Below are 134231 nucleotides of genomic sequence, written 5' to 3' on the forward strand. Positions count from 1 at the left end.
TAAATGTTTTAGATCTTATTTGCAACAAACTCCACAATATCTTTGTGATTCCTTTATAAATAGTGTTTCAAACCTAAACCTCTTTATTTTATGAATTCTTGTGTGTTAATTGGAGGAGTTACAACATTTGAAATGTAAAATCTTAAATTTAAATTTCACCTTATTTAATTTATTGCATCTCATATAGAATCAACGACGCTCGACGACGGGGACTACGAATTGGTCTTAGAACAAGACCAAGGCTTTTCAGAAGACCCAACGCAAGTCGTCGAGGGACTAACTGAAGCCCCGAACCCGAGTTCGGAAACCTCTGACACTCCTGCCCCCACCCCCACTCAAGAAGGCAAGCCCCGGACACATCCCACTACTTTATTTACACTGCAATCTATGTCTATATATCTATACTTATGCATTAAGTCTAGGAGTTGAGATGAAACCCTAGTTGCATGATCTCTTAGGAATCCAATGTATTGAACCCGAGTCCTTATCGCTTAGATGCTCTGCTAAATAGGACCAGTAAAAGTCGGGTGATTTCCTGTCACTCGCGCGATATAGGAGTTACATGTTTACATTTCTGCAACCACTATAAGGATGACGGACAGGGTCATGTGTTGTATCATGACCTAAAGGTTTACCCTGTCTGTTTTGTTAAAAGTGGATAAGGTCGCAGCGTGTGGTAGTGGTGGCTAAGCGTTTGAAAGTACTAGCCACATACCGCGAAATATGGTAAGCGGTAAGCCTAGTACCCGAATGGCCCGGCAAATGGACTTGTCTCCACCACTCGACTTTTATTTTATGTTTACACGCACCGACATGTGGGAGTACGTTCTGCATGGCAGACAGGAATACGGGTTTTGTAGTCGCGCTACAGACGTATGTCCTGCACGAGTGATGTGCGTACGGTCCTGCAGTCGCTTGTGGTGGCCCTGATCCATAACCCGGAATATGAGGGAAACGGTTGCTTGAAACGCCCTGTTGGTATTTCAAGCGTGTGTGTTAGGTTTACCTTGTAAGGTTAAATTCGATTCGAATCATCCGCTTCTCACGAGGATTGAGACTGCTTATCCCTTTTACCACATTGAGTAAAAAGTGTAACTGTTGATGAGATAATCTTGGTGGATGATAATATCTAACATGCTTGTTAGTATAGGTGCTAACCTAGAATGGCTAATCAAGCTAGAATCTGAAAGCTAAAACTTGAAAATAGTTCATACTCTCTGTTGCTTTTCAGCTAAAAATAAACCCAGAGCCTCTATAATGCCTGCATGAGTCTAGTTACGGGCTAAAGTATACCCAATCCCGGGTAAGCCTTGCTGAGTATTAGAATACTCAGCCTTGCCAATATCTGTTTCAGGTAATACTTTCGAAAATCCCACGGACAACCTTGTATGGCCAACGTCCGTTCCTTTTGGCTGGTCCGTGGAGTGGGACCCGTCCCCGGCCGGCACTGACCCTCCGGAGTGACACCAGACCTTGGGCTAAGCTTGGTGTTCGCCTTCGCGACGTGTGAAGTCGCGTAAAACTTCTTCTTCCGCTGTGAGTTTGGACAAGTTGTTATGCTTGTCAGTTTGAACATGGTTGTATAAATTTACTTTTCTTTGAACTCGGTTTGTAATAATGTATATATGGCTGTAAATTAAAGTTGATGAGCTATTCTGTGATGTGAACTCGCCTTCGTGCGAGGTAAATCTGCTTCGGTCCTGTTGAACCGTGGTTGTATCGGGCGGAGACCCGACAGACCCAAGGATTGTTCCGTTTGAAGGGCGTTAAGCTGATTGCAGTTGTACGGCGATCAATAACGCTCTTGAGCCGGAATAATTCAGGCGGTTCTGCCACACTATTTGGCCCCAAAAACTCGAACCGGTCTGGTTGTTGCCGGTGATAGAGTCATTCAAGTGAAAAATCCAAGCATGTACCTAGCCCGAACATGTTGTTAGTTATTTAAAAACATGATATTTAAATACATTAACACTAATTAAATTACCAGTTTTTTCTCGTCCGCAATCATCCAGTCAAGTCTCTTTGGACGCTTTGGTTCGGTCGTTCCTGCTCCTTCGTTTTAAGACTCAACGGAGACGGAGCTTTGGAACCATGGGTGACGCGTGCGGAGGTGGTGGGTATAGACCATATGGAGGTGGAGCGTATGGAGGTGAGCGTACAAAGGTGGTGGGTACGGACCTTCAGTCCCGCTCCTTGTGCCTGGAGGTGGAGCATACGGAGGGGGAGCATATGGAGGTTTTGGGTATGAGTACTGACCGTACGGATACTGATATGGCGGTGGAGGTGCCCCCGGAGCCGGAGGTGCAGCAGGGGGAATAATGCCCGGGGTTGTGGCGAAGAATTGACATCGGAACGGCGATGCATCGGAGAAGGGTCATCTTGGGGAGATGATTGTGACCCGTCGGACTGCAAGAGATCGGTGAAGATATGAAAATCTGGAGACCAACCGGTCGTGGTGGAAGAGATTTCGGATTGTAGCGGAAAGGAATGAGCTCAAATGGGGTGTGGAAGGAGTGAAAACCGGGTGGGATATTTATTGGGGGTTGGAGATGAAATTTGAAATTTTTTGCAATTTTTTTCGAATTTTTTAGAGTTCAAACGGTCAAATAACGGCTAGTTCAACGGATAGTCCGCGTGGACCAATCAAAACTCGCCACATCACGTCCTCTCGCCCGGGGCCCGCCGCGCCAACGCACCGCCTGCCTCTCGCCCGCCTACCGCCCCGCCGTGCCTACCAACGCGGGTGAGAGCGGGGCGATAGCGCCCGCTCTCGCCCGGCGGTAGCACTACCGTCTTCTCTCTCCTCTCGCCTGTCTCTCGCCCGTCTCTTGTCTGGGCTGGGGCGATAGGGGGGCGGTATCGCCCCTGTTGGCACCAGCCTAATGCATTAGCAAGCTACCGATACCTCGCGAGGAAAAATGGTGAGAGAGGAGATGAAGAGAGAAAGCCACAAGCCACTGCTCGACTCGGCTTCATCTTCGCACGCATGTGCGTGTTTACTCAACGGAACCCAGATCCTTCTCATCTTAAATGAAACCGTTAGACGGTGATGAGTTCGTCTTCCTGCTTTGACCGTTTCCACGATCAGCGACTAGAGTCCTGCCCCAGTATAGGAGTGTCTGTAACGTCGCCAACGATGGATGACACTACACGTGACGCCAAAGCTGTGTCCATTTCCATTTCCCCGAACTGAAAGCGGTAGAAACAACCGGTACTAGTAGCAAGCGTCAGCATCCACCTAGCGCTATCACGGCAACGATCAGAGCCCTCTCTGTCTGCAATACAAATAGCGTGGCTGCCCCCTGCTAGCTGAGCTGCTTCCAACTGCGAGAGAGAGAGAGAGAGAGAGAGAGAGAGAGAGAGAGAGAGGAGAGAGGAGAGCGGAAACGGCCAGACGCTTTCCAAGTGGCCGGCACGTCCGGGTTCTACGTCGACGATGCCGAGTTGGCCACTTGGCCATCACGCCTGAAAAAAATGTTTTGTCCCCGGGGAGGGGGTTTCCCACCGGGGCGCGCAGCGTCAGCCGGATGTTCACCGGCGACCAACCAAACCTCGAATTCAATACCCGAATCCCCCACCCCCGGAAAAGGACCGCGGTGTGATGCCCGCCGTGCGAGCTAGGCTAGGCCTACCGGCCTCTAGGCGCCGGATGGATCGGTTGATATTTTGGGGCCGGGAAATTCTACGTGAAAGCAGCCTCATGCAAAGGAACAACGTCGCTGCCTGGCTCCGCTTTCTGATGCGATCGTTTTGTTTGGCTGATTAGTCTGCATCGCCTCCAAGTGAACCGCATTAATACGAGCTAGCGCGTCATCTCTGAACTGATGATTGATTGAATAGGAAATCGTGGCGCACGTTATTATCGGTTAATTTTTGTCCAGTACTAGGTGCTATTTTGTCACGGAGATATTTTAGTACTAGATTTAAATTTGAAAGTCCATGGAGGACCATTTAGTACCGGATCAAGATACTACCCGGTACTAAATGCCAGTCTTTAACACCGGGGGTGTTGTTTTGGCCCGATATTAAATTGCGCAGCCATTTAGTACCTGTCAATAATCCCACCCGGTACTAAAGGGTGATATTTAGTACCGAAATGGTCCTCCACGGGTTATTTCAAAAGAAAAGTATTTCCCACCCAGTCACATGTGATGCTGGGATAGTAAGGAAGCTACACGCGAGGTCAGAAATCGTGGGTTCGAATTCTCCGCATTTACGCGTAAAAAATTCACGTGCGGACCTCGGGGGTTCGGTTTTTTCCTATGTGGCGCGTTTGGCATCTATCGCTGCGACCGGTACCAGCCAGGCGGTACCCGGCAACCGGTGCTAAACGTGCCATACTGGTGCTAGATTTTCTAGCCGTGTTTGTACCGCGGCTAGCGTAATGTGCCTGAACCTGCACTGCACAGCGGTACAGGTGCCTGCTTGCATTGGTCTGGTGTAGTACAATTGTGCTTCTTGAAGCCTTTGCTAACGGCAAGATTCGTTGCTGATCTGTGTACCAATCAAGCCATGAAGTTAGAATACTCGACCGGCTTCTGCACGCCAGGTTAGGTGAAACATTCGGAGCTGACCATCGCACAAAGCTCGGTCGTGAACAGATAGGATAACTATGGGTATTAGGTCTGCAAGCCTTTGTTTGTAGCAAATGAAGTCGCCTGCTAGTATATATATCTTTCAGTAGAAAACGATGAGCCATTCTGATTGCCGGCCGGCCGGCCATTGGCACGGCTCTGAATTAATCCTGATCTATCTCATCACGGTCTGCTGCCTTTTGTTTAGTGCGCGTGTCGCGTGTACAAATATACGCATACAGCAACCAGTAGGTGAGACGACAAGGGTTCCAATCTGCAGGTCGCCATAAAAGTACGTTATCTAAGGGAGGGCAGATTCCTTTTAACCAGAACGCAGGCAGCTAAATAACTACTACTCCCTCCATGCAGAAAAACAATCCGGCCGGACAGGTGTTCCGGCGGCGCGTAGAATATCTGCCGCCACCTGGCTCCAGGCACATCCGGCCGCGCCTCAACGTCTCCACCTAGCTTCGCTTACCTCAACTCACGCGCGCGCGTGCGTGCCTGCCTGCATGCATGCAATACGAGGCCGCCAACTGCCGCGGGTAGTTTCGGAGTTCAGGTAGCGCTGGAGTCGTAGACTAGACGCAATCACAAAAACTGTGCCGCAAGAGGTGCGTGCCAACCGCCATGCCAGCGCCGAGCGACGCGCGCACTGACACGGACGGCGGCGAACATGCACGCCGTCGCCGAGGCGAGGCGGACGACGTGCCAGGGGCGGCCGTCCGTTCACGTGTTACGCTCTGTACCCGGCGCCGGGGGCGATCGGCGACGGCGGCAGGACGGACAGGAACGCGGCACCTACCCACCGCCGCGCGCGCGGAGCAAGGATTTGATCATTTGAGGGCCGCGACTTCAAAGTCACAGAGACATCAGACACGGACGCTGGCGAATAATTAAAGGGGGGCGGGAGATGGATGGATGATGGGCCGCAGGGATCGGCGCGCGACCGCCGGACGTGGCGCGACGCGATGCAAAGCCGTGCGGTGACTAGACTTCCGCCGGCCAATAGGCCGAGGGGAATCGCCGCCTCGCCGGATGCGGGAGCCACCATCGAAAGGCCGGGCACCGGCCGGCGGCCGCGGGCTGATAAAAAGGGCAAAAGGGGACAGCGGTAAAGAGGCGATGAAACTTCATGAAAAGATGGCGTATTGCGTATGCAGGCAGGGGCGGAAAAGGAAAAGAAGGTGGGGGGGACACCAGGGACGGGCACCGGACAGTACTAGGATGATGGGAGGAATACGAGGCCGCCCGCACTGCTTGCTGCCCTCCCAGGTTTCGGCCTTGCAGCGGGTCCGGCCAGGTAGGCATGATCACAGGCAGGTAAGGTTGCAGGAAGTTTGTTAGCTAGGCACACGACAACGATGGCTTTATCACCAGTGGCTTTCGCTCTCAATCGTTTTCGTCACCCCCGGCTCTTTCCTAGGAAATACTAGTAGGTTGGATGGACAGTAGGACCCCAATCATGAAGCCAGCATGGTAGTCGCTCCCGTTCCTACTTGCAGGTAAATTGGCTGGTGTTACCCATGGATGATCGACCAGTGAATGCATAGTGTCAAGGACGGTGCTGTCGCTGCTGTTTGGGGCCCCGGCCGGGCAAGAAGCAACGACGGCCGGAGGTCGCCCTGGTCCGGCCGGATCCCCGGATCCAGGGCCAGGACCATCCAGACATTACTCGGCGTGTTCCTGCTGCTGTGGTCCTGTGGTCTGGTCCCTGAACGATGAGCCACTGAACTCCCCACATTCCCATCAGCGAAGAAGCGACTCAGCAGTGAACTCCGGGCCCCCCCGTACGAACGTACTAGTAGTAGTACCGCTGCACATTCCCTTCTAGTAGTAGCAGCAGCACACATTTTTTGCATGCGCACGAAGATTCGGTGCGTGAACCGTGGCTGCCTGGCTGGGGAGGCGGCACCGTGGCAGGTTATCGGAGGATCACCTGTCTGATCGGAGAAGACGCGGCGCAATATGGTGGCTTGTGGGTTGTGAGGAAATCGTGTAGAGATCGCTGAGGGCAGCATCTCTCTATCAACAAAAGAGATTAGTCCTCCTGTTCACTTGGACCAAAAGCTCTGGGCCGCACTGGGCCCCCGGTCCGGCCACCTGTCGTGTCAGGACTGACACGTACGACGACTCCGGCACAGCCCGAGGCCTGCTCCCGCAAGATCTTGCCCGCAGTTTTCAAAAAAAAAAAAAAGATCTTGTCCGCAAGGCGGCCGGGCAACCCGTCGCGTGCAGGCACCGACGGCACGCGGCGCCAACGAACCAAACCAACCAACGAACCCTGCGACGTGCGCATGTTCGCTGCCGGGCCGGGAGCGCGCGCCGCGCCCGTGCGGAGCCGTCAAAGCCCTCCCGGGCTGCCGGGCGCCGGCCGGCAACGGGTGAAGTGAGTGAAAAAGGACTTGGCTTTAGCACCTAGGTCGTCGCGAGTCGCGACGCGCGTCGGTGGCCGCCGTCGGATCGCGTGCGCCGGCCATTGCACGAGGGGTGGGGACAAGCTAAACAACTGTGACGGCTTCCACTGCAACAGCACATGATGGTAATGGCACCACCTCCTTGTTACGGGCATGTTCGAGGTTGGGCGTGCCGGGCTGGAAAAGGGCGAGTGCGCGACGCGGCCCACGCTAGCTAGTACAGTCATTCAGTCAACAGCGCACTGGGCCGAGGCATCGCCACACGTGTCTGACGGGAACTTGAACGCGCTGCCGCAACGTTCTGGATCGGAGGGGGACAAAAGGCAATCTTGGTGGTTGAACTTTGCAGGTGCAAGAAGTGCATGCCCAGCGAAGGCCGGTTCTACAAGTTCTACCCAACTCGAACAGCAGGTTCATATTCGAACCCCTCCGATCAAGGTTTCCGTCGATCATTGTGAGTTGTTGGGGTACTCGATTGCAGTCTGGACTCCGGGACTCGTGCGAGCTGAAGACTTGCAGGCCCTCGACACCTGGGCGCTGATCCTAGCCAGTAGCCAATGCTTGCCTGGGGACCGGAACCACTACGCCACTACGGCGAGCCCAACTCGCATGCAAGGTCTCGCGTCATGAACCGGCGGACATCGTCTCTCCGAATACGCAACGCGCTTACTTAAGATGATAGGATCGATCAGCTCTAGAAGAACAAGCACGTCCATCAACTTTTCCGCGAGCATTGGGCTAAAAAGCAGGGGACACTTGTAAGCTCTATCCTCCTCCACTTCGCTTCGCCATTTCCAGAAACGGAGACGGGCTTTTCTTTTGGATCTTGAAAAACGGGGGTCACGGCCTCGAAGCGTCAAAACGCGAATGATGCGGCCCAAAGTGCGGCGACTTTCGAGACAGTGACTCGTCACAGGACGCCCGCAACGACCGCTGCTCGTTTCCGAGAGCGTCAGGCGTCAGCGCGTATGAGAGAATGGCCATGGCGATCGCGAAGGATGAGCCGGCTCAGATCGAACCACATGGATCCGGTACGGGAGAAGCATCACGAATCGACTCAGGCCAGCAATGAGGAAGAGAACAGGCGATGGGAATGCGAAAATGGAACGAGGAAAAGGACTATCCATAATCCATATGCTCGTGCGCTCGCCACCAACCTGCCACCACTCACCACACATATAAAGGCTGTAGGACACTGTGCATCTAGCTGAACGGCCGCGACGGCCTTTAGTTGTTTTTCGAAAGGAACGTGGCGTTGGTTGTCAACGTCTGCCTTTGCTGATGGGAATAGGGACACCCCAAAAGTCAGAAGATGTTGCGAAAGGAAATGGGTGCGTCGCAGGTCGGAGAGGATCGAGTTCGTACGACAGCGAGGAGGGAGCGGAACAGCGGGCATGCATTGCTTTTGGTTTGTGTGGCGAGAACGGCCAAGAGATCGATCTGCTTTTGCTGATAATGAGATCGATCTGCTTTGGCACAGCGAGGAGAAGATCCTAAAACCCAAGATCGGGAATCGGGATGCCATGAACAGAACAGCGAGGAGGGTTGACGTAGTAGACACACAATCCTGCGAAACTAACTGTTAGCCGGCAGCCAATGGAACTACGGAAACCAAAATTTGAGCATCCGCACGGGAGAAAATGGTTGACGTACTGGATCATGTTTTACTTTGGAGTTTGGATTATTCATGCAAATCTTTCTTTTCTCTGAATATTATTAATGCAAATCTGGTGTTACGGCTGGGCCTCATCATCATGGTGCGCAGCCCTCTCAGTTGGCCCAGCACCGGGAGGGAGTGGCGGCCTGGGTCTGTAATGTTGCCCATCACGGGAGGGAAGTGTTGCCTAGGCTGTCTGGGCCTTTGTGCCGCGACACTCACTGGACCATGTCGAAGAGGGAGAAAGATGGATGTAAATGGGTATCCAACGGTGTTTTATGTGCCAACTAAATAATTACGATCTTAACTTATTTTCTTCTAAATTAATTACTATTCTAGTTTATTTTATTAAAATTTTAGATTTATCTAATGACTAAAATAAATATAACTTGCATCCTAGGGAGAAGGGAAGGTAAAAAAAAGAGAGAGGTCAGAAGGAGAAAAGCGTGGAAATGGGCCGTGGGTAGGAGCCTATCAAAACGGGCCGGACAAAGGAGTTTCGGCAACACACCAACACAGCACAGGACGCAGCAAAACCGCTATACAAGAAACTCTAGTCAGAGGCATTTCGTCGAACACCACCAACGCGGAGTCGAGCCCCAACCACCACAGCCATGCTCCTCACCAGACCCCACCTCTTCAACCCGCTCCTCCCGTCCGCGCCGCTCTCCAACCCCGCTCCCAGCTCCAGCCATGCCAGGCCCCTCGCCGCCCCCACCGCCCGTCGTGGTCGCCTCCGCGTCTCCGCCGCATCAGCGGCTGCGCCGGCTCCTTCGGCGGCGGCGCCCGCCACCGCCGCCGCCGCCGCCGCCGCGCTGAGCCGAGTCGACGTGCTCTCGGAGGCGCTCCCCTTCATCCAGCGCTTCAAGGGCAAGACAGTGGTGGTCAAGTACGGCGGCGCCGCGATGAAGTCGCCGGAGCTCCAGGCGTCCGTGATCCGCGATCTCGTCCTCCTCTCCTTCGTCGGCCTCCGCCCCGTGCTCGTCCACGGCGGGGGGCCCGAGATCAACTCCTGGCTGCTCCGCGTCGGCGTCGAGCCGCAGTTCCGCGACGGCCTCCGCGTCACCGACGCGCTCACCATGGAGGTCGTCGAGATGGTGCTGGTCGGCAAGGTCAACAAGAACCTCGTCTCCCTCATCAACCTCGCGAGGGGCACCGCGGTCGGCCTCTGCGGCAAGGACGCGCGCCTCATCACCGCGCGCCCGTCCCCCAACGCCGCGGCCCTCGGATTCGTCGGCGAGGTCGCGCGCGTCGACGCCACCGTCCTCCACCCCATCATTGCCTCGGGACATATCCCGGTCATCGCCACCGTGGCCGCCGACGAGAATGGGCAGGCCTACAATATCAATGCCGATACGGCGGCTGGCGAGATCGCCGCTGCCGTGGGCGCCGAGAAGCTGCTGCTGCTCACGGATGTGTCTGGGATACTGGCGGACCGTAATGATCCTGGGAGCCTGGTGAAGGAGATTGACATTGCCGGGGTGCGACAGATGGTGGCTGACGGGAAGGTGGCAGGTGGAATGATACCCAAGGTGGAGTGCTGCGTGCGCGCCCTCGCACAAGGTGTGCACACTGCGAGTATCATTGATGGGCGCGTCCCACACTCGCTGCTGCTTGAGATTCTCACAGATGAGGGTACTGGCACCATGATCACTGGCTGAGGTGGTTATGACTTATGGTATTTTCTTGCGTTTCCCTGCTCTTAGACATGTATTTTATGGTACAATGTAGACTTGACTCAGGATTGCAATAAGAATGCATTACTCAAATTGTGAGAGAATTAGTTTGGTTGAGGTTGTTCTGCGCCCATTTATTTGTGACTTTGTTGGCTTCTAGTTGAGAAAATCTAGAGATCGTGTGGTTTGTTTAGTAGTGATCGATTCAGGTTAAAATCTATTCAAATGAAGTAGTATTTGTTGTACTGGATTCAGATGAAACTTCTTATGAAATTGGCCTACAAAGGTTGTAACTATGCAATACATATTAGCTGCACACATCATGAGAAGTGATATGATGCTTGGACTGGTTAGTGTTTTCCTTGAATGAGAGTGAGAGAACAGAGAAGATGCATGTAAACAGAGAGAGGTGCTTTCAGTGAGTTCAGTTTGACAGATCAAGTTTGCAAAATAAGGCGTTTGCTTTGCATCTGAGATAGCAATTGGATTTTGTAAATGCTCGGTTGTGAATCTGTTATATGTAAACTTGAGACAACTATAGTATATGCCTAAACAGAATTGGTCTAAAGTCACCTAATGAAATGTTTCAGTTCTGCTCTTCTGCCCACCATCTGTTGTCCTTGAGGCACCACCATACTGCCATCCTCAGTTGACTATACTTGATGATTTGATGCTTGTAACATTAACATGAACTTGAGCCATCATTATTTCAGTAACTCACGAGATAAAACATCAGAGATAAATAGATGGTGAAAATGGTACGAGCCACCACCTCAAACATAAGGACCAAAAGAGTGCCCTTATGGAGTTATGAGCAGTCTCGCCAATACGCTTTCTGTAATCCGTAATTTTGTCAATCAATTTAACATGAGTTAATTTCACAGAACTACAACTGTCTGTGTCTAACTATCAAAGAACTAGTACAACTTTTAGGATCAGTTTCACGTTAGTACAACTTTTAAGTTTCACAAACTTACAACATTCTACATGGACTCGCCTATAAGCACACAAATTGACACGTGGGTCCATACATAACTTGTGTGGCTTACATATGTGACATGGATGCTTCAAGTTGTTTAGTTTTATGTAACTGATCCTAAAGGTTGTAAGTTTTTCGTAGTTATGCACAAATAGTTGTACTTCTGTGAAATTAACTCATTTAAATTTAGCATATACCTTATAGTCCACTTAATGCCTGAAAGTTTGTACTTCTATTGATGTTGATTAAAGGATGCGATCAATTGATCATTGCCTCCATGCTACCCTTTTAGTCTGTATGACAGTCATTCATCTTTTCTTTGACATTTGTTATTGTCTATGGCCACTTTCAGCAAGAGACACCAGTGAAGAAACGAAATTTAAATTGGGAAAATGAGAAATTTTTCAACTTTTTATCTAAAATAAACCTGCTAAATTTAATGAAACTAGTCCAATCTTTGCACAAGGAGATACTATGCTCTCAATCACATCACGATAATTCTTATGAGTAAACTGCAAGTCACCCTTTTCTTTAGAGAGATCTTATCCGAGAAATCTCCTAATGTGGCTAAACTGCTAAAGGGATTATTTTTTTTTCCTTTTCCCAATAGTGGCTAAAGAGATTCTCCTCTTTAAGAAATTTGTTTTTTTAAATAAACATAAAGATAAAATTGTCCTATGGCCTGCAGTACCTTAGCCTAGAACACATAAAGAAACATATCTCTGATACCTTGGAGTCGGGATGATATAATTTCCTTGACTGGCATTTTTGACTTGTGCCAAATGCAGCAGCCCATGCATAGGCGTCTCAGCCTGGCAATTGTTTAGAATATCCTGTCTTTTTACGAAAGTTTAACATATCTTTTACTTACCTAAATCTAGTCCTGCCTTTTTTTTTGCCGTGCATATTTTATTTTGTAATATTGTTCCATGGTTCCATGGCTTGATCTGAATATAGATCTATCTTTTACTTCCAAATGGTTTTCGAGCGTTGATGTTAAGCATAAGATTACTCCACTTAAATGGAAAGTAACTCTGGAGTGCAGAGCATAGTTGGGTCGTGGAAACCGGAAAGTGATGGTTCAGAAATAAAGTATTTTGGCCGGTGGATAAAATAGTACATACTCCGGTCTCTTGTTCAGCTGGTTCATGTGCCTTGTTGATGTTCTTGAGGTCTTGCTCTGGTTCAGCTCCTGTGTTCAGTGGTCCACTTGCTACTGTTGTGTTTGGTTTGTAAACATTAAACAAATGTTGTAACGACAAATGACAAATCCATGTCCAAAAGCATCAAGATTCCATTTTTCTGCAACACTCAGACTACGGTTGTAGGGCCAATCAAAGTTACAGGACCCGTATCCACTCCTTGACAATCATGCTATAACGTGAAAGTCTTTTTCGAGACCGTGTCTGATCATGTTTTTTATTAAGATGAGCGCAGAAACTAACCACCATGCTATAACTTAAAAGTTACAAGATAAACACTTAATTTGGTCCAGTTTCTCTTTTTTCAGTGAATAGTTAGCCCAGTTGCATTAGTAGGTATAGGCGGCTTGGCAGAGGTGCGGTGCTAATTTGCTATGGATTGGAGAAAAGACTTGACACGACACCACTACACCAAGGCCCATTTGTGCTACTCGCAGGGATTGCTGCCAAAGCTGAGGTGGTGGAGCATGAGGTCCCGTTGCAGGCACCATTTCTTCTCTTTGCTTTCCACAAAGATCACAAAGCTTTCCACAAAGATCACAACAGTCGTACAGAAAACTCCACTTGGATCCAATGGACGAAATGCCTGGCTTTTGGTTCTTGACCACTGCACTCGTGGAAACTTTCTGCCGGCTCACAAGTACATCCCTGAGTCCTGGCCTGGCTGACACGTTGCCGTGAGGACACTGGACACCTCCTAGGTATTTGGATGAACACCTCATCATCAATAGTTGACAATATAAGATGGTTTCTCCAACACTCTGACTGTTGCATATTACCCAAAGTATCATAGGCTTGCACGTGAGCCATTTTTTATTTACTCTCAACCCTCCTATCTCTGGCAATTGTTCACACAATTTGATCCCGTGCAGTGGGCAGTGGCAATAGGCACCGCAACTGCAAGCATGTGATGTGAGGGGGAACACTGCTCACAGTCGCAGCTCCCCCCTGTGCGGTATTGTGTATCACTGTGTACCCGGGTACTGTGTGCAGTGTGCTGCTGGTGATAACTGTACTGTAGCATAGAGCCTGCACCGTCGGCCGGGGAACGTTGGGGACTCTGGGCCGAGACGACTGGCGAGGCCCAGCTGGTGTAGCATGTCCTGTGTTGGCGATGGTAACAGATGTCGTGCAATCCTTGACGTGGCAGTGGGAGTGGCCCCAGCACCGGATCTCCGTCTCACTGTAGATGCCCTCCTGAGTGATCGATGATGCTTCGAGAACAGCGGGGAGCTCCACCCATTCCTCCTCCATTCAGCAGTGGTGGTCGCTGAATCTATTCCCTCATCATGCTATTGCTGTCCATGTCTCTACTGCCTTTTTCTCGTGCGATACTGGTGCCTCATGCATAGCATATTCTGGTGCTGTCTGCTGCGCTTGAGCACCTGACCCAAACCCCTTGCTGTTACAGTGACAAACCCTTTTTAAAATCTCTCCCCATGCCGAGTCCATTATTCTAGTTCTTGGCTCAGCAGACGAATGGGCGAGGCTCGCTTGCAGAGCTACAGCCCCCCCGGTAGTTTGTTCTACGGAACGGGGGGCAGCAGCAGGTGTTCTAACCCTTTCTCGTCCCCCCTTCTCTCTGTCACTCACCCGAACAGGGCACGCGGCGACGAAGGTGAACAGTGTGCCGGCGGCTCTGCTCAGCTCCGGCCGGCCCACCGCCGCTCCGGTGATCGGCTGCTTGCGTCCATGTTCTCCGCTCCCAGAACATGGCCGTGCCTGTTACTGTTGGCATCGCCCCCACTTGTCTGGTAACGACGACTCGGGTTATTTCCAGCGCCCGAGGGCGTGGACTTACCGGCGAGAGGCTGCGGACAAACCGGCGAGCGAGAAGGTTACTCACAGAAGGCATTCGCGCACAGGCGCCACGATTATGCCAGCAGCAGACGAACCACGCCCTTGGATTCCACTCCCGAACGACAACGATTCCCTCGGCAAAAACCTCCAAAAACTTTTTGTGCCCCCGTGATGCAACTGGGTATAATGCCATTAATTTTTGTTAAGCGCCCACGTCACCCGTTCTTGTGCTACGCGCACATCATTGGTACTTCAAAGGATGCCGCAGATGACGCGACCGATTGCTTAGCAAGTGCAGGCTCCCAAACCGAAGCGAGGAAGATTGTGTCCTCCTGCCAAATTTGGGCAGGCGCGCAGCTAGCTAGCGACCGATCGAGACCGTTTGGTTCGCGGCACGAGGTGAGTGGGGTCTAGCAGCAAGCCGCGAGCCATGCAGCCATTCCCTCCGCGGGAGACCAACCCTCGCCGGCCGGGGGCCACCCGTGAGAACCAGGCACGATATATCAAGGACCCGGCGACCCTTCCACGGCTCGCAGAGGCCCAAGGCGACCCGGCGCAGCACGGACCCAACCAAACATGTCTCCACACACCATTGCCGCCATGCACGCCGTCGTGCACCACCACCGCGCCCCGCCGCCTCACCGCTGCTCGCGCGGCGGCGTCCGCGCGGTCCGAGCCTCGGCCGCCACCGTCCCCACCACCTCCGCCGGGGCCGCGGCGGCGACGGACTCGCCGTCCGCGGCGTTCTGGGACTACAACCTCCTCTTCCGGTCGCAGCGCGCCGAGTGCCGCGACCCCGTGCCGCTCCGCGTCGCCGAGGGCGCGATCCCGCCGGACTTCCCCGCGGGCACCTACTACCTAGCGGGGCCCGGGATGTTCGCCGACGACCACGGCTCCACCGTCCACCCGCTCGACGGCCACGGCTACCTCCGCGCCTTCCGCTTCGGCGGCGGCGGCGCGCGCTACTCGGCGCGGTACGTGGAGACGGCGGCGAAGCGGGAGGAGCACGACGCGGGCGGCGCGTCGTGGAGGTTCACGCACCGGGGCCCCTTCTCGGTGCTGCAGGGCGGCGCACGGGTGGGCAACGTCAAGGTGATGAAGAACGTGGCCAACACCAGCGTGCTGCGCTGGGGCGGCCGGGTGCTCTGCCTCTGGGAGGGCGGCGAGCCGTACGAGCTCCACCCGCGGACGCTCGAGACCCTCGGCCCCTTCGACATCCTCGGTGACGGGGCGGCTCCAGCTGACGGCAGCGGCGGCGATGCGGCGGTGCATCATCGGCGCCGGCGGCCGTGGCTGCAGGAGGCAGGCATCGACGTGGCCGCGCGCCTGCTGCGCCCGGTGCTCAGTGGTCTGTACCATCACCACCTCCGCGTGCGGTTGGCGCACCAGACCGGACCTGACGTTTGTGCGCGCGTGGCTCCCGCAGGTGTCTTCCGCATGCCGGCCAGGAGGCTGCTGGCGCACTACAAGATCGACCCCGAGCGGAACCGGCTGCTGATGGTGGCCTGCAACGCCGAGGACATGCTCCTCCCCCGCTCCAACTTCACTTTCTACGGTCTGCACCTCGTTGCACAAATCTTCACACCACCTGCTCGATCACTGACGTTGACGTCGACGACGCGTGCTCCGCCGCAGAGTTCGACGCCGACTTCGCGCTGGTGCAGAAGCGGGAGTTCGTGGTGCCGGACCACCTGATGATCCACGACTGGACCTTCACGGACAGCCACTACGTCCTCCTCGGCAACCGGATCAAGCTCGACATTCCCGGTACGGCTTCGGATCAGAACATTTTTTTTACTCTCTCGGAGGCGAGTGTCATTTGGCGGCGTGCGTCACGTGCATCGCGTGGGTGTTTGGGGGCTAACGCCCAACAGGGTCGCTGCTGGCGCTGACGGGCACGCACCCGATGATCGCGGCGCTCGCCGTGGACCCGAGCCGGCAGTCGACGCCGGTGTACCTGCTGCCGCGCTCGCCGGAGGCCGAGGCCGGCGGCCGCGACTGGAGCGTGCCCGTCGAGGCGCCGCCGCAGATGTGGTCCATGCACGTCGGCAACGCCTTCGAGGAGCCGGACGCCCGGGGCGGCACCACCGTGCGGCTCCACATGTCCGGCTGCTCCTATCAGTGGTTCCACTTCCACCGGATGTTCGGCTACAACTGGATGAACAAGAAGCTGGACCCGGCCTTCATGAACGTCGCCAAGGGCAGGGAGTGGCTGCCCCGCCTTGTTCAGGTGAGCAAACACGCTCCGATTTGGCCAGTACCTTTCGATCGATCCATCCATCCGTGATGTCGATGTGCGAGGAGTTTTGTTGCAGCGACAGCTGACAGACTGACAAGGATCGTTTGTACTGTACCTGGCGTCCAATGATCCAACGCAGGTGTCAATGGACCTCGACAAGGGAGGGGCGTGCCGGGGATGCTCCGTCAGGAGATTGTCCGACCAGTGGACCAGGCCGGCGGACTTCCCAGCGATCAACCCGAGCTTCGCCAACCGGAGGAACCGGTTCGTCTACGCCGGCGCCGCCTCCGGTTCGCGGAGATTCCTCCCGTTTTTCCCCTTCGACAGCGTGGTGAAGGTGGACGTCTCTGATGGATCAGCGCGGCTGTGGTCGGCGGCGGGGCGCAAGTTCGTCGGCGAGCCGGTTTTCGTGCCGACCGGCGGTAGGGAGGAGGACGACGGCTATGTTCTGCTGGTAGAGGTAAGTTCAACATTTCCATCCAAGGACCAAGGGATAGATGCTGATCCCATTTGGCACTGCTTCATCTTGTTTGGCTTGCTTCTTTGCAGTATGCAGTATCTGATCACAGGTGTCATCTGGTGGTGCTGGACGCAAGGAAGATCGGGGAAAGGAATGCTGTGGTGGCAAAACTTGAGGTGCCCAAACACCTCACCTTCCCAATGGGATTCCATGGGTTCTGGGCAGATGAATGACACTACAAGCATCCAATCTAACTCTAGCGAGGCCAGAAGCAGTTGACAATTGCTCAAGCAAACCGGAATACAGGATACTGTAAAAGTCTGAGCAAGTGTTGACATGAATAGAAATAGAAACATGTAAATGTTTATACTTCTTTAGCAACAAGCATTCGTATCACTTTTCAGATCTTGCCTCACCACACCTTTAAACTGAACACATGTTCAGGAAGCACACTTGATGTTTAAGACATAAATAACCCCCACACGATAACCATTAGAGTTTCCACTACGAACACTGATAACGCAACCTCTGGACCTCACTGACACCAACCACGGCCATTGCCAACCATGCGACTAGGACTAATTCTAGAACTAATCCTGTACAAAACTAAGAAACCACCAGAAGTGGAGTCGGCGAATTGCTGTGCTCATCAGTGTATACGAGCTATAGTTACCACGATGAAGACAAACACGGAGAGCATGAAGGACATCCTCACCACATCATCAGACACATCGTAATCCTTGTCCCCAGCTTGAAACAGCATGTTCACGAGCCCAAGTATTTTCTCAAGGAATTCCTTGATTTTTTCTTGGGTGTTTTCCAGGACCCACATCATGAATCCAGGAGGAGCAGTAGAGCTTTCCTTGAGAACAGTCTCCTTGGCTGAAAAAGGGAGGATAAGTTGCATCAGATAAAGATCCACCCAAGAGTCCCACATAGCTAAATGGGCTATTTCGTTTGTGCGTTGACAAAGGTTTATTGGGCTGCTGGTGGCCTAAAAAACAGATTAACATGGGCTGAAAGATGATGCAGATTCATTCAACATATCAAGCAAGACTCCAACTTCTAAATGGGTTATTTTATTTGTCGTTTTCACAATGATACAAAAGGCAGAATCACATACCATCCTGGAAGGATCTCTTGAATTCTTGAACCACCTCGTTGTTTGTCACAGCTTGCCATACAGCCTTGTCAGTTGACAAGGCCATAACTATTTTCTGCATGAAGGCAACATGTCACAGTTCAGCAGGAAAACTAGTGATTTTTGCAGACAGTATATTTCAACGGGTGCTAATAATGTGTCAATATTTTGTGGCACCAAATTAAGTTTGCTAGACGTGAATAATAAAGTCTAGCCATATTAACCTGAAGGGAAGGATCTTCATTCAATAGGCGGAATGCATCCAGTACACTCTGATGTTCCTTTGTCAAAAGAGCACTTGAGTTATGAACAGGCATAGCAGATTCACTCCATTCATCTGATCCGACCTCTGATGCATCAGAATCTATAGCAAAGTGATTCTCAAATATCCCAGATGAAGTGTGCCCTGAGATGGGCAATGCAAGCGCTAGCTCAGGCCCAGCAGAGTCCACAGCAGAAGGTTTCTCAAACACCCTGCAGCAGGAATCAAATAGTCAATTTGCTTAGACAGAAAAATCATGTCACCAAGATTGAATTGAATCGGTTAAAGAAATATGGAGCTCACATGCTCTAGATAATATTGATGACAACTTCATCACTAAACAAGATAAGAAGCTCTAACTAGGCAATGACAGAGTAGGCGTGTCAAAACCCTACGGAAAAAAGAAACAAAGTTTCGCCCCTCTTAGCAGGGAGAAAATAATAAATTGGACATCCAGACGCTTGACGTGATATTGCACATCTTGATAGCAACGCAACGCGTACACTCTTGAACAATCGAAGGATACACGAAACAAACTCAGAGTGATTTGGGGTAGCTAACTTCTGCATGACTAATTTGCAATTTCGTGCAAAATAAATTGCAACTCACGGGAAATTTCGCCATCTAGTTCTGTAAAAAACACCACTCCACCAGGCTAAAGTATGCAGCAAGACTGACAATTTCCGATCTTAAACTATCGAGATAGATAAAAAAAACAAGTCTTACTGTTTGATGCTGGCCACGGCGGCGCGGACCTCGTCGTCGGTGGGCGGGGCACCGAACACAGCGTCCTGCTCCTCCGTCGCCTCGCCGCGAGAGCCGGGGGCGGCAGCCCTGCCTCCGGCGGCGACGACCTCCTCCCAGTCATCGCCGTCGCGGCGCAGCGAGCGGGATGACACCCATGAAGCGGCAGAGCCGCGGATCGAGCACGGCGGAGGCGGCGACGTGGCGCGCAGCGGGAGGCCCCCGGCGCGCGACAGGGAGCGGCCGGCGATGGCGGAGGAGGGGAAGGCCGGCGCGGCGGCGCTGGTGGTGGCGAGGCGGACGAGGTTCTCGCCGGCTCTCCCTCTCCCTCTTCCCCTCCTCGTGTGCACCACGTACACCACCATCGAGCCGCCCTCTCGCTGATGCGTCTCGCCTCCGCGTCGGCCTCTTTTCCTCGGAAGCTATTTGATTGTTACTACTTTAAATAAGCCTAGGGTTTACAGGTTTCCTCTTTATACGGGACTGAACGTCATCTGTTTCTCCTAAATAAAATTTACATTGCAATTGCACGTTGTATTCGCTATCCCGCCGGGAATAAAACAGTGTCACCTGCATTTCTTAATTCGTAGAGATTGGTAGTAATGCAATCGTAAAGTTTGCAGCTCTTAGTGAGAACGTATCACATATTTTAATCTCGGCAGCTATCTCAATCTTCACCTTTGTTTGTTATTATTAAACATTTTAGAACTATAATCCTAGAATAGCTTGAGCTATCTATGCAACTCTTTAACTGAGTGAGATAATTTGTTTTGCAAATACTATTTATTCATCGTACACAAGCATTCCTAACCACCCATCAACTCGGTGCAGTAATTTTCTTTGACGGTACCGTTCGTTTGGACTTTTAACTACCGTCTAGTTTCTTGCCAATGAAGCAATATAAATGAGGTGAGCGATATGATCTGAAGTCAGCGTAATCTTTTCTTTTTGTGGAAGAAAACCGTGTGTGTTGCGTGATCTCAGCAGCAGCTTCTATAAAGTACCAATGAGCCACTGTCAGCTGTAGTTTTCGTTTTGAAGGAGCAATGTCTGTAATTTGAATAGCACCGCCGTGCCGTATGAGGTGTTCGTGTTTTCTTTAATAATCTTATTATTATGTGCCCTGCCCACTTTATGATCACGCCGTTCGCCCGTCCCGTTTTCAAAACCAGGCATCCATGATCGGTGAAGATTTTACCTACACGGCCATACGAATGATCAAGCACGAGAAGGAGCAACGATCAAAGGCGATGATGCTGATAGATGCGGAGGATTCTCGCCACGACAAGTAGGCTGGAGACCGTGATGGACTCGAGCGAGCGTCCGAGCCCCAAACGCGATCGACCGATGCGCTATATTTCCGTGGATCCAGGAAGAGAGCGCGGCATCCAAGCAACGGCCGGGCCACCGCCCAGCCGCACCTGCCCGCGCGTGCGGCACTGCGCCCGGATCAGCGTGCGCGTATCAGATGAGGACGACTCGGGCTAGGCTAACCAGCGCGCGCTCGCCAGGATGGTTAGCAGCGCTCGATCGGACAGCATGCGATTTTCCAATGTTTTTTTCTCCACGATTCTCTACTTCTAGAAAGTTACTTATAACATAATAATGTATATGTATGTATGTATGTATAACTTCTTCCGGACAACTATCCCATAATATTTTTTCAGAATAACTATTTTCAGCATAACTATTACTCCTTCCGTTCCAAAATGTATGTCATTTTCGTAAATCTAGATGTATAGATTTTGCTATGCATCTTGATATACAATTGTATCTAGATGCATAGCAAAAATAGAAAAGTCAAAACGACCTACAATGCGAAACGGAGGAAGTAGATGATAATTTTCAGCACATCTTTTACGATACTTATAACTTTTATGTATAATTTTTTCAATCAACATTTTATAGGTTAATTTTTAACATGACATGTACAAATCTTCCTTAATAATTTTGAACATAACTTCCAGAAAAACTTCTCACACAATTTCAACATACAGCTTGTAAAAATACAATTTGTTGAGATAACTTTTTAGCATATTTTGTACGAAGTATTTGTCAAAAGAATATCTCAAAAAAAGAACATAAAGAAGGTAAAAAAAGAGAATGAAAAAAAGAAAGAGAATACTAGGTAGTTCGAAGGCATACCGACTCTAATCTCCTATATACATGCACGACAAGCATACGTACTACCTTCCATCGTGTCGCTCGCACACCGCGAATAGCGCAAGCCGGTTAACGAGCGAGGATGGAATTGCATGACAAATAAAAAAAACGTTAGCAGGCCCACCCACGTGAAGCTGAGTTGGACCGTCGGGAATCGAGCGCCAGGATGCTCGCTAACGCTCGCCTGCGAAATTGGATGCTCGCAGTTATTATCATCAACATCATCAATCCAACTGAACATTGTTCCTTAAATCATTTAGGGAACCCACAACAACGATCAAGCAAAACCTAAACTGCACAGTGCACACAAGTTCAGCACATACGAGTCGAACACTAGTACACACACAGAGAGATCCCTCTACGTTCACCACGGCGACGACGAGAGGACGCACGCTACCATGTATCAGGCGTCAGACCACCACCGTCTCGACGTTCCCGTGGCGCGACGACCCGGCGGCGGCGGCGGCGGAGGCCGGGGGGCACGCCAGGACCTGGTGCGCCAGCGCCGCGACGGCCGCGCCGATCATGGGCCCCGCCCAGTACACGGCCTGGTTCTTGTAGTCCCCGCTCACGACCGCCGGCCCGAACGAGCGCGCCGGGTTCATGGACGCGCCCGTCAGCGACCCCGCCGACAGCACGCACGCGCCCGTCACCAGCCCGACAGCCAGCGCGCCCAGCGCCGTCGCCGCGAACCCGCGCCGCTTGCCGCTCCCGCCCGCGCGGAGGTCGCCGGCCACGTGCACAGTGTACACCAGCATGAACGTGAGCACGCCCTCGATGATCGCGGCGCCGAACCCGGTCATCTGCACGTCGATCCTCGTCGTCGGCACGGCCTGCCGCAGCGACCGTCAGTAACGTGTTAGAAAATAAAAGCAAGTGAGCGGAGAATGCAGCGAACTGAACGGCGAGCGGCGGGGACTAGTTGTGCGTGCCTGGCCGGCGGAGATGTAGTGGAGGACGAGGCAGGCGAAGGTGCCGCCGAGCATCTGCGACGCCCAGTAGAAGACGGCGCTCGCGGCGGCGACGTGGCCTCCGAGGGCGAGGGCGAACGTGACGGCGGGGTTGGCGTGCCCGCCGGAGACGTCGGCGGCGATCAGCACCGCGGCGAAGAGCCCGAACGCCTGCGCCACGGCGGTCGCCACCAGCGACGCGGCGTCGGGGGCGGTCCCCTTGGGCGTCGCCATCCCTGCCAACACCGCATTCCGAAACTCGTCATCAACCGCCCACAATGCAAACAATAACGCGCGAACACCATCAATGAGCGCGCGGCGAAAGCGAGACTCGGCGTACGGGCGGAGATGGCGGAGCCGACGGCGGTGAAGACGAAGAGGAAGGTGGAGATGAACTCGGCGCAGTACGCGCGGAGCGACGCCGGCGAGACGCTGCGCCTCAGGTGGGCCACGAGGTTGTTGGAGGAGGACGCCATGGCAGAGAAGTTGTCTCCACGAACTTACTGTTCCGATCAGTGTAGCGCGCGCTCAGATGCACCCGCACGGGGGATCAGGAGAGCGTCCCGGACTTTATAGCGAGGGGGAGGGGCGCGTCCGTAGAGTGAAACGCCGCCTGATGGGGTAGTTCGCGGCGGTTGCTGCCGCGCGCGCGCCCGTTCCGAGTTCACACGCCCGTTGAGCGCTGTCCAGTGTCCGTGCTGCGGCGGCGTATACACATCCATGTTGTTGTCGTACAGAAAATGTACTTGGAAACGCTGAACCGTACGTGTATATAGATCGAACGGTTCTCATACAACTTGTTGACATGCACCGTCGTTGGTGAAATCCAAAAGGGAAATGCAAAGGAGACAGAACATAATCACAAGACGAGGCGAGGTGACGACGACGACGACGATGGATGGCGGGCCCGGGATCCGTGCTGCTCATGGGTACTCCTGCTGGCCGACGGGCTGGTAGGAGGCGATGAACACGTCGCCGTAGACGAGCCCGGCGAGGCCGCCGCCGATGAGCGGGCCGACCCAGTAGACCCAGTTGCCGGCGAAGTTGCCGGCCGCCACGGCGGGGCCGAAGGAGCGGGCCGGGTTCATGGAGCCGCCGCTGAAGGGGCCCGCGGCCAGGATGTTGGCGCCCACGATGAAGCCGATGGCCATGGGAGCGATGGTGCCAAGGGAGCCCTTCTTCGGGTCGGCCGCGGTGGCGTACACGGTGTACACCAGCGCGAAGGTGATCACGATCTCCATCACCACGCCCTCGATCTCGCTGATGCCGGAGACGCCGTGCGTCGGGATGGCCTGCACAACACGTACGAGAGCCAGCACTTAAGTTTTTTTTTCTCTCTTCTTTTTTTTTTCCCGGAACTTGTTCACCAGTGAGAAGAACCGAACCTTTCCGTGGGTGACGAACTGCAGGAGAAGGCACGCCACGGAGGCGCCGAGCAGCTGGGCGACCCAGTAGAAGATGCCGGTGAGGATGGTGATGTGGCCGCCGACGGCGAGGCCGAAGGTGACGGCGGGGTTCAGGTGCCCGCCGGAGATGTTCGCGGCCATGGAGACACCGACGAAGAGCGCGAACGCATGGGCGATGGCGATGGCCACCAGGCCGGCAGGGTCGAGCGCGCCGCCCTTTGTCAGTTGCGCTGCACGGGACGATTTTTTTTTGGGGGGTTAACAATGAGCAAAAATCCTGGATGGTCGATCGACACTGGCAAGCGTGGTTTGAAATGAGATTTGAGAGCAGGTGTTTAAGATAGAAGAAGCAGCTCACAGTAGGCAATGGCGGAGCCGACGCCAGCGAACACGAAGAGGAGCGTGGCAATGAACTCGGCGACATAGGCCCTGAGGGACGCCGCGCTGAAAGAGTCGCCCAAGCTTCCAAATGCAAGCTTCACCATCTTTTCCCCTGCTTCTCTGCAAGTCTCTGACAGTAGTAGAGGAGCCCCTGGGCTGTTATTCAGAGGAGACGGCTACCTTATCTGATGCGAGGAGTTCCTTGTGCTTAGCGTGCTTAAATACTCGTGCTAAGGCGCTAATGACCTGGTGCCCAGCCTCAAATGTGCATTACAATATTATGGGCGGTGTGCAATGATCACCACAAGATTGATAATTCAAATTTTTGATCGCGTTTTGTGGCTGATATTGGCCGACCAACCGCCCTAATTCGCCAAGTTTTTGTGCTTATTATGATTGTTTAGATGGAGCCACGTTAGGATACACCATAGGACGGTGAGGAGAAAGATGACTTTGGAGCATATGTTATCTCATCTCCTGCTTAATAAAATCATTGGCGGTGCATTGGCGATGGCTGAACTGCTATATCTGCAGTCCTCTAATTATGAATATTACTTGAGAAAAAAAATGTTCCTCAATAGTGTGATTCTTGTTCTGTTGAAACAAGATAGTGTGGTTAACATCAGAAGAAGAAAACTAATTCTATCCTAGAAGTAGTAGTATGGTACTATAGTTGGGGATGATTACTGAGTTGTTGCATGTATATGTAGGAGCTGTTTCTCCAGCTCTCCTACAACAAATGAACAAAAGGGAACTTTCCTCAGATCTCAACCTATCCTAGTACCTGACCGAGTAAGAGATTAACATTGTAACAGCTCTCGCATTCAGGAATCTAACCTTCACTGCATACTGAATTCTGTAGTGGTCTATCATTCATGTTAAAGATGTGATATAAAGCGCAGTTTAGAGAAAGGTCGGATCAGGGACTTTGACAGGAATCCAATGAACAGACCCCATTTGGAGTAGGTGAGGCAAACAATATTAAATCATTGGAGCTTGCGGCTGGTACAGCAATTGAAAACTGCAAGTTGCAAGCTGATGACAGGGCTCCTATGAGTGGCAATGACTTCATTACACAACGGAGACGATGAGACAAAATAAAACAGCCTAACTTCTTTATGCTTATCCTTCGTGGTGGTTCAGTCCCTGTGCGTATAGAGTTTTCTACAGCTCACTTTTTCATATAAAACTTATGCGCTCCGTGCATATCAGACAAATTATTTTGGGCCAGTGAGTGGGAATATCCCTGAACTTTCTCTGAAAGGAGCCTGGGGTGTCTCAAGAGCACTACTGTCTGATGACTTGTGCACAGCTCAGCCATTAGCAATATTTGAACAGAGTAGCGTACTGTATAGCAGAACATGGTTTCGCTGGATCCCAGTACGTGGATAAGCTAATTCGCCGTGAAACTAGTTTCTGATTATTCACCGTGAATCGGAGTAATGGCGACAGCCCAGTCTGCAGGCGCGCTGACATTCTGTAAGGACCGCTTCGTTCTAGAACCATCATAGCTCCCGATCAGATGAAGGATTGTGATCAAGCACCAATTGTCAGTGTTCCGAAAATCAGTTTAATTTCCTTGTTTCAAAAGAAAAGAATCATTTGAGTTTCAGTCATTAGAAGGTGTGATATATTTTTCTGTTTCACACTAATCAACCATATTAGCAAAAGCTGCTTTCTCAAAAATATTAAAAAAGGCTAATCAAAGGCCTAAATTTCATAGTGAAGTGGTTAGCACTTTTGGCAATAATCCTAACTCCAAAGTGAAGCCAATAATGGCTAAGGGTAGGTGCCATGTCCTGCTCTCGTTATAATTCAAATTTCTAATGCATCACTATGTTTTGGCCAAGGTATAACCATGCTCTAATGGTTCTCTATGATATTTCATTAGGCATATTATTGAGCCAAATACAGCACATTAGAGACCGGGTGATGCATACCACCACCACCCCCCCTCTTTTTTTTTTCACTTCAAACGCACGGTTCTGCATTGGCTGCCAAATCGCTGCATTTTCTAATGCAGCGGCCTACAGCTAAACGCAACATTCGCTTGTCAAACAACTGAAACTCGTGTGGACACCATCTCCCAGCGTGTTCCGTAAGTTTGTTTGCATTGGATAAATTCTTATGCTTTGTGTGTAGAAATTGCATGCTCATTCTGAACCTGCCCACACATCTGTTTCTTTACAACAAAAATTTATGAACTAAGCATCTTATTGGCTAATGTTACCTGTTATGGGAATTCAGTTGGCAAGTCATATGAGGTATGGCTTCACAAGAAAAATTGTTTTAGCTTCAATAATTGATGAACCATTTTAAATAAAACGCTGTTGAAATTTATGTTCTCAAAGCACTTACAAAATTTCAACATAAATCTGAACCTGCATATAGAGAAACAAAAATGACAAGTCTTAGTAAAGAGTAGATTAGACTAACTAAAATAGTTTAGGGAGTAAAACAAACTTAAATTTTGTTTGGTGTTAAGCAGAGAAACAAAAATGACAAGTCTTAGTAAAGTGGACTTTAAAAAACATAAATAGTTATTTCAGTGCCTTGACACCTCCAACCTTTGATTTGGTATGAATCAACAGACTTTGTTCCTACGAGGTTGCTTCCCCTTTCCAACCATTATGCCAAACTTGGAATCAAGAAACTCCATTTCTTGCAGAATTCAGCATGGAATTTGAATCTGGGCCTTAGGCCTCAAAATGAACCAAAGTAAGGCATCAATGTATGGCCTACTTGGTGCTATTTTACGAGCTATCCCAACTCAAGCAGATCAAATTCATCGACCCACACAAGGAACGAGCGACGTTCCGAAAGTTCATCATCATGCTATCTAATTCTGTCCTCCAGAGGCTAGCAAGCTGGTGCCCGTGGCTTCTCAGAGATGAGCCGAAGCTGAAGCAGCCTGTCAAGGTTCTCGTCACCGGCGCCGCGGGTATGCGATTCAGAACTCGCAGGCTGAAACAATCAAACAACCGTTCCAATCTGCAAGCGTAGCAGTGAGTTACACTTCTGGATCGGAACTCTGAAGAACACAGCCTCATCGAACAGTCTGGACTGTACTCTGCAGGGCAGATCGGGTACGCCATTGTCTCCATGATCGCGAGGGGCCTGATGCTCGGGCCGGACCAGCCGGTGGTGCTCCACATGCTGGACATCCCGCGCATGGCGGACGCCCTGAACGGCGTCAGGATGGAGCTGGTCGATGCCGCCCTGCCTCTTCTCAGAGGTCCGTAGCCTGGCAGCCTGGCAGCTCCCGGTTCCCTTGCTGCGTTCAGTGTTCATCGTTTGTCCTCGTGCGTTGCAGGTGTCGTGGCGACGACCGACGAGGCCGAAGCGTTCCAGGGCGTTAACTTCGCCGTCCTGATCGGTGGATGGCCGAGGAAAGAAGGGATGGAGAGGAAGGACCTGATCGCCAAGAACGTCGCCATCTACAAGTCCCAGGCCTCGGCGCTGCAGCAGCATGCCGCGCCAAACTGCAAGGCATTGTAGAATTATAAGCGTTTACGAAAGGGTAAAAATTAAAATTGCCATCTTGATGAACTTTAACCCTGTCACGGCGCGGCGGGCTCTGCAGGTCCTGGTGGTGGCCAACCCTGCGAACACGAACGCGCTCATGCTGAAGGAGTTCGCGCCGGCGGTGCCCGCCAGGAACATCACCTGCCTGACGCGGCTCGACCACAACCGCGCCCTGGGCCAGATCGCCGAGAAGCTGGGCGTGCACGTCGGCGACGTCAGGAACGCCGTCGTGTGGGGGAACCACTCCTCCACGCAGTTCCCCGACGGCAGCCACGCCACGGCCAGGACCGAGCACGGGGAGAAGCCCGTCAGGGAGCTCGTCGCCGACGAGAAATGGTAATCGATTCCCGTGTCCTGATCAGGGGCCCAGCTTGGTCGTCAGGAAACACTGTTACATTGACTGCGGCTGTGACGATGCTTCCGGCTTCCCTGTGACTTGGCATCGCAGGTTGAGGGAGGAGTTCGTCGGCACCGTGCAGCAGCGCGGCGCGGCGGTAATCAAGGCGCGGAAGCAGTCGAGCTCGCTGTCCGCCGCCAGCGCGGCCTGCGACCACATGAGAGACTGGATCCTCGGCACGCCAAAGGTCCAAGACTTCTGCATTCTTCTCATCCTCCCTGGCTCGAATACTCTGAATTTTGCAGTAAGATGGAAGCGTTTTTGCTCTGCAGGGTATGTGGGTGTCCATGGGCGTGTACTCTGACGGGAGCTATGGCGTCCCAGAGGGCATCTTCTACTCGTTCCCGGTGACGTGCGAGAAGGGAGAGTGGTCTATCGTGCAGGGTGAGTTCCTATCTTTCTGCCAGGTTGATAGCACCGTCAGCGCCACTTTCCTGACATGATCTGTTCGTTGTTCCAGGCCTTCAGGTTGATGACTTTGCACGATCCAAGATGGAGCTTTCGGCGAACGAACTCGACGAAGAGAGGTCCATGGCTTACGAGTTTGTCAGCACTTAAAGAGATCGGTAGATCCCTTGTGTATACAGAATCAGAATGTAGACGAAAATGATCAGGAGCTTCGGACCATTGTTGCATAACCACCAATAAAACAGACAACAACGAAATGTAGCGTATCAATCACAAATACTGCTTTCGATAAACAATACTGGCCTGTCCTAGCTGATATATGACAATCGAGTAACAAGAACACACTGCAGTTATCTTCTAAGAGGAACAGAGTACAGTAATGACAAAATATGGGGGTAGCCAGTGTTATTGTTGTACTTGTCCATTTGCCCTGGGCAGATAATTGTAACTGCCCTGAGGCTTTACTTGGACAGAAGATCATGATACAGAGGCACACCATATTCAAAGAATCGATCATGTATTTATAAACAACAATTTACAGGCACGGCAGATCTCCAGTTGGAAAATCTCCTTCACGTGGCAGTTGCCATGCATCTCGTCTTTCATCTCTATCGCACCATGCCACCATGGCATCTATTTCTTGGTATATGCATCATGCATCCCTGTCATGTTGATCCCACCATGTTTCTTTCAGAGCAAATATATCTTTTCTCCCGTGCAGCAAGCGCAGGCACAACTAGTAGCATCCTCCTGTTGTCCACCGCATGTGCTGCCAAGCTTTCAGTTCATGTTGCCGATATGTTCCTAGGTTTTCTTAAGCAGATGCATGCCGATGGAAATTCATGGAAATCATCCTGTTTTGGTCTGATATCATCAGGTGCTCCCATAAGACCCCTCTGGACTTTCTGCACCTTCAGCGAAAACATATCCCAGCCCATCTGATTCCGTCTCTGAAACAGTACATTGAGTTTCTTTGCATTTGGGCGAATAGTTCTCTTGTGGCCCATGTATCGCCTACACATTTAATGGAGGGTTGAAGAAAGAAAATAGCATCTTAAAGAAAAGAATGAGCACGCATAGGAAACTACACATGATAAAAATCTACGGAGCATAACAAATTCTGTAAAGCATTACAAGATTAAGATAAAGAACTAACAAGACAAAGGTACATTGGCAGCGTGCATCTTCAGCCTCAAGACACCTTTTCCATTGCAAACCAATATATCTAAACAAAGGAGACGGGCACATACCTTCGGCCAGCTAAAACCTTGGCCATGTTTCCATTATTATTTGTAACGAAGACATCACTTTCATCACAAACAATGAAGTCAATTGCAGCCAGCCGTGAAGAAAAAGGAAGGAATGGTTTCAAATCATCCCCAGCAAGATCCTCCTTGGTGTAGTAATTTGGAAAGAGTTCCCTGAGAGGTTGGAGGGTTTCCTCTCCGCCATATATTTCTCCAGAAGCAACATACAGGATTGTATCGTTGCCAAAACCAAGAGCTCGGAGCATTAAACCAACTTCATGAGGAGTCAATGGGCATTTCCCCCTGCTGCGCTCATCCTCAGCACTCAACTCCTGTTATGAATCAATCTAAAATCAATTCATCATTCAAAACTTATATCAGGTGACACAAATCAGGCGACCATGATAGTATCAACTCTGGCACTTAGCATGGTGAATAAGTGATTGTCTCAGTCAATAACAATCAGAAGTAAAACTAAAAAAATAAATCTATGCAGATGGCAGGCTGGTATTTGGCAAACATATAATAGGGAAATCTCACCAAGTTTCAAGAGTCTTACAGGTAATGTATCCCACCGTTTCCTAATTTCACCCAGTTCTTTTCTTTCTTTTTCACCACCACCATAATAACAGCCAGAAAATGCAAGCATGTCTGGTTCAAACCTGAAGAATAAAGCAATTGTGACGTTTGGAAGTTTATATTTCCATGGTTGATCCTCATAACTTCCATTCCCAAAAAGCACATCGAATTAACATAAACAACTGGAGTTTACCTCAAGTGAACTGCAACATATCGTGGGCTCATGAGTCTCAGCTTATGAACAAGTTTCTGACCCAGAGTATGTATGGAATTTGCAAATCTTAATGCATGAAAATTTACTCGGCAACGTAGCTTTTGCAGATCTTCATCGAGCTCACTAGTGAGTCTATAATCAAATTTAGTTAATTGCAATGCCTGCAGAGATTAAAACTGTTGAGTCAATAGGAAAGTATGGCTTCTCTACAGTCACTTAGCAGTTGAGACATCCATTTGTGATGAATACACCTTTAACAAATATCTTCATAAAGAAACTATTAACATATTCTCATATCCAAACCCATGATGCAACCATGCACTAGATAAGCTACTCTATACTATGTATTTAACAGCCATCCAAAAGATTATATCACTACAAGGACAGTAAACTAAGAAGGAAAAAGAAGTAGCACACACTAGATCAATATCAAGACAATATGCAAGATAAGTTCCAGATCATTACGTTGGTTTATTATGTTACTTACTCGCCTTCGCATGAGTATTGGCAGAACTTCATCAATGTAAAACTCGGGCATTGATTTCCTAGGCGCTCGCATGGTCCACGGGAGTTTATCCATTGACAGCATCACTTCATAAGGGATCCTTTTAACAACGGTTACATCCTTTGATAGGTAGGAAATGAACCAGTCCACGTCAAAAATGTCTGAGAAGTCACTGCATACAACATATTCAATTTCAAGTTAAGCTGTTTTGTTAGGAGTAGCGAACTTTAGAAAACATCCTGTGATCCAGTTCTCAGCTCACCTTTCATCCTTCCAGAATGAGTGGTGGTCTAACTCAGGTACAACAAGTGTGGCATTCAAAATCCAGGCAACCACAACAGCATCTGTAATCTGCAAACTGAAGATCATATAGGTAACACAAGGGATGATAAAAGCAAATCAACCAGAAGTTGGAAGACAACTTACCCCTATGCGCTGCTGATTCAGCCCCCCGCTAGTAGCAATCAACAGGTAACCAGTGGAATTGTTCTCCGGCACAGCAGCTGAAAGACCATCATGGAAAATCACTCAGCGTTATTTTTTTTCTTTTCCACACTTTTAGTTCAAAAGGAGGAAGTGGCAGATTATACAAACTAACATCTGAAATTCGTGCTTCTCCCACTGCAACCATAGTAGATGCTGGAATACCTCGATTTCCAAATATCAATTGGTTCGTAGATTCTAACCTGCAAATTTTCAGGATTGTAAATAATCAATCGGCCATCACCAATATGGACATAGACGTAGCTAACACGCAGGATAGTAATGGTTGGATTTGCGAAATGTGGTAACTAGCAACACTTCAGGCACAGGCACCCAATATTTAGAATTTCAGATACGCTCGTAGCGAAACTTTATTTGCCAGAAAATATTAAATTGCTATCACTCACTTTCCTCAAATTGTTCCCAGCGATGTGACAAGTGTAGGTGTAGCCGTCCAGAGGCCAAAAACAAAGTCTCCTCTCTCTCACCTCTATCAGGTTACCACACACGAGAGACCACGCCGATACGAAATTCCGTGCAATTAGACTGTAGAACGGTGGAAATCCTAAATAAATTACCTGCTTGGATCGCCACCGGCTCCGGATCCGCGACCAGTCAGCGTCGGTGACCACGTGCCCCGTGAACAAGGACACGAACCCTAGAACGAACAGCGCGGTACCCAGGAATACTGGGGAAGGCGGCGCCTTCCGCGCGGCCCTCGGTGAGGAGGCGCCGCCGCCGCCGGAGTGGTGCGGCTTGGCTACCGGGTCAGGCTTCCTCCCCATGACGCGCCGCACCAGATCGTGCCCCCCAGACGGGCAGCTCTCGGCGTCCGACGCCCAGGCTCCGTTCAGGTTCGCCGCATGACGCGCAGCGCTAGATCGTGGAGGAGCCCGCGGAGGGCGCTTCCATGGCGACGGGAGGAGGAGGCAGGCAGGCGTGTGAACGGGACCGGGGTCTCGGGTGGTCCCGGGGAGTGGACACGAGCCGCAGGTGGGCTGAGTTTTACTCGTGGGCCGTCGACAGTTGGTCCACCACGTTGCGGCCGGCCTGTAAGAAGACACGGTTCTACATGGGCCTCCTCCCCTGTTCAACACGCCAGCGCCAGCCCCTGAATTCGGCCCACGCAGACACTGGGAGCGATGGGCCGCACAACGTGGCGCACGAGAGGCAAGACAATTGGCCCGGTGGGAGATGGTCATCGATTGGACGCTGGTTCAAGCAAGTCTCCGCCGACCGTCCTTGCGGGAGCACCAGTTTCCACGTGTCTACAGTGCCGTTACTGCCTCCTGCAAGTTGCGACGCGGTACGGCACGCCGCCCGTACCCTCGCCTCGCCGGGCGCGGAGGACAGCGCCGCTGTTTCCGATCATCGATGGCATCCATGTGGCTAGGCTCGTGACCCCTGCCACGGCTGGCGACCATAACAACCAGCAGGACAGGCCAGAGGCCTCGCGGTCGAGGCACAGGCACTGCAGCTAGCTGCGCCACCACCACGGCGGCCGGCCGGCCGGCCAACCCCCAGCCCGCCAGGCGCCAGAGCCACAGGCACAGCCGCACAGGCAGGCAGGGCTCACGCTAAACCTACCAGACCAGGCTCGACCGCTCGACCACCCCAAACGCCAGCGGCAATCATCCAGAGCGCCCCGTCTCGCGCGCCTGCCAGCGGGAATTGAAACGAGCGCTGCATGCATGCATGCATGCCTTGCCTGGCGCCCTGGTGGTGGCAGTAGAGGATACGAGCACGGCTTGCCAAGCACGTATGCGTACGTACAGCCGCAGGGGATTGCTGGGCTGGAAGCGGCCGAAACAGGGGTACCCCGTACGTATCTCCCCCCCGACGCCCAACACGGGGGTGCCATTCCCCCCAAACCGCAGACATACCCCCCGTTCCCCAGCCAATTGGGGCCTGGCCCGCGCTGTAGCGGACACTGACCACTGGACCGGGCCGTACGGGCCCGCGACGGCCGGCCCTGCTGCGTCTGCGTGCGCGTACGCCCCCGGCCTGCCCCGCGCGCCAGGCTTTTTTGCCCACCGCTCCCTCGCTGCGGCGCGGTCGCTGTGCGAAGCGCCCGTTGACAGGTGGGCCTTGTGAAGATTGGTCCCACTCCGCAGCGAGTACATCTGTTGCCGATTCGGTACGTGGCGTGCAAAATCTTTTGTGGCGTCCGGTTCCGGATATGGGATCTTGGCAGAGCCGTTCCTTTTCTAACCGCCACCGCGTTAGCCGTACTCTCAATGACAAATGGATCCCACCCTTGCGAGCCCACATGTCAGTGAAACAAATATGTTGCCTCGTGCGCCTTCCGGGTGAAGGAAGGAGCGGGGCGTATAGTCACACAGCGCGCAGCCTTAATGGGCGTGGCAGTGATGCCACGCACAGCAGCCGGCGGGGCCCGCCTCCGATTGAACTCATCAATGACACCCCTCCATGTGGCCGTGGCCCCGCGGTCACGAGCCCGCCTGTGGCCCCACGGCTCCTGCCGGCCTAGCTAGCTGTCTCGGTCCCTGACGGGAGATCCCACATGTCAGTACGGCGCGCTCGCTTCCCATCCCCGCTTCCCAGTGGCCTGCCTGCTCCTCCCCGGGATGCTCGCCTCGCTGCCCGGTTGCTTTATATGGGGGTGCCCACGCCAGTGCGGGTCGTAAACCTACCGGCTGTACTTGCAGCAGCAGCAGCAGCCGCCGCCGCCGCCGCCGCCGAAGCGATTCCACTTTGCCTCGCCGCACCGTCACAGCCGGCGGCAGAAGGAAACTTGTTGCGCGCGTGCGTGTCGTGACGACGACGCGGCGGGACGTAGCCATGGAAGGAATCGGCGGCGGGAGCGGGAGCAGGAGCGCGAGCGCGGCGCCGCCCTGGGATCTCGGCATGCACTGGGCGCCCACCGGCTCGTCGCCACCCTACCCGCAGCAGCCGCTCGTGGCGCGCCCGGGCGTCGGGGCCGCCAGCCACTACCACCAGCAGCAGCAGGAGCTGACCTGCCTCAAGCTGGGGAAGCGGCCCTGCTGCTGGGCCGGGGCCGCAGCCACCCCAGCGGCGCAGGCCGGTACTGCTGGCCTGCCGCCGCAGGTCCACGGCAATGGCGCCGCCGCCGCTGGTGGCGCGAGCGGGGCGGCGGCTGAGGGCAGGAGGAAGGAGAAGGCGGCCGCGGCCACGGCGGCAGCGCCGCGGTGCCAGGTGGAGGGGTGCCACGCGGAGCTGGCGGGCGCGAAGGACTACCACCGGCGGCACAAGGTGTGCGAGGCGCACTCCAAGGCGCCCCGGGTCGTCGTCCTCGGCGCCGAGCAGCGCTTCTGCCAGCAGTGCAGCCGGTCCGTACTACGTAGTACATTATTATCCCGCATGCCTGTACATACATACGTGTGCGAGCTTGTAGTATAGCAACTTTTAACTTTTTCTGATACGCACACGAGCTGAACTTCGCTCGTGTTTTTTTTCTCTCTCTCTCTCGGCGTATATACACGCTACGCTCCTACTTGCAGGTTCCACGCGGTGTCGGAGTTCGACGACGCGAAGCGGAGCTGCCGGCGGCGGCTGGCCGGGCACAACGAGCGGCGGCGGAAGAGCAACGCCAGCGAGGCCATGGCCAGGGGCGCCGCGCACCCGCACGGTACGTACGTCCTGTCCTAGCGTACGCACTCCCAATGCAGTAATTCTTGCGCCCAGGACGTGGAAGTTAAGTGACGCAGGGCGCCGGCAGTGGTAAAACCACGCGGTGCACGCCCAGTAGGTACAGGAGTGTACGCAGTCATAAAAAAAAACTTGGCAGTGTGGTAGGTGGTTTGATCCCGGGAGACATGGAGAGAGAGAGATGCTGCCAGCTGCCTGCTGGGCTCCTCGATCGGGATGTGCGACGTGCAAAGCCCGTTAGCGCACGGATTTTAACGTGCACCTGGCCGCTGCTGCGATGCCGGTGAGTGGGCTGGCTAGGCCGACCGTGCTATCATGGCTTAACAGGAGGACGCCACAGAGCGGTCGACGTTGCTGGCATCGGCCATAGCCGGCCGCGTCGCATTTGCCGGAGCTGCAGGCGGGCCGTGCGTCGTTTATACGTACGGGGTACTGCTACGTGGTGGTACGATACGGCTCTACTGCTGCAGCCTGTGCTTACTCTCCCCTCCTCCTTTGACAGTACCTGTCTGCGTCTTCAGTATAATCTTTTGAGAACTTTGGACATAGCTAACCCCAGGTTCAACGAATCCGCTCCTGGCTTAACTTTTGTGACAGCACATTAGACTTTTTTGTAACTCCTTGATTCGCGTATTCGTTGTGAACATGTAGCGTGCTCCCTACAGGGAAACACGATGCTGCATTTACTGGGATGTCACCACGGCCGGCCTCGCGTTCACTGACAAACGTGTGGTAACGTAGTACGTTACATGCCGCAGGATTCGGCCACGGCTTCCTGCCGCCGCGCGGCCTCCCGGCTGGTGCTCTCTCTCTTCTGTCATCGGCCAGAGGCGCGGGCGCCCCCTGGCTGGTCCCGGCGCCCGACATCTCCGCCCGCTCCAGCGCCGCGCTCGACGAGCTCATCGCCGAGAACCGCGCCGCGCTCCTCGCGTGGCAGTTCTTCGACCGCTCGGCGCCCAGCCGGCATCATCTCGCCCCTCCGTCGTCCGCGGGCCGCGCCCCGCCGCCCCCCGATCATCAGGCGCCCGGCTGGCCCAGCCCGCACCACCCCCACAACGGCGCTGGCGCTGGCGGCGGCGGCCGCTACTTCCACGCGGCGCCGGCCAGCGCGGGGCACACGACGCTGGACCTCATGCAGCTAGCGGCAGGGGCAGCTGCCACCACCGCGGCTCCCGCTGGCGCGCCGCCGTTCCGCCCCGTGCCGGAGCGGGTCGGGGCGGCCGCGAGGCCTCCCAGGACCAAGGACAATGGCGACGCCTCCGGGTGCAGCTCGGACGCTTGGGCGCCCGCGGGCGGAGGTGGAGCCCGCGCGCTGTGACATGCACGCTCACGCGGGCGCGGGCGGCTTCGGCCATTGCCCTTTGGCGGTCGCGTGCGTGCAATGAGCTTGAGGTGATTGCGTCTCGTCGTGTAGCGGCAGGTGGTGCGGTCGGTGACTCGGTGTGCTCCGCTCCATGTTCCCCGAGGGACGTGCAATCCAGTGTACTTCAGTCTTCAGCTCTGTGCATTGTGCTAGTGTAGGTCACTAGGTGTAGTGGTGGAAAATTGGCAATGGCGTCCAACTGGCTCTCTGAAGAACTGAATTTTACAGCAGCCTTTTTCTTCTTTTTCACCTAATCACCACGAGAGACGAAATGGTGCGGCACCTTGGGTCTCCTTGAGCTTTTATGCCAGGGACTCAGGGAGGGGAAACCAGATGAATGATTTTGGCTGGGGGAACCAAGATCTTACACCGTACGCTGATCTGGGACGCCTAGCCACCGATCAGGATTAAGGAGTCGCTCACGTGACTCTATCGCGCCGTGGCATGGCAGAGAAGAACGGAGGGCACAGAGCGCGAACAGAGGGACTCCATGGTGAGCCGTGGCTCGGCTCCATGTTCCCCAAGCAATCCAATGTACTTCAGCTAGTGGTAATGGCGTTTGCGTTTCATTCCGAGGCGCTATGAACCACTGAATGTTACTGGTATTGGTACCAGGAAAGTCACTTGGTCATGACAGTTATAGCGAAACTGAAAGCTGACTGATGTTATGTCTGTAACTGGATGGAGCAACAATAATATGCTCTCCCCTGTGTGAAACTTGTAAATTTAGGCCTGTTTGGATATGCTAAAATTAAGCGCTAAACTTTAAGTATCTATTAGCATTAATACTTTTGCTAAAATTGTTTAGTGTTAGCAAAAAGTTTAGCCCATCCCATTAGCACTCCTGTTTGGAAAAACTAGTACTAATGTTTAGCACTTGTGGGTATTAGTACGTGGATCCAAATATACCCTTAACGCCGCTATTTTCTCTCTGTCCGGTGAACACTATTGACGAAATGGTGCCGCTCCTGGGTCTCCTTGAGTCTGAGACCAGGGGCACAAGGATATGGGGAGCGTAGCCATTGGCCAGGGGATTCAGGAAGTCGCTCATATGACCGTATCCATCCCTGTATCGCACCGTGGCAAGGCAGAGAACAGAGAGCATAAATCATCGTATCATCATCTTACTGTTATTAATTTGAGGTGTTTTTTAAAGCCTCCACGTGAAGCCACCTAGAATCCTAAGTGGATATTTTAAAAAATTAAGAAATTCTAAAAATTCTCACAAAAATTAAAAACATCTTCCCATCAATTCGACAACTCCAATCATAATAGTATTGGATCTGTTATATTTCTTAATAAATTACCCACCTCTGCCTTTATGAAAATAGACTAAAATAATTCCCTAAATATATATCTAAATTACACACCTCTACTATTATAAAAAAAATCAAAATTAACCTCTAGTCTTCGTGTAAATTACCCACCTATGCCATTATAAAAATAAAACAAACAACCCCCTTAATTTCCATATAAATTATGCAATTATATCATTATTAAAAGTTAAAGTAACCCCTAAATCTGAATTTAAATTATATAATTAGAATAAAATATTAAAGTGCACCAATATAAAATTCTAAATTACTATTTCTATCACTATTAATATATTATTTATTTATATAAAAATACTACCCATGATAAGTGTCACCATATATTCATGTATGATGGAAGATATAAAAATAACAATTCATAAATAAATAATTCAATTAAATATATATCAAACACACATGGAGGTGTGATGCAAAATAAAATCTATTGCAACTAGATAATTATAAATATGTATTTTAGAGTATGTGTTAGAATATTTAGTAGATAAAAGAGTGCGTGAGATAGATAATTATAATTATTAGCTGTAAGTCTTATTTTTATATTAATTCTAATTAGTCTTGTGCTCCCGCACGGGTTGATAGGCTAGCATATGCAGTCAGTATGAGAGACTTAAGCAAGTCTTCGAGTGGGGCGGCCGAATCCATTGTTGTTATACAAGCTGATACTCCTACTATCTATTTGCCTCTTTATGCCTTGAGTTCGTTTCACAAAGTGTCCAACCAAACAAGTGATTTGAGGAGCATTATCTATAAACCATTAAATATCTAAATCTGTTGCGGGTGTGGACGACTCTAATGTGGCATGGCATGTGCATGTCCTCGTGTCTACAACGAACTAATGTTGGAATAATGTAAATGGTTATATTAGCAGTGTAAAATCCATATGGCCATTCTATGCGTGGACCGCAGCCCACCCACGTGGACTGGGCTAGGATTTGATGCAAACCAGGCCTATGTTGTCCAGGACATGGACATCCCAACAAGGGAGTTAGTGAAGGGAGGTGATGATATGGGAAAGAAAGAGGGAAGTGCCATGGTACATTATCTCCACTCACTAATATAAGTTATTTATAACACTGATTTATTCTATTAAGGTAAAAGTTTAACTAATAACTTTTATGGAAAATATAATATCTGAAATTAGAGGTATTGTATGTTATGAACGTACTTCCCCCCCTGAAGATATGAAGAATCTAGTAACATCAATCTTACATGACCAATCCATCTAATTCTTTATGTGTTGATGGTCAGAGTTTCTTTCTTTTACTAATTGGAATCCTGAAACGATCTATTTATACTTAGGATCAGTACGTGGAAGTCTCGGTTTGGAGTACATGTACACAAATTGTTTATGTGCTTACAATATTATCTCACTCTATAAACCCGATATGAAAATCACTATTCGAGTTCATATCCATTTGGAAAAAAAATGGTTAGAATCGGATTATCCAGAAGAACGGGAGCACTACACAATTTCTGGTAGCTAGGAAACTAACTTATTAACAGATCTAAAAGAGCATGCGTTATGCTAATTAATACGTGAGTGGATGACACAATCGATAGGTAAAAAGGGATCAGGACAAGAGATATTCCTTCTTTTCGTAGGGCTCACAGGAACGGAAAACCACGCTAGTGTAGGCGTGTAGCCCGTAGTACACTAAGCTTAGTATGCTAATTCTGGGCTCATCAGCAGTTAGCACGCGACCTAAGCTTAAAGAACTTGCCGTTACAAGAGGTGTACATACTGATAGCAGCGCACTATGATTGTGTCAGATCGAAGTACCACTACAATGTGAGTGACTAACAAGCGACGTGACAGCAACCAACCTCGCTAGACAATCTAATCACTCCCAGACACTCGGCAAAGCCTAGATTACACTCAGCAAAGGCTTTGCCGAGTGTAATACTCGGCAAAGGGCACTCGGCAGCAATTTCGTCGGCAAAGACGTCTTTGCCGAGTGTTTTAATATGACACAATGATTTCAAATCAAAAAGTTATCAACTACAAACTTTCATAACTTTTCGAGATCTACAACTTTAATTTTGATGGTTTTTCCATTCGAGGTCATTTGCAAAATTCGAATTTTAAATTTTCTATATTCAGATGTAGTTTTTATTGACAAGATGACTTCAAATTAAAATGTTGCCAACTGTAAAATCTTATAACTTCTCAAGATCTACAAAGTTTATTTTGGTTGTTTTGTCATTTCTTCATCTGACATGATAATTCTAATATTGTTCACAAATCTTATATATCTCTCTTCTAGTTTCATAAACTACGAGAGAGATATATATGTTTTGTGAATAAATATATATTTATTTTGTCAAATGAAGAAATGTCCAAAATAAGAATTGTGCATCTTGATGAGTTATACAACTTTGTAGTTGAAAATATTTTTATTTGAATTAATTTACTACTTCAAAATATGATTTGAAAATTATCTTTGCCGAGTGTCTAAAAAAGGCACTCGGCAAAGAACTTCTTTGCCGAGTGTCCAAATAAGGTACTTGGCAAAGACCGGCACTCGGCAAAGAACCTCTTTGCCGAGTGTCCGAGAAAAAATACTCGGCAAAATATTTAACACTCGGTAAAGATCTTTTTTTCGGTAGTGAAATAATTCGATCTGGCTTAGCACGATCCTAAGCTTTTCCAGAAAAAAAGCACTTTTGAGTACTGGCAGAACACAAGGCCCCAAACGGAGACCATGACTCGATGTCTCTCTTCAATTCTTACCCGTAGGAAGTTTAAGCATCACGCCTCAACGAAGGAATGGCCGTCACTATTCATTAAATGTTATAAAATGCTTAACGCTGAACTCAAATCCTGCACCACACAATACTCCCTCCATTCTCATGATCAACACTGTATTAGACCAAACGATCTCAAGATTTACTGCATAAATCAATCGAATAATTTGAAACAATTGGATCATTTAACCGGTTTCTGTGAACTGATTCCAGTCAAACAATTCCTGCAAACTTACCCACGCGCGCGCGCATGCAGCTCCTACGGCAGCTGTGCGAGACTATTACCCACAATGAATACTCACTGGTGACCACTGACGAGGCTATGTACACGAGCAAGTATGCGCCTATCTAGCCATAGCTACATATGGTGCTCTGCTAGCTACCCGCATGGCAGCGGGCAGTGGCAGAGGCCGGCCGGCCAGGGGAGGAAGAAAGAACAAGGCAGGAACGGCCGGCCGGGGGAGGAGCTGAGCACTGCAAGGGAAACTTAACCCCCAGTGGCCAGACCACATTGAATGAGCATGTGAGCGTGCCACTTGAGTTAGCAAGGACACATCACCTCCGTGCATGCATTCACACACCACAGTACAGTGTGGAGTTACTAGCTCCAAGGCTCAGCTCGTACTGGTAGGGATATATAGGAATAAAAAAGGTCGATTCAATTCTCTTCAATGCAATACCGGCCCTGCGATGCATTGCGTCGGGCCCGGCTGGCCAGGTTCCATCCGATTCTCCTGGAGGTACGGTAGATGTGATCCTTATCCATTTATCATTTGAGGTAGCAACAGCTTTATCAAGTAGTGTATATAGTCTATGCAGTTCAAGCGTTTTAATCAGAAGCAAGCATATATATGTATGTAACTATATCTAGCCCGCTGCTAGCTCTCAAATTAAAGAGTGATCAGCAAGATAGTATTAGGAGTACTTGGTTTGTACCTACAGGCAAAGCAGCAAGCAAGCAAGCAGCTGGGAAGAAATGCTCTCCCCGGAGGAAGACGAGCTGGAGAAAGAAACCTAGCTAGCTACAAAGGCCACACTGTCTGGTCTTTTTTGCTACATGACACCTAAAAAGGGCCAGGCGTAGTACAGGTGCACGGTAGGGCCGCTGCCGCTGCGACTACTGTGGGCGAGCACAGCTACCTCGCTCTGGTCCTGGTGGCCATCGATCAGCTGCTGCGTGCCTCGATCGCCATTAACCGTACCCCCGGCGTCCCCTAATCCTCGCTCCTTTCCAAAATAAAGCTCGTCCTACTGTTCACCCCAGCAGCAGATCTGAACCCTCTAGTACCCTGGAATCAACAGGCAACGAGGCAGCAGGCAGGCAGCAACACTGATCAACGAGCATATTCTACACCGACCGTTCGTTACCAAGGTAATCGTCGCGTTTTCGTACTAATTCTTTTCCGCTTAACGAGGAGAGAAGCTTATTAGTTTTAGGACTCTGAAGGATCAGAGCACACGCACACACACACGCATACGCACACACACACAGCTTTTCTTTCACGGTGGGCATGCGGCAGCGCATCGTTTGGTTCGTTGCGCCCAGAAAGATTTGCCATCGGATCGAGGCATGGCAGAGGATGCTAGAACTCGATCGGCCACAAGTGGAGGAGCCGGCTCGGGCTTGAGGTCTGTGGAGCATGTCCTTGTCGGCCACTACGTTCTCCGCGCGTACGGATCGTTGACCCCTACATCAACATGGCTCGGCTTGGCAGCATGCAACGTGATGGCCACAGCCCGGCCTCCTCCTTGAGTTCCCCAAATCACATGGTACGATCGATCCGGAGAGCAACTAGTATCTCGCTAGCTAGTAGTACATGCATGCCTGATGTGTACTGCTCCCTAGAAATTCCTATCTTTTTTCTTAGCAGTTCATGCTGCTTTCTAGATAGTGAGAACGGAGAAGACCCGGGCGAAGAACTACATGCGGTCAAACGCATGGATGCTCAAAGCCTTAAACTCCCAAACAAAGCAAAAGCAATGCCAATTCAACCAAGAGTTTGTGTGGTGCATGTAAGACGGTTAAGATCGATCGATGGTTATGCTAGCGTACTTCTAAATGTGAAACCATGCAATAATATGATTAACTAATAATAACAACGGTAGCTTGAAGCTGAAAGGAACAAGAGAACAACTATATATATATAGAGAGAGAGAATATAGATAAGAAACTGGCTAACAACCATTCCTAATCCAAGCAAACATACATATACAAAAGCACATAGTATGTACACACACATCAGGCCAGCTAACTCGCTCGGTTACTAGGTCATATATATAACTACTCGCTAGTCGTACTTAATACTGCCGGGTCCGTCGCGATCTAGTATTAGCTAGAATCTTCACGATGGTAGACTTCATCACCAAGGCCCATGACCTAGCTAGCTACAGCTAGTCAACTAACACAAGACGTCCTTGAGCAGCTTGTACCTGCGGCCGGCCGCCCTGGTCGTCGTCGCCCGCCGCCCGGGCGCCTCGTCCTGCTGGTGCTGGTGGTCGCCGCCGCCCGGCTGCTTGCCGCCGCGGCCGCCGCCGCCGCCGGAGCTCGTGGTGGACGACGACTCCTGGCTGCTGCCCGCGGCGTGCTGCTTCCCGGCCGCGGACGACGACCACCTCGCCTTCCCGGCAGCCACGTCGCTGAGGCACCAGTCGCACGTGTCGGAGCCGGCCGAGGCCGGCGCGCCGTCGCCGTAGTAGTTGGTGCAGTACCTGCATGTCGCCATGGCATGCACCGTCAGTAGCTAGTATCGAGTATTATGAAGAGATGGAGCTGGGGAAGAGGAAGAGCTGAGGTTGGGAGCATGCATGCAGAGAGAATATATATGTATATACGTACGAGTGCTGGAAGCGGTGGCGGCAGCGCGCGCAGCGGAAGAGCTTCTCGGGGAAGCCGACGTCGCCGCACATGGAGCAGACGGTGGCGGCGGCGGCACCAGCCATGGAGACAGACCCGCGGAGGAGGAAGCGAGACTGCGAGAGGGAGAGACAGACGAGGAGAGGCTAGGAGAGGAGAGGAGGATGGGAAGGGGGGAGTAGAGTAGTGATATGGAAAGGCAGGCAGGAGGAGAGGGGTCGGCGTTAAATATGAGAGAGAGAGAGAGATGGGGAGGCGTACGTGCATGTAAATAAAGAAAGGAAAAGAGGGGAGAGAGGCCGGGGCGGGGCCGCACAGGAGGCACGCGACACGACAACCTTAATCCAGCGGCCGGCGAAGGGTGGAGGAGGACGACGACGCGCCGAGCCGATCGATCTCGAAGCGGCCCGGTCGGGATAGAATATCTTGGTCCGTCGCCGCCGCCGGTTCCGCTGATCTGTGTCTCCAAGTCGGCGCTTCGCTTGCAGGCAAACCCTCGAGAAGAAACGATAGATCGTGTGCACCCATCGATGAACCTGATGCGCGAAACGTACGGTGGTGGAGCTGAAAGGCTTTTTTTTTTTTGTGAAAGGAAACATTCGATTTGGGGAAGATGGGAGAACTACTGAACGGCGAGGAACAGGCGATCGGTCAGTGCATGATGCACGAAACGTTCAGTCGATGACTGCTAATCGCCCAAGTCTGCGCTAGCTGAACCGTGCACGGCGGCGCCGCCGCACGTACGTACGTACGTGCGCACGATGGCCTGCGAATATTATAGCGCGATCGATCGAGCGGCAAATTGAAGTGACGCTTTCGCTCAAGCTATCGCTAGACCGACATGGAGATGAATAATGAAAGATAACGCACCGATCGCCTGATCCTGATTATATTAGCAAAAGATCCTTCGATCTATTGGAGACGAAAGCGTACGTACTAACATAACCTATTCTACTCGACTTTTTTCCTGTGGATCGATCGATCGGATCTCATCATCTGACGGGTCATAGAATATCCATGTATATTAATCCATTGCTGCGGCGGCTACTACTAGCTGTGTGCGCCGCCGCGCCGTCGGGTTTTCCATGCCCACCCAGTGCCCAGGAAAGATGGCCGTGCCGTGCCGTGCCGTGGCATGTTTCCGGACGGAGCCAGGCAGCCAGCCGACGCCCCAGCTATGTGCGCCTGTAGTACGTGCTGCTGCTACTACCGGCAGCTCAGAAGGTCTCGCTCGTTGTATTGTAGCTCCGTCACCGCTCGCGGTCACACTCGCGTGACAGCAGCGACGTGGGCACATGAACGATGGTGCCGCGCGCATCGATCCTGATGTTACACACAGGCGGAGCAGCATGCAGCGCTACTAGCAGCAGGGCGTATGAGTACGCGTCGGCCACACGATGCCACGTGCATAAGGCCATAGAGCCAGGTAGGACAGACGATCGATATAATGCACTGGGAGATGAGGCAGGCGCTGCTAGCTACTACTCGACAAGCAAGCACGTACGCGCCGCGATGAGAGACACGGTACCGGTACTGTTGTGCATGCTGTACTACGCACTTGCGTATGGCATTATTGGCATCCTCTGCTACCCTGCTAGGGCCCCCCATATATAGGCCTCGATCGTCCATCTTGATGTGTATCGATCGCTGCTTGGCTCAAGGCCGACCTTCATCAAAGTTTCAAGTACTGCCCAACACAGGATGTCGTCATACCTCCTTCCTGCCTCATCAAAGAGCGCCGAAACCTATTCTGGTCTAGAAGAGGGTTAAAACCTAGTGCTCTAATGGTTAAAACCTAGCGCTCGCTCACCCGGTAGAAGATGCCAGGGAGGATTTGATCGGTAGCCCGTAGCTAGCCGGCAGGCAACATACAGGTGCATGTTACTGGTTTCTTCACAGAAGAAGCTTGCGCTGCACGCTCAGCATCCGGTCCCCCTGACATGGCATGCTCCGGTAGATGAGGCGGCGATCCTCTGGCGAAGGTGAGCCGAGACCCTGCGCGCAGGCATGCACGCGCAACTACTGGGGGAAGGGGAACGCGAGAGCACAGCCAGACAACCATCAGGGAGCAAACGGTCGCCATGGGCAGGCGATCAAGGACTGTGACCAAGCAGCGTGCGGCCATGATGGTGTCGACGGAAAAAAGGCGGTGAGGCGGGGTCAGCCCAAAGGCGGACGGACATGGGGCGGGCGGGAACGCCGGGGAAAGTTGCTGTACGTGCGCAAGTACCAGGACCGCCGCTGTCGCCTGGCCCGGCCCGTTCCCAACCACAATAAACAACAGCAGGCGACGAGGGAGGAGGAACGAAAAGGAGGCGGGCGGCGATCATATCGCCGCGGACCGGGCTGGCTCGATCATCGGCGACGGATGGCGAGCATGGGGCCATGCCATGGCATCTCCGCGCCCGCGCCCGCGCCCTGCCCTTGCCAAGCCAACCCCCGCAGCGCGCCGGCTGGGATTTCCCTTTCTTGGGTGCTACGACAGCCGCGCCGCGACGGAACCATCGCGCGCCCGCTGGCGGCCGGCCGGCCAGAGCCAGCCGCTGCGCCCAGCCTAGCCTAAGCCTAGTACAGGTCGATCTCGGTGCCGGGATCCGCGGCTGCGGCTGCCACTGTCGCCGCTAAGGATGCCATCCCGGCCCCCTGCTCCGGAGCAGGCGGCACCGCGCTCCTCTGCCGGCCGGACCGGCCGCTGGGCTCATCGGCTCGGGCCGTGCGCGGGCGACCAGCAGCCGTACGCTTGGTCCAGGAGCCTAGCTAGCGGCCGCGCCTGCCGCGACGCCACCTGCTAGCGGATAACTTTGCCGACTAAGGGTGCACTGCACTGCCTTTAAAGTAGCGTGTCCAAGGAACCACGAGCAGAACTGAACATCAAGATTCAAGACCCCTGGGCTAGCATGAATAATTCAATGACACTGGAATGCTGAGATCTTGTTTTATGAGCTGGACTACATGGCCTTGTGGATCGGAGCCATTATATTTATGCTAGTCAGGGCACCTAAGGGTAGGGAGCTTGAATTTCGGCTTCGCAGACCTTTGTGCAAGTTTATGATCGTTCAGACTCGAGTATACTGGTTTGAGAGATCTCAGCAGTCCTGAGTGATGTAATTTTGTCAGCATCAAATTCAAAGCCATCCTGAAGGTTTACATCAGCCTATTTGTGTGATATGCACTAAAATGGACGAGTCACCAACTAACAGCCTCGACTTATCAGCATAAATTAAGAGACTACTAAACCCAGTTGCAAAGGTATGTTGATATGGACACCGTCGTGGTCTAAGAGGTACACTTTTGACCACTAATGTAGTAATGTGTAAGTTGTTAACAAAATGCTATGTTTATATGGAAGTACCTTTCGTCACAATCTAGTGATTCCGATTTCATATGTTGATGCTATATTATTTTCTGCATATTAATGGTCAAAGCAAAAAAGAATGTATGATAGATACAGGTTCCAAGACGAATTAGATTTGCAGTCCAGCATAACAATCTATCTATTATTAGGTGTCACTTGAAGGTTAATTATCTAGCCATGAGCAGATCATGAATGATTGATCAACATCAATGAGTAATCATGTCAGTATTTGCAATTATTTTTCGTGGAAAGGTATGCTAACCTGGGTGATTACAATGTAGAGTTGAAGTATAAAATGTGTATCAGTATCCATAGAACACCAGAGTTGTTGATCATCCGGACATTAGCACTTGGTCAGGGCCATGGAGGGGTCCGATTCCGGAACGAAAGCCACCGTCTTCTAATCTTTGATTGAAATGGCTCCAGGCTGCAGTGCTTGGTAGGCCCAGCTCTGGCAAAATAAATAGTTCTTAATTATATGATTAATCCCAGACCTAACCGAACATACCAAAACAATTGCCGTGATGGACCTCGAGCAACTGATGAGCCAGCGAATAAGCATGTTACCTTTCTGCACAATACCGAACACTACACAGTACAGAATATGCTGCAACACTAAATAGCCTGGCCCGGGGGTCATGGTCCAACCTGTCCTCCGAAACCCTCCCAATGCTGTGCGACTGCGACTCAGAACCTGCAAATAGCGGAAACAGCATCAACAAAACCCACTTTATTAGTACAAGAGGGGTGACCGCCAGAATAGATAATTGAAATAAGCTGTTGAAAACAAAGGTGGTTGTTCAGTCCAACAGTAGGAGAAAACTTGAAGCATTTTGCACCAGTAGTTCTGATGATCTGACCTCAAATATCATATAGCGGTGATGTTCAGTCGATCCATTGCATAACAGACCTATTCCCTGACTTATCTATAAACTAGAAACAGGACATCCAGGCTGAAAAAAGTTTACTTCTGATGAATAGCAGAGAACCTCACAAAAAAATTACTTCTGTAGAGCAGAGTATTCACAAATACAGAAATGACCAAATAAAGTTAGTCACGGAAATAAAAACAGAAATGGTAAATCGATTTCTCTCACCACTGCACTGCACATGCCATTTGGACTCCACAGGTACAACACTTGAACATGAAGTCCAAGACCGGCAGTATGATCCCCTGACTGGCAGAGATATAGTAAAAAAATAATTGCATCTGAGACACACTTCTACAATTAGTTGTCGAATGGTAAGTGGTTACAGATCCTGAATCTTATATTTCAACATTAGATTTGCTACTTTTCCCAAAGCAAAGTTGGGTTTCAAGAAAGCAATGCTGCTGTTACTACCCTTACATAGATGATTGTATTCATTGACCTGATTGCATGAGAGCATACGTCACATGCACAAAGCCACCAATTAGAGCTACTGTGTACCCAGTAGTTTTAAGCTAAAGCCAACAAGCAAAGTAACACTAGCAAAATAAACTGCAATCGTCCATAAGTCCATCATGGCTGGGCCATAGCAATGCAATACCAAGTTCAACAAGTAGAAGCGTGGTGGATCCTTCTTTACCATTTCATTATGCATTCAAAGTACTTTAGAGCCTGATCCACAGCATCATCAAGTCAAAGCAGCTAATATACTTGAGCAAGTTGGTGTTCTTTCACATAGGAAAACATATACGGACAATATCAACTTCCTTTATCAATTTCTTTGGAGAATATCTTACAGCGAGTACAGCATGTATCGGACTTACCACATAGTATCCGTAGAACAAAACAATGTACAGGAAAAGAAACGGCATAGTAAAATGTGAAGTCTATGCTAGATTGCTAGGAAAGCATAAGGTTCTCCAAATGTTCTTTTGGTCAGCTTTGAACTTCAGACACTATCCATCCCAAGAATATGGAGCGCGATCAACTACTAAATAGTCCCCTCTTATGTCCTTGGCGACCCGTATGTCATCATCCAAATAGACAGTGTCAAACCTGAAAGTTGGGATAATGATTCAAGAAAAAAATTGAAAAGAACTGAAAAACTAAAAAATGTTTAGTACAGATGTTCCGCTTTTCTAGCTTTGCAGGAACCCTGCTTGATGAAACTACCAGCACCAAGTAGAAAGCTAACATTATAAAACATTTAGCCTTTCACTAGTCAGGACATATTTTTGCATTTTTACCCAAGCACTGTCTGAAGAAATCAGATTGGGTATTAAAGGCGCTTAAGCGTTTACTCCAGCCCAACTTAATATATAAGCAGGGAATTTTTCTTATGGTGGATCAAGGACAAACTGAGTTTGTCTGAGAAGCCAAAGTAAACAAAACAAGAGCAAAAATGAGGACCTAACAAGACAGGAATTCTTTTGCCACATCTAGTACCAAGAAGGGATAGCAGCATTGCTAAGTTTAGCTGTTACAATGATTCAGGGAGGAGCCTATGCACCTTTTTTTTTTCAATCTCCCGCTCAGTTCAATCGATATGCCTGCAAAATTCCTTTTGATGTACACGATTTCTTTGAATGGCGGTGTACACGGTCTTAAGTTTCTCAAGTTGCTGTACTTGCATTATTGCTCTAGTTCCTATGCAATAAAATGATTCCATCGCAACCAAAATGATTCAAGTCGACGAACATGCTGCACTCACCATCCTTTCCCAAATGGTGGAAAAGGTACCTCCCAGTTGCTTCCTCTCAGCACAGCGCGTGTGAACCTAGAACAAGCACATCAACATTACACAGTAAAATGCTCATCAGTCGATCCAATTACGACCAGGCGATCAGACAAATGCTATGTGGTAACGAACCAGCATAAAAAAACCTGCCTAAAATTGACTCGCTGGGGCGGCTGGACCTCGATGTCGCCATTGACGACAAATGCGCCTGAGGGCGGAAAGGTGATGACGTTGTTGAGCGCGCCGCCGGGGACATCGATGACCTGGAGCACGTCGCCGGCGGCGGTGCGGAAGAAGGGGGCGTTGCGCACGATGAAGAGCTGCTCCTGCTCGGTGGTCCATAGCAGGCGCCAGGTCCCGGAGAGCTTGGCGGCGTCGGAGACGGTGTCCACGCCGGGGGATACCGCGGCGAGCGCGTCGATGCAGGAGACGATGTCGGCGAGGCGAGCGGGATCGGACTGTGTCTGGAGGCCACGGCCCTGGTCGGCGATGAGGCGGAGGAGTTCGGCCTTCGCCGGTGGCGGGCGGGCGGGGAAGAGTCCGCGGAGGAAGGCGGCGGCGGAGGGCGGTTTGGGCGCGAGGCGGTGGCGAGCGCGGGGAATCGGTGGTGCGAAGGTTTTGGGGACCGCTTGGGAGAGGAGTGGCGCCATCAGCGAAGGAAGATTTGGTTCGGGACTTCGGGTGGTGGAGACGGCGAGGAGCAGGCGCAGCCTTGATCCTCGAAGGGGAGTTGGGCCGAGTGCCAAGATATGGGTCCGTTTTCTGCCCTTTTTGAGGGCCCGTTTTCTGCCCTTTTTTGAAGGCCCGTTTTCTGCTTTGATGGGCTGCAGCACTAAGCCTCCTCCTACAAGCCCGTCAAAAGGTGGATAAAAGGACTACAAAAAACCTCCATCGCTGCATCGAACCCTAACCCCGCAACCCGCAAGTCGAATCTACAAAACCCCATTCGAGCGTGACCGAAGGGCTCCTCCGCCTCGAACTCTCTCGCGCTTTGCCTCCACCCACCTCGCCGCCGCAGCCATGGCGATCACGCCCGACATCTTCGGCGAGCGCCAGTCCGGCCAGGACGTCCGCACGCAGAACGGTAACCGCCGCCACCCCTTCCTTTCCTTGCCATCAGATTCCGCCGGCGGGCGTGCGGGGGTCTCTGAGATCTAGTGGCCCGAGTCGCCGTTGGGCGCGTTCTGCTTTAATTACTGAATCTGCTCGTTTGATCGCAGTGATGGCGTGCGGGGCAGTGGCCAACATCGTCAAATCCTCGCTCGGTCCCGTCGGGCTCGACAAGGTATGTGTGTCTTTCACTTTGATCTATTTGGTGTTTGCAAATCACTCCTGCAGCCTTTGATGGATCCAAACTTTAGATTTGTAAATCACGGCATCATCTCATGATCTGTATTACTCGGAAGTCTAGAATGGTATTCTGCTCATCTGAATGCAGCTTCGTGCTGAAGGTGCTGTTGACTCAAAAACGTAGTTAGCAGGCAACTCATTGGCTGCTAATATACATAGATTGGGCTCAGTGTCGTCACAGTTTGAATAATTCTGTAACAGATCAGAAAACTCGCCCATAGATAAAAGAATTGAGTCTATGGTACTCTAAGCAGGAATAGTGAAAACTAATTCAGCATATTCTGCTTACAGATGCTAGTGGATGACATTGGTGATGTTACAATAACTAATGATGGAGCAACCATACTGAGGATGTTGGAAGTCGAGCACCCAGCTGCCAAGGTGACTCCTAGCCGCAAAATCTGAAAATTGAAGTCTTATGTTTTGATTGCTTCTGTGTGTTTATATTTTTTGGTGTCTATCAATTGCTAGGTTCTTGTTGAGTTGGCTGAGCTCCAAGACCGTGAGGTAGGAGATGGAACAACTTCAGTTGTCATCATAGCAGCAGAGTTGCTCAAGGTAAGATATGCTTTGCTTCTCTCACTGTTGTTAATTTCCCAACCAGTTTTCAGGTGCACTCACACAGTTCTGTTTCAGAGAGGCAACGATCTTGTGAAAAATAAGATCCATCCGACCTCTATAATCAGTGGCTACAGGGTGAGTTTTCGGTTCTTATTGCAGCTATAGTAGCATTTGAATGTTAAATGGTCATTTTTATTGGCAAGATGACCGTGGTTCACATGTGGAATGTTTTTCCTTCATATTCCACCAGCTTGCTATGCGTGAAGCCTGCAAATATGTGGAGGAAAAGTTGTCAGTCAAGGTAAGATACTTGTCTCCAAAGCAAATGTCAGAGGAATGCTGCCCATTCCATGCCTATTGTCATACTGATTTGAATTTGAATTTTTATCTACACTTTCAGGTTGATAGACTTGGAAAAGACTCCCTTATCAACTGTGCAAAAACTAGCATGTCATCGAAATTGATTAATAGTGACAGTGATTTCTTTGCTACTATGGTAAGTTCCTGCGGTCATTTAGCTTTTAGGTTAGCGGACTCTTTGGTTGCTTCATTTAGCCTTCTTGTTCATATACACAGGGTATTCCATTACTTTTGCGCGTGTGATCACTAACTGTAAAATCCTTATTCCTTACTGGCGCTCTGCATTTGTGCTCACATAGTTCTCTTGAGATCTGTAATAATGTGCTGTTATGGTTTCCGCCTGACAGTTTATTTATTCCCAGAGTCAACTACTAGGATTTCAACTGTCTTTCAGTTGGTATTGCGTTCAGTTTTGAGTTATCCTGACATTTGTTTTTTAGGTCGTTGATGCGGTTCAAGCTGTGAAGACTACAAATGCCAAGGGGGAAGTGAAGTATCCAATCAAGGTCAGTCAAACACATTTTTGGTTACAGCACTGCCCAACTAAATTTATTCTATCATAAGGATTTGCTTTATTATGAATAAGACATCTCTGTGGTTAATCCATTCACATTCACTGCTTAAGTACTTTATATTGGTACTTGTTGCCAATTTTGGACAATGTACTGTACCATAATATTCATTTTAGATGATGTTAGATGTTACATACAACCACAGGCACAATGAACTCCTTTTGATTTTTGGCTGCTCAGTACATGGGCGGAAATTTTCAAACATGAAATATTGTTCTCTTTAAGCTCCTGGGTTTTGTGTTAACTATTGTTATCATTGAGCTTTTCATAAAACTAGCTTCTAACTAGGTTTTATCTGATCTGCAGAGCATCAATATTTTGAAAGCTCATGGTAAAAGTCAGAAGGATAGTTATCTGCTGAATGGGTACGCATTAAACACAGGCCGTGCAGCTCAAGGAATGCCTACAAAAGTAACTCCTGCTAGAATTGCTTGTCTTGATTTTAACCTTCAGAAGACAAAAATGCAACTTGGTGTCCAAGTTCTTGTAACTGATCCAAGGGAACTTGAGAAGATTCGTCAAAGGTATTTGCATCCTGTATTGTGATACTTTATTATTCCTTTGTATATTTCTGATTTAATCATGCTCTCTTTAATACCTTTTCCATAGTTCTTGTATCTTATTTGTTTGCACTGATATCCCTGCCTTTTTTATTTGAAAAGCTAGCATTTCATTGATCATTCTATTTTAAGGTCTCAAATGTTAATCCTTGTAATATATTTGTTGGCAGAGAATCTGACATAACAAAGGAGCGAATTGAGAAAATTCTCAAGGCTGGAGCTAATGTTGTGTTGACCACCAAGGGAATTGATGATATGTCCTTGAAGGTATGTTTCCATTACTCAGGCAGAAGTGATTCTGATATTTTCCCTGATACTTTGTGTCTAGTTGTCCAGCACCAAATCATTTGTTTTGTTTGGTCACTCTGGTCAAAGTTGCTTTCGTACCGGTATTTTTTTGGTCTTCTGTTGTCCTTTTGCATTGCACTTGAGGACTTAAGGTAGTATACTCCCTCCGGTCATGAATAGTTGACATCCGGACCAGTGATTTAAAGGCGGTAAGGCGAGGCGAGGCAAGCTGGGTACGCCTGGACACCTAGGCGGCGCCTAGTTGACGCCTAGGCGACAAGGCGGAGCTGTAACCCAAGGCGAGCTGGGTCTGCCTGGACGCCTAGGCGTTGCCTAGGCGACGCCTTTAAAACACTGATCCGGACCGGAGGAATTAGTTTAATTAACGAAGGAGTTAGCTGTCTGGACATCAAGTTTACATGGGCTGAGGGAATATCTTTTACTTGACTATTTCATGTAAAGTTCACCAGAGCTTTCACTTCCATATTTTTTTTGTGCCTGCGTTGCTGTGGTTCATATGACTTTTGAGATCTCAAGATGAACCTTCCCTTCAGTGATTTTTCATTCTATCAGGATCTTTTAGTGTTCGCTTGCTAATGTTTGTACGCAGACTTATCATGATGACGACTGTTATTGGATAACTTTGGAACTGTGTCATGAAATCTATTTCAGTACTTTGTCGAGGCTGGAGCAATTGCAGTAAGGCGTGTGCGCAAGGAAGATTTGCGTCATGTTGCCAAAGCCACCGGTGCAACTATGGTATGCTTACACAAGAGTTTTCAAAAATGCTGCCAGAACTTGTATTCATGATGTTCTCTAGGATGAAAGCAGAAGATTATATTTAACCAAGTGATAATTTTACACGCTTTATTAGTATAGGCAGTGGATAGGTGGCTCAATAATTGAACCTTGCAGATTACTACTTTTGCGGACATGGAAGGCGAAGAAACATTTGATTCATCATTCCTTGGACATGCGGATGAAGTTGTGGAGGAAAGAATTGCAGATGATGATGTTATCCTGGTGAAAGGCACGAAGAACACCAGCGCGGTTTGTACTTCTGTACCAAATTTAATTATCTTGCTATGGGATGGACAGCATTAATTTGAAGATAATGGCATAATGCTTGGTTTTCTGTTTTCTATTGTGTAGGTGTCCATAATACTTAGAGGTGCAAATGATTTCATGCTTGATGAGATTGACCGGTCCTTGCATGATGCCTTATGCATTGTGAAGAGAACCCTGGAGTCAAATATGGTAATGCTTTTGTTCAATTTTTTTTATGTGTTATTCACCTCCATTAAATAGGTGAACATATAGTGACAATTTTTACTGTTTCTTTATTTGAGGCAATGTATGAAAGCCTGAATAGTTGTGGACTACTTGCATGCCTGGAAGAATCAAACAGTTCAATATGCACTTTACTTTTATTTCTGAATAGGCAAATACTACTTGTTTGTAATGTTTGTATGGTGCTAGTGTCTTGAACATGTTTGTAATGGTTGTGCAGGTTGTTGCTGGCGGTGGTGCAGTTGAAGCTGCATTGTCAGTTTACTTGGAGAACCTTGCAACAACCCTGGGATCTAGGGAACAGTTGGCAATTGCTGAATTTGCTGAATCTTTGTTGATCATACCCAAGGTTTTGACCTGTTCTATTTTGCTTATATTTACATTTTTCACCAACCAACATAGCATATTAATGGTTGGCATGACCTCGCGCTGACAGGTACTCTCTGTTAATGCTGCAAAAGATGCAACTGAGCTTGTAGCAAAACTTAGAGCATATCATCATACTTCACAAACAAAGGCTGATAAGCAACATTTCTCAAGGTAATGGTAATTATAGAACTTGTCTTTTTTAGTTATTTGATTAAAGTGGCTCTGGTTCATCTGTTTTATTTCTGAAGTCCTGGATGCATATTCCTATCAATTCCTTTGAAGTTCTCTAGGTTTTCCATTATATACTGCAAGGAAAAGAGATATACTGGCTCACTATTCAATATATATGTGCTTAGTCATATCATCTCAGTATTTTTTTTACCGTGTTACAAGCTCCATAAAATGAGCATTGATGTATAGTTAGGTAGCCTCATAATTTGGTACCCATCGATGGTTCTAGATATGGTACTACTGCAATCTGTGTGTGCGTGCTATTAATGTTTGTTTCTTTGTTTGTGCAGCATGGGACTTGACCTCTCGAAAGGTATCATTCGCAACAACCTCGAGTATGGTGTGATTGAACCCGCGATGAGCAAAGTAAAGATTATTCAGGTTGGCCCACTCGTTACCCTGTCATCATAATATTTGTAATGCCTGAGATCGGTTCAGTTATCTTTTGCGTTCTTGTTGCAGTTTGCCACTGAGGCAGCCATCACTATCCTGAGGATTGACGACATGATCAAGCTTACCAAGGAAGAGGGTAACGAAGAGGAGTAACCAGCTCACCAGTAGGGGTAGAGGACTGTTGTGTGATGGTTGTGATAGCATGTAATATTTGTCTTTAATTTTTTTGCTAGCTGTGGACATTTTAGTAGGGTGTTGTACGAGAACTGCAAGTGGATCTGTATCCTAGTGAGTTGACGTTATTTGGAAGGATGGCTCACGAATGAATCAAATTTTTGTGTACTGTTGGGGCCAAAAACAGTTGCATTTTCAGGGCCTTTTAAGCCAAAATGGAAGTTCTTTCATGGTGAGTTCTTTCATGTCTCCTCCCACATGTAGTTCTGCAGATAAATGTATTTCTGCTGAGAAAGTATCCTTTCTGAACGCCCAAATCACGCCCGCCGGCAAGATGGCCGACGGCCGACTTCCAAAGCCCAGCGCCCTCAATAATTTCGTAGCCTCGACACGCGAACACGCCGGCACGAGTAGCCCAGCCCACCGCGCGTACGCCAGCCGGCTAGCGGCAAGCCAGTCCGAAGACACTGAACTTGTGGTGTTCTGCGCGATCAGCTCATCAATTCATCTGATCTGAGCCGTAGAACTCGAATCGGACGGATCTCGGGTACCAAGGGGTGGACGGTACTGTCCCGTCGCCGCCCTTGCTCGTGTGCTTATCGGCTAATGGTCCCCGTATATGTGCCTATCGAGATGACAGATGCAAGAGCGGTGAGGACGGGACGAGCTGCAGGCATAGAAGGCGCACGGCAAGAACGAGACGATGGCTCGTCACAGGAAGGCTTGCCGTGGACCGTGGTACTGTAGCCTGTAGGTCACGGCGAAGACGGCCTGACACAGATGTAGCAGTGAGCATCCCCCGGTGTCCGTTGGTTCGCCGCCGTCGTTGCCCATGCTCCGTGCGCATTCATGCTGCACGCCTGCACGGTGAGAACTGGACGCCGTCTGGGCTGGCCGTGGTGGACTGGTGGTCCGCCGGTTCAGGAGAAGCGGAGGTGGGCCGCTCACTTGGCCGGCGAAGCGCGCTCGGCATTCGGGGGCCTGGTCTACGGTTCCGACCGCACCGCGTCTGCAGCAGGACTCTTCCATGCGTCTGCCGGCGGCGACCCATGGCCTCTGCTCGTCTATTGCTGACCAGGCGAAGCCAAGAACAAAAAGAGACGGCGGCGGCCACCAGCCCAGCATCCGCGATTCCGCCCGGCAAGCCCGTTGGAGAACGCAGCAACAACCACGTGATCGGCTCCATCAACATCAACGCTGCCATCCGTGGGGTGGGAGCGAGGTAGCACTCCCAGCCGGCGACGCCGTCGTCGGCTTGGCAAGTCAGGCCACAACCGCGCCGTCCCTGAACGCCCATCCAGAGCACCGAACGGCGTCTGGACCTGCCCACGTGCACCCCAAACGAACACACCGCCATGGAACACGGGCAAGACTAGAGCAACCGGCTCCTGGGACTCTTGCCCGGCGGACTCATCAAATGTTGCGAACTAGCGGCTAGCGGAGCGTGCTCTCAGGTAGCCAGCCCGGAATCGAGTCTCGCATCTTCTTAAATCAAAAGCGTGTGTTGGCTGATCCTCGGCCCGCCCTTCTTTCTTCGTCTTTTCTGTAGAGCAGAGCAGAGGAGAGATGGGGTAGGCAGGCTCCAGTGGCGAAGGTAGAGCAAAATGGAGGAGGGTGCAACAATGAAGAAGAGATAATTTTTTTTGCAAAATGAAGAAGTCCAGTAATAATATTTAATAAGTTGGTGTAGCATGAACAAAATAATATTAATATAGGCAAAACACATCAATTTGACTTCAAATCTTCAACATCATCGATGATTCAAAGGTCTAAAAGAGAAAACAGATGATTCATAAATTAATTTAATAGCATTTTTCAAGGAGAAAGAATGTTGCAAATTAAAAAACAATCCATTACCTTTAATCTTCATCATCAAATCTACGACCTTGCATTTTCCCGACGAACAACAGCCTCATTAGTAACTTTCAGCATCTCTTCTTTCTCCACATAGCAAACAAGGCTATTGCTCATGTATTTATCACCAATGCGATTGCGCAAACGTGTTTTTACAATCTTCATGGCTGAGAAACACCTCTCAACCGTAGCAGCAGCAACAGGTAACATTAGTACAAGTTTCAAAAGTCGATAAACCATTGGATAAGGATCATGTTTTCTAGTCTCCACCATTTTTTGGGAAAGCTCAGCAATAATTTGTAGATTGGAGAACCTATCATCATCCCTCACATCAGTTACAGTTATGTAGAGTCCAAGCTCATGGCTAAGGTCCCTCAAATCCCCAGAATCAAAATCATATGGATAAAGAATTGCTAAGCTCATTATTTTTTCCATATCAAAATCATGAAATGAGTTTCTTGGACTAAAAGCGGCTGAGCAAAGAAGCAGTTCAGAGAGCTTGTCTCACTGAAACGGCTGTCAAGCTCTTGAAGTAGCCGTTCAATAACATCATTAAAACAATCTACTTGATAGTAATGGTTGTTTGTAATTCCAGATTTATGCCTCCGCTTCTTGGGATCAATATATTCATCTTCCATTTCCAATTTGCAAATATCATTCTTGTCACAAAACTTATGGACATCATCCAATATTTTCCCCCACTTTTCTCTTCTAAGCTCATCCAATTGGCATCTAGTTGCTTTCACATATTTAATAGCATTTACTATATCCTAACTTCCGTTGCAATGCTAAAGACAAGCTATTTGTGATTCCTAATATAGTCAACATGAGATGCAAATAGAAGACAAAGTTAAAAGACTGGAAGTACTTTAAAAGATTTGATGCTTGATCTCTAATTTTCCAATCTTTTTTTTATCATTTTCCACAATTTCTAGCACCTTGACTATTGTAGGAAACATATCAACCAAACTTTTGAGGGATTTATAATGGGAACTCCAACGAATATCACCGGGTCTTTGAAGACTTTGCTCTTGATTCAACCCTGTTCCGGTTTGAAGTTGTCTGCATCCTAATGCCTTACTTATTTCTTTTAAGATTAATATCTCTAATCATATCTCTTCTCTTAGATGATCCACCCACCACATTTAATAAGATTGAAATTATAGTAAAAAAATCACTGACCCCTTTATGCTTTCTCACAATAGCCACCAATACTAATTGAAGTTGGTGAGCAAAGCAATGAAGGTAATAAGCTAAACTATTTTCTCTCATAATCAATGATTGCAAGCCATTAAACTCACCTCGCATGTTGCTAGCACCATCATATCCTTTTCCTCTAACTTGCTTTAAGCTTAACTTAAGATCAGCAAATAGTTCATCAATAGAAGACTTGAGATAGGCAGAAGTTATTTCTGTCACATGAACAAGGCCAACAAATATCTCTTTCACAATTCCACATTTATCCACATATCTCAAGACCACTGCCATTTGTTCTTTCCAAGAAACATCTCTTGACTCACTAACTAACTAACAAGTAAAAAATATCATCCCTAATTTCTTCTAGAATGCTGTGTAGCACTTCTTTCGCAAAATATTGCACACTATCTCTCTATATCTCAGAAGCAACTAATTTCTTCCCCCCCTCTCTCTCTCTCTCTCGTAACTACTTGGTGGCTACGAGGGGAACATGGATGATGAACAGCTTGCGCTTCCGATCCCATCCTGCTGTTGGAGCGCACGTCCACCCGGGGGTTCTCTCTTGTGCCACTGCGCACCATAGCTCTCAATCCTGCTCCCAGTTACCCCTCGCTTGTCTTGGATTCTTGCTTATCTCAGCTGCTGGGTTTCCTCCAGCAGCATATGCATGCAGCGGCACGTTTCGGTGGTCCTCCATCATCGCTATTTAATGTTTGTATTCAGCTGCACGCATCAGCTTTCTTTGCAACAAATTGACGGTTTAGTTTCTTGTGCGACTGAAGGAAGCAGATCAATTCCCCGTTTAGACGTTTAGTCTCTTTGCGGGAGATGGCTGGCCTGAGTATGACCATTGGCGCACATGCCTTGTAAATCGCATCCTGCAGGTACTCGAACGCTTGCTTGTGTTGCCGTCGTTTAGGCAAAAGATTTTTCATGTAGCGTTTTGGCTGTTTGATTTTCCTTTTCGATTTTTTGGCGTTTTTTCTTGGGATCGTTTTCAATTTGGCCTTTTGCTCGGCGAATACAGTGAGCCAGGTCGTACTACATAGTAGTTTCAAAACGATTGATTGTTGTGTGCAGAGGCTTCAGCCGTGCTGTCTTGAATTTTCGTGCTGCTGTTTTTTTTGTTTTCCGTACGTAATTTGCATTTGCTTTGAAAGACAGATGCAGAAGTATATGGACGCAGGTCTGCTTTCCCGTTGCTTCGCTCGCGACGTAGCGGCCCGTCTTTTTTTACTAACGATTTTGTTCTTCACTAGAGAGATTCCGTGTTGTTCCTTCTTTTGGAACAATTTTTGGAGCCGTTCTCATCTTTTTCCAAGAAAATTAGATGCTGAGATGAGTAATTAGTGGGCCATTGATCGCCTTGGTTTAGGGTTTAGCTGTGGTCACTTGGCAGTCCATTTGTCTTCTCAGTTTCTCTCAACACCGGAACAGATCAGATCGGTCGAACCTATGGAGAGTTCGAGGAGTCGCCGACCAAGGCCAAATCTGGCCCCCCCAGCGGCGGTGCACATGTGTCGAGCGGTTACCGGCGGTTTCCGGGCCACCAGGGGATTTGCCCGAGGTTACTCATGGAGGCGAACGGAAGGCACCTCTCTACCGGCTTGAATCCTCGGGGTTACCCTCGGTTGCCTGCGAGCACCGGACCGCCCGGTGGAGTTCCTAGGGGTTACTCGCAGCTCCTGCAGCGGCGGGGCATTTCTTTCTTCTTTCTTGTTTGTTCTCCTTTCTGTTCTTTGCTATGAATGAGTAATTCCCTTTGTACTCTGGCATGCATCAATGTTCTTCATATGAACCTTCTTTCTTTTGTTTTCCCTGTCCATATAACTGCTAGGGGAGTGAATTGTTTTGCTTGATCTTGCTAGATATGTGCATCTTCTCTTTGTCAGTCCTGCAAAACTAAAATATCTTTATTGTACAACTAAGTTCCAGAATTCGAATGAACCATAAATAAGAACGTATGCTTGAATTTGTAATGGCACGTTTGGATTGGTACAGAGCCTGTACTGTTTCTTTCTCTTCAGTTAATCTTCAGTTCAAATGATTTTACTGTGCTAATCTGTAGAAAATTGTATCTCAATGGCACGTTCCTCAATGTTTCAAGTTTTGTGCCATTGGTCTTATACATTCGTAATTGTCATTTAGCATCCTGCAGCTTCTTCTGCTGGTTATATCATCCCTATAGGGGATGTGTTGTTTTGTTGGCTGCCATTTCCGCATCCCTGGCTGTACTGTCGAATAAGGGAGTCCTTGTTCTTAGTTCCTTTTTTACAACCTTGTTGAAGCTGCTGTTATTCTTTACTTAGATTTTAATTGACTGAGAGATGAATTTACCATGTCCTTGTCGACAATGTTTCCTTGTTGCTATGTAATAACGATATGTTGTTTGACATACTTGTTATTGGTGAACCATTTTTTCTTGTTGATTGAGAAATACATGGAATGCATGTTTTGTGGTTCACTTGGAAAATGTGGTTTAACCATTTTTATTGTCGGTAACTAATACTTGGAATACTTGGAATGTGAGAATGAGCCTCTTCAAATTACAAACTTTTTTATGTAAGTAACCTGTTTGTTACCAATATTATGTTGTTCACGAAATTTGTTGTACCCAGTTATTTTTATCTACCGTGTTTCGTTTACAAATGTTGGGGAACAAAGAACATAGCTTTTTAATTCATAAAAAAGAGACGGGAATATACCAAGTATCATTTTGAATTAAAAAGGGACAGGAATATACCGAGTATCATTTTGTCTAGCAAAGTTAAGCAATCCATATGATTAGACAAAACAGACAGGATTCTTGACAACATGGAACTGATTCGATCCGCTCGCTGCGGCTGCCCGATTCGGGCCTCTACTCGCCAACAGTCCGTTGCTGGATCTCCATGACAGTGTCGCCAACCAAGTGCGCTTCACGCGATCCAGTGCACCAGGCAACTCACACCACGGCCACTACCCTTCTGTAGTTTAATTGCCTTGTTGTTCCACCTACAAGTTGACGGTTTTGTTCACACATTTGCAGTAAGTTATTTAAATTTGCTTATCCATTGGTGGGGGTATCATCACCCAACTATCTCTGTATTGTGTAGGAACTACTATGCTGTCTTGTTAGCTGAATGACGCGTTTTGTGAAATCGAGGTTTGGTTTATCTCAATAAATAACTTTGTCTGGCTTACTTTTCTTTAGGTTTCTACTAATCCTGAGCCAAAATCAAGAAGAGGGTTCTTAGAGCATCTCCAACCATGAATCTCCAACCATGAGTCCTATATTTGGGTCCTATAATTTGTATTAGGGACATATTTGATGTGTTTAGGGTCAAAAAAAGCTTATACTCCAACAGCGGGGTCTCAAATCATGTCATTTACAACAGCGATGTCTCAAAAGCTTATACTCAGTCAGTTAGATTTCGTGACAAAAGGAAAATAGGATCCAACCAATTGAGTCCTATATTTAGAACCCGGGAGACTGAGTTCTAAATTGATTTGCCAGTTTTTTTATAAAATAGGACTTCTGCTGGAGGCTATTTTTTTCTCTTAAACCCTATATTTCAAGATAGAAACCAATTTAGGTCTCCTATTGGAGATGCTCTTAATGAGCTTATCAGACCGCATGCGAAGACAGCTCTCGGCAGCAAATTGTCTGCCTATGATGGAAGTAAATGTCTTTATACTGCTGGTTCACCCCCTTTTTCATCACAGGAGTTTGTGGTTACACTCGTTGATCCAGAGAAGGACAACAAAAGGTCTGCCCAGATCTTAGTTTTGCATTTTTACAATACTACGTAAAAGTTTTTTGTCAATTGCAGCTATTTAATCCTTTTCAATTCTTAGGTCAGCGAGAGACTACAGGATCACAATTGGAAATATCTGGGAGAATAGACTTGCACTACCTTAAGTAGTTTCTGTGCAGAAAACAGATGGATATGCCTCAAGAGACCATACAAGAACTTGGTGTTGTCCTCAGAGAGTGCCATCTTGGAAGTATGATAACCACACGTCCACGCTCAAGTTCTCATCTTGTATTTTCCTAGAATAATCTTCTAACCAGGTGTAGCACCCTTTTTTTTAAAAAAAGAAAAAAAATGTTACGGCCCACCTCCATCTCTCTATTTCTCTCTCCCCTCTTTCCAACTCGGCCCATCCCTCTCTCTTTTCTCCCTCCTGTGCTCAGCCCAATCCCACCGTTCGGCCCAGTCAGCCTACCCTAGCCCGTTCCACCTTCCCCCTTCTCTTCTCTCTCCACCACCGATGGGTGGGGCCCGCTTGTCATCCCCCACCTCCAACCGTTTCGCCATCCCCGTGCCGTGCGCTTCACCCGGCCGTTGGCCGCCCGTCGCCTCCCTTCCTTCACTGCCCCCGCTCCCTTCAATGCTTGTGATGAGCCCCGCCTTCACTCCCCACTCGCGCCTCCTCTCCTGCCAGAAACCGCCGCCGCCATCACGGCCATGATGGCCAGACGCCACCAACGCCGCCCCTTCTCCTGCCGGCCGCTTCGCTCCCTCCCTCGGCCTATAAAAGCCGCGGAGCCCCGCCGTGCCCTTCCACTCTCCCCTCTCGCTCCCTTGCCCCCGCTCTCTCTCTCCACGCTCTTGCTCGCGCCGCCGCCATCTTCACCGAGCTCAGTCTCGTCGTCGAGGTAGGAGATGCAAGACTTCAGCATGCCGTGGAGGATCGAGAACTTGAAGACTCTTTTCAGAACTTGTATCTTGATGAAGAATCTGTGTAATGTGGTGTGCTGGTGGTAAGTGACATGTGGTTCGGAACTTCAACTTGAACTGATGTAATTGAACAATTTGGAGCTGATTGTACTCTTTTTTTTCCTTTGTAGGGTTTTATCCTCATGAGGTGTGAGGTTTTACCTACAAAGGTTTTCAATGAGGAAGCAAATAAAACAACTCAAGTTAAAATATGTTGTTCTTTTCAAATTTGTGAATGTGTGTGTGTGAATGTAGGTTTCAATGTGTATGTGTGAATAGAAGTGTTTGAATTTTAGAATGTGTTAAGATTTCAATAAACTTCTTATCAAATTTGAATTTTTGAGATAATTCTAGATTGTAGAAGGGTTTTATGGCTACATGGGCTCACGGGCTGGCACAGCACGCAGAGCCCGTATGAGTAATCGGACCGACCCGGCACGGATAACAGGCCTCCGTACCGTGCCTGGGCTGAAACCTCGGCATGCGAGCGGGCCCAGCATGACACGAATAAGTAATCGGCCGAATCGTGTCGGGCATAATCATGCCGGGCCTAGTCGGGCCCGGGCTGTGCCACGCCGGGTGGCTCCAATGGCCAACTATAGCGGTCAGTGGTGGAGTCAGGGACCTGGCCCCTCCCAAGATTAGTGCTGATCTATAGTTATAACTATGCGTGGATTATAAATACTGTTTGCAATATACGCTTAAGTAGTCAAGAGACAGACCCTACAAGTAAATCTTGAAACCTCCATTCCTCCAAGAAAGAATAAAACTGCTCCAACCCGGACTCGCCATTGTCATTCGCATTGTAGTGATACTGTAGTATAAATCTGTTCCTCTCTTTTACCCTAAAATTAACCAGCTTCTATGCCATCTATAGTAGAAAATTGCACTAGCTAGGATTAGTCATCCAAAATATGCTGTAGTTGTGACTAGGTAGTAGACATACAATTTTGGTTCGTTGAACATTTACGGCAGTACTTAGTAAAAATAGCTTTCTTCTATTTTTCCCATGTTTTGCATTCCACCATATTTTGATGCAAATTGACACAATGTAGTTTTCTTTTTTCTTTGAATCAACAAACGCATTTATATGCTCAATTAGTGATCGCATCTAATAGCATCACTAGTACACCATTTCGTAATATTTTTTGTCCATACTATATTAGAGTCTACTCTACTGCTTGAATTTTTTTTCTCTTAAGTCCATACTCTGCTGCTTGAGTTCACTTCTACTCAGTCTCTTGACCCCTCCTATGGTTAAATCGTGACTCCACCCCTAGCCGTGGTGGTCCACCGGCTTAAGAGAAGGAGGGGAGGGCTGCTCACTTGGCCGGCAAGGAGCGCCAGCTAACGCCACGCCACGAGGTGATACGGTTGTGGAGATGTCGCTCGGCGGTCCTGATCTCAGGTGCCGACTGCCGACCGCGCGCCGGGTGCCCAAAGGACGCATCCATGGCGTCTGCTTCCACCGCGGTTTACCACGTCGCCAGCGGCGATCGATGGCTTGCACCTGCTCGTTTGTTGCTTCCGCCGCTGCAGACGGTTAGTTTGCTCATAAAAACTACGTAGGCGGAACCAAGAAGAGACGGTGCAACCACTAGCCCGGTGTCCGCCTGCCCCGATCTAGGGTTGAGTGAGAAAGAGAGAGGGAAGGGGAACGCACGAGAGCAGCAAAGAGAAACGGGAGGGGAACGAGTGAGTCTATTTGCCTCTGTTGAGTACAAGGGTAATTTCATCCCAATATTTCCAAATTCACCTGAAGAATTATATTACATCACTGAACACGTCCACCATTGCTGCCACCGTAGAAGTTCTGGTTCCCCAGCTGCTCGCCTCCGGGCAGTGTAAACGAGGGTGATGGATCAGCACCTGCACCCGGCCACCGTTGCCCTGGAGGTTCAGCCTGCTGCTCTTGCCCCCATCCGACGATGCCGTCCTGAGACAGTGGCCAGGGATCCATCAGAATGTCGCTGGGAAGACCGGCTGCCAATGTCGGAGCCGGCGCCCCTTGGAACCCGCCATTATTGGCCATCAGCTGCTCCTGGCAATAGTACGCTTGCTGCTCTGCCGGCAAATGCACCGCCTGCTGCTGGTAATGTAGCTGCTGACGGGCCGGCAAATCCTGCTCCTGGTAATGCAGCTGCTGGTCGGCCGGAAAAGAAACACCCTGCTCCTGGTAAGTTAGCTGCTGCCCGGCCGGCAAATGCACCCCATGTTCCGGGTAACGTGGCTGCTGATCGGCCGGAAAATAAACCGTCTGCTCATGGTAAGGTGGCTGCTGCCCGGCCGGAAGATGCGCCGCCTGCTCCTGCTGATACTGTAGCTGCTGCCCGGTCAGCAAACGCGCCGCCTGCTCCTGCTGATACTGTAGCTTCTGCCCGGCCGGCAAACGCGCCGCCTGCTCCTGCTGATACGGTAGCTGCTGCCCCGGCGGTGAACGCGCCGCCTGAAGGGGCCACGCCACCCCTTGGAACAAGCCGTTGGCCACCGGCTGCTCGTTCTGCAGCTGCTGTTGGGCCAGCGTAGGTGCCGCCACCGCCTCCGCCTCCTCGGCCCAGCCCATCTCTCGGAGCCTGTCGTTGTACACCGCCTGCTGATCGTCATGTGGCTGCTGCTGGCCGCCCGGACAATGCACAGCCTGCTGGTGGGGCAAGGCGGCGCCGGCAAACTCAACGCCGCCTCCGGTCGAAGATCTGGCCAGCAGGCGGGCGAGTTCCCCGTCCAACCACGTATCCTCCTCCGTCTGCTGGCGCGACCACTCCATGCTGGCCGCGGCATCCGTTCCCATCACGGCGGCGGCCGTCGGCGCCGCCTCCGGCGCGCGCGCCCCGGTAGGTGCGGCGCTGCCGCCAGCCCGGTACGCCTGGATCAGGCGGCCAAGCTTCTCGCGCTGCTCCTTGAGGTCGTGCATGCTGTAGTACTCCCTGAAGAAATCGTGGTTCTGTTCGCGGAGCTCCTTGAACACTGGACGCCGATCGAATCAAGCGGACAGCTGGTCAGAGAGAGATCGATGCGTGCCGATCGGCGAATGTGGAAATTCAAGATAAGACTTTAAGCGAATTCGAACAAGACGCATGGTGATCGATGTGTGATCTCACCGGCAAACGCGATCCAAGTGGGCAGTCCCTCCTCGCGGATCACCCGGAACATCTCGGCCTTGTTCATGCGTTGCTCCAGGCATCTTTCGATTGTCTTCTTGACCTTCAATTATTAGACCAGCATTGGAGAGGTGGATTAAGTTCAGGCACTCATGGCACCATCAGGATTTGAAGTCCATACACTTACTTTCAAGATGAACTGGCGTGCCTCTTGATGATCTCCCTTCTCTGCAGGGCCTCCCTCAGGGATAAACTCGACGTCGGGCATGGTGGTTGAGCGACGACGCTTGGCGAGATCGGTCTTTCCCTCCCGGAGAAGAGGAACCTATAATCTAGCAATGGATGAAGTGAGTAGGGTATACGACGGATCACAGTAACTCACAGCTGCATGCTAAAGAAGAACGAATTGGATTTGGTTGCTTGCTTTATTCACGTCAAAGAAAGAAGAATTCTATTCCTGAGCCAGGGGTGGAACGATGCATGTGTACACTCGTAATCGGTCAGATGCGAATTTCGTATACAAAAAAAAAGCTTGTACTAGGGCTTCGTGTGCTCAATTTCGCACAGCAGGAAGGGAAGGGAAGGGTCGGGGGATACCTGATCCTGATGCCTGGCGGATGCTCGTCGCCGGCGAAAGGCAGGGACGGACGAAGGGGCGGTGCTGCTCGCCCAGTCGTCAGCCGCTAGGACAGATAGGCGGAGTCGCGGAAAAATAAGAGGGAGCACACGCAGTCGGGCCAGACTCTATTCCCCGTCAACATTCTGCTCCATCAGATGGGCCCAAACTACACGGCCCGGCTCGGCCCGTCTTCACTCTGCCAGCCTACTGCTGCTCCCACCGTGCGGCCCACCGAACCAAACCACCTCGACATGAAGAAACGGCTGGACGCGACGCCGCGAGCGTCGTCGTCGGTGCGTGCTTGCACCGGCCACCGGTGCATGGCGCCTGACGGCCGTCGCACGTCAGCGCCCGCCGAACTCTCGCGGAGCGGATGAGCTCGCGCCTCGCGGTTGGGTACGAAGCCGGCAGAACTATCCGGGATCACGGCAAGGTCTGCTCTGCAGCTTGCTGCAGGGGACCCCGCCGCCGTGTGTGACGGTCGTGACTTGGCGAGGACTTGATTGGGGGACGACGATATCTCCGGCAGTCCCTGATGGTGATGGATTAGATACGCGCAAGCGCGGATCTGGGAAGGCGGCGCGGAGTGTAGTTGACCGGGAAGGGGAGAGCCGTCTCGGGATTAGCAGCCGTGCCCAACTGAAATAACGGCCGTTCTGAACTGTCAACAGTAATGTTAGCGCAAATACTTGCTAGCGTACTCCAATAAAAAGTCGTCGTGCCTGCTGGAATCGAGAACCTCTCTCACCTCTCAGGGTCCCTGAAAGTTACAGGTAAAAGCATAGTATGCACCAATGCAGGCAGAGTATTTGCCCTTAGTTAGCAATCCTGTTTGGATCCAAGGGCGAATGAGTGAAAGCGTTAAATTTTAGTACTACCTCGTCCAAACAGGAGTGCTAATAGGGTAGACTAAATTTTAATCAAGAGTAAAAGAATTTTAACATAGGTATGATTGCTAATATGTGCTAAAATTTAGCATTCAATTTTAACTCTTCCAAAACCCTTAGTCAAACTGATAACAGTTCTCTACTAGCTTCTCGGTTTCACCAAGTAGTTCTAGGCTTCTAGCTGTGGATTGTCTATCTAGAAGGGCGAAACGCAGAGCAGGCATTGCCATATTCCAATTTCCACCAATCACAGCGAGGATCAGACACGTGAACTGCACACAAAAGGACCGGCCTAGTCCTGCTTGCTCGCTAGGTCAGTTAACTGGTTTGTTTGTCAAATTGTTTCATCTGTGCTCAACAATGTTGACCCTAGCCATGTCCATGTGCACCCGATGCACAATCCAATAGAGGAGAGATCTGTCTCCATTCATGCACGCACGCACGGCCACACAGTTTTGCTGCCTATAAATACAGCAGGAGCACAAGCTTCCACCCACACACAGCTCACATCACTTCTCTCCTCAGCTCCCAATCGTTTGCAAAACCCAGCGATCAGAAGCTAGCTAGACACGGGCAAAAGAGCCAGCAGCTATGGCTTCCAAATCCCAGCTCATGTCCTTCGCTGCCATCGCAGCTCTCGCCTCGCTCCTTCATCCCTGCACATCCATCGAGTTCCACCGCAAGCTCTCCAGCTGGTCCGATGGCGGCGCCACGTGGTACGGCGCCGCTAATGGGGCTGGGAGCGATGGTATATACTGCATGCCCGAAAATACGCGGTGTCAGTTAACTGAAAAGAATTCATGTCTCAGCGAAACATGCGTGCTTGCTTTGTGCATGTAGGTGGCGCATGTGGGTACCAGGGTGCCGTCGACCAGGCGCCGTTCTCGTCCATGATCGCCGCCGGCAGCCCTTCCATCTACAAGTCCGGCATGGGATGCGGCTCTTGCTTCCAGGTGCGTACCTGTGCACTGTATATATATCTAGCTGAGGGACATGTTTTTTTCTTCAGATGTACATGCTTACACAAGATGTATCACAAACCATGCATTCATTTGCCTTATCACCAACAGGTGAAATGCACCGGTAATGACGCTTGCTCCGGCACCCCGGTGACCGTCGTGATCACCGACGAGTGCCCCGGCGGCCCGTGCCTGAGCGAGCCGGTCCACTTCGACCTGAGCGGGACGGCGTTCGGCGCCATGGCGAAGCCCGGCCAGGCCGACCAGCTGCGCGGCTCCGGCGTCCTCCAAATCCAGTACACCCGGTAAGCACTGGCCCGTGGATGCAAATTGCAAACACATCGTCGATCTACCAGCTCGCTATTTTTGCTAGCATGTCGATCGCTCCGTGGACCACCACACACGGGCACATGCACGGTTCCGGTAAGCGCCATGCCACGAGCTGTCCTTTGTGTACCCTTCTAATGGCGTCTGTGTCTCGACGACGAACGCACGTGACGTGCAGCGTGCAGTGCAGCTGGCCCGGGGTGCAGCTAACCTTCGTCGTGGACGCCGGCTCGAACCCGAACTACTTCGCCGTGCTCGTCAAGTACCAGAACGGCGACGGCGACCTCTCGGGCGTCGAGCTCATGCAGACCGGCCCAGGGGCCGCGTGGGCGCCCATGCAGCAGTCGTGGGGCGCCGTCTGGAAGTTCAACGCCGGGTCGGCGTTGCAGGCGCCCTTGTCCATCCGCCTGACCTCCAGCTCCGGCAAGCAGCTCGTCGCCAGCAACGTCATCCCCGTCGGGTGGAAGCCCGGCACCGCCTACCAGTCAGCGGCCAACTACTAACTATCCATATAGGCATAGAGCCATTTCACCATAACCTGATAACCTTACATATGTTTGATGCATGCGTGTAGCTATGTGCTGTTTGTATCATTTGTATGGGACTGAACAAGCTCGATCTATTACGCGCGACGGCCTTGTTGAAAAGAAAATAAATAGAACTGCAAGCAGTGTCAAAAATGAAAATGGGCGACGTCAGCTAAGCGCTCCCTTGTTGCGCTAAACTACTGAAAGTTGGCCTGATTAAGCACGAAAGCACATGCATTTGACGAGCAACGATGAGATCAGCAGCGAGTCAGCATTTGACGAACGCGCAAGTTTATAATAATCAAAACCTCACAAATTGCGCAAATATTTACACATGCTCAACCGATGCGAACTACCTTGTCTTATTTGTTTACTTGAGGCTCAGGAATTGACCACAATATATGAACTCCCACAGTCCCACACCCTTAAGGAGACCAACAAATTGCCACGTTCGTGCTGCCGCTGCATGTGCACCTGTATTTCTCTCACGTTTGTAAGTCGATCGTGACGTGATCCCCCCCTAAAACCATCTCCTAGCTGCTACTTATATATAACACCCCCAATCGAGCTTCAGGTTCAGACGAGACCATAACAAGCCTAGCAATCCTAGCAGCTGCTCCGTCCATATATTCACGCCCTCTCTCCACAGGGCCAGGAGGAGACAAGCAATGGCTTCTCCGGTTGCATTACCCATTGCGGCATTCGCCGCGCTGCCATTCCTGTCACTCCTTGCAAGCCCCATTATTCCCTGCTACGGGAGTCCGGGGCCAATGTCTCCTCGGAACTACACCGCCACCAGCCGGTACACCACCTCAGTGCCGGCGGCTGGGTGGTCCTCGGGCGGCGCGACGTGGTACGGGAGCCCTTACGGCGCCGGCAGCGACGGTAAGTACATGCACACCCGGACACTGATCAGTGCAGGTGAAGCGTAGGTACCAGTGACTGCTCCTGTAATGGCATGTCAGTTCCGTTGCAGGCGGCGCGTGCGGCTATCAAGGCACCGTCAGCCGGCGCCCGTTCTCGTCGATGATAGCCGCCGGCGGCCCTCCCCTCTTCAAGAACGGCAGAGGCTGCGGCGCGTGCTATCAGGTTAGTACTTACTACTACTGAGTTTCTTTAGTGTGCATGTACATTCTTGCTCTAACACTGTCTGTACTGTCGTGCTAATACCACGAAGATTAAGTGCACCGGCAACAAAGCCTGCTCCGGCCGGCCAGTGACCGTCACTATCACCGACTCCTGCCCCGGCGGGGTGTGCCTCGCCGAGGCCGCGCACTTCGACATGAGCGGCACGGCCTTCGGCGCCATGGCCAGCCGGGGCATGGCCGACCGCCTCCGCGCCGCCGGAGTCCTCAAGATCCAATACAAGAGGTGCGACAATACATTGAGTTCGAACTGATAATTCCAGTGAAAATGTTAATCTACGCGCACGAGAGTAACGCAACGGAGCTGCCTTTTCGCAGGGTGCCGTGCAACTACAACGGCATGGGGATCGCCTTCCGGGTGGACGCGGGCTCCAACCCGTACTACCTCGCCGTGCTGATCCAGTACCAGAGCGGCGACGGCGACCTCGCCGCGGTGGACATCATGCAGCCGGGCGGCGCGTGGGCGCCGATGCAGCACTCGTGGGGCGCCACGTGGCGCGCCAACTCCAACACCGGCAGGCCGCTGCGCGCGCCCTTCTCGCTCCGGCTCACCTCGGGCGCCGGCAAGGTGCTCGTCGTCAGGAACGCCATCCCCGCCGGCTGGCGCGCCGGCAAGACCTACCGGTCCACGGTGAACTACGCCACTTAAGGCATTATTGTTAGTCCAGAGGTGATTAGGTTAATGCTCCTGTCTGTGAGCGCTTGCCCTGTCAATTGCCGAAAGTAGTTGGTCACGTGGGTCGGAAATGTGAGAGATGGTGTAAAAATTTCTCTGCGCGGCGATTTGCAATTCTTTTTTCGAACAACATCGGGGAAAAAAATCCCCACCTACTTTTTATATATTGCTCGAGGGCAAAAGGTGCTTTACAAACAAGGAATCAGAATGGCGATTGGTGATGTGCCAATATATTAATTTTTAAACATACAACTCTCTCTATTCTAGATATATGACATCATTAATTTTCTTAAAAAAATGGCAAACATTATATACTTAGTCATTTAGTTAAGTAAAATGAAATAATTATCAATACATCTATCATAAAATATACTCTAGGTTTGACTTGTAGATTTATCTATTTTCACAAATATTTATAAAAATATTTTTTTCTTGAATATGTAGGAGAGGTACGCATCTTTTTATAGTAAGATGCACACTACGTGCAGCTCCTTATACGGATTACTCAAAAAAAAAAAAGACGACCTAGCCTACAAGCTCCTGCAGCGGTCCAAAGATCGACATCGTCTTTGATGCGTTGCACAATCGCTGAGGTGCCGGCAGCTTGACGCTCGAAGAGACGTGTGTTATATATTTATAGAAAGATGAAAAGTCAAAAGAAAGAAAAATGATCAATGGTATGATATATTTATGAACGAAATTAGTAACTGTCGGGAGCCTGTTGCATTGTTGCAAGCTTAGCAAATTACATGTCATGTGATCCAAGTAGTTACTGCATCTCCCCCAACCAAGATCATCCCTTTCTATGCGGAACTATCATGACCTTCAACTTTCTCCGCCATCTGCTTCTGCTCCTCTCTCGTGATCCACGGTTGGTTCCTCACCGGTAACCACCGAACCAGACTCTAGAGCCCTCTGCCTCGTTGCCTTTCCCAACCAATTAGACGTTGCGAGGGCAAAGATTGTCGGCGACCGCTATGGTTGTGCTTCTGGGTTGACGAAAGACGCGAAATAATTTCCCTTGGATCTTAGTCTTCTGATTTTAAGATTTGAGCTGTAAGTTTCAGGGACTTCATAGTTGGAAAGCTGGCCTTTTCAGTTGGACATCAGGAGTTTGAAAGTCATTTGGGCTCAAAACTATCCTCACCCTTCGGCGAAAGTCTATGTTTCTTAATTCCACTCTTGCCCTAGTTTAGATTTCATCCCCTAACTCCAGCACTGTTTGGTCTTGAAATAAAATCCTCAAAAGATGTCCTTAACTTAGAGAAACCAAATGACACAATCCCAATTAAAAGCCAAATGCTTATAAACAGATGAAGCGGTCAAAATGAAATACAGCCCATGCCCTCCGTTGCAGAAAAGATACTGCTGGGATTAGGGGCCCATGTAGTCAGTTCTGGATGGGCCTTATCTGGGCCAACAACTACAACGACGTCCGGCCCATTCCCCCGGATGTGCGGGGCTGCCGACTGCCGTGATCCATGCGTTCTTGACTTTGGCCACACACAGAAATCCACATGCTGAATTGCTGATGGACGCGACGCCGCCGCCCGTGCCGCGCTCGTAAGCGGATGGCGCCCGGAGCCGGCCGGCCGAGACGCACGTTAGGCGCCCGCCGAATTCCGGCGGAGCGGAGGAGCTCGCGGCGGTTGGCCTGGCCGTGGCCGGGGACACAACCGGCAAGGCGGCCAGGATCGCGGCAGCCTGCCGCCGCTCGTTGCAGCGTGACGGGATTGAGACTTGGGGCGGCGTTGATTGGAGGACCACGAGATCGAGATATTTCCGGCGGTCCCGCCCGGTTGATCTGGGAAGGCGGCGGAGACTAGCTGACCGGGGAAAGGGGAGCCGTGTCTCGGGATTGGCAGGCGTGGACAACTGAAATAACGGCCGCTCTGACTCGCAAACAGTAACTGGCCTGTGTGCTCATCAGATAGGGATCACCTCGTGCCCGGCTGCAAGCCCCTCACCCTGGTCGTTCTACCTGCCGTGTAGTATTCCACCACAGATTCATGCCTGCATGGATTGAGAACACCTCTGCTGGACCTGGACTCATGTGATCTGAAAGTAACAGGTAAACATGCATATACAGTTATACACCATGCCTTACGAGCCAGGCACAGAGAGCAGGATTGAGCTAAATTGGGCCGACAGGGGACAGTAGCTCTAGCTCTAGGAACTAGGAAGGCAAAACAGAGAGCTGGAATTGCCACATTCCACCGATCAGATCGAGGAACGGACAAGTGAACTACACACAAAAGGACCGGCCGGCCTAATGCTAGTACTAGCTCGCTAGGTCAGTTAAGCAGTTCATTGTTAACTACGAGTAGTCGAGTTCGAGTACTTCTCATCTCTGCGCTCAGCATGTTGACCATAGCCATGTGCAGGCGATTCGCAAATCCAGCAGGGGAAGCAAGCGCCCCGTGAGATCTGTCTCCATGCACGCACGCATGCAAGTCCACAGTTTGGCCGCCTATAAATAGAGCAGTAGAACATGCTTCTACCCACACAGCTTACCCACAAGCCTTTCATCTGCTTGCCCCTCCTCGCCTACAAATCAATCTTTGATCGTGAAACGAAGAGATCAAGCAACAGTTAGACGCAAGAAGAAGTAGCAATGGCTTCCGAGTCCCAGCTTCTGTTCTTCGTTGTGGTTGCAGCGATCGCCTCGCTGCTCCATCCTTGCGATTCCATCGAGTTCCATCGCAAGCTCTCCGGCTGGTCCAGCGACGGCGGCGCGACGTGGTACGGCGGCGCTACTGGGGCTGGAAGCGATGGTATGTTCTGTCAGAGCATTCTGCCTAAACTAATTAGTATTTCTTGCCTCTTTTCTAACCGATCGACATGCTGAATACATGTAGGTGGCGCGTGTGGGTACCAGGGTGCCGTCGACCAGGCGCCGTTCTCGTCCATGATCGCCGCCGGCAGCCCTTCCATCTACAAGTCCGGCATGGGCTGCGGCTCTTGCTTCCAGGTCCGTACCTTCCTGTGCACATGGGATTTTTTTTTTCAGATGTACATGCTGCGCACAGAAGATGTATCACAAACCATGCATTCATTTGCCTTATCACTACCAACAGGTGAAATGCACCGGAAATGACGCTTGCTCCGGCAACCCGGTGACCGTTGTGATCACCGATGAATGCCCCGGCGGCGGCGCGTGCACGAACGAGCCGGTCCACTTCGACCTGAGCGGGACGGCGTTCGGCGCCATGGCGAAGTCCGGACAGGCCGACAAGCTGCGCGCCGCCGGTGTCCTCAAAGTGCAGTACACCCGGTAAGCATACTACCGCCACGTAACGAACCGTCGTCCTTGTATATTCCGCGCGCCCAATCTCCTCTGGCTTCTCTTCTCTTACAACGATGCGCGCGTGTGATGTTGTACACAGCGTACCGTGCAGCTGGCCCGGGGTGCAGCTAACCTTCGTCGTGGACGCCGGCTCGAACCCGAACTACTTCGCCGTGCTCGTCAAGTACCAGAACGGCGACGGCGACCTCTCGGGCGTCGAGCTCATGCAGACCGGCCCAGGGGCCGCGTGGGCGCCCATGCAGCAGTCGTGGGGCGCCGTCTGGAAGTTCAACGCCGGGTCGGCGTTGCAGGCGCCCTTGTCCATCCGCCTGACCTCCAGCTCCGGCAAGCAGCTCGTCGCCAGCAACGTCATCCCCGTCGGGTGGAAGCCCGGCGCCGCCTACCAGTCAGCGGCCAACTACTAATCGGTCGATATAGCCATAAAATGTAGTGCGCGCGTGTAATATTTGTGTTTTGTGTGTGTGGACTTACAAGTGATCATCACATCACAACAGTGGTTGCGTATGATTGGCAAAGATTAATTGGAAGTAATAAGGGCAGGATTTAGGCAGAGGAGGAGGAGGCGCAGGTGTGTACGAGACGAGCATAGTTCTCCCCTCTTCGCCGTTAGTCAGCGCCGACATATTGAGACGTGTTAGTGTGTGTATCGTTGTTTGTAATGGCAGCTCGGTATCACTGCTGAATGGAATGCTGATAATTGATGTGCGTGTTTCTTAATGCATGTTCCCTCTCTCTCTCTCTATTGAATAAATCGCATCTATTGACAACAAAAATGGGAATGTATTGTGTAGATGCCATAGTAGGATGTATATGCAGCCAAATTATTGTACGAATTGCGAACTGAGGTAGGTCTTCGAGTCGGCAGCAAAGGTGCTCACGTAGGGGTAGCGGTGCGAGCTACGTTCATATAGCTAGGGATATGTAACCTGTTCGAAAAAATTATATGAAAAAAAAAATTAATAGCATAATTATCACCATGGAAAATACTTCAACGTTCATGAAAGATACAGAAGGGGTGCTCCGGTGTCATTGTAACATTTTACTTCAGTCATGATACTCCTTCGAGGAAGAAAACAGCGCCTAAAAACCACGCATTTGGAGGCTGATAAGGATGTTCAGAGCAAGCAGGTCCTACGCGGCTCCTCAAAATTCTGACGTCTGAAAGCTCAAAAAATAAAACATGAACTAACCTGTACCTGGGTCTGGGCCTATATTTCCAATTACACATACTTACTTCGTATGCCATCATGGCCCACATGTTAGTTGGGCTAACGTAGTCTGGGCCTCTCAGAATAAAAACTCGTCTGTTCCAGATCCATGGCCCACTCGGAACTCGGGTCTAACGGAATGCACGTGCAGAAAAGATAAACACAAGTTCAGAGAGCTGACCACAGTCGTGCCACAGAAGTGCAGAAAACAAACTCCACAGCCCATAAAAAAAACAAACAAACTCCACACACCCCAAAAGCGTTCGAACCACCAATCACGGAGCAACGTGCGTACAGAACAGTCCCCCCGCTCACAAAGTCAAATAAGATGCGAAATTTTGCCCGTTGGCGCAACCACCCTGTGCTCCAATCGCGGCGGCGACCCTCCCGAACTGGCGAAACCAAAGCGACGTGCGCGGCCAGGGGATCGGAAACGGCACCGTCTGAAAGGAGAGACTAGAGAGGGAGAGCTTTGGGCTGACGCTGATGAGGCGAGGGACCAAAGAGCTCGGCGTCGAGCCGTCGTCGATCCACGGCCCGGTTGCCGGAGCGTGGCGCACTCCGTCCCAACTCATCCACGAGCCGGTCCGTATATATAAGTAAAATACATCGCCGACCTTAAATTTGGCTCCCGATCCTTAAACTTTTAAAATACACATTCAAATTATCAAACTTGCTAATCGCATAATCGCATCACGTGAGATCCAAATCATAGTTGTTTAAGCTAAATCGAAAGTTATATAATTTATACCAATTTACTTGTACAAATATATTTAAATACAAAAGATATATATACCAAATTTGTAAAAAAAATTAGAAAATAAAAAGAAAAAATTTGGAGAAAATATTGGAAAAGAAAATATTCCTCATAAAGTTTTAAAACAAAATGTTGGGAAAAATAGAAAATATAAGAGTTGATCAGAAAAATTAAAAAATAAAATTTGGACCACACGTAAGCTCCACATAAGTTGAAACACTTTCACTTTATGACTTAAAAATAATGATTTAGACTTCACGTCTTGCGATTAGCAAGTTTGAGAATTTAGATTTGCATTTTGAAAGTTTAGGAATCGGGATGACACTTTGAGCCGAGGAGCGGTGGTGCATTTTACTCTATATAATATAACCTCGGCGCGGATAGCGGGTGGCACGTACTGGCTGACATGGCGCGCACGTACAGCAGGCGGCGCGCACGTATGGCGTACGTATAGCATGCGGCTTGTTACATATTATTTAACGTACACGCACGGCGTACAAATCAGATACGTACGCATATGCATGCCGGCCGACTGATGCACTACTGCACATTTGTACGCGATGATGAGCACAACAGTTTGACGAGTGCACGTTGCAAAACGAAATGACAAATGGACAAGTACTCATGCCGGGACTGATCATTTGTTTATCCAAGTCTCCGGGAGGTTGGAGGGAGGGCGCGATCACCTCCGGATCAGCCGACCCGGCCCAGTTGACCTCCGTGCTCCCCAAATCCGGCCCGCACGTCCGCCTCAATTATGCACGGAACACACACGTATTTGCTGCCACGTCGTCCGGGACCCTTAAAACCATCCTATATATACACCACCCAAAACCAAGCTACAATCTCGCAATTCACCAGCCTCTCATCCTCTCAAGTCTGATCAACTGACCTAGCAAGTCCACTGCAGACTGGATGGCCACCAGTAGTCCAAGCGCGTTCCGGTATGCCCTGGCGTCAGTGATCCTATCTCTTCTTGTGAGCACCATCTCCTGCGACGACGGAGCTCCGGAGGAGTCCAGGGTCGAGCACCCGCAGCGGCAGAACGACACCACCGGCGGCAGCAGGAGGGGCCTCTGGGCGCCGGCCCGGGGCTACGGCTGGTCCTACGGCGGCGCCACGTGGTACGGCAGCCCGTACGGCGCCGGCAGCGACGGTGAGTTCCAGTAGCTATTACCTGCACCAAGCATTGTACGATCTGGACCGAGATGTGGATTCAGGATCTTCGTTTCGTTTCGTGACCTGCTCGTTCGTTCGTTCGTTCAAATTGGCCGTGCAGGTGGCGCGTGCGGTTACCAGGGCGCCGTCAGCCAGCGCCCCTTCAGGTCCATGATCGCCGCCGGCGGGCCCTCCCTCTTCAAGAACGGCAAAGGATGCGGCGCGTGCTACCAGGTCAGCATCCCTCGCTCTGTCGTCGAAGCTGTTATTATATTGGAGTTTGAGAAGCACGTGTACAGAACCTGACCAAAAATGTCGATGCATTTACTGCGGTGGTGTACGACCAACACGCAGAATAAGTGCACCGGCAACAGGGCCTGCTCCGGCCGGCCGGTGACCGTCACCATCACCGACTCCTGCCCCGGCGGCGCCTGCCTCGCCGAGTCGGCGCACTTCGACATGAGCGGCACGGCCTTCGGCGCCATGGCCAACCGCGGCATGGCCGACCGCCTCCGCTCCGCCGGAATCCTCAAGATCCAGTACAAGAGGTGTGCCATTTACTGAGTTTCAACTGACGACAATTCCATGGCTAGTGATGATAATGCACATGTACTGAAAAGGTGCTGTGTGTAGGGTTCCGTGCAAGTACAACGGCATGGCCATCAACTTCAAGGTGGACGCGGGCTCCAACCCCTACTACCTCGCCGTGCTGGTCATGTACGTGAGCGGCGACGGCGACGTCGCCAAGGTGGACGTCATGCAGGCCGGCTGCAACTCGTGGACGCCGATGCAGCAGTCGTGGGGCGCCGTGTGGCGCGTCAACTCCAACGACGGCAAGCCGCTGCGCGCGCCCTTCTCGGTCCGCATCACCTCGGGCTCCGGCAAGGTGCTCGTCGCCAGGAACGCCATCCCCGCCGGCTGGGGCGCCGGGGCGACCTACAGGTCCACGGTGAACTACGGCTACTGAGGCGGAGCGAGTGGTGTTCCAAATTTAGTGCTCCGATTTGGGAGGTCTTGCCTAGTTAGTTGTGGAATGAGTTTAGTGTGTATGTGCGTCCGGGAAACGCTAGAGGCCGCGTTAGAAGAGGAGGTTCGGTAGCGTACGTGTTCTTCCCTCCACGGTCTTGCTGGACCTGTGTTTCCCTAGTGATGTTCCGGTGTCTCCAATGCAGAAACTGCAGAGCTGGAGTTACAACACCATCAAGTGTGTGCTGATCGATGTAGCAAAGTATTGTTAAGAACTCTCTCCTAGCTTTCGTATGGAACAAAGATATGGCACTACAGAGTGTTAAGCGTTGGTGCTATTGAATAAAGTGGCTTAGATTTATGGATCCTTTTGGCTGGTACAGCATATAGAATGATTTAACTATTCTGTGGAATGTCACTGTTGAGTACTTGATCATGATGATCTAAGGATGTATTACTGTGGGATGATAGCAGCCAAAGTAATTTGTAACTATAATTTGGTTTGGCTAATTTGTCCGCACCCGATACATTGTGCCGCTCACTGGCACCACTCCAGGAAGCAATGCGGATCTGTTCATAAGCCCGCATATAATTCATTTCAAGTGTAAGAGGTTTGTTGGCGAACCCACCATATATAGTCCATTTTGTTTGTGAACCCGCACATAGGGCATTTCAAATGGATGAACAAATCCACTTGAATCCCTACCCACCTACAAAGAATCCACTTATGAGGCCATATTCATCACCGCGGATCCCGCACTACTATAGAACCTTCATGTTCACATTGTTCAATAACATATTCACGAATCATTTTTTTTTTACATAACTGGCATGCTAAATTAAGATAACAATCCGTTGCAATTTGAAGAACCACCACTACAGTATGAGGGCTCTACAACCGATCATGGAAACGCATTTGAAGATTAGGTTTGAGACTTTGTTGTTGTGGTGCCTGTTTGGGCACCAATTCCCTAAGTCTAGGGAGAAATTTATAGGTCTGATATTAGTTGGTTTTACCTGGCAATAATGGTGATGTTGTCTGGCGATCGATGAATTTGCACTCCAAGTGAGAACAAATGATCCAGCCTTTTACCAATTAATCAGTCCACTGCAACGATGCTCCTGTATGCCATCTTTTTTTTCCTTGGAGGCGTTGTTTTTTGGGGGGAGGGGGCTTACTATATATGGTGGTGTAAGAAACTGAAGATTATTTTTGTGTCACTACCCCAGATCAGCTTTTCCGTGACGGATACATCCGACAGGGAAAGTAGCCAAAACCGTCATAGATAGTCTTCCCTGACGGTAACCGTCACGGATGGACTGTCAGGGAAGGCCACCTTTCCCTGATGGATAACCGTTAGGAACTTTTCCATGACTGTGATGTAAAACGTCAGGAAAACGTCGTAGCTCACTATTGCATCATGTCTTGTTATTCTTCAATAATCATATTGCGCTTCCTAACTAGGAAGAGGCCATGAGTGATCTTGGGGTAATTATATCACCTTGATGTAATTGTTAAAAGTGCAATAAAGTTTCCGATGTAAAAAGAAATACAAACTGATGGTACAGATGGGGACATTTAGATTCACCAGGTCCAATGCAAAAACAGTGTGTATAAATATCATTGTCTTGGTTAATTCTAGGCACTAGTCGACTGTGATACTGGCTTATTTTTATAATTGGTTCTAGCTTAAAAGTATTCAGTAATAATAGATTTAATCGAATTTGTGGTTGTATTTTGAAAATTCATACACAGTTGGATATAGACAACTTTTAATAAAAAAATTGTATTCTAAATTTATTTATGTAGAGTCATCTTGATACCTAAATTCTGGTTTGCAGTCAAATTGGCAGTCATAATTTGTTGTGGTCGGCTTTTTTTTTTGTCATTTTTCACTCATTGCAGTGCTTATAACTCCTAAGTAGGAACTTATTAGAAAATTAAATATGCTTTACATCACTAAAAGAATTATTAACATATGTGTATATAAAAAGTATTCACGGGATTATTTCAGTTCTAAGTTGGATGTAATAATTATTCTAAATAACATGGTGGTCCAACCGGATCGAAAACAGAGTCACTGTTTGAGAATAAAAGACATTTCAAGTTTGAGATCTTAAATAACTAATCGTGCACCTACCCCCCTCTAATCAAACTATGCCACATGTCATGCACAGTTAGGTTGTTCTCCTCCAACCTTATCTCGGTCCTCTATTTACTTTTGCGCTGGCTATAATCTCAAACACCAAGAGATACATGAGCTAAAATCTTGCGGAAGATGGATATGATTGCCGCACTTGGCATGCATGGTGTTGTGCTCACGTATCTCGTCATCAATGACCTACTATGTCCTTGATTAATGGCAGTAAGTAAAATGATTATCAATTCAGGCGATATCTCGGATTGAAGATGGCGATCCAGTTCGCGCTGATCAGATGGCATGGCTTGGATATTTTTGTTTTTGAACTGCTCGGGAAATCTGCCAGCATGTACTGAGAGAGAGAGAGAGATAGAGAGAGAGAGGATTTCAAATAATTTTACGACTAATAATAAGTAAATAATTAATAAACACAAAGCACCACCGAAACCACGCAAAACATCGGCAACCGAACGCACCCTGCACGTCGCAGCAACAAGCACGAGCGAGCGAGAGGAGCACACCGTGTCTTCAGCCCAAGCTATATTCAGGCCATATACTTATCAACAAGTCTATGTCTATGATGAAGTGTTGGGGTTGTGGAGCCGTTCCTTGACATGTCGTCACCGTGTCGACATTGATTCTGATCTGCTAGCTCCAAGTTCAAGGCTGTCAGTAACGTGTAATGGCGTTATGCTGGTGGCTTTACTAGTCAACTTGGTTGTTTAGTATAGAGTTTTTTTTCCTGTGCCTGCGTTATATCCAAATACACGTACTATTCATGCGGCCCTACCAATATTTTAGAAGGAAGATAACAGTTAGTACGCTTTAGCTTGTTTAACTGCGGTTCTAATACCAATAGGGACAAATGCACACCAGGTTCCTTTCTCCTTTTGCAACTCTGAACAAACTGGGTTCGTTGTTATGGTTCAGCCCAGAGCTTTTATTACGTACAATTTATATATATGTACTTCATATTTTACAAACAATACAAATCAACCTTTCAAGAAAGAATGAAATAAACAACGCAAGTGAGAAATCGTGAAGCAGTAAATATTTACCCACAAGAAGAATATCAAGAGGGAAGCGAGCCGACGACTCTCTCGTCCCTCTATTCTGCCGCCGCTCACGAGTGTTCACGCCCAGATGGCTAGCATGGACATCAGCGCCGTCCCAAGCAGCAACGCGACACTGAGGATGACCTGCAGCTTCCAATTGTTCTGCACCCTAGGGTTCATGAAGTCTTCGGCAAGAAGGTCGACGAGGGCCATGTAGTTCAGGATACCAGCGGCGGCCGCGGTGAGGACCCCTTCGGTGATCAGGGCACTGGGGCTGTTCTCGTTGTAAGCCGAAGAGATGCCGATGCCGATCGCTACTCCAACAGGCGTGGTGAGCGAGAAGAAGAGCGCCATTGTCACGACAGACCTGAGGCGGAATCTGGCCTGCAAGAACCAAAAAACTTCATCACCTAATGATCATTATTTTATGGTTCTCATTTATTAGTGCTACGTCATCCATCTCTTTATTGTCTCTATTGAGTTTATTTCAGAGGGAGCTTGTTGAGTTTCTCGTTCCATGAATTATCCTAGAGGATTTAAATTTGTCACTCAATGCAACTTCGGGATTTATACTTCTCTCTCGATGACTCACTAACATGCATGTAGGTCCAGGAGGTTATATGCAAGTGAGATGAGGCAAAAATTCTTATATGAGGGAAGAACACACGACTTAAATGGAAATTTATTTTTCCTATGAACATGATTGCGTCATTTTGGATTGGCTGGAAATTAAATGTGTTTGGTTTGCAGAATCAGATCTCAAATTTCTAACAAGTACAAGATTGAACTGTTTCAAGTTTTATTTGTAATTAATATTTGTCATGTCATAATTCCCCTCCTAAAACAGCATGCCATATCTGAAGCAATTCAACTAGTAGAATATATCACTATAGTGATTTGTCTTGCATACATACATACATACAATAATACTAAAAATGAATTTAGATTTTCCAGGGAAATCTTACTGATTTTTCAGAAATGGGATTAATTTGAGAAATATCACGGGGACTTTATCAACAAGGTATATATGTCTAAATTCAAAAGCTCCTTTTGCCTGAGATTTAATGATTCTACTGGGCATCTAATTGAACGGTAGTATTTAGAGTTTTAGACTATTGACATGGATCTTCCAAATTTGTGATGAGTTGATCAAAAGCACCAAATAAATTAAATTTTCAAAACTAAGTATGGAGTTTCCATGTGCTGATGATATAAGTGACTGTTAATTTTCTGGCCTCGATAAGTCTTGTAAAAGAATACATTCATACCTGCACAATGCATCCTCCAAGCCCTATCCCTTCGAAGAACTGATGAAATGTTAACGCAGCCAAGAGCGGTCTGATCGTGCTGGGACTCTCAGATGCACCTAAAGACATTCCGATGATCACCGAATGCACAATGATCCCCAGCTCCAGCACCTTGAGATATTCATTCAGTGACAAGGCGGTTACATATGAGAAAATCAAAACACTTGCATAAATTTTAGATTTCCAATAAACAATTGCAAGTATAATCTTAAAATGACGCGGATTTTAGATTTCCTATATACTCCTAGTGTGCTTGTACGGATTGCTCACCTGTGAAATGACGCGGTGGCGTATGATCAGCTTCGCGCCCTCGTCGGTGTTCGAAGTCGATGACGACGACGCGATCAAGGCAGGCATCCCGTGGCTGTGGCCATGGCCATGGTGCGCGTGGTCTGGAGTCTCCAGGTCTCCGACGGCCGCAGTGCTCTTGGCGTGCGCGCGCTGGAAGTAGCCCGTGGCGATGGTGTCGACGACCAGAGTGGCGATGGCGGCAAGCATGGCGACGAGGCCCGCGAACGGGAACTTCTGCCAGGGCCCGTCGACGAGGCACGGCGAGCCGAGCTTCTCGAAGGCGTCCGGGAGGATGTGCACGAAGGCCGTGGCGAGAATAACGCCGGCGGCGAAGGCCTTCACGGCGATGAAGAGGTCGGATTCCGGGCGGAGAGCGGGGAACCTCCGCCCGAGCGAGGGGATCGCACAGCCCACGGAGCTGGCGACTAGGATGGAGAAGATGGCGATTATCTTGAGCGTGAGCGCCCTCCCCTTGTCGCTGTCCTCATCGCCGGAGGCCGTGCACTCGCACTCGGCGATGGCGAGCATCGGGAGCGATGCCACGGCGAGGAGGCACAAGCAGGCAGCGAGCTTGAGATCGGCAGCGGCCATGTTTAGGCTCAAGGGAGATAGAGGAATGGCGACGAACAGCGCTAGCTCACCGCGTATGCGTAGTACATCTACTAGTATAGGCATATGATGATAGCGCTGCCAAAACCCTGATCAAGGACGGAATTAAAAAAAATATGTAGCTAGATGCCAATGCAATGTCAACATAATCGTGTAGAAAATTTCTTGAAAACTGACAGCACGGCATCTCGATTGGTCAGATCTTATCAAAAGGATCGGAGTAGGTCATGGACATGGTTTAGCTAGGACAATGTGATGGTATAGTACTAAGTACCCCTTCATCTGTAAATAGTTTGATTTAGGACAGCTCCAGAAGTTAAATTATTTATGGACGGAAGGTGTAAGTATATTATATTATCCGTTTACGACGTCAGCTACATATCTGGCTTGTACTGCTTGAACGGCAGCGGTTTTACCCGTTTATTCGTTTTGTTTGACAGACAAATGCCTTTTTGCTTTGTCCTTGTGAATCCACTTCTTGTCACAAGGAGGGAAAAAATAGTGAAATTTCAGTGATATTTCTGAAATTTCTTGATTATCGTCGGCCCGGGTAAATTATATTATCAAAATTTCATGTAATTCGTCTATCTAACGTGTTAGACACGTAATATATTATCTCATTTCTTTGTTGTTATATGATGTATGATAGATTAGGGAAGGTTTTTATTATCATAAAAAGATAAGGAAAAAATGTTGGCGAATTCCAACGATATTTTTGAAATTTGTGTATGTTTTATTTCACGAACTTTTTTCCTGTCTCGTCGTGTGTCAGACCCGGGGCTACGGGACTGTGTACATAGCGTAGTTTAAGAGATTAAGTCCGTCTTATCTCTTATTCATCTTATTTATCTCTTATTTATTCCGTTTAAATAGGAGATAAGGCTAACCGATACAGAGGGAATCTACTCGAGATATGTTCTGGTACGATTCCTTGACTGGTGTTGGTTAGTATCTTTGTAACCCTGCCCTCTCGGATATATAAGGGAGGATAGGGACCCCTCTCAAAATAGACGACCTCTAGGTCATTCTACACAAAAGGCAATACAAACCACCATACAGGACGTAGGGTGTTACGCATCTTGCGGTCCGAACCTGTCTAAGCTTTGCGTTTCTTGCACCTTCGAGTTCCTGATCTCAGCGTCCCTCACCCAAAACTTACCACCTTGGGTATATCCCTCGGTGGGCAGCTGGTTAAACACCGACAGCTGGCGTGCCAGGTAGGGGCGCGCGTCAAAGATCCACCGGCGAGCTCGATGGTATCTTTCCAGTTCACCAGTCGGAATCAACTCCGACTAGTCGAGCTTCGTCAACAAACCGTCGCAGAGCGCCAGGAGGCACAACTGGTGACTCAACAACAATAGATGATAGATGGATCACCGGGCACATACTACACGTATTGAACAGAGAAGATTCCTTTTCTATTTTTCCTACATTGGATACAATCCGTGGCTGTTACTAGCAAGGATTAATATATGATCTACCTTTGCTAACGTGACCTTTGCATGGTATTCTCATCCGTGCGGAGCTTGCTGGGGAGCTCTCACAGACAAGGATGGCACGAGGGTGTTGGTGGCAGCAAGGAAGTTGCATAGCAAACTGACCCAGCGCCGCGTCGTGACTCTACGACAGAATTCCGCCGCAACTGGAGCTGGTTAGGAGCGAGTGCCAACCGGTTTGCCTCATCAGACGCACTGTCGCTGACCTCGACTACTCGGCTCGACTTCACCTCGCGCTGCAATGTCAATGCACCGCGGCCGTCGACCTCGACGACCCGGTTCAACTTCGGCTTGTGCCGCAATTTCCGCGCTCAGCGGCGACGGGTTCGACTACTTCGACTTCGCGAGGACGATCGGCAGCCCGCCGACGACTATTTCAACTACTCGTCTCGACTTGAAAACTAGCCGGAATCGACTCCGACTAGTCGAGCTTCATCAACAAACCGTCGCAGCTCCATCAACGAGCTCCACGGCTTCGTCGATATTCGTCCACGAATCAAGCTAAGTGATTTATATCTTTTCCGACTTGTTCTTCACAAGATCGGCTACCTTTTTGGTACGCCTCTCGACGGGCATAAAACCCTCGGGGGCTACACCATGATCGACTACTTATCCGTGTACGACTCTCGATGGGCATAAAACCCTCCAGAGCTACACTTCGCCGACTATCTTTGCGCACTGCGCATCCTTTTTGTCGCATGACGACTTCTTTGTCTTCTCTTAATGGTTGCTAAAGTACTCGGGTAGCATACGCCTTAATCCGTGAAACCTCGACTTTTCTGTAAGCCTATGCTCCTACGCGTGCATGCGGCTAAGCTCCCTACGCTATGGTCTACGGCCATCAGAGATCAGGTGATTAAACGTAATAGGTTAACTGCCTGGGGAAATTACATGGCCTAGCAAGAGCAAGACGCGAAATTTTTACACCGAATAAATTTTGGTTCCTTCATATTATTACTGAGTACTACTCGGTATCTTCGCATTATGCTACATAATGTATGCATTATCTTTTTTCAGATCAAGCTTCTGCAACAACCCTCCAGGCAGCACGGCGTGCCATCACAGTTCCGCTAGTTCCCAGGCTTGGGGGCTGGGTGATGCGCACTACTCGACATGGCTCCTTCGGCTCTCCTGGCTTGTAAGTTCGGGGGCTGGACGCCGCAAAACTACTCGAAGACGACTCATATGAAGACGGAGAGTGCAGAAGAAACTCTAAGCCACCGCGCGGTTAAATAAACCAGCGGGAGGCTCAATTTCTCTATGCAGAAGGCGAAGAGTTGTTCTCGGAATTCCAGAGTAATACTGCATGCCACGGTTTTCGGATCCTTATCTCCAAAATTGTGAGATTTGGATTCAAGGCTCGGGGGCTGCAGGATATGTGGCATTGACTCATTATTTTTCAAATTTCTTTGAAGGATAAGGAGGATTACAGACTAATGGGACCCTCAGCCTGATTCTCCGATTCAACCTAAGGCTCGGGGGCTACTCCATATGGAGTGCAATTTTTAAATCGCACACCATAACAAAGATTCGGGGCATGAGCACCTCATAGCTTCGATGAAGCCAAGCGAGTACTCGAAGAAGGACTTCAAGGCGAAGCTTTAGAAGAAGTCGAAGACTACTTCGAAAGTACTCGATAAGTCTACAGTACTCAGCTACGAAGAGCTCGAGGGCTTGTCAGACCCGGGGTTACGGGACTGTGTACATAGCGTAGTTTAAGAGATTAAGTCCGTCTTATCTCTTATTCATCTTATTTATCTCTTATTTATTCCGTTTAAATAGGAGATAAGGCTAACCGATACAGGGGGAATCTACTCGAGATATGTTCTGGTACGATTCCTTGGCTGGTGTTGGTTAGTATCTTTGTAACCCTGCCCTCTCGGATATATAAGGGAGGACAGGGACCCCTCTCAAAACAGACGATCTCTAGGTCATTCTACACAAAAGGCAATACAAACCACCATACAGGACGTATGGTGTTACGCATCTTGCGGCCCGAACCTGTCTAAACTTTGTGTTCCTTGCACCTTCGAGTTCCTGATCTCGGCGTCCCCTCACCCAAAACTTACCACCTTGGGTATATCCCTCGGTGGGCAGCCGGTTAAACACCGACATCGTGAGATCATCAGCTGCACCAATCACCAATCTTGGAGAGCGCAGTTTTCTTTTTAGGGAAAAATCCATTTTTCAACCCTAAACTATCACAATCTTCCAATTTTGAACTCGAAACTACAAAACCAGACATCCTACACCAGCGAACTAACGAAACCGTGCAAATTACCCCCCAACCGAAACCACCCCGGTTTTGCTATGACGTCTAACATGGCCACCGAAAATTACCAAATTGCCCCTTATCCTCTCTTCCTCTCGTATGTTCTGACGAAGATGAAGCAATTTCCTCACTTGAGCTCGATCTCTACTCCTGCTGGCTACCGTTAGAATATACTCCCTCTGTCTTATGAAAAGTGCAATTCTGAATTTAAAAAAAATCTTATAAAGAGTGCAATCCTAGAAACAATTATATGTCTTATCCTTTCAAATATATTTTTAGATTTAATTATTTGCATGTTGTAACTAACTCTATGAAATTTGAACATCTTCCATACCTAAATTAATGGGACTAAGACAAGTACTGAGGACAGCATGGTCATTTACTAGTAACACTAATCTGTCTAAAAATATTAAAATTGCATTTTGAGGACAGAAGGAGTAGCTGGTTTCACTACTACTAGAGAATGGTCATTCAATGTAGCACATATATGCCGGCCATTGATGCAACCAGTACTTACGCGTACTTACAACTGTGATAATCTCATCTCATCACGGGTCAACGCCATGGAAGCATGCAGGATTAGTGCTGCCTCTTTCCATGCCGCCGTCATGCGTGCAGCCTCGATCGATCCCTCGCTGAAACGCGGCTAGCTAGCTAGATTCAAGATTCGCGTCAAACGAAGCACGCACTGCGCATAGGAAATGTCGCTGGGGTACTTGTACATTGTCATGATGTCGACATCCCACAAGCAGAACCACAGGCCGTGATTCAGCAGCTAGCTTGGAGCCATATCACATGGAAACGATGGATTTCTTTTTTTGAGATCCGGAAACGGGCTGGCTAGGCATGTTGCATGGCACTAAAAGAACTGGCCCTGGGCTGGGCTGAGCCTCGAAAGGGATCTGAGGGACCATGAGGCAAAACTTCTTGGGGAAGAAATAGACCTCAGGGCAGAATCGATCAGGCCTGTCAGTCATTGACACAAACAAGGGGGCTTACCGGTAGATTCTGAAGTTCTTGTAATTAAAACAGGATTTCAAACCCCAGCCATATGAGATGTTTAAATCTGTGCACACGGCGATTCGAACCATGGCCGCTAGATCCACTCTACAATGAGCTAACCATAGAGTTCTTGTACTGATAATTTCATTGTTTCCTTGCTCATTCCTTGTGTGAACCTCACCTGCTCAGCTCCCCTGTCGTCGTTTATAGCTTCTCCGCCTCAGAACTCACCGCTGCCTCTCTGCACGAGCAGCCACCATTTGGATTTCGAGAGCTTGTAAGGCAGGGTGTGCAGGAGAGACCATGGACAAATCTCGCCATTTGATTTCTGCAAAAGCATTCACAGGCCTTTGGCGCCTCCTCCTCCCATGTTGGAAGCAGACTGCAAACAGGTGATGACCATATATATACCCAAGCAACAAAATTTAGTCATTTTCTTCAGGTGACTGCAGTTTTTAGTGATCAATGGAAAGAAAACATTTTTAGCTCTCACAAAAAAAAAATAACAACAGACAACTTGCTTAGTAGTATAGCCCATTATGAAATCGTTTCTAGGCGGCGGATCATCCAACTGGCCAGGCGTGTCACATTGGGATAAAGTAGACGGACGTCATGATTTTGTAGTGCAAATGTTGACAAAGATTATAGGGTCGTGACATCATGTACGGCAAATAGGAGTACTATTATACAAACGCAACTGGAGAGATGTTGGCAATCCAGAAAGTCCAACTTGGCAATGCCAGCTTAAATATATTATCATCAGAAATCAAGCTCTGCTTTCTTTCTGTAAAGTTGATATGCATTCAGATAGTCCCATCGTCAGAAGGATTTGACTAGGTATCTCAAAGCCCAAAAAAATGTATTTGAACCATGCACAATTACGGGTGATCAGCTGACTTTAACATGTTGGTGTACATGTCGTGTGTGCATTTCATAATGGACATTTTCGTTTAGTCAGATTTGGCTTGCCATTTCACTCTTCTATTAGGCGACTTTCTAATTTTCTAAAAATTCAGGTTGAGTGAAGAACCAAGAGTCAACAATATACTTTTGCAACTTCTCCATGTGCAGAAGAATCTGTTGCATAGTCATCAAGAAACATAAGATATTTGGTTACCTTGGGGTTAAAGGCCAGCCAAGGATCCGTTTGGCATGCATCATACATGAAGAGAGTTATCTGCTTGATCTCTCTCCGGATTGCTACTAGCGCCAAGCTCCAACAATGACCACTGAAATTGATCTCAGAAATCCGCCCAGGAGCTACCAGTAAGCTACTTGGGTCAAAGGTTCTAGTGTAAGAGATCTTGTTGTTCTGAAACTCAATCTTCAATCTTGTCCGAACGACTTGTCACTATGATTTTATAGACAAAACAAACACAATTTCTGCAGATGGAACGTAATCTTTTTTATCATTGTAGCTGATAACACTAACAAAGTACTTGTAAGTAACTGACGAGGAGAAGAAAAATGTCAATCAGAACAACCAAGCAAAGGTTCTAGGAATCCGAAATATCAAGCACCGCATCATGGAATGGACCGACTGACCAGGGACAATTGTTAGACAGCAGCAGCAGCTGTACATGCACCGCAACCTTCACAGGTAACACAGAAGCAGACTAGCAGAGATTTAAAGATATGACATTTAGAGAGAAAACATCCATGTGAAACCTCACAGGTCAATGCTGTACTCTACATGCAATCTCTACTCTAAAAAAACTAATTGGGGATAATTTTTTGGTGCGACCTTGACCCTTCCCCTTCGTCATTCTGCCGCGCAGTGCAGGAGCCGTCCGATGAGATGATTCTTGTGCAGGAACGGCGCCTGTAACTATCGCGCCCCACGTCGCGCCCCCGCCCCTCCGAGAATCGTCGTTCTGCAAGTATCAAACGAGAACCGTCCGTTTTGGACGGCAAATAGAATGGACGATGCGCATTAGGCGCAGTTTCTTTTCTCCCTCACCTCCCACGTCCCCATTCCAATCTGCCTCCGTCCAAATGAACACACAACCCTAAACATTGCCACCGGCTGCACAGACCACTCGACAACGCCGCCGGCTGACGGACGGGGCGTGGCCGCGTCGTGAACCACATCACTTACCAGTTGTTGTCGGGCAGCACTTCATGGTCCTCTCAGTGTTGCGATCTGAGACTGTGAGATGAGTCGCGCCGCGCGTCGCTCCGTCATCCTCGACGGCCGGTTTTGATCCCCTTGCCTTGATTCTTCGTGGGTTAAGGGTCACGAGTTCGCGACCACCACGAGGGAGTCAACAAGCTGCCATACCGGGGGAGCTCCGGCTGCTGATGTATGTTGGCGAGGGAGAAGAGAACCGAGCCGCACGAGATCTACAGGGTCAATGCTCGTTGCTGGTCAGGTCTGGTGAAATCCCTAGAGTTGCACTAAAGAAAACAAATGAGTATCAGATAATCCATGACACGGAATTTGTCAGACGGGGATGCCGAAGCTAGACAGCTGCGTGGAGCTTGGTCGCCGACAAGCACTGGGTTGGAGTAGGATGGGGCAGCGACTCCGCCACTGTGCCGTCTAGAGGAGCCCTCTCGAGCCGCGGAAGAGCCCGACGCCAACGGCGCTCGCGAGCTATGGAAGACAGGAATTAGCATGACGCCGCCGGCCCTCGCGAGTCGCGAGCTATGGAAGAGCTCGACGTCGAAGGACCTCGCAAGCTGAAAGGATGTGCTGCGCCGTCGCCCGAGAGCTGCTCATGGGAGGGAGCCCGCCGTGCGGGAATGAACTGGTCGGCAAAGGCTCACCGGAGCTTACCGGCCCGACTTATCGGATTGGAGCGGCTGCTGGCCTGATGCAACGCCGCCGCCCATTTGCATCGTTAGAGGAAAGGGGGAGGAGAGAAATGCTGGCACGCAGACAAGTGATTCCCACTGGGGGTGCAAATCGGTGATCATTAGGTGCACCTCCAACCGTCTTAGTTTAAATATTTATACTACTTTTTTTAAATGGAATCTTATTTTAAAAAATTAATATAAATATTTGAACTAAAAAGAGTTGGAGGTGCATCTAAAGGTCACTAATTTGCACCTCTGCTTCCCACCACTAGTTAGGTTCTGGAACCTTCTCAGTGTTGCTTCTGGGTTTTTTTTTTTGCCCATGTTATTGGTCAATCAATAATACCGGGTGTAGTGGTCCATGTTTTCAAAATAGCTGATTGATCAAGATATATATACAATAAGTCAGCATCACCCAAAATAAAATTTGGTAGCTAATAAGAATCTACAGGGGGGAATGGAAGTTATGGCATGACATCTGAAGTCATCTTCATCCTTCTCATAATGGATTTATTCTAAAAATTAATCATACCTTTTTTTTCCTGTTCCCACACCTCCCATGTCATGATCTTGCAAGCCTTTAGTTTATCTGTACAATGCAATAGATGAATATGGTCTTTATTTTGCCTTGATGTCTTAACTTTAAAGTTTGACACATCACGTAATACCTATGCATATTATATTATTATTTTGTTATGTAATAGGGAACATTCCTCTGATGTTATATTTATGTTTAATTTTATTTTTCTAGGTCTATTTCCTTTTTTTTTTGCTGAGATGTATGGATCTAACATGAATGCGTATCGGAAAATACTTATTGATAGTGTAAAAGGATGAAACTATATTTTAGATGCATCGTACAGGCAAGAAATATAAAATAGAGTTGGTAGGACTTGGATAGTAAGTTGAACATAACTCTGTTTAGTTAGAAAAATGCATTCTTGAATCAACAATTAACTATTTTTGTGTGTTACTTTCGTACTTGCTTTCACACTATTAATACCTTATTGATGTTTGTAGATCTTAATGTGCCGTAAAACAGTACGTTGCTAAGATAGTAAAATCAACATCGTTTGCCTATGCTTTGCATATTGTACTATAACTTTTTTAAACCCATAGCAACGTATGGGCACGGAGCTTAGTGAGATAAAAAATTCAATTCGAACTCACACCATTCAGATTTCGGAGTCTGAATCTAGCGATACTGGGGTACAGTACCTGCGAAGTTCACCTTCACCCATCTCAGCTGCAGGTGTACTACGCCAATCTCAGGTAGTCAGGTGTACTAACGGGATGCAGTGTTCATGCAGCGCCGTATTTAGTTAGCAACTAAATCTTGTCCGTCTCTGAAGTTTTAACTGAAGCTGCAAACTCGGCAAGATTGCAGTGCATTCAGGCTGTAGGGTCTCGCCCAGCAGATTGAAGCGAAAGCATCCAAGTTCAGGCACGCGAACGCGATTGGGGAAGGAAGGAGACGGAAGGAGGCACTTCCAACTGAAGCCAAAAGCTGGACGTCGCCGGTGAGGGAGCAGAGGGTTCGCCTGGAGCTCTGCCACCTTGGACCTACGGCGAGCCACGCTGAGTCTCGTAACTGGTCAGGTAACACGGCCGGCGCCCGGCAAGCTGCCCGCTGCCCCGCTCGCCCCAACCCCTCCTCCCCTGCCGGAGCCGGAGAGTCGCCGTGCGTGCTGGGGTAACAACAAAGTTTGCATTGAACACCCTGATCTGCATCGCGATCCCATATTTTACACAAAAACTCCTAACGTAGATCGAGAATAATAACTGCGATCCATTTATTTATATAATAGCCCCCTAAATTGGATCACTTTAATAATCGCGATCCGACAATTTTCATAAAGACCCCTAATAATTTTGAAAACAGTCCCTAACTTTCAACGCCAGCGATCCAATACACCGCGCTCCTCCCCTTCCGGCGATGGCGATGGCGACGGCGATTCGCGCTGAGTGGGCTCTCCTCCAGCTCTCCCCCTCCCCCTTCCCCGCCATACATTTCTCATTATCCGTCTCCAACCGCGGGATTTCGTTCTGGACGGTCCGTTCGTCCAGGAGGACGCTATCAGGCAGGCTCGCCGTCGCTTCTCTCCGGAACAGCGAGCTGGCGTCCCTCTGGTACGGTGCGGCGGCGACCTGCCTTTCTAGCTTCTTCGTCATCCCCTCCGGCACAGCCCCTCTCCTGATTCAACGCAAGCCTCACACACATTGCAATTGCCAGCCATCGGTACTGAACGTTTTTACTGCGTTCTGAATGCTCACCGTTTCGTCAGGATTGGCTCGTGATTGCAGTTGCTTAAGCTCGAGTCACATTGCAATTTCTAGCTTTCGGTTCCTGAATGCTTGAGCTCCGGTCTGAACGGCCATCGTTTATCAGGATCAAATGCGATGACAAGAGGGATGCAGACTGCCATCGTTGCACTGCAGATTGCCACTACATCGTCAGCAGAGACATTCGCACCATTGTCTCCTGCAGAGCTTCCATTCGACGTCTGAACAAAGGACATCTCTGCTAACTGCCATCTCATAAACAATATTTCAAGCCGGCAAACAAGAGATTTATGACGATGGAAGAAATGCACGGAACCATGGCGCAGGCTGAGGCTATTGACCCGGAGGATTAATTTCTGCGATCCAACGGCCCAGTCAAACCATGGAGAATCGCTTGTCCTCTGTGATCCACGAAACAGATCCTCAGAAGATAGTGGTACTTCCGTTGACTTGGCTCCTCTGAAACCTGCCTTCAGATATGTTTCGTTTGGCTCCTCAGAAACAGAAACGTGTTTGGACCAAGCGTACGTGCGCGATGTTTGGCAGCTCGACATCTGCATTGTGCAATGCGCATGTCGAACTTACGTTCATAAATGATCAAAGCTGGATTGTCATTTCTATAAGCTACAAGCACCTAATTTTCTAATTTTTCTGAATATTCAGGCTGGTCTAAAATATAAATAGCATGGGCAGAATTTGTCAGATTGTCAGTGCAAGCTTCTCCCTGCCATCAAATTTTTGGTTGGTTAGCTGCCATCACCACAAGTTCTTTAAGACAGAGTACTCATTGAATTTGCAACTAACTAAACCACGCCTTTTCTGGGGACAAATTTTAGTGCATACAACAACTCATCATTACCAACAGAGATTTCTGTTCAAGAAAAGACATTATCAACAGATCAAATTTTATATTTTGGCTGCAATCATCACCGAGTCAACTCATCGACGCTATTGCCCTCTTTTCCCTAACACAAAATATATCTCTAATAACCGTCCTAATAGAGCAAACAAACCTGTCGGCAGAGAGGGCCTCTCCTGCAAGCGCCATCCTAACAGAACAAACCTGTCTCCTGCAGGTCTGAGCTTTGACGTCTTAACCGAAGGATCCCAACTAACTATTCATCAAAAACTAGCTTATAAAACTCTTCTCCATCAATACACGCCGGACAGAAAATCTGCCGGCCAGTTTTCAAGAAAAAAAACACTGGCTGAACAGGTTGAGACATTAAATCCACTGTTCTCCAAAGACTCAGCCCCCCAGGGCAAACCTTTTCACACTGTTTTTGTAGCTGCAAGTAGCCTCACCAGGACACCTGATCTGAGGTTAAGGAGTACTATATCTGAAATTAACTGAACCATGCAACCACGAGCCTGCGGTTTCTACAAAACAGGCTTGTGGAGTGCATTTTTTTTATTTAACTTATTCGCCATGCTGGATGCAAACAGGTCATGGCCATACGCAGGCACGAAAATTTACATAAAACTAGTGATAATTTCTGTTGAAAAAAAGTAGTAGAACTTTACACACGCTGAGGTGACCGCGGTGTTTAGTTATCAACGGAAAAGAAAGCACTTTTGTACACTCCAGAAATGAGACTACTTGCTTAAGCCCATTATGAGATTAGATTGTATCCAGACCCATCCATCCAACTGGCCAGACGTGGCATATTTAGGAGCAAATATAAATTATAAATTTTTAGTGCCATGTTGACAAAGATTTAGCTGATTATACCATGTACGGAAAATATAATACAAAAGCAAGTAGAGAAAGTGCCAGGCAATAAAGTTCAATTTGGCCAATCAACTTGTAGTGTAGGGCATATGACAGCTTTGATCTATTATTATCAGAAATCAATGCTCTGCTTTATTTCTGTAAGCTTGATCTGCATGCAGATACTTTCATCTCAAGAAAAACAAAATGTACTTGGACCAAGCATACTTGCAGGTAATCGGTTGTTTTTAACATATTGAGTGCTGCACTCTGCCTCATGCCCTATGAATGTCAGAGTTTACATTTTCATATCATGAGATTTGTTAGTTGTTACTTGACCTGCCATTTCTTAAAGCCTGGAAGACGACTTTTCTAATTTTCTAAAGATTAGGATTGAATTTAAAAAACAGAGGTCAAAATTGTCAGATAATTAGTGCTCCTCTCTCACTTCAATGCATACATTGTTTTAGTAACCCAACAGTTTTTTTGTCGTTTGTACATGCTGGAAGCCTGGAAGCTCAGCACACGATCTGACCTTGCAACTGAACGAATGCATCATTTTCCGGAGGCGGTGCTATTATTGCATACATGCAAACATCATCTTCAGCAGATCCATTTTTGTGTCCTCCCTGCAATCACCATATCAACTCCTCGATGCTCTTGTCCTCTGCTCCCAAAACACAACATCCACGTCATCTCCAACCTCCCCAACGATCTTCGACGTGTCTGCACCTGGAGCCTTTCCTGCGATCGCCGGTGGTTAGAACGCCGCCACCACCCTGAACAAAAGACGCCTCTGCTGCTAACTGCCATCACAAACAACACTTGAAGCCGGCAAGGGAGGGATTAAAAAGGAAGAAGCTGTTCTTCACCAGCCAGGCCACGCGTCATGACGGTGGCAGGGAGTGCTCGTGTTCGTGTACCAGGCGAGCAGGTAGCACGTACGCTCATGCGGGCCGGGAGGGGAAATGTTAATGGCAGTACGGCCAGCCACGCCGACAGGATGATCTGCAGGCGGTACTTGTTTTGTCCGTCGCGATTTGTCATAAATCCAGCCTCGCCGATCACGGATCCCCCCCAACCGCGCTACCAGCCGGGGCGATCGATCAAGCCTGTCAGACGATGCATCTGAGTTTCTTTTACGAGTATCTTTGCTTCCTTGCTCCTTCCTCGTGCCCACTTCGCCCGTCCGGGTCCAGCCCCGCCATTGTTTATAGCTTCCCCGCCCCCACAACTCGCCGACGCCTCGTCCGTGTATAAGTAGCCACGGCTCACGAGCTTGCAGTGGCAGCGCAGCGCGGTGTAGGCGTGTGTGGTCGGGAGCGCAGCTCGCCAGTTGATAGCACAGAACCCCGTGACCGTGAGTCGTGAGTGTTCGTGACCACCACCGGAGAAGCCAAGGAATGGCGTCGAGTGAGCTGTCGTCGGACGCGTTCGCCTTCCCGTGCCGCGACGACGGCTCGGCGGCGGCGCTGTCGCCGGAGGTCGTGATCACGGTGCTCGCGTCCATCCTGGAGCGGCACATCGCCCGCAACGAGCGGGCCTTGGCTGCCGGGAGCGACCGCGAGGCGGCACCAGGAGGCGACAGCGGCGAGGCGACGGCGGCGGCGGCGACGCTGCGGCGGGTGCGGGCGTTCGATAGCGGCACGGAGCTGGACATGAGCCTGCGCGCGTTCCTGGAGCGCTTCTCCCGGTACGCGAACGTCTCGCCGCAGGTGTACGTGGTGGCGTACGCGTACCTGGACCGGCTCCGGCGCGGGGACGCCGGCGTCCGCGTCGTGCGCGCCAACGCGCAGCGCCTGCTCACCGCGGCCATCCTCGTGGCGTCCAAGTTCGTGGAGGACCGCAACTACAAGAACTCCTACTTCGCGGCGGTCGGCGGGCTGGCCGCGGCGGAGCTGAGCGCGCTGGAGCTGGACTTCCTGTTCCTGATGCAGTTCCGGCTCAACGTGTGCACGAGCGTGTTCCAGAGCTACTGCCGCCACCTGGAGCGGGAGGTGAGCCACGGCGGCGGGTACCGGGTGGAGCGGCGGCTCGAGAAGGCGCTCGTCTGCGCCGGAGAGGCGCGGGCGCAGCAGGCGCAGCACCGGCGGGCGGCGGCGGCTTTGTAAAATCCAGAGCGTCAGGAAGCTGTAAGCCTGTAACTGTAATAGTCGAAGCCAGGGCATGCCAGCGTGGTCCGTCGCTGGCGACCGGGCAAGAGCTGCGCGGATTGATCGCCGAGGCGCCGCCGGAGGCACGCTGGTAGAGATGGTGTCGGTGCCCAAAGGGCTCCACGGCACAAGGATGTGCATAGCATAATCATGGCTTGCCCATGAGTTAGGCTTGCAAGCATTGTACTCCTCGATCGAAGAAAAAGGGGATTCGAAGAGGAAACGTAAAATAACTTCTTCTCAATCTTTCTTGGAAGAACACCAATTGCTTTTAGCACAACCATTGGGACTGGCTGCTCGACAGAAAGGAATCGCTAAATCAGATTAACAACAGCAGGGACCGGCACTAACTTCGCCATGGCCACTGCTTTACCGCAACTCACGGTCACGGGGCACGGCTCAATGGCCGAATTGGCAACCGAATGATTCAATCGGACGCGGAAAAGAGCAGGGAAATTGTAGTATATTTGCCTGTTGCGATCGTGTTGTCGGTGCGACATCGCCGTCAGCTAACTTTGCAGATCATAAAGTCGGTGGGCACGGCACAGGTAGGGCACATCCCGCGGGCTGCAGCAACCCAGCTGCCCCGCCCCCACCGGGATACGGGAAAAAAGGACGCGCCTCCATTCGCTCGCACGATCAGAGCAGAGAACTTCACTACAGATTTTTTTTCTCTCGAAAACGCAGAAAAGCTGCACTTCTTTATATTAAGAAGAAGAGCTTCACTACAGATATAGTGAGGGTAATAGGATGCAGTTATACGTTACTTGTGCGATAAATAAAAATTACATCACCCGAATCATCTCACGGCCCAATAACGAAACAGGCTAGGACAGCGCTTCTTCCTCCGCGAGACCCACGATGCAAGCACATCCTTTTCTTTCTTCTTCGTCTCCGGCACCACCCACCGCGCCCGCCATTCGTCCAGCCAATGAGCTTGCACCATCTTTCCTCTACTTATCCCGCACCACCCTCCTGCACCGTCTTCAGCGGCTCCTGCTACCAGATTCACCATCACCGGCCATCGCCACCCTAACCCGACTTTGCTGAGGATCTTATCAAAACGCCCGTCTCCTGCACTGCCCACCAGATGTCTCCCGCCACTCACGGCTGCCGGTGCCCCGCCCACACACTGCCACCGTTGGAATCCCAAGGCGCTCTCTCTCTCTATGGCCACGTCCTTATATATGCAACCTTCCCATCGTGAAAATCTGATCCCGAAGCCCCAAATCCTAATCTATCACGGCGAGGACAACGGCGAGCGGCGGCGCTGCACGAGGAAGAAGTATGCCGCACCATTAGGACGAGCTCTGCCAACCATTGAACTCTATATGAAATTAATTAAAGGCCTGCTTCGTAGATCTCTACTTAAGATTTTCAGAGTTAATAATTGTCAACTATAGAAATATTGGATGAGCTATGAGCAAATTAATGGCATCTTGTTGGGTCATGTTATTCTTAGTTTGGAACTAAACATAAGGTTTATGGCCATTTACTTTATCCAGCGATTTCCAATTCTTATGTGGATCTCGGAGTGAGCTATTCCCACCGTCCAATAAAAAAAATACAATCCTAACATTTGGGGAAAAAATTCACAAAAGAATGCAATTTTAGGAATCCGGCAACAATTACTGCCTAATTAAATGGTCAAATTTAATCCGCATGCCAAAAATTAAGTCATACCCATAATTTTAGAAAGTCTGGTCAATTGCATGGTACGGTGGTCATTTCATGCAACCACTAATACGTCTGAAAAATAAAAATATTAGGATTGTACGACGGATGAAGTATGACAAACTAAGTCGGACCAATCCGTGTCATACTATTTGGTAGGATCGTACCATCCTTGAGAAAAGGAAGATGAATAGCTAAAGAAGGCAAGTGTAGGAGGGCTAGGAGCGTACGCTAGCTTAAATAACTTGTGGTTAACCGCAGCTGGACCTTCTCAAGGACCAGTGATTTTGGATATTTCTTTTTCCGATTACTGCGGAAGAATTCTTTTTCACCAAGTACTTCACGATTGTTAGGCTGACAGGTGTGTCCAAGACTGCTGGGGGACGTAACCACCCCTGGTTTCCTTGCCACGTGTCACTAGCTTAACCAGCGGAAGAGTCACAACGCTGCCAAAAGAGCTTATATATATAAATGGCAAACACTCCGATTAAGCAGTTGAAAAGGCTTGCTGCAACTGTGACCACGAGAGGCGTTTGCCGGCCACAGCTCGCGACCAGCGAATCTGTCGGATCGCGCGGCCATGTGTGAATCCTCCTCCCTGTCCCTGGTACGTGCATGCATGCGCAGTTCTGCACAGCACATTATCTATCGATTGATTCTTCTCCCTCACCACAAGGTTGCCATCACCAGATGCCGCCGTCCCCGTCACCGCCGCGGCTGCCGGGGCAGCCACCGGAGTTCAAGCACTTCTGCCGGGTATGCAACAAGGGGTTCACGTGCGGCAGCGCGCTCGGCGGGCACATGCGAGCCCACGGCGCCAGCGACGTCGACGGGTTCGGCGCCGACGACGACTCGCTCGGCGACGAGGCGTCCGCCGCGCGGTGCCGCGGCTCGGATGATCAGTGGGACGCGGTGGGGACATCGTCGTCGGCGACGCACGCGTACGCGCTCCGGGCGAACCCGAACCGGCTGATCAGGAGCTGCCAGGTGTGCAAGAACTGCGGGAAGGAATTCACGTCGTGGGAGCTTTTTCTTCAGCATGGCAAGTGCAACTCCGAGGACGAGGCGGACGAGGTGGGGGGTGGGTCCGGCTCGCTGCGCTCGTCGTCGCCCCCGTCCGACGCCGATGGCGAGGAGGATCCGGCGGTGGCGGCCGCGTGGTCAAAAGGGAAGCGTTCGCGCCGCGTCAAGCTGATGATCGGGGGAGAGGACCATTCATCCATGGCGTCGTCTCGACAGGAAACGTCAGGAGAGGAGGAGGACCTTGCCAATTGCCTTGTCATGCTCTCCTCATCGAACGTTGGCCAGACAACAGTTGTCCACACCGACAAGCAGGAGCGGCGCGCATCGACTGCTAAGGAAGGTGACGGATCAGGACCGGCATTGCAATTGCAGCCGATCTCCTTTTTCGTCCCACCACCGGAGCCGATTGTGGCATTGCCCTCAGCAGTGGCGCCGCCGCCACAATACATCACGCCCTCATCACGCAACGTATTCGAGTGCAAGGCCTGCAAGAAGGTGTTCACCTCGCACCAAGCTCTCGGCGGGCACCGAGCCAGCCATAAGAAAGTAAAAGGTTGTTTCGCGGCCAAGTTCGAAAGCAATGCCAGTGAGCCAACACGCCACTCAGCCCTAGGTGATTCCAACAATATCACCGGCAAGGGTGCGATCGTGGATGAAGTCAATACAGGCGTGAACACGGAGGCTAAGACAAGTATTTATGCTGCTACTAGTGATCTTGACACCAAGGCAAGGACAAGTGAGGTAGCAGCATCACTATCAATGTCGCTCGCGCCCGTTGGACACAACTCACCGGTCGCTGCGCTCACCGTCGCAGCACCATGTAAGAAGAACTCCAAGATGCACGAGTGCTCTGTGTGCCACCGCTTGTTCACCTCCGGGCAGGCACTCGGAGGTCACAAGCGATGCCACTGGCTGACCTCGAGCACGGCGGACCCCTGCAACTCGGTGGCTAACATGATCCCACCTCTAACTGAAGACATCATCGGTGTAGTCAGGCACCAGCTTACCCTCCGACAAATGGTGGACGCGCCGGAGCCGGCGCTCGACCTCACCATCGCAGCGAACCCAGCAGCACTAGCAGCTTCCGTGGCGCGACCCGAGGCCGGAAGCAGCTCTTTCCATCTTGAACCTCTAGCACCGGTACATTTACAGCCACTGGCCGTCGCGGTACCTAGTACTGGAAGCCACCGAAAAAAGACTACAGCGACAAGCAGCCACCACGGCGCCGACAAGGTCGCGGAGGACGACGAGGCGGACAGCACCACAGCCAAGAGAGCTAAGCTCAGCGATCTCAAGGATGTGGTGAGCATGGACGGGGAGCCCACGGGGCCATGGCTTCAGGTTGGCATTGGCTCCTCATCGGCCGGAGGGGATGACAAGAGCCGGGAGTCAGCTATTAATTAACCTGTTAACCTACTAGTACCGTATATATATACTATTCTACTTATTAACTACTAACTCTAGCTCAGAGCATGCATGTGTAATTTGTGAGTATATTGCTCTTATCATGTAAGTGATTTGTTCTTATTTTTCTTTCCTGAATCGGTAAACTTACATCGTTGCATGGACATGATGTGTCAAGACTAACTGTGCTTCTATGAAAGACAAGTCAAAAGGAACAATATGGAAGATAGTTTGCTTTTTTACAACGAAAGTTTTGCCTTCCGAAATTTCTAAAAGCAACATCTATGGAAACAAAGAAACATGCAAGGAAAAAAAATTCCGTTGCCGGGACTCGAACCCGGGTCTCTCGGGTGAGAGCCGAGTATCCTAACCAGCTAGACTACAACGGATCTTAGATGTTACCAACTGCAGTTTTCTAATTCTCGTTTCACATAAAATGGTCGGAGCGACCAGACAGCTCCAGCCCGTTACTTCTGAACATTCAGCGATCGGTACACTGGCCACCTTAACCGAAGATTTCTACAGTAATCATCATATGGGTACTACTAACTAATTGAGAGATAATCCCGCGTCAGCCAGGAAGCTGGTCGCTGCTGTGGTCACAAAGGGGCTCCCTATTTGTCTTCCGGAAGGCAGTAAGGTGATGTATATTTGATCCGGCAGCAGCCCAACATATACATATGTAACAGGCCCAAAACGGCCCACAAATCATAGGCAACCTGGAGTACTACTTGGTTTTTCGTTCGCGATATGCCGTTTGCTTGAGCAAAACAGTTTTTTTTTTGCCTTGAGCAAAACAGTTTAGGATAGCAGGACAGTAAATGAACCCAGCAGAGCGTAGAGCCACGCCACGAGGACGGCCGTGAGCCGTGGCTAATAAAAACAAACTATGAGCCTATCACCATGTAGGCATGGTACATAATTTTTATTGTTCTTTTTTCGGCTCTCGCGGCTTCCAAACCATGTTGATTACACTGGCAGCAGTGACATTCAACATTATTTTTTGAATAAGTCATATTCAACATCGCTTGAAACAAATTCAACGTTTCTAATAAACTAGTTCAATATTTTACATAGCCATATTGAAATACTATAACTCAAATGTTGATAGCGAGGAAAACAAGTTTAAAGTTTGAAATCAAAACCTCCCGTAGGCCAGCAAATAGCCTGCTACACGTGTGTTTCATCAGGCCCCACTTCCCACCATCGCACAAGGCCCACGCACCAGCACATTCCCCAACAGCCACATCTCTCCCAGCGCACGAGACGAGAGAGAGAGAGACGGAGGAAAAATCCCTACCGTTCACTTTACTCAGTCGCACAAATGTTGAAGTGGAAGCGTTTCCACCTTCCGCAAGATATATAGGATTTCTGGGGTACAAACGTTGTGCTGGATAGAGCCCAGGAAGGATCACAGGCTGGGCCGTGCTCCGCTTGTCATTCGGCCCACGATACACGAGCTCAGAGCCACCCTCGATTCCGCGGCCCGCAACCTGACGGCGAGCTCCATTCTCGGCAGAGAACTCGCATGCGTTGAACCAAGCAACGCGTAGGCAGTGTTTGGCTAACGGGCTAGCGGTGATTTATTTTGGGTGGTTTTTTTTTTGCGGGTAATTTGGGTGGGGTTTGGTGGGTTAATCGTCAGGAAAGTCACAGTGGAGAAGTAGTATGTACTCCCGGGGTAAGGTGGGCGATCGCCGTTCTCGTCTAGTCAAACGTCAGAAAAAAAATAAGAAGAGGGCTTTACATCCAGAGATCAGAATGCATTCTTTTTTTTTAAGTGAGAGATCAGAATGCATTCGAAGTTAAAGTATATGCGAACAGTGGTCGTAACCATAAACCCAAAAAAAAAACTCGAGAGACGGGCATCCGGAGAAGAAGAGGGAGGAGGCATCAGGAAAATGACAGGGGGTGAAAGGACAGCCCACAAAGTCCCGCTCCTGGCTGGGCCTGTGAATGACATCATCGCTTGCCCAAGCCAGGCGGCCTCTCGCACTCGCAGGCCAAACCCAAGCCCGTCAAGCCCGCCTCCCCCGTCCACGGCGACTTCGAAGCGTACGAAGCGAGCCTGTTTTTTTTTTTTCTTTGAGCTGCCTGCGTGCCGAATTAATACTCCGTTCCTTTAGTCGTACGCAGCAGAGGAGGCAGCCCCCATCCCCGTGTCACGAGCCGTCGATTGGCAGCGGCTTTTTTGTCTTCGGAACCTGCCCGTGCTGGTAGTGGTAGCACGAACATGATGACTCGACGAGGATGCTATAGCACACTGACGGCTGCTGATGCTCCCGCGACGCTTGACGGGTTAACTTTGGAGTAGGTGTTTAGTGGGGTAATCATGCGAACCGGCGCGCACCTACTGCCAGGAAAATCTCCAAAGCGGTTGGTTGGGTTGGGTTTGGGGTTGGAAAAGGGGCCCTCCCTCGCAGGCGCACCAAAAGCGCTTCCCTTCCACGTCGCGCAGGCACGCCTTGCTCGCTTGGCGGCTACCCTAGCACCCTGTACCCCTCGCATCCCGGTCTCAGGAAGTCCTGGTAGTTTTTCAGAGAAGGATTTTACAGCACCGTGCCTTCCTTTGCTTGTGTGGTAAAAACGGATGGAAATCGGTGCGAGCAAAGCGGGGAGTAATTTCGGCCGGGGTGGAGAAATCACCGGGAAGGAGTAATGGCATGCCTTCCCGTTCCTGCCTGCCTTTCTTCCTGAGTAAGCTGTACTGATGATCGAGCGACTAATCAATAGTTGCCAAAAAACGACCGTGATCTCTGATCCCCGCAATCTCGCAACCGCCGGGATCATAAACTAATCGGAAAGGCGTCGAAACAGAGGACCTCCAGCCATCTCTGTTGCATCCGATCCCATCCCATCAAATCCGATTGAATTTGACGCGTTCTACTAATCCTAACCGTAATCGCCCGAGCTACGCTCCACCGCCGTGGCCACCACCGTGCCATGCATGCTTCCCTTGTTTTCGTCCCGGGAGTCTTCCTCTCCCAGCGCCCTGTTGGCACCTACTCCTTGTCCCCATCCATCCCCTGCTCGGCACCCTCCTCCGGCTCCCTCATCAGTCTCTCGCTCAGCTCGCCGCACGCACGGCGGCGCGCCAGCAGGGAGGGTTGGAGCAAGTCAAGCAGACGAGGGGGCGAGCAACCGGCCAACCGCACCTCCCAGTCGTGATCCGAGTGGGGTGGTGGCTTAACATGGAAAACCCCTAGGCCTATATTAAGCCACTCCAGATTAAGGGGATTTGACAGCCATGGCATGGAGTGGAGGCACCTCCCAAGATCAAAGGCTGGCGCTGCACTAATGCTCATAATTCTTGCATTGACAGTGTAGGAGACTCATATTCTTCACACGCTCTAGCTGTTCCGTTCATGAGGCGGCGTGTATGTACGAGACCACCTGTACATGGCTGGGAATACTGAGTACTTAATTGGTGGCCAAAACTGACCACTGCGCCATGGATACATACTGAATTTCGTGTCCTCCATACGAGCAACAATTAATTCATACAATTTAATCGGCAGTTATAGTCTTGCTTTAGACATCTTTTCTGGGTCAGTTCCCACTACATCTTCAGAGCATAATTATCTTGAGAAGAATTTCCTGGATGTGCTCACTGTAAATCCCGTCTCCATAGCAGTATCTCTTAAGATTAATGTTTTCGGGTGCGCCAAAAATATTGTTCTCCTGTGGGAATGCAATAATCAAGGATACGAGGAGCCACCCACAAAACAGAAAAAATATTGGAGAGGAAAAGAAAAAGGGAATAAATGTGGGGGAAACTTGGCAGTTCCGCTATATTCTAACTCCCCCACGGAGGCAGGGGGGCAGCGCTCGCTCTCTCTCTCTCTCTCGCCTCCAAAAGCTCGCTCGTATTTTTAGCTCTCCCCTGAGCTCTCTCTCTCTCTCTCTCATCAAGCTCGCTCTCCCAAGCTCTCGCCATGGCCAAGAACACATGCAAGCTCTGCTCCCGCCGCTTCGCCAGCCCCCGCGCCCTCGCCGGGCACATGCGCGCCCACTCCATCGCCGCCGCCAAGTCGCAGATCTCCTCGGCGTCGTCGGCCTCGACCTCCCTCGCGGTCGGCGGCGGCGGCGGTTTCGACGACGACACCGACGCCAAGAAGCCCGGCCCCATCCAGGGGCACGTGCTGCGGGAGAAGCCCAAGCGCCGCGCCCGCCTCGCCGCGTCCGACTTCTCGGATCGCGAGAGCGAGACGACGGACTACTACTCGCCCGACGCCAAGCGCTCGCCCGGCGGATCGGGGGACGCCGAGCCGGTGAGCTCGGTCTCCGACGGGGACACCCCGGTGGAGGACGTCGCGCTGTCCCTGATGATGCTCTCCCGCGACTCCTGGCCCGCGCCGCCGCCGCCGGCGTACTACTCCGCCTACCGCGCCGACTCCGACGACGAGGGCGGCGCCCGCCCGGCTGCCGCGGCGCAGAAGCGGACGCGGTACGAGTGCCCCGCGTGCAAGAAGGTGTTCCGATCGTACCAGGCCCTGGGGGGGCACCGCGCCAGCAACGTGCGCGGCGGCAGGGGCGGCTGCTGCGCGCCCCCGCTCAGCACCCCTCCGCCTCCCGCCCCGCTGCAGCCATTGCTGGAATGCGACGACGGCGGGGAGGAGGACCCGTCGAAGGCGCAGCCGCACGAGTGCCCCTACTGCTTCCGCGTGTTCCCGTCCGGGCAAGCTCTGGGCGGCCACAAGCGGTCCCACCTCTGCTCGGCCGCCGCCGCCGACCCCTCGATCGCGATGAAGAGCCTGGGCTTCATTGATCTGAACCTCCCCGCGCCCTTCGACGACGTGGAGCACTCCGCCGTGTCAGATCCCTTCCTCTCGTCGAAGCCAGCGGGTTCCTGAAAGCAAAGCAGAGCAAGCAAGCCGGCTGCTTTGTCCCGCTCGCCTTTCGGTTGATTCCAACGGAGACGATTCGAGCCAAGGATCAGAAGGGTAAGGAAGAAAGAGTTGCTGCTTAACAAAGCAGCAAGAAAGGTAAAGAAACCGATAAAAAACAGGATTGGCGACATCTTTGCTTGGGTCGGGTAGTTCTTTTCTCCTAGTATTTGTTCGCAATCGCATTGATTCAATCAGCTACAATATCGCTGTAGACCTCCGTTTCGTTCTGTCTTTTTGTTCGTTTCAAGCCATGGCGCAGAGCAGCGACTAGGGCAGCTAAACAGAGCCAAGCTAGCTAGTTCTTGAATTCTCATCTGGAATCAAGCAGGGAAAATATCCCGAAAAGGAGCTAGGGAAAAGAAGATGAGAGAGAGAGAAAGAAAAAAAAAACCACTCCAGCTGAAGTGTTGCTTTCTGTTGCAGTCTCCAGCTGTGCTCGCTCCAACTGTCCGTAGCTTGGGGAGCTTGGCATTGGCAAGCCACCAAGGCGATCGCAGTCGCTAGCCGGTAGCCAGAAAACACCAGCACCGGAATGGCGATACCAATGCAGCAGGATCGGGCCTGGCCTTCGTAGTTACATCCACATGCGGCTGCAGAGACACTGCTCGCTCGCTTCCTTTCTCTCCTTTTGCTTCGGCCGCCGCCTGCTGGATGCTGCCGGCTGCCGCCCCACCACCGCCACCTCCCCACCTGCAGTGACCAGTGAGCAGCCAAAAGGTTTGGAACAGTCGCGTACTGCGCCCAAATGATCTCGCTCTCCATTCCTTCTCTCTCTGCTCTGTGGGCCCACCCGGCACGAGCGTAACGCATCCCAACAGATTGTCCGTCGCAGCAACTAATGGAAACGTAGTGCGGTTTTGAATTAGGTGTATAAATACCATTATACGGACGTATATACACTGGATATTAGCAGTACCGCCGCTAGCCTGCTACGAGTATTGTACAGGATGTTGGTTGTGCTGGATCGATGCGATCTATCTGACGAGTCGGTCGGAGAGGCTTTCGATTTTACAGGAGCTGCTCTCCACGTTCAGCGGGGAGGTGGTTATACGCATGGCCCACCACCCGCGTCCACGTGGCACCCGTCCCTCTCATCACCCCTTCTCTTTCTCCTGCGCTTGGTTCGCATCGGCCGGGCTCTCAGGTCAGCGGGCAACGTCGGTTGTTAATCTGGGGGATTAACGCGCAGTTAATCGGGGGCGGTTATTCTTAGTTTGAAAAATGGGCCCGGTACTGTTACCATACCTGGGGGCGCGGAGCCCGAGGCGGATCTCGCGGGCGAATCGGTTGGTCTACGCCGCGTGGGGAGGGAACCGGGTATGACGCGTGGGCCCTCCCTTGCTCCCGCCGCCCGGCCGGGGTCGCTCCGCTGTGCACTCTCCGCGTGCCGGAACGGAAAGCCGCCCCTCACGTGGCGGCGGCCCACGAGATCACGGATGGACGGCCGAGATCAACCGGTGGCTCCAAACTTTCCGATCGAGCGATCTCCGATTATTCTCCTGTTCCCCCTGCACACTTTCCTTGTGAAAATCCATCTCGGCGAAAGTAGCAGCGTCCTACGAGAACAATTTCCGTGAGCGGCTCACAACGGAGGAGTAGCGAGGCCAGAAGAGGCGCCCGGGAAAGCGTGTTCGGTAGCGAGCAAGCAAAGCCCGCAGCGGGGCACACCGCGCAGGCGCAGCATCTCGTCGATCCCGGTGGCGGCTTTAACTTTTGCCCGGCGCCGGGGTCGCTGCGCGCGAGACTTTCGTGAGCCGCAGAGACTCTTCCGGCCGCGTCTCCGGCAAGCGGGCAAGGGCTTCAGGCCGTCAAGGCAAGGCAAGCCAGCCGGCCGGCCTCACGCCGCAGCCGTCCCATCCCGGCAGGAAGGAAATTCCTGCTCCCTTCGGACCGGTCTTCTACTCACAGCTGCCGCACAAAGTTACCGGTACCCGTGCCGATAGCCGTTGTCCTGTACCCCTGCACGACGACCCGACCCTGCGTTCGCGTACGCAGGCACGTAGCAGGTTCCAGGCACGAGTATAATCTTCACTTTCACCTGCTAGTTGCAACGGCCGCTACCGCTGAGCTTTGTAGCCACCGCCGTCAGGAACCGTCCATGACTTGCGCGGGAGGTGCCAGGCAGGCGGGGTTACAGGGACTGTCCCGCGCACCGAGTAGCGGGTGACGGGGGAGAGGCAGCAGCGAGCAGCCTGCCTGCCTGACCGGTAGCCTCGTGAGCGAGTGAGGCGTCGACGTGGGGCGCAGGTCGGGGAAGACGGTGACTGGCGACGCCGCGCGCACGGGCCACGGCGGGCGCTGCGGTTAACGCGATCGCTGGGAAAAAGGCGTCGCTTTCTTGGCACAGTGGTGCCTGCAGCCTGCGTAGGTTAACCACCACCCGTCCGCGCTTAATTCCCCGGCCACACCTCTTCGTTCGTGCGGCACAGCGCGGCGTTCGCTCGCGCACTGTTGCGATCTGGCCATGGAACGCGCCTTCGGCTTCTACAGTGCTGAAAAGGAGGACACGATTCTGTGCAGATGGATGCCGCCATTACAGCTAGTAGCTTCGCTTCTATCCTCTACAGAATTCGGCTTCTGAAATGGCTAATCTTTTGCGAGCAACAGAGCCGTTCGCGATTAGTCTCTGCACTGTAGTGCTGCACCGCACTGTGCCGGTATCTCATGACGCCATGGGCAATCATGGGGGACCTGTCTTCTGAAAAGCCGAGGTGTGGTGTATTCAATGGCACGCGGTAGCTTAGGCGTATGCAGGGCACGCACGCACACACATGTACACGGGACGAGTACAGTGATGGGGGTTCCTCCGTGGAGCGTAGCCGCAGCGCACTCAGAGCAGCAGCTGCCGTCGCGAGCCCGCTCACAGTGTCACATGGTAGGTGGCCACCGGCGCCCCCCGCCGCGCATCGCGAACGGGCGAGCAGAGCAGTGAAGGGGCGCGTGCTACTACCCTGTCATGCGTTTGCTGTCGCACAATTAGAGCGGCATCGGCATGCCATGCCATGCCATGCCATGCCATGCCATGCCACATCTTCCTCTGCTTTATTTCCCCGATCTCTCGCTCGCCTCACGGCGGATCTCCTTGTCCGCCGGGGTTCTCACTCGTTCGAGCCGATCCTAACATGGAGCGAGCAAGGCCAAGGAGTGATTCATTATTTACCAAGCCGATGACACTTTTTTTTTTCTCGTGTCTGCCTGGACATTTCTAGTGTTTCTCAAAAGCGCCTGCTTGGTCCCTTTCAGTGACATACCAGATTCCATAGCACACTCGGAAAGTAAAACCGCTGCTGTGGCTTTGTCAAGACTCGAGAGAGATTTGCAGGCGCCATGCCAGTAGAGTATCGCTGAAATTACCTTTCTTATTCAGATAAACACCGCGTACTTTCCTGTTAGTTTCTTGCGCTCTCGCTCATCAGCTTGTGTCTACCCCTTCCATGCGTGCTGCCACAGCATCATCGGTGTGCCGGTCACGAGAGTTTTAGGCGGTGCAGGTCTCCTGACTGTTGGGGGGCTACTGTTAGTAGGGCTGGATGGCGCGCTCGGAGTGGTAGGATAGGATGCTTGCTTGCTTCTGCAGCCAGCACGGTTCCTCCAACCTCCTCCCTCATGATCGGCCCGGGCGAATTTTAATCGCCAGCGCAGTCAGTGATCCTGAAGGGGAAAAAGGATGGGTAACATTTGCAGTTGTGGACCTTTTGTTTGGAAAAGAAAATACAAGGATCCATGGTAAATGGCAATTTGTGGGGGCTAGTGAAACTTGGCTTGTAAGGCATCATATGTATGCCCCAACTGAGGGCATCAGAATAATGGAACAGATTGCCCCCCTTTTGTTCTTGGTTTGGATGTTCCTGATCTAGTGATCTCTGTATGCTTGCTGCTTTACTTGCTTCCTTTTTACCAGTAAGAGGTATGTTTAAAAAACAGTTAGAAGTCATCTAAGACAAACAGTGAGAAGTAAGAAACAGTTCAACTGCAACTGAATTCAAACTGAATAAAACAGCGGCAGGCTTCCCAAAAACGACAATGTGAAGTTTCTCTTTACCGAGGTAAAGAATTACTATGCTAGTGTGGCAGGAGGTAGCAGATTCTGGCACAAAGGGAGAAAACATCAACAGGGCGATGATGCTTTTCAACCAATTGCAGGTTGGTGAAAGATGGAAGAAAAAGAAACATGGACGCCTGTTTTCTTCAGGCTGGTACTAACGGGTAAGGCTGTGGCCTAGGACGTAGCCTACATGTGGGTACTTTGAAGAAGTGGTAGAAACGCATGTCATGAAGCTAGATGGAGAACTGATGAATACTGCAGATTTTTTTTTACAGAACCACAGTAAAGGGGCTGCTACCTTGCTTTTTTTTTCTTAAAAAAACTTGAACTTGGTTTCTGCATCATAATATGGACTAAATTGATGGAAGCAAAGTTAGAGCTAGTCAAACGAAGGATGTAACATTGTGGTAACCTTTTGAGCAAGCTAACATTGTAGTAATAACCTAAAGTAGATCAAGTAACGTAGCTAGTGAAGACTTCTTCGCGGTAGCAGGAGGATAGGAATAGCCTCGCATTGGTGGAATATGACACGGCATATCTGCTCGTTGGGTTCACATGAATATAGAAACAACTGGCGCCATGCTGAAACTGAAAGAGATGGCCTCTGCACCATCGCCACACAGAACAGGGCAAACAAAGAAAGCGCTGCGGAGTGCAGAGGCAGGAAGCATCTCCGTGAAGAGCTGAGGAAAGGAAGCCGGGGGCTAGAAGAAAGACAGGGAGAATCATTCCCTTTTAAATCAGCTTGTTTTGTTTCTGCTTGTCCATTAGCATCCGCTCCACTGGCCTCTCACACTTCCCGCCCCAGCCTGCAACCCCCATGACCACGAGTCCATGAGGCGGTGAGCTGATCCGGTGAGCAACCAGCTTTTGTTAGCCCATGTTGGAGCACTACTGCACTGGTACTTTGCCATATCTCACTGCAGCGTGTCTGTACTTGGCAATTAGCATCAAGAGGGGGCATGTGAAGAAGCTAAACGCATGTGCATCTCGTCCTCTCCTCCGCTCCATGCACCCTCGGTTCCCGGACCATCCCTTTTCTGCATGCAGTACAAGCATGAAAGCAAGGGATGTGAGACCGACCCATTTTTTCAGGTTACAAACTCTGAAGTCTGAACAGAAAAGAGTGTGATATACAGGTACAACGGTACCTGCTAAACTCACGCTACAACGGTACAAGCATGAAAGCAAGGAGTAGTTCTCTGAATTCCGAGTGTAATATTCAGTACAGCAGCCGCTTTCGTTTGCTTTCACTGACGCCAAAAGTGAAATAGTGTACAGTACTTTGGAGGGAGTTCTTCAGTGGTGAAAGAGACGGAGTTGCGTGTCGAATTTCTGGGAAGCCTGCTGTTGAGTGCAGTCGGTTTAGCCGCCATTCGCGACGGTGTCTTCTCAGCTCCAGCAGCTAACCAACACCAATGCTGCCGAGGTTTGTGAATTATGTGGGGATTAAGCCCTTGATTTCTCGTGCCTCGCTCTCATGGTCTTACGCCCGTGAGATCTCGGTCGCGTGCTTCCGGTAGCGGCTGCATGTGCGCGCCGCCCGTACGTGAAGTGGACGGCTCGTAGGCAGGGCTGCGGAAGCGGCGGTGCGCACCCATTTCCAGCGGCTGGCATGCTTACAGATTAGTGCAGGGGAGAAACCTTATGGTGCGATTGGTTTGCGTACGAGTCTAGCCTAGCTCGTACCTGGGAACCAGGCTCTCGCTGCCGCTGGACAGGCCGAGCGCATGCGACACTGTCATGTTTGGATGCTTGTACGTGCTCGGCCTGGTTGATGAGATGATATCTGGTTGCCCGCATAAGAATATGTTCTTTGATATAAAAGTAGATCAAATGTTATCTTATACCTCTTAATTCATCTTCTTACTCCTTAACAATATTTGCCTGGTTGATGAGATGATAGTTGGAAAAAAGGGGAAGCTCAAAGGCAGAATCATTTGCCTAAATTCAGTTTGTGCTCTTTTGCTTGTCCATTGTCCTGCACGTTACCTCTAGTGTTCTTTGGCACCAGCCTGCACGCCCACTGCGCTAGTACTTGCCATATCGCACTGCAGTCGCGGCAGTTTCTGGCAATTAGCACCACCAACACCAAGAGTGGGCATGTGAAGACCGAAGAAACTTTCCTTAAAAAAAAAAAGACTGAAGAAACAAACGCATGCTGGTCCACCGACGCTCCCTTTCTCCTACACCAGCTATGTCAGACCGCCCCAGTCGCTCAGGTCGAAGAGAAGAGAGGGTGTGTGTACTAGAGCCCAGGCTATCATGTAGGTGTACCAGCTAAATTTACGAAGAATCACGTGGAAACGCACGGGATTAAGCAAGGAACACTCTGAATTCTGAAGCCTGGCTGCCTTGTACACCTGCTTTGGCTTGCTTTGATTTGACTGACGCGAAAGCGAACTTCACGGTAGTACGGTGCTTGAGATTGCATTGCGTGTCGAGTGCAGCCAGTTTAGTCGCCATTGCCGTGGTGGATGTCTTCTCCAGCTGCTAACCAATACTCCACCAGCATAGCCATACCATGTAGATCATGCTGTAGAGAGGCAATGATTTATTACAGGCGAGGCAAGCGAAGCAATTGCTTTGGGTAGCAGCTGCATGTATGGGCGGGTCCGTCTGCGAAGTGGACGGCCCGTAGGCTGGGCTGCTCTCTCGGGTTGACTACACTTCGGTGATGGATCAAATTGCAATTTGCCGGCGAACGTTGGGACGATTGATGTGCAGTTCTGATGCTAATGCCCTGATAACATTGATAAAAGGTGGCAGATTTTTTTTTTCAGTTTTCGAACTAACATGGTTGCTCTCATTCAGACTGGACACAAGTTGGCGTTCATCAAAGTGAAGGTGTCGCAAAATCGCTGACCACCAACTAGACAGGCGGCAACCTTGTCAGAATCGAGAATGTTGGGACACTTGGAGTGCCAAGGAGGATGTTCGCGTGTAGAATTTGCTGCATCTTGCTTGTGTTACGTTTACGTCGTTTGACTCAAGTATGGATGTCGGTGTGAGTTAAACACCGCATATTCAGATTCTGTTCTCGTATATAAACCTTATTTGCATGCCAAAAATTACAGGTTCATTCAGAAGCATAGCAGGAAAGGATTTAATTCAAATAATGCAATCCGCATCACTATATTGACAACATTACAGGAGTTCATCAACGATCTTTTCATTCAAAAGCATAGCACGAAAGGATTTAATTCAAATAATGCAATCTGCATCACTGTATTGACAACATTACATTACAGGTGTTCATCAACGATCTATGTCACGCAGACAGCATGTATGTGATGTATCCTCCGTCTTTTGGGCAACCGCGACACCACCACCACTTTGTTTGGCAGCGCCAGCGCGTCGATCTTGGCGAACCAGGGGTGCTCGAGCGCGGCAGCCGCCGTGAGCCTCTTGTCGGGGTTGCACGTGAGGAGGCCGCTGAGGACCTCGAATCCTTCCTTGGACAGCTTCGTCTCGGGGAAGAGCTCGCGCAGATGGTTCTCCCGCTGCACGTCCAGTTGCGGCATCACCGCGGTGGCGAACGCCGTGGACGAGAACCACGGCCATGTGCTGTCGTCGGGCGCGCCGAGCACTTCGAAGATCGCGCTGAGCTGCCCTTGGCCGTGGAAGCCCTGGAACAGAGGTCTCCCGTTGCTGATCAACTCCGCCATGACGCAGCCAAGGGACCAGATGTCGACTTGCGTGTCGTAGTCGGGCTTCTCCAGCAGCATCTCGGGCGCCATGTACCACAGCGTGCCGGCCGGCTGGTACGGCGGCCGCTCGTCGGCGGACATGGCGAGCCCGAAGTCGCAGATCTTGACGACGCTGCGACCCTCGCCGACGAGGATGTTCTGGGGCTTGACGTCGCGGTGGACGATGCGGCTGGCGTGCATCTGCTTGGCGGCCGTGAGCAGCTGCCACATGGCGGCGCGGACCGTGGCCTCGGGCAGCGGGGGGGCCCTGCGGGGGAGCTGGCGGAGGACGTCGTGGAGGCTGGGGCCCACGCAGTCCATGACGAGGCAGAGGTCCAGGGTGCCCGGGGCGCGGACGACGCCGTGGAAGCCGACGACAAACGGGTTGGCGCCGCCGCCGCACGCCTCCTCGAGGAAGCGCGCCTCCCGCAGCGCCGCCCCAGGGCCGCCGTGGGCCGCGCCGAGGCGCTTGATGACGACGATCCGGTCGGTGTCGCGGTGCCGCGCCTTGACGACCGTGCCGAAGGCCCCCTCGCCGAGGCGTCAGGCGGTCTCCTCATACTGCTCCGTGCTGCCGACGGCGACGCGCCTCCTCTTGAGGCCGGCCGGTCCCTCGGCGGTGTGGTTGCGGACGGCGGCGGCGGCGGGCTCGGCCATCGCGAGCGGTAGAAGCGGGACGGCGGATTGCTTGCCCTTGCCCTAGGCACCTAGGCAGCAGAGGATGACGGCGCGAGGCAGGGGAGAGGCGGTCGAGGTCGGCGGCGATTGTGAGTAATGCACGCGCGAGTCGAGTGCCGAAGCAAGACGAGCATTTTATTGTGGGAGTGAGTCCGACCGCGAGTTGAATTGAAACCGATGTCAACACGAAATCCATCCCTGATGCCTCTCGCGGAGCAACCGCAGATGCGATCTGCAGACGCGGGTGCCTAATTAGCAAAAGATTGCTTGCCCGTAACGCATCTCTCGCTGCGCATGGTTTGCTTGCCCCGCTGCCAGCCAGCTCTGTTGCGTCAGTTCCTTTTCCTAATCTAGGCGTATTTTCAAGCAAAAATGCTAGTAAAATATATTCATTTTTTCAGAAATTTGTTGCACAACGTTTTTTCCCAGCAACGGAAGTACACTTGAGCATAGGAAGTGATTACCACTTGACCGGAACCCAAACACCATCAGCCTATATCATCCTTCAGGCTACAGACCGGAGAAAGACCAGAGAAAGAAGATGAAACCGGAAGTGCTGATGGCTGTAACACTTGTTCTGCAATGTCATGTGTAATCTTTCAGAGTTTCGACGTTATGCTGACTGTCCATGCTGTAAAATCTCTATACTGGTATTTCCAGGCCAAACTTTGTAAGAATATCTGCTGCTGAATTCAAAGTTCACCGCTTTTGGGGTCAGTAATTTCCTCCCAAATAACAATGTAACACTGATTTTTTCAATCTTTTTTGAACTTTGAAGACCTTTAGATGTTGTTGTTTACCTCTGCACCGAACTTTGAAGAACTAGTGAAGGATTTCTATAACTTCATATATGTGTTACTTTTCTGATAATTTTTTTTCTGATATTGTAACTTCATTTCTATAACTTCATATATGTGTTACCTCTCCATATCTATACAAATAGAATCCGTTTATATGGACTGCTAAGTGCGGAGGCGGGAATCGAACCCGTGACCTCAATCAAGGTTATGAGCCTCGTTACCAAACTGCTCTACTCCGCTCTGTAGGGCCAAAAACAGGTGGGCGAAAAAGGTTGAATACTTGGACAAGCTGACAAATTATCACTCACACTAGGTTCACCTGGTAAGGGATATTTATTTTTAACTCAAGTAGATCAAGAATTGCTGTTAACTACTATTATATTATCATGACAACATGTCTATGTATTTTTCAATATACTTATTTACTTCCTAAGGTCGCAAAAAATGGGATATACCCATGAACAGGATCAGAAAATATTGACAAGTGACCTTAATTATGTAGTGTGGGAATTGCTCCACTGCTTTGCTGAGGCACTGACCATAGGATGACCTGATCTTCGATCCAACTAGCTGTTGCAACCATTCCACTACAAGGCCTGTGCTTTAACTGGCGTGATGAATCAAGCAGACATCATCCCTCAGACGGTCAGACCCTCAGGCTGATCAGAGAAAGAAGATGATCCGCAATGGCATCATTCTTTCATACGCCAAGAGAAGAAGACCATGTAACTGGAACTAGAAATGCTGATGACTGTAAGCCTGTAACGACACTTGTCTGCAATGCAATGCAGAAACTTTCAGAATGTCAGACATTATGATGACTGACCATGTTGAAACTTGTCTCTGTAACTGGCATTTCTGCTCTAAACTTTGTAAGACGATCTGCACCTCGATTCAGAGTTTACCCCTTTGGGGGCAGTTTCCTTCCAAAAGAAAGGTTAAAAATGTGGTCTTTTTTATCGCTAAGGTTCAAAGTGTGATATTTTCAGTCGCTGGTGAAGATCTTGAGAATTGAGATGTCGCTGTTTACCTCTGCGCTGCAGGCTGCGCCATTGATTACTACCGCACGTCCGGCCGGCTTGCGCCAGGCTCACCACTCGTCCGGTGGCTGAGCCTGTCGGCGTCGGGCGAGAAGGGGACGGATTAACGATGGCGTGAATCCGGGCGGAAAAGGTGATCTCATTTCCGTTCCCTAGATTTTGATCTGCGGCGCACGCGCGGCCAGCGACGGCACGGCGCAGCGGCGTCGAGCTCGATCCGTATCCGTAGCATGGCCTGAGCAGAGGCGGCCTAGGCGCGAGGGTATACGGAGGAACTCGATGGAGGAGAGCGCGACAAGAACGGTGGCGGGACTACCGCCGCCCACCGGCGGCAGGGCGATCGATCCCGTCGGTTGCAATGTCGCCGGCAGGCCCGGCGCAAAGTATTTGCAAATAGACCCCTGGTAACCCTCCGAAATTTTACAAATAGACTCTGATTTGGATCGCGATCCGAATATATGCATTTAACCCCCTGAAACTTATACAATACCCTCTAATTTGGATTGCGACTCTGAATATTTTCAAATAGCCCCTGGTAGTTTACAAAGTGCCCCCTGGTATTTGCATAAATACCCATGGTTTGGATATGAACTTTCTCCCAGTCGTGCGCCGCCCGCCGCCGTCGCCGTGCTCCCCGCCCTCCACCACCGTCGGACAAGCAACACCCTCTCAAGCCTCAGCACCCATCCGCTCCAACAGCTGCGCACCATTCGCCGCATTCTGTTGGGTTGAGCATGGCAGCTTGGCGATCTCCTACCGGACCACGACACCGCAGGCGATGGCACCGGCGGCGGTTGCTGAGGCGATGTATTTTGTTCGGATGTTGCGATGGATTTCGTCACCAGCATTCACTCCGGGCGTTCGGGATTACCCGAAGTTTCGGTTCGGGTAATTCGGGATTTTTGTAGTTCGGGACTCGAAAATTGATACCCGAAGTTGTACCACGAAATTTTGGGTTCCCGACATTTTGGGTTCGGTCTTCGGGTTACCCGTATTACCCGAACGTACATATATTATATCTCAACGACTCAACATTTCAGTATGAAAAATAAAATTCATTTTAGCAGCAGCAATACGGTACTTCAAAATTTCAGCAGTAAATTAATTCAGCAACAGTACACAAGTTTAATATAAAAAATAAACATGTTTCCGGCAGCAGCCACAACCATAAGTCCATAACGAAATATATAATACACTAAGAATTAAGATCAATGGAGTTGCTTCCCATTGTCGTTGTTGGTGTCCTTGAAGTAGAAGCTTGTTCTTTCCCTTTTTCTTTCCTTTTAACTTCAAACTCATCAATTAATTCTATAAGAAGTAAACATCATGTCAATACGGGAAAAAGATAGTAATAATTTATTTAATATATATGCAGAAATGATATATTGATGTACCTTGTTCCAACATAGTTAATTCCTCAATATTCTCTTTAATGTCAAGCGGTATTGACCATCTCAACCAATCTTGTGTGTGTACCAATGATTCAAGCATAAATGGAGTAAGAGAGCTTCGAAAGTCATCTAAAATATGTCCACTAGTGCTAAATGCAGATTCTGAAGCTACCGTTGAGATAGGTATAGCAAGCACGTCACGGGCCAAGAGAGACAAAATTGGAAATCTTTGCTAAGATGCCTTCCACCAAAGTAAAAGATCAAGCTTCATTTTCATGTCTTCTGTTTCTTCAGCAAGATATTTGTCAAGCTCAGATTTAGTGTTATTGCTTGAACCGTTGCCTAGCTTCATTCTCTTAGCAACAACCTCTTTCAACTTGCCTCCTCTTCCTCCCTTTGATGCTATTGGATCAGTAACATTAGTTGCCTCTTCACTTGGACTATACATTCTCCTATATTCTTCAAACAAATCACGAACACAGGTGTTAATTGCTTCCCAAACTAGCTGTCCCCTTTCCTCACCAAATATCTCTTCAACAGTTATCTTTGTGTACATAGATAACTTGTATCTTGGATCAAGACATCCAGCAACAAACATTAGCAAATTGAAGTTCTCTTTCTCCTTCTCCTTTCCATTTCTACTGCTGTTCATATTCCCATTTCTGTTATTGTTCCAAATTCCCCAATATTTATCAAATTTATCTTTCATTCTCCTGCCCATAGCTGATTGTAGAACATCTGTACTATTCAGCCAAGATTGAATCAACAAATGCACTTCTCCAATCTCATGAAAAAATGTATGGGAAGTGATCTTTAATATAGTAGAGACACGGACAGTGAGATCATGAAAATGCTCCAGAAAATCTGCCATCTTCTATACATTTTGCCAATCAGTTTCATCTGGATGACCAACTCCATCCCTTGATTCAGATAGATCAATTACATAGCTCATATCCTCTTCTGCGAACCTTATGAACACCTTCTCATAAACAAGTGCAGCTTTCAGCATTAGGTATGTGGAGTTCCATCTTGTTGGAACATCAATTTTCAGAAACGGTTTGTTGGTCAGCTTTTCTTCCTCTACAATCTATTTAAATTTGACTATTCTTGAACCACCATTTCTGATATACCTAACAGCAGCTCTAACACGCTTTACAGAGACATCCACTTCTTTTAAGCCATCTTGCACGATGAGATTAATAATGTGTGCTGCACACCTCATGTGCAAATACTTGCCATTAGTTAGATTGGTCCTCATCAATTGCCTTCTGACATAAGCCATACCTGTATCATTTGCACTTGCATTGTCAACTGTTATAGTCATTACTCTATCTAAACCCCATTCAGACATGCATCTCATCACATTTTTTCCTATATCATCACCTTTATGACCCTTCACCATGAAAAAACCAATAACCTTCTTATGTAGCCTCCAACTGTCATCAATAAAACTAGTTGTTACGGTTATATAGCTATCCAATTGCTGAGAAGTCCAACAATCTGTAGTTAAGCAAACTGACAAGAATCTTTGAAAAACTTATTTAGTTTTGCTTTCTCTTGGAAGAAACAACGCACAACATCTCTAGTACATGTTCTTCTAGATGGAAGTTGGAAACGTGGGCATGCTTTTGCCATAAACTTTCTCAATCCTGGTTTCTCACCAAAGCAAAAGGGTTGTTCATCCTCTATAACCATCTCAGCAAATGCAGCCCTAAGTTCATCTTGATCAAACCTCCAAGTGACGACACCTTCACCTTGAGTTGCTTGTAGAGTGCCCTGTGTTGGATCTTTAGCAAATTTGTGTGGATTGCGCTTGCAAACATTGAAATGCTTCTTCAAAGAAGATGTACCATTAGATTTTGAGTCTGCCTTCAATATACGGCTGCAATACTTACACTTGGCACTTCTAACAATCTTTTTGTCATCTCTGATCTTAATAAAGTGATCCCACATCTTTGACCTTGATGCTATCTCCTTCCTCCCTGCTCCATCTTCATTGCTGTCAAGCTCAACAACATCTTGTTCAACAACTAACCCCTGCGAAGATGATGCTGTAACTGCAACTGCATTTTGATTAATCTGTGATGGCTGAGTATCCACTGCTATTGAGTCAATCTCCATCTCCGTTTGCGAACCAGGTTCGGACATCTAAATGATAATAACGAAAACAACAGTCACTAAATCAGGATTAAAAGTAGAAATAATGGACTCAATGCTAACCATAAATTCAAGAAACAGAATTCCTGAGATGCTAAATCGATTATTATAGATTTATAGCTGAATGTATGTACATTCAAGAAACAGAATTCCCCAATTCAAGAAACAGAATTCACCTACAAGTCACAACACCTGGGGTCCTGGGCGGGCGCCGGGCGGTCCTTGCCTCGCGCAGGCAGGGCAGCGACCAGCGGCCAACGGGCATCGGGAGTCCTTGCTCCTTGGACCTTGGCTCCTTGCCTAGGGCAGGCAGCGGGCGGTCCTTAGCTGGCTCCTTGCCCAGGGCAGGCCAGCAGGGCTCCTTGCCCAGGGGCGCGGGCAGGGCCGCGGGAGCCGGGAGGCGGCGCGGTGAGGAAGGGGGGAGGAGGCGGGCGTGGACGCGTGGTGGGGGCCGGACCGCCGAAGAGGTGGAGATGGCCGCGGCGGCAGCGGCGGGTGAGGGGGCCGGAGAGGCGGACTTCGGGGAGGGAGATCCGGAGCGGAGGCCGGAGCTAGGGAGAGCCGGAGATGGATGCGCACCGCAATCCGCATGGCCGCATGGGGATTCATGGGCACTTACTTGGGCAGGCGGACTGGCAGTGGCGGAGGGAGAATCGAGGTCGATGGAAGCCGGAAGGGCGGAAAGTGGAAGCGGAAGGGCCATCTGCATCGATGACGAGGAGACGGGGAGATGGCCAGACTGGGAGTCGGGCGGGCGGTGATACCCAACGTCTGGCGGCCTTGGCGCTCGGTCCTTTCGGGAGTTCGGGTACAGGGAGTTGGTACCCGAATTATCCCGATCTAACTTCGGGATTTCTGATCTGATGCCCGAAATAAGATTTCGGGTTTCGGTCTTCGGTTACTTCGGGTACGGGTTATCATATGTGGAGTCAGCGCCTGATTGAACCAGCATATCACATGTGGAGTCAGCGCCCGATTCGCCCGTCGCCGGCGGCTCATCCCGTGCAGAGCCTATGCCGCAGTGCTGAATCTTCAGCTCTGCAACTAGCAGGTGATTTGCTAGCTTTCAGAGGATTCAGGTGCTGGTTTGATTGTCAAGAGACATAATTAAGCATGAAATATCTGGTGTAATACGGGCATCATTTGCAGTTTCACACATCAGAGACACAACCAAGACATTCCCAAGTTCAGTAATCCCTTTTTACTGAATCATTTCAAAAAGTTGCCCAAGCATTCAGACGAAATTCTACAATTCTCAGCAACAAAGGCAGTATACCCTGCAGTACTGCTAAACAGCTAAACAACGGTATTCCTGCAACTCTCAGCAATAAAGCCAATGTATAAGATGTTTCTGTTATGGCTTACACCATGCCACTAATCAAGCCCCTCGTCTACGATCAAGTGGGCAAGCATCCTTCAGGCTTCAAATCAGAGGAAGAAGATGATCAACAACGTTGGCCACCTGTATTTCATAGACCTAGAGAAGATCATGTAGCTGGAAGCCTGGAACTAGAAGTGCTGAACCGCTTGTTATGTGCAGGTCAGCTACTGAAACTATCGAAAAAATTCTTCAATTGGAGCAGTATGCAAGACATAGGATCCTTCCCCTTTGCCCCCAGAAATCTTCCGTTCCTTGAATCGCCATCTCAAGAATCTTCACGCTCTCCAGAGATTTTGTGCCTTACCTGACTTCCTCTCTGCTGTCAAACTCCTCACCGTGCGAGATGAAACGGAGAGGTGTCAGCGTCTGCCCGCGTGAGGAGAGGGATCATGAGGAGGCGAAGGAGGCAGAGGTGTCAGAGTTTCCAACAGAAGCCTAAAAATCCCCCTCGGGGGTTTCGTTCCAGGGGCTAATAACCCTTTGCTCCCAAACTAAACCTCACAGTCCCCAAAAACCCAAAAGGCATCGCCAAATGTTCAAAATGAGACCTCCACCAGAACATTACTATAAGTTTTACGGAGTATTGACCAGCTTTACAACTGGGCATGAATCACATTGTCGTGGAAATTGATGAAGCAATCCTTGGCGAAGCAGTCAGATCATCAAGCTGGGACACAGGTCATCAGCAGGGTTTCAGCGTCGTCTCATCTTCCTTTATGTCAAGAGCCCGGTAGCTATAAGGGTTTCGACACCGTTGTGCTGATAACACGTTCAGGGTAGTGACCGCGCCAGAGACCGTGTGTGATGTTCTGGTGAAAATGAGTATCGCCCCAGAGCCATGCCTCTGGTGACCTGGATTGTGATCGTGTAACAGCGCCAGAGACCTTGTGTGGTGACCCTTCAGGTAATGCCTTTCCTGACAACCAGCAAATTTGGAACATAGAATTGTTATGACATACGTAGTAATCTTACCAGCGCTGATAGCGTGGCACCAGTGGCGTTTTAACGTAGGGTAAATTCAGTGACATGGATAAACAGGTACACAATTACTTTGATTTACTGATGGATGGCTGGGGAAATGGTTTGCTGGTGTGGTTGGAGTTGCATTTATGCTGTAGATTGCAGATTAGTTCGTCATTAAATAGCGTTTCCAGGCCAAAGTCATTACTATTTACAATCAATTTTGATGTGACGGTGAATCATCATGGGTCATGGCGTTTGTTCAGGTTTTTATTTCGGCTTACTGATGTCATTTGTTTACTTACTGCTTGGCAGGGCTGGCTTATTGAAATTGATGTTAGTTTTACTGCACATGTACACTCGCTACAAAAAAAAAAGTCCTCTGGTTCAGTTTCTGTTTTCCCAAAACAAGATCACAATGAACTTCGTCCTTTAGTTTTTTTAATTTGAAACCACTAGCTCAAGATGTAACAAGAAGTTTTTGTCAATCCAGTGAATTCTATAGCATCACAAATAAATGAGCAGTCCTTGCAGTTTGTCTTATTTGAATCATGCTTGCTTGCTTGCTTTAGAGGTTCAGGCTATAGCCTGAGGCATCTTGTAGGTGAATCGTTTTATGCTTATTTAGGTGATTTTGATACTCTGCCTCTCTGCCCCTCCAAGAATGTTTGCAGCAGAAATACGATGGATTCTAAAAATATATATGGACAGTCATTAGTTTTTGTGCTATAAACATCTATATGCAAGCATTGCAGTTTGATTTGCTATTGGTGTGCTGAAGAAAAGTGTCAAGGTAGCCCAGTGTAGGAAACACGAAAGGTCGAAATCGTCAAAAAATATGTTAGGTTCTGGATGCCTATTTTTGAATGCATACCCACTGCATCCATCTATAGATTTTAAGAATATTGGTGTGGAAGATTTTTTTTAGGAATTATGATACCCTGATTCATCTACATTGGTAATTCAATGTGCCTACCCGCTGGTGTTTGCTTTTCAGATTCTATGCAACATCTGAAAATATTTGTTTGGTTTCAGATCAGCACATTGCATTGCTGCTTTGGCTTCAGTACTGAGAGCCATTTGGTCAGTTTGGTGGCACTGGCAGCAGGTAATTTATCCCTGTGTTTATCAGGTGAAGCGAGTGAGAAGTTAGTCTAAGTCGTGAACACCGAAATGCAAACAGCATCAGAAGTCAGGACACCGAAGAACAGTGACGCGGTGAACATCAGGACTTCACGAGCACCACGGACGGACGGACGTGCAACCGCCCGCGGCTTTGGCGACGACGAGCGTTCACGGTTCCTAGCCCCAGCGCCAGTGGCGCCAAACCACGGCCGGCCGGCCCCGGTGCGCCGCGACGCCGCTGCCCCGCCCCGACCACGGTTTGGGGGCTGCCAATGGCGGGGGGGGGGGGGGGGCGCGGCAGGAGGGATTCGGCAGGGGGAAGGGCTGAGATCGGTGGTAGGAGGAGTAGTGGAGCTCCCATGCGACGGCGAGGCGGCGCGTCGGTCACCAGAGCCCGCCAAGAGGGAAGCCCGTCAGCAGTCATGGCGGAGGGACCTTTATGAAAATATACAGGAGGTTTTATGTAAATAATCGGATCGCGATTACCGACTGCGATCCAATTTAGGGGGGTTTCTGTAAATAAACGGATCGCGATTATTAATTACGATCCGAATTAGGGAGTTTTGTGAAAATGTTTGGATCGCGATTTGGTCGTGTGGGTCTTTCTGCAAAAATGTTGAACGCCGCGGAAGGCGCCGGCCGGCGGCCATGGCCGTCTCCAAATCCGAGCCCCAGGTCTCCGAAATCGTCTCTGTGCTTGCCGCGCCGCCTCCGCCTCATGCTCGCCGCCAGTCAAGCTCCATCCTCAAACCATCCGCACAAACTCGAACGACGGAACGCGGCTGCGCCGCGCGGCCCCACGGCGTGCGTGGCTGCAGCAGCATGGTCGAGAATGCCATGGCCGCGCGAGGAGGCCCTCTAGCCCCTTCTCCCTCCCGTCTCTCGGGTTGTGATCTCGTGACCGACGGAATGCAGAGGAGAACGCACGGCGAGCGGAACTCAAGGCGTCCGGCGGCGGCGGCGGCGGAGGAGCCCAATGGCTATCGCCTTGCAGCAGCCAGCAGGCGAGGCTCTCGCTCGTATATGATAATCTGTCCATGGGCATGTTCATTTGTGTGTTTGGGCTACTACCAGTGCCGTCTTCACGGCCCAAAAGCCCACGAGATAAGTATCCCCTCCTCCGCGCACCACCACGCCACGCTATTCCCCATCTCTTTCCCCACCCACCACCCCCACCCAGCCTCACCGCCGAGCCGATCTCCGACGACCGCCGCCATGTCGCCCGCCGCCGCGCTCCTCCTCCGCCCCACCTCTGCCACGACGCACCCGCTCCTCCACCTATCCAGCCCCAAATCCGTCGTCCTCCGCCTGCACCCGTCTCGCCGCCGCCTGCCCGTGCCGCGCCTCTCCCTCACGCCCACCACCTCCAGCAACAGCAACAATTCCCCTACCCCGCCGTCCCCTCCGGCCCCCTCGCCCGAGCCCGCGGCCCCTCCTTCCCTGTTCGCAAATTGGTCCCCGCCGCGCGCGATCTGGCGGGGCCTCTCGGCGCTGCTCCTTGCGGGGCAGGTCTTCCACCGCGTCCTCACGGGCCGCGTCCACCGCCGCAACCTCCTGGCGCAGCTCCGCCGCGTGGGTCCAGGGAGCGCGGGGGTCGCGCTCCTCACCGCCGCCTTCGTCGGCATGGCCTTCACCATCCAGTTCGTGCGCGAGTTCACGCGCCTCGGCCTCCACCGATCCGTCGGCGGCGTCCTAGCCCTCGCGCTCGCGCGCGAACTCTCGCCGGTCGTCACGGCCGTCGTCGCCGCCGGCCGCGTCGGCTCCGCATTCGCCGCCGAGCTCGGCACCATGCAGGTGTCCGAGCAGACCGACACCCTCCGCGTCCTCGGCGCCAACCCCGTCGACTACCTCGTGGTCCCACGCGTCCTCGCCTGCGTGCTTGCGCTCCCGGTGCTGACACTGATCAGCTTCGCGCTTGGCCTCGCCTCCTCGGCATTCCTGGCCGACTCCATCTTTGGCGTCAGCGTCAGCATCATTTTGGAGTCGGCGCGCAGGGCGCTGCGGCCATGGGACTTGATCAGCTCCTTGCTGAAATCTCAAGTGTTTGGTGCCATTATCGCGGTGGTGAGCTGTGCCTGGGGTGTCACAACCCATGGAGGAGCCAAGGGTGTTGGCGAGTCTACAACATCTGCAGTGGTCGTTTCTCTGGTTGGGGTTTTCATTGCAGACTTTGCTCTGTCCTGCCTGTTCTTCCAGGGTGCTGGTGATTCGCTCAAGTATGCAATGGGTTGAGGCAGGGCCATTGCAGAGGAAATTTTTGCTTTGTAGGAGCGTAGCATAGTCTTGTACATTAACAAGAATGGTGCAGCGGATTCAAATAGGCGAACAATGCAACATCAGCCACTCTCCAGGTGACATGCATTAGTTTTTCCCCTGATATCCGCAAGAAGTCATTTACTGTTTTCTTATGCCTTTGTTGTGCTAAACTGCCGCTCGATTATTTGCCATTGATTCATGTGTAACTTATTCACGGAACTATTGATCGAACCTGTGTAACACATACTAATTTAAGTATAAAGAAAATCTGGTTACTGTCTGCTTAGGGCAGCTATGTAAATACAGACTGCTTGAGAGATCTGCTGCTTTCAGAACACAATAATGAAATAATATTGTTATGCCTGGAAAAGCACATATACTCCTATTAAGAACATTGCTTTCAAAGCAGTGCAGATAATCATGCCTCCTTAGCATTACGCGTCCATGGATGATAATACATTAATACCTGAATATTTTGTTAGCAACTCTGGAAAATAAGGTGGTTGGACAGCCTTGTTTATTGAAACAAACATCAGTGCCTCTAGGTTCCAATATGATTGCCAGATTAATGGATGTGTGAGACATGGCTATACTCAGCAAGATAATGTTTTTTTTCTTTTGAAAAAACCCAGCAAGAATATCCTAGATGTTTTATTCTTTGGGGTGACTACATGCTGGAATTTTCCGGTTGAGCGTGCACACTATTGGTATCCTAGATGCTTCAGGTGATTAGCTGTTATTATTGCACATTTCACCTTTGATTTGCACGTACACCTCTAGAATAAAGCTTTGGAAACTTCAGTAATTATTGGTAAACCAATTTTTTATGTTGCCAGCCATTGCATCATCAGGATGTGTCGGATGTGTTTCAACTGCCTCTCTGGAATGACGAATTGGACTATTTCACCTTCACTTATATTTGGTTAAATTTCACCATTATTTGTTTGTCATGCTACCTAGGTAGGTTCTACTCTTCCTCCAAAAAAAGAAGTTAACAGGATTACTGCATCATCTGGACATGTCTCTGGAATAATGAATTGAACCGTTTCACCGTCATTTATTTGGTTAAGTTTCACAGTGTGGTCCTAGATTTGTTTGTCATGCAAAATACTCCCTTCATTCCAAATTATAAATCATTTTGCTTTTTCTAGATATATAGATTTTGCTATTCATCTATATGTACGCCATATCTAGATACATAATAAAAATTCTGTATTTAGAAAATTCAAAATGACCTATAATGTGGAAAGGAGGGAGTAGGTAGGTTCTACTCTTCCTTGCAAAAGAAAAAAAAGTTAGGTAGGTTCTACTCTTGCCACAGGATTGCTTCTAAGTAGCTGGCCACGACCTTATACAGATACATCTTGAAGTATGAAAATTCTCATGAGGTGAGTTTGTAGTAAGGATCTGCAGTCCCTTAGAATTATCATTATAGTCGCAGTCAGCATAGACTGTTAACCCGTTGGCTGACAACATAGTATGTTCATGAACTTTGCCTAATAGTTTCTCACTTTCTCTGTACAACTATTGCAAATATCAAACATTAAGAACCATGACCTGATTTACTTTTACAAGAAAATAATCGAGGCATGGCATCAAAGAACCTTAGAGCATCTCCAACGGAGCTCTTATCCAATCCAAGACCTTACTTTGAGGGCAAAATTGATGAAAAGTCAATCTTCAACCAGCCCTCTATCCCTCATTTTAGAGATGAGAGGCCTCGACCTCACCTAGCCCCTATCTAATTTATCGTATCAACAGTTGTGCCTTACACGTCGCCCCGAACTTGCTCCAACCACAAGGCTGCCATGGGCGCTGCCCCGGAGTTGGTGACGATGATGGACTCTCCGGCCTCCATGGTCGCCATGGCGGAGTGGGGGGCTCGGCCATGGCTAGGGGAGAGAGGGAGCTCGGGTCTCAAGCATAGAGGGAGACAGGGAGAAGGAATAGGAGCTGGTGTGCGCTGAGCAGAAAAGAGATGGAGATGGGTATGTTGATGTGTGAAGTATAGGAGGGCAAATATGATTATGAGGGGGTGGTATGTAGGGTTTGTGTCTAAGAGACCTCCTATTTAGAGAAGCAAGTGGCAAAAAATAGAGAGGTCGGCTGGAGATGCTCTTATCATATTTTTTGTTACAACACCAACAAGTTATATGAAGAGAAGTTCCGAAATATAGAACCCTCCCGGTTTCAATTCCCTTATTTATTTATATGCGTACCTCATACAGTGTAGGCACAAAATTTAGCGAAACGAATGGAACCATAAACACCATGACATCATAGTAAGACATATCGCGAAAGCAAGCGTAGATTACTGCTTTCTTCCCGTTCTCCCTCCTAAGATTATCCTACTAATCTCCTAGGCGACTTTGCAGGAGAAGGCCTCCATCAAACTCGCTGACAGCTCCGGGAACACCCGAGTTGGACGGAAGTCTTTGTTGAGGCAAACAGCGGTCGCCCGGCCTTCCAACACGAGCTGCCAAGATTAGCAAATAAAGGTGTGATGAGACATATACTTACGATAACATGCTACCAGTTCATGTGATGTACCTTACGATCCGGCAGGGTCTCGATCATGTGCTCCACCATAATCCGCACGCCTTTGATCAGCACGGGCTTGACCTTGACAACAAACATGTCACCGCTCTGATGATGCAACACATGTAAAATGTTGAATTGATTATAAGTAAAATTCCGTCACAGGAATTTGCCATGGGCCCATGAGTACGCTCACACAGCAAATGAACGAAGCTAGGCGTGTACCCTGAGAGGCGCGAAGTACTTGAGGTTCAGCTCTGAGAGAGCCATGGCGTTCCCCGTTGACGTCCAGTAGCCCACGCTGATGCCCAGCTGCTCAAGCATCACGTCACGGCCTGCTCAGAGAATTCATAGATAATCGCAGATAGGCACGTGTCATGTGTCTACCACATATAGCTAGGAATGGATAATCTTTTCAGAGCTGCTAACGAGGAACGGACGATGGGCTCACCACTGTGGAGGTAGCTGGCGTAGATCGCGTTGTTGACGACGCCGTACTCGTCAACCTCGTCGTCGCGGACCTCCATCTCGATCTCGAAGAACTTGTCCTTGCTCATGGCGGTGGCAAGCTGGTTCGACGCGGTGTCGTACTTGCCGGGGTGAGCATGCTGATCGAGCAGCTCGCGGCTGGTGTCGCGGGCGGCGACAGCGGCCACACCCCGGAGCCGGCAGTACCTGGGCCGCGCATCCACGTGCGCCGCCCCGACCCTGCCGAGACGCGCCCGCCGGCCAGTGCGCACCACCACGCGGTGGTGGCCATGGGCGCCGCCGGAGCTGAAGCTTCTCCCATCTGGCGCGCGCAGACGAGGGGAGAGGCCGGTGGGCTGACGAACGAGGGCGCCCATTATCTGCTGCTGCATTTGAAGATCTTGCGAGCGAGCAACAGTGGTGTACGTGGCACGTACGTTCTTCGCCGAGCACGTACTGGATATTGGTGGTGCCTGGCTAGCGTTAGATACCGCCCAGATAGTTGATGCCTTGATGGCAATATGCGTGCGTGGCGACCTAGTTATATAGGTGATGGAGAATCAAAGCATGGGCATGAAAATGCCGGTTTTTCAACTGTGTCCTCCTCGTGGCCTGTGGAGTTTTACTCAGAGAATTCTAATCCTGTGTGTCGGCGAGCCATTGGGCTTGCTCAGCCACTCTCTTTCTCTCTGCTCGGAAATTCTCGATGCAAGGAAGTTTCATGTATATATAGTGATTTTAGTCTCGATAAATAGCATGCCAACATAGATAACAGTGCCATGATATAAAATTTGTGTGGAGAGAAGAGCTGGATTTGATCGGGATGAAAAGAGTGTTAGTGATTGCCGTAAAACTAAGATAAAACCCCATTGAGGGAAATTCCTTTCTCTCCATGCCTTTTACTGACCCCATTCGGCTGCAGTCCGTAGCTAGTATGCTACTCCTCCGTTCGAAAAAAAACTAGTCACTTTAGGAATTCTATTCTATAACAAATCAACAATATAACTTTATTTATCTCTATTTATTAGCTATATATTTGATATTAACTGATTGCTACATGCACATACTAAATGTTGGTAAAATAATTAGTTCTTGGTACAAATTTTGAATACTAGAATGACTTATCTTTTTTGGACGGAGCGAATAACACTTAATAATTTACATAAAGTTACAAGTGGTTGCATAATTCATATGGTATGTTTGATCTCAACATCATGTAATAATTGTAAGAATTTGTTTTATTCATCAGACTAAAACTATAAAATTGTATGACAGTTTCTTGCCTTGCCCAATCTAAGTCTAAGGAAATAAAAAAAGAAATCTGCGTAATTGGCCGGCAGCTCAGTTTAGCTATTGTGCGGCACTGCGGCGGGTTGACTACTGGAGCACGGGGCCAGGACCCACTGGATTGTACTCGTGGGGTTGGGTTTCCACTGTTCATCTAGCACGGGCTGGAGACGCTTGGGAAGCGTGTGAATCCAGGTCAAGCTGGAGGCACGTGGCCTTGACGGCTTGACCGTCGATGGCTTTGGTACAGTAAGCTGCCGCCGTTTGCCCTGGTATTCCTGGGAGTGGCTGGCGGGCGTGGGGCCACCTCGAAGTGGGTCCGCCGAGCCATTTTGCAGGAAATGCATGAATGCATCAACCTAAGTAACACGAAGTTTAGAGCAGAGACGGCAACTATCACGGTGAACACACTGTAGCGATGATTTTTTTTAAAAAAAATCCCACACACCAGCCTGTCAATACAACAACATTGGTGCTAATTAACTGTTCATGAAATGTTTATGTTTATAATCAAGTGGAATGGTTGACCTCTACGGAAAAACGCAAGCACCAAGAAATCGCGCCACATGACATGACGAGGCTTCTGGTGTGTAGACCGTACACTCGCTTCTTTCTTCGTTGAAGTCCTTGGTCCTCCTAGGCCTATTTGGTAGCTTCTGCCAGGAACTGTCTTTCTTTGGATTTACTTTACCACGGGACCGTCATTTGCTTTGATCGTCTCCATCCGTGTAAATGGACGAAAGAATGAAGGAGCTACAAGGAACAAGGACGCCATCTGTTCTGTAGCGGTACGAAACAAGCAGAAGCACTTCGTTTGTTTTGCCTGGTTCCAACTTCCAACACCACTTCTTGGCTTCTTGCGATTTGCATGGGCGGTGCTGATTGCTGAAGCCGTATGAACATGCTGTGAGCGGCACCGGGTCTCGCGAGGATCGGAGGCTTCCCCGAGGAAGGGGGTGGGCGGGTGGCGACGTCGGCAGTCTGGGGTTAGCAATGGGAAGTATAATCCACTACTAGAATTTTCCCCTAATACAACACAGGAAATGCGTTGCAATATGCTCTTTTTGGGTGCAATAGCCACAATTGCACCCAAACAATTTCGTAAAAAAGTGCTGCAAAAGGTCCCGTGGTATTAGCCTTCAACCTCGAATGTCTTTTGTTGCTTGCAATTGTTTTTCTATTACAACACAATTAGACGTTGCAACTAGCATCTAAGGGCACGCTCGTGTTGGTTGTAAATTATCCTATTGCGACGCATCTGCTGTTGCCAGAGGTTCAATCGCATCATACTCAACGCGTTGCAATGTGTAAAATCTTGCGTTGCAAAGCATTGCATTGCTGCACTCTAGTTGTGGTTGCTATAGGGCAAGCACCTCTATTGCCACTAAAGTGTTTTGGGTGCTATATGTGGTTCCCTCTATTGCCACCAGGTTCGTTTGGTTGCTAGAGGTGGACAACTCTATTGCCACGCATTAGGAATGGTTGTTATAGGTGGGACATTCTATTACCATCGAAACCGTTTGGAGGCTATAGGTGGAGCACTCTATTGCCACCAAACTTGATTGGTTGTTAGATGTGATCTCCTCTATTGCTTCGTACATATTTTGGTAGGCAAAAGTTCATGCCTCTATTACCACCATAATAGTGGGTTGCTACATGTGGAACTTCGTATTGGCACGACCCTTTGTGACACTAAAAAAGTCGGGTTGCGATTGGATGAATTCTCATTTGCCATGAATGGTGTTGCCCCCATACTTTTGTAGCTATTGCCACATATCTATTATGCCACGCTCAATTATTTGTATCACCAATAATTTAAAACAATATAATACAGGATCAAATAATAATTAAGCATTTATCATTCATGAATCAAGATTCAACCATTCACTGTAAAATTCCATGACACACGTAGTATTGAAATAGTAATAAGTTTGCAACACCAGATTGTTTCAACACACATAGTAGGCTAATTTGATAAGAAATGAAGAACTTGATCAGCAAAGGGTGACTTCAAGACGATCCCATCACTTGATCAGCAAAGGGTGACTTCAAAATGGCCTCATCATTTGTTTGCTCCATTCGAACTGCCTTAGTTTGCTGAAAAGAAAGAATAGCATTTTTTAGCATGAAGTAAACTGAAATTATGAAAAGGAGGCAACAACAGTAGGCAGGTAAACCAAAGTTTCATTGCGCATCATAAAATTAATAGAATGACAGCAAATAATTAAGACAACTATAAATACTTTGACAGTCGAAACAGAAACATTCACAGCAGGTAGTGGAGAAACAAAAATTTCACCTCCTGTCTTTTTGGCGGCTTGTTGTCTTTTAGCAGCTTTATCCTTTAGCTATTTTGTAGTAATGAATGTCGGGACCGGTGCCGTATTTGCTTCATTATTTCTTGCAGATGTACTACTTCTTGTAGTGCGAATGCCGGTTGCCCTTTGTATATCAGTGACTTGAGATTGCTCTAGGTTGCTTTGAGGCTTTTCCTGGGAATAAAAAAGTTGGAAGGAAATAATTAGGCGCCATTTTGTTAAGTATCTAATGATAGCACTAAAAAGTTGTCAATTCACAAACAACCTGATGTGAAGGGACCACATGCTGTGGGGTTGGCTCAACTTCTTCAGTACTCATGTTTGTTGCAGCCACCGCCACCTTTGCAAATGCAGTCACATTGTTGTTTGCCTGGATAGATGTTGTTGGTTGGACAATCTATGAAATGGTACTGACAATTAGATATAGAACCTAAGGAAAGAAAGTCATTCAATAACTAGCATGACTAGTACCTGCTGAAACGCTGTATGTCCATGTGCTGCTTGCATCATCGATAGGAGCTCTTGCCTAAGCGCTTGTAAATCAGCCTCCCTTGCCTTTTTCATTTCATCGATCTGTCATGCATGTTCTATCCTTTCAGCTTCCCTGTTAGCTTCCCATGTTGCCATTTGTTCTTGTAGCTGCCCAAATGATCCCATGAGCTCGAGGTGCTCCTGATGCAGTTGCTCCTCCATACGAATTTGTTCCTGGCGATCCGCATTCAGCAGCTGCCTTCTAGTTGGGTTTTTTGCCAGGTACCCATTACCATGCAACCTGGTTGATTTGCACGTTGTGACTGCCTTGTATGCCTTCTGGAAAATTTCGTTCTTTTCCTTTTGGGTAATGAAGTTTCCCTCTGCATTTGATTCCGCCTCAGAGATAAGGCTGCTTGCTTTCTCCTAATATTTACAAGGCACATATGGAGGAGTTAGTTGAAGAAGAAATTGCATGCATTCTCTATTTGGATGGACTACAGTAAGTTATGTACAAATTTATTTAGAACTCACATAGACATCCCTAGATTCTTGGTCTTTCCATTGCCCATCCTTACTGTGAGTTATAAACCAAAGTTCCATATCATTGGGCTCCTCACCAGTTTCT

General features: G+C 49.8%; 22 protein-coding genes, 1 non-coding gene and 1 pseudogene across 31 annotated transcripts; 13 read left to right on the top strand and 11 right to left on the bottom strand.

The window, feature by feature from the left end:
- The first annotated feature begins 9172 nt into the window (after window positions 1-9172).
- Window positions 9173-10617, top strand: LOC112898989 (acetylglutamate kinase-like). Its single transcript, XM_025967319.1, has one exon. It carries the CDS (start codon window positions 9263-9265, stop codon window positions 10307-10309), a length of 1047 nt encoding a protein of 348 aa, XP_025823104.1. The 5' UTR covers window positions 9173-9262; the 3' UTR covers window positions 10310-10617.
- A 3946-nt stretch (window positions 10618-14563) lies between these two features.
- On the top strand, window positions 14564-17373 carry LOC112900836 (carotenoid cleavage dioxygenase 7, chloroplastic). Its single transcript, XM_025969628.1, has 6 exons — window positions 14564-15653; window positions 15732-15860; window positions 15941-16072; window positions 16180-16535; window positions 16684-17004; window positions 17094-17373. Exons 1-6 carry the CDS (start codon window positions 14882-14884, stop codon window positions 17235-17237), a joined length of 1854 nt encoding a protein of 617 aa, XP_025825413.1. The 5' UTR covers window positions 14564-14881; the 3' UTR covers window positions 17238-17373.
- On the bottom strand, window positions 17342-19606 carry LOC112900837. The gene is made up of 4 exons (XM_025969629.1): window positions 19134-19606; window positions 18370-18619; window positions 18128-18221; window positions 17342-17886 (listed from the first exon to the last, which is right to left on the bottom strand). Exons 1-4 carry the CDS (start codon window positions 19514-19516, stop codon window positions 17654-17656), a joined length of 960 nt encoding a protein of 319 aa, XP_025825414.1. The 5' UTR covers window positions 19517-19606; the 3' UTR covers window positions 17342-17653.
- A 1946-nt stretch (window positions 19607-21552) lies between these two features.
- On the bottom strand, window positions 21553-22904 carry LOC112900838 (probable aquaporin TIP5-1). Its single transcript, XM_025969630.1, has 3 exons — window positions 22605-22904; window positions 22247-22500; window positions 21553-22147 (listed from the first exon to the last, which is right to left on the bottom strand). The coding sequence occupies exons 1-3, from the start codon at window positions 22738-22740 to the stop codon at window positions 21725-21727; spliced, it is 813 nt and encodes a 270-aa protein (XP_025825415.1). The 5' UTR covers window positions 22741-22904; the 3' UTR covers window positions 21553-21724.
- A 139-nt stretch (window positions 22905-23043) lies between these two features.
- On the bottom strand, window positions 23044-24243 carry LOC112900839 (aquaporin TIP2-3). The gene is made up of 3 exons (XM_025969631.1): window positions 24029-24243; window positions 23650-23900; window positions 23044-23556 (listed from the first exon to the last, which is right to left on the bottom strand). Exons 1-3 carry the CDS (start codon window positions 24153-24155, stop codon window positions 23188-23190), a joined length of 747 nt encoding a protein of 248 aa, XP_025825416.1. The 5' UTR covers window positions 24156-24243; the 3' UTR covers window positions 23044-23187.
- A 2590-nt stretch (window positions 24244-26833) lies between these two features.
- On the top strand, window positions 26834-28742 carry LOC112900134 (malate dehydrogenase, cytoplasmic-like). Its single transcript, XM_025968892.1, has 7 exons — window positions 26834-26992; window positions 27128-27286; window positions 27365-27540; window positions 27635-27912; window positions 28025-28160; window positions 28246-28357; window positions 28434-28742. Exons 1-7 carry the CDS (start codon window positions 26884-26886, stop codon window positions 28529-28531), a joined length of 1068 nt encoding a protein of 355 aa, XP_025824677.1. The 5' UTR covers window positions 26834-26883; the 3' UTR covers window positions 28532-28742.
- Window positions 28743-28758: 16 nt separating this feature from the next.
- Window positions 28759-32358, bottom strand: LOC112900132 (O-fucosyltransferase 29-like). 2 transcript variants are annotated; one of them, XM_025968889.1, is made up of 9 exons: window positions 31988-32358; window positions 31525-31612; window positions 31353-31429; window positions 31189-31277; window positions 30909-31098; window positions 30401-30582; window positions 30188-30290; window positions 29632-29960; window positions 28759-29395 (listed from the first exon to the last, which is right to left on the bottom strand). In XM_025968889.1, exons 1-9 carry the CDS (start codon window positions 32192-32194, stop codon window positions 29167-29169), a joined length of 1494 nt encoding a protein of 497 aa, XP_025824674.1. In that variant the 5' UTR covers window positions 32195-32358; the 3' UTR covers window positions 28759-29166. The 2 variants fall into 2 exon arrangements, with proteins under 2 accessions (XP_025824674.1, XP_025824675.1); XM_025968890.1 differs by lacking the exon at window positions 31988-32358 and adding an exon at window positions 31817-31944 and having other exon boundaries at window positions 31524-31612.
- A 1853-nt stretch (window positions 32359-34211) lies between these two features.
- On the top strand, window positions 34212-36357 carry LOC112900133 (squamosa promoter-binding-like protein 7). The gene is made up of 3 exons (XM_025968891.1): window positions 34212-34720; window positions 34892-35023; window positions 35781-36357. Exons 1-3 carry the CDS (start codon window positions 34212-34214, stop codon window positions 36355-36357), a joined length of 1218 nt encoding a protein of 405 aa, XP_025824676.1.
- Window positions 36358-42762: 6405 nt separating this feature from the next.
- LOC112901683 lies at window positions 42763-43419 on the bottom strand. Its single transcript, XM_025970642.1, has 2 exons — window positions 43315-43419; window positions 42763-43187 (listed from the first exon to the last, which is right to left on the bottom strand). The coding sequence occupies exons 1-2, from the start codon at window positions 43416-43418 to the stop codon at window positions 42878-42880; spliced, it is 414 nt and encodes a 137-aa protein (XP_025826427.1). The 5' UTR covers window position 43419; the 3' UTR covers window positions 42763-42877.
- Window positions 43420-46897: 3478 nt separating this feature from the next.
- LOC112898902 (probable plastid-lipid-associated protein 11, chloroplastic) lies at window positions 46898-50030 on the bottom strand. Of its 3 annotated transcripts, XM_025967210.1 has the most exons (5): window positions 49487-50030; window positions 49328-49393; window positions 47785-48672; window positions 47255-47381; window positions 46898-47138 (listed from the first exon to the last, which is right to left on the bottom strand). In XM_025967210.1, exons 1-3 carry the CDS (start codon window positions 50002-50004, stop codon window positions 48573-48575), a joined length of 684 nt encoding a protein of 227 aa, XP_025822995.1. In that variant the 5' UTR covers window positions 50005-50030; the 3' UTR covers window positions 46898-47138; window positions 47255-47381; window positions 47785-48572. The 3 variants fall into 3 exon arrangements, with proteins under 3 accessions (XP_025822995.1, XP_025822996.1, XP_025822994.1); XM_025967211.1 differs by having other exon boundaries at window positions 47255-48672; window positions 49505-50030; XM_025967209.1 differs by having other exon boundaries at window positions 47255-48672.
- A 214-nt stretch (window positions 50031-50244) lies between these two features.
- LOC112901328 (T-complex protein 1 subunit alpha) lies at window positions 50245-55686 on the top strand. Its single transcript, XM_025970218.1, has 17 exons — window positions 50245-50438; window positions 50575-50639; window positions 50996-51085; window positions 51176-51262; window positions 51341-51400; window positions 51516-51566; window positions 51666-51761; window positions 52066-52131; window positions 52504-52721; window positions 52928-53024; window positions 53718-53804; window positions 53961-54095; window positions 54198-54302; window positions 54556-54684; window positions 54772-54875; window positions 55226-55316; window positions 55398-55686. Exons 1-17 carry the CDS (start codon window positions 50375-50377, stop codon window positions 55479-55481), a joined length of 1629 nt encoding a protein of 542 aa, XP_025826003.1. The 5' UTR covers window positions 50245-50374; the 3' UTR covers window positions 55482-55686.
- A 12692-nt stretch (window positions 55687-68378) lies between these two features.
- On the top strand, window positions 68379-69777 carry LOC112901226 (expansin-B15-like). Of its 2 annotated transcripts, XM_025970087.1 has the most exons (4): window positions 68379-68608; window positions 68701-68813; window positions 68931-69124; window positions 69325-69777. In XM_025970087.1, exons 1-4 carry the CDS (start codon window positions 68452-68454, stop codon window positions 69647-69649), a joined length of 789 nt encoding a protein of 262 aa, XP_025825872.1. In that variant the 5' UTR covers window positions 68379-68451; the 3' UTR covers window positions 69650-69777. The 2 variants fall into 2 exon arrangements, with proteins under 2 accessions (XP_025825872.1, XP_025825871.1); XM_025970086.1 differs by having other exon boundaries at window positions 68701-69124.
- A 492-nt stretch (window positions 69778-70269) lies between these two features.
- Window positions 70270-71683, top strand: LOC112901227 (annotated as a pseudogene).
- A 2333-nt stretch (window positions 71684-74016) lies between these two features.
- LOC112901229 (expansin-B15-like) lies at window positions 74017-75518 on the top strand. The gene is made up of 4 exons (XM_025970090.1): window positions 74017-74268; window positions 74353-74465; window positions 74572-74768; window positions 74881-75518. The coding sequence occupies exons 1-4, from the start codon at window positions 74109-74111 to the stop codon at window positions 75203-75205; spliced, it is 795 nt and encodes a 264-aa protein (XP_025825875.1). The 5' UTR covers window positions 74017-74108; the 3' UTR covers window positions 75206-75518.
- A 2117-nt stretch (window positions 75519-77635) lies between these two features.
- Window positions 77636-79265, top strand: LOC112901228 (expansin-B5-like). The gene is made up of 4 exons (XM_025970089.1): window positions 77636-77922; window positions 78046-78158; window positions 78279-78472; window positions 78558-79265. Exons 1-4 carry the CDS (start codon window positions 77682-77684, stop codon window positions 78889-78891), a joined length of 882 nt encoding a protein of 293 aa, XP_025825874.1. The 5' UTR covers window positions 77636-77681; the 3' UTR covers window positions 78892-79265.
- A 2665-nt stretch (window positions 79266-81930) lies between these two features.
- LOC112900348 (zinc transporter 9-like) lies at window positions 81931-84322 on the bottom strand. Its single transcript, XM_025969172.1, has 3 exons — window positions 83664-84322; window positions 83355-83504; window positions 81931-82470 (listed from the first exon to the last, which is right to left on the bottom strand). The coding sequence occupies exons 1-3, from the start codon at window positions 84273-84275 to the stop codon at window positions 82165-82167; spliced, it is 1068 nt and encodes a 355-aa protein (XP_025824957.1). The 5' UTR covers window positions 84276-84322; the 3' UTR covers window positions 81931-82164.
- A 12705-nt stretch (window positions 84323-97027) lies between these two features.
- Window positions 97028-98253, top strand: LOC112901163 (cyclin-P2-1-like). The gene has a single exon (XM_025970011.1). It carries the CDS (start codon window positions 97260-97262, stop codon window positions 97965-97967), a length of 708 nt encoding a protein of 235 aa, XP_025825796.1. The 5' UTR covers window positions 97028-97259; the 3' UTR covers window positions 97968-98253.
- A 2120-nt stretch (window positions 98254-100373) lies between these two features.
- On the top strand, window positions 100374-102110 carry LOC112900796 (zinc finger protein ZAT4-like). The gene has a single exon (XM_025969594.1). The coding sequence runs from the start codon at window positions 100374-100376 to the stop codon at window positions 102108-102110; it is 1737 nt and encodes a 578-aa protein (XP_025825379.1).
- A 316-nt stretch (window positions 102111-102426) lies between these two features.
- On the bottom strand, window positions 102427-102499 carry TRNAE-CUC. Its single transcript has one exon. It is a non-coding gene; the product is annotated as a tRNA-Glu (tRNA).
- A 3469-nt stretch (window positions 102500-105968) lies between these two features.
- Window positions 105969-107343, top strand: LOC112901177 (zinc finger protein ZAT1-like). Its single transcript, XM_025970030.1, has one exon. It carries the CDS (start codon window positions 106046-106048, stop codon window positions 106961-106963), a length of 918 nt encoding a protein of 305 aa, XP_025825815.1. The 5' UTR covers window positions 105969-106045; the 3' UTR covers window positions 106964-107343.
- A 6967-nt stretch (window positions 107344-114310) lies between these two features.
- LOC112900797 (putative cyclin-dependent kinase F-2) lies at window positions 114311-115276 on the bottom strand (the record flags this gene model as incomplete). The annotated part of the gene is made up of 1 exon (XM_025969595.1): window positions 114311-115276. A coding segment is annotated over one exon (966 nt), but the record flags the coding sequence as incomplete, so codon positions are not given.
- A 3598-nt stretch (window positions 115277-118874) lies between these two features.
- LOC112900799 (zinc finger BED domain-containing protein RICESLEEPER 2-like) lies at window positions 118875-120997 on the bottom strand. The gene is made up of 6 exons (XM_025969596.1): window positions 120992-120997; window positions 120218-120790; window positions 119927-120125; window positions 119773-119851; window positions 119530-119670; window positions 118875-119385 (listed from the first exon to the last, which is right to left on the bottom strand). Exons 2-6 carry the CDS (start codon window positions 120788-120790, stop codon window positions 118875-118877), a joined length of 1503 nt encoding a protein of 500 aa, XP_025825381.1. The 5' UTR covers window positions 120992-120997.
- A 4433-nt stretch (window positions 120998-125430) lies between these two features.
- Window positions 125431-129106, top strand: LOC112901596 (protein TRIGALACTOSYLDIACYLGLYCEROL 1, chloroplastic). Of its 5 annotated transcripts, none has more exons than XM_025970542.1 (4): window positions 125431-126616; window positions 127168-127246; window positions 127358-128803; window positions 128897-129106. In XM_025970542.1, exon 1 carries the CDS (start codon window positions 125481-125483, stop codon window positions 126495-126497), a length of 1017 nt encoding a protein of 338 aa, XP_025826327.1. In that variant the 5' UTR covers window positions 125431-125480; the 3' UTR covers window positions 126498-126616; window positions 127168-127246; window positions 127358-128803; window positions 128897-129106. The 5 variants fall into 5 exon arrangements, with proteins under 5 accessions (XP_025826327.1, XP_025826329.1, XP_025826328.1 ...); XM_025970544.1 differs by having other exon boundaries at window positions 127358-128509; XM_025970543.1 differs by having other exon boundaries at window positions 127358-127481.
- LOC112900800 (acyl-acyl carrier protein thioesterase ATL4, chloroplastic-like) lies at window positions 128881-129904 on the bottom strand. The gene is made up of 4 exons (XM_025969597.1): window positions 129511-129904; window positions 129285-129394; window positions 129072-129167; window positions 128881-128997 (listed from the first exon to the last, which is right to left on the bottom strand). Exons 1-4 carry the CDS (start codon window positions 129902-129904, stop codon window positions 128881-128883), a joined length of 717 nt encoding a protein of 238 aa, XP_025825382.1.
- Window positions 129905-134231: the final 4327 nt, after the last annotated feature.

The sequence above is a fragment of the Panicum hallii genome, chromosome 7 (genome assembly GCF_002211085.1).
Source record: "Panicum hallii strain FIL2 chromosome 7, PHallii_v3.1, whole genome shotgun sequence".
NCBI lineage: Eukaryota > Viridiplantae > Streptophyta > Magnoliopsida > Poales > Poaceae > Panicum > Panicum hallii.

Coding starts and splice junctions, on each gene's coding strand:
- LOC112901328 (XM_025970218.1), top strand. CDS start 50,375: ATGGCGATCACGCCCGACATCTTCGGCGAGCGCCAGTCCGGCCAGGAC. Junction 54,685..54,771: donor CTTTGTTGATCATACCCAAG/GTTTTGACCTGT, acceptor TCGCGCTGACAG/GTACTCTCTGTTAATGCTGC. Junction 54,876..55,225: donor GATAAGCAACATTTCTCAAG/GTAATGGTAATT, acceptor TTGTTTGTGCAG/CATGGGACTTGACCTCTCGA.
- LOC112901229 (XM_025970090.1), top strand. CDS start 74,109: ATGGCTTCCGAGTCCCAGCTTCTGTTCTTCGTTGTGGTTGCAGCGATC. Junction 74,269..74,352: donor TACTGGGGCTGGAAGCGATG/GTATGTTCTGTC, acceptor GAATACATGTAG/GTGGCGCGTGTGGGTACCAG. Junction 74,466..74,571: donor GCTGCGGCTCTTGCTTCCAG/GTCCGTACCTTC, acceptor CACTACCAACAG/GTGAAATGCACCGGAAATGA.
- LOC112901596 (XM_025970542.1), top strand. CDS start 125,481: ATGTCGCCCGCCGCCGCGCTCCTCCTCCGCCCCACCTCTGCCACGACG.
- LOC112898902 (XM_025967210.1), bottom strand. CDS start 50,004: ATGGCGCCACTCCTCTCCCAAGCGGTCCCCAAAACCTTCGCACCACCG. Junction 49,394..49,486: donor AGGCAGGTTTTTTTATGCTG/GTTCGTTACCAC, acceptor TGCTTGTTCTAG/GTTCACACGCGCTGTGCTGA. Junction 48,673..49,327: donor CCACCATTTGGGAAAGGATG/GTGAGTGCAGCA, acceptor CCCAACTTTCAG/GTTTGACACTGTCTATTTGG.
- LOC112900133 (XM_025968891.1), top strand. CDS start 34,212: ATGGAAGGAATCGGCGGCGGGAGCGGGAGCAGGAGCGCGAGCGCGGCG. Junction 34,721..34,891: donor TTCTGCCAGCAGTGCAGCCG/GTCCGTACTACG, acceptor TCCTACTTGCAG/GTTCCACGCGGTGTCGGAGT. Junction 35,024..35,780: donor GCCGCGCACCCGCACGGTAC/GTACGTCCTGTC, acceptor GTGGTAACGTAG/TACGTTACATGCCGCAGGAT.
- LOC112900836 (XM_025969628.1), top strand. CDS start 14,882: ATGTCTCCACACACCATTGCCGCCATGCACGCCGTCGTGCACCACCAC. Junction 15,861..15,940: donor CTCCAACTTCACTTTCTACG/GTCTGCACCTCG, acceptor GCTCCGCCGCAG/AGTTCGACGCCGACTTCGCG. Junction 17,005..17,093: donor GCTATGTTCTGCTGGTAGAG/GTAAGTTCAACA, acceptor GCTTCTTTGCAG/TATGCAGTATCTGATCACAG.
- LOC112901163 (XM_025970011.1), top strand. CDS start 97,260: ATGGCGTCGAGTGAGCTGTCGTCGGACGCGTTCGCCTTCCCGTGCCGC.
- LOC112900348 (XM_025969172.1), bottom strand. CDS start 84,275: ATGGCCGCTGCCGATCTCAAGCTCGCTGCCTGCTTGTGCCTCCTCGCC. Junction 83,505..83,663: donor GCCACCGCGTCATTTCACAG/GTGAGCAATCCG, acceptor GAATATCTCAAG/GTGCTGGAGCTGGGGATCAT. Junction 82,471..83,354: donor TTGGAGGATGCATTGTGCAG/GTATGAATGTAT, acceptor TGGTTCTTGCAG/GCCAGATTCCGCCTCAGGTC.
- LOC112900800 (XM_025969597.1), bottom strand. CDS start 129,904: ATGGGCGCCCTCGTTCGTCAGCCCACCGGCCTCTCCCCTCGTCTGCGC. Junction 129,168..129,284: donor AGTACTTCGCGCCTCTCAGG/GTACACGCCTAG, acceptor TTGCATCATCAG/AGCGGTGACATGTTTGTTGT. Junction 128,998..129,071: donor AGACCCTGCCGGATCGTAAG/GTACATCACATG, acceptor TAATCTTGGCAG/CTCGTGTTGGAAGGCCGGGC.
- LOC112900134 (XM_025968892.1), top strand. CDS start 26,884: ATGCTATCTAATTCTGTCCTCCAGAGGCTAGCAAGCTGGTGCCCGTGG. Junction 26,993..27,127: donor TCTCGTCACCGGCGCCGCGG/GTATGCGATTCA, acceptor TGTACTCTGCAG/GGCAGATCGGGTACGCCATT. Junction 27,913..28,024: donor CTCGTCGCCGACGAGAAATG/GTAATCGATTCC, acceptor TTGGCATCGCAG/GTTGAGGGAGGAGTTCGTCG.
- LOC112900132 (XM_025968889.1), bottom strand. CDS start 32,194: ATGGGGAGGAAGCCTGACCCGGTAGCCAAGCCGCACCACTCCGGCGGC. Junction 31,430..31,524: donor GAGAAGCACGAATTTCAGAT/GTTAGTTTGTAT, acceptor ATGGTCTTTCAG/CTGCTGTGCCGGAGAACAAT. Junction 30,291..30,400: donor TATGTTGCAGTTCACTTGAG/GTAAACTCCAGT, acceptor TTTATTCTTCAG/GTTTGAACCAGACATGCTTG.
- LOC112900839 (XM_025969631.1), bottom strand. CDS start 24,155: ATGGTGAAGCTTGCATTTGGAAGCTTGGGCGACTCTTTCAGCGCGGCG. Junction 23,901..24,028: donor CGGCTCCGCCATTGCCTACT/GTGAGCTGCTTC, acceptor CGTCCCGTGCAG/CGCAACTGACAAAGGGCGGC. Junction 23,557..23,649: donor AGTTCGTCACCCACGGAAAG/GTTCGGTTCTTC, acceptor CGTGTTGTGCAG/GCCATCCCGACGCACGGCGT.
- LOC112900838 (XM_025969630.1), bottom strand. CDS start 22,740: ATGGCGTCCTCCTCCAACAACCTCGTGGCCCACCTGAGGCGCAGCGTC. Junction 22,501..22,604: donor CGGCTCCGCCATCTCCGCCC/GTACGCCGAGTC, acceptor CGGTGTTGGCAG/GGATGGCGACGCCCAAGGGG. Junction 22,148..22,246: donor ACTACATCTCCGCCGGCCAG/GCACGCACAACT, acceptor TCGCTGCGGCAG/GCCGTGCCGACGACGAGGAT.
- LOC112898989 (XM_025967319.1), top strand. CDS start 9,263: ATGCTCCTCACCAGACCCCACCTCTTCAACCCGCTCCTCCCGTCCGCG.
- LOC112901177 (XM_025970030.1), top strand. CDS start 106,046: ATGGCCAAGAACACATGCAAGCTCTGCTCCCGCCGCTTCGCCAGCCCC.
- LOC112901226 (XM_025970086.1), top strand. CDS start 68,452: ATGGCTTCCAAATCCCAGCTCATGTCCTTCGCTGCCATCGCAGCTCTC. Junction 68,609..68,700: donor TAATGGGGCTGGGAGCGATG/GTATATACTGCA, acceptor TTGTGCATGTAG/GTGGCGCATGTGGGTACCAG. Junction 69,125..69,324: donor CTCCAAATCCAGTACACCCG/GTAAGCACTGGC, acceptor CGTGACGTGCAG/CGTGCAGTGCAGCTGGCCCG.
- LOC112901228 (XM_025970089.1), top strand. CDS start 77,682: ATGGCCACCAGTAGTCCAAGCGCGTTCCGGTATGCCCTGGCGTCAGTG. Junction 77,923..78,045: donor GTACGGCGCCGGCAGCGACG/GTGAGTTCCAGT, acceptor TTGGCCGTGCAG/GTGGCGCGTGCGGTTACCAG. Junction 78,473..78,557: donor CTCAAGATCCAGTACAAGAG/GTGTGCCATTTA, acceptor TGCTGTGTGTAG/GGTTCCGTGCAAGTACAACG.
- LOC112900796 (XM_025969594.1), top strand. CDS start 100,374: ATGCCGCCGTCCCCGTCACCGCCGCGGCTGCCGGGGCAGCCACCGGAG.
- LOC112900799 (XM_025969596.1), bottom strand. CDS start 120,790: ATGTCCGAACCTGGTTCGCAAACGGAGATGGAGATTGACTCAATAGCA. Junction 120,126..120,217: donor GAACATGTACTAGAGATGTT/GTGCGTTGTTTC, acceptor TGGACTTCTCAG/CAATTGGATAGCTATATAAC. Junction 119,671..119,772: donor CGTGTTAGAGCTGCTGTTAG/GTATATCAGAAA, acceptor TGTTCCAACAAG/ATGGAACTCCACATACCTAA.
- LOC112901683 (XM_025970642.1), bottom strand. CDS start 43,418: ATGGCTGGTGCCGCCGCCGCCACCGTCTGCTCCATGTGCGGCGACGTC. Junction 43,188..43,314: donor CGCCACCGCTTCCAGCACTC/GTACGTATATAC, acceptor GGCGACATGCAG/GTACTGCACCAACTACTACG.
- LOC112900837 (XM_025969629.1), bottom strand. CDS start 19,516: ATGGTGGTGTACGTGGTGCACACGAGGAGGGGAAGAGGGAGAGGGAGA. Junction 18,222..18,369: donor ATGAAGATCCTTCCCTTCAG/GTTAATATGGCT, acceptor GCCTTCATGCAG/AAAATAGTTATGGCCTTGTC. Junction 17,887..18,127: donor CAAGAGATCCTTCCAGGATG/GTATGTGATTCT, acceptor TCCCTTTTTCAG/CCAAGGAGACTGTTCTCAAG.